This window comes from Chenopodium album, chromosome 24 (genome assembly GCF_948465745.1).
Source record: "Chenopodium album chromosome 24, dcCheAlbu1.1, whole genome shotgun sequence".
Lineage (NCBI taxonomy): Eukaryota > Viridiplantae > Streptophyta > Magnoliopsida > Caryophyllales > Amaranthaceae > Chenopodium > Chenopodium album.
Genome location: NC_137857.1, coordinates 1,099,522 through 1,232,217, shown reverse-complemented (window position 1 = coordinate 1,232,217; position 132,696 = coordinate 1,099,522). Strand labels below are relative to the sequence as shown.

Sequence of the window (132,696 nt, the reverse complement as noted above, 5' to 3'; positions counted from 1 at the left end):
ATCTTTTCCTTACTAGGTGATACTTCTTTGTTAAACTGATGTCTAACCTCGTTTGTTAAAGCAAGTTGTACTTGTTTAACTTGTTCTTTTAGCTCACTTAGATTTTTATTAATCTCTGATATTTCTGTTAATAGCTTATGCTCACTGCTCATGCAACGACAATGTACGCTACCAACTTCTACTTTAAGCTCACCAATTTGATCTACAATATAATTAAGGACCAGGCCAAGATTATTAGAATTTTCTGGAATATGATAGTAGTGCTTAAAATCAGGCTTTTTACACTCAGTAGATGGTCTAGTATTCTCCAGTTTTACCTAATTATTACAATCTAATTTAGCTTTTAGTAGTATGGCTCTGATACCAATCAAACACAGCTAGATACCAACAAAGTTTTAATTAGGATACCAACTATAAAGCTAATTATACCAACAATAATATTTGTTTAATATGATACCAACCGCAGTACTATAATGATACCAACAAGTTACAGGATGGTATTTTGATACTACTCAGGATGGTATTGAGTATATAGATCGTTGGTGCTTACAGATAAGGTACTCTTTTTTTTTTTTTTTTTTTTTTTTTTTTTTTTTTTGTCTTTTTATCTTTTTGTTAAATTACGAAAATACCCTTAGTTGAGTCCACTTGGTCTATAACTAGTAGGCCTGTTCACGGATCGGATATCCGAAGACTCGGATTTCAAAAATTGATATCCAAATCCGATTTGAAAAATTCGGATATCCGATATTCAGATATCCAAAATTTTCGGATCGGATGCTTCGGATATCCATTATCCAATATTAAGTAAAATTGTTATGATTACTTTCTAAATTTCACTAATTTTACCTTTTTTATCGCTAAGTTGTACAAAATATTTTAACAAAAATAGTAGTCCTTTTGCAATTAATATTATCATCAAATATATTAAGAATATTACAATAAGTTAATAATACAGGGTTAGTTTTATATGAACAATTTAAAAATTATATTATTTTAGGCTTTATATTTCAGATATCTTTCGGATATCGGATATCCGAAATTCTGAAAATTAATATCCAAATCCGCATCCGATATCCGCTTTTTCGGATCGGATATTCGATCCGAAATGAAAACTCGGATCGGATATCCAAAAATTCGGATCGGTTGCGGATCGGATTATCGGATTTTCGGATTCTTGGATAGTTTTGTACAGGCCTAATAACTAGTTGAGGCCTAGAATTTCTCCATTAAAACCATCCAAGTCGAGTTTTGTCAGGCAAAGACTTCGCAGGTGACTAAATGTCTGAGAAAGTTTTTCGAAACAGCCTGCAGCCAAGGACTTGCATAACAAAGAAAACAGATTTTATATAAAGGGACCGAAATATATTTTTCAGATATTGAATACGGAGTACTATATATGCATTTTACCTTACAGAGGAGGCCATCAAATCGAAGGAATTGAAGCTTAACAGGCGGCAATGCAAGAGCCAGAATCGCGCTGACAGTTTCTAAGTAAGTAGTGTTTTCCATTGGGGACAAAGATAGTGAAATGTGCTTAAGATGGAATGTATTTCTGAAAGCCAGTGATGCAAAAGAACCTTGAATACTCAAAATTTTAAGGATAGGCACATGATCAAAAACCAGATTAGTAATTCCAATGCAATCTTTAAGCCTTAACTGAGTAAGTCGTGGACAACTTGCGATCAAACTTCTGAAACAATCATGTTTAAATTCAACAGACAGTAGCTCAAGGTTCCGAAGATAAGCAAAACCAATACAGTCACTTGGTGGAGCATTCAGTGCATAATTAACTATCTTCAAATGAACCAGCTTATTACACGCGAAAATATGAGAAGGCATAACAGGTGGGCTATCAGTTTTAGCCAAATTCACAAGAGTGATCTTTTTAATCGCGGCTCTTGATAGAAAAGATAGCCACTGACTTAGATTAAGGTAAAATTCATGATCAAGATCGTTTGGAACATGAAGACAGAACTCAAGAACAGGACCATTGTGATATAGCAGTATACTACCGATAATTTCATTGATACGTTTCCAGTCAAATTTTGTGCCTGATTTATGTTCTTCCCAGAAAGCTTTATCAAAGACAAGGTGCTTAAGGGACAACCAATAACGCCTCCATTTCCTTGATAGCACACTCGTCTTAGCTACCATTGATACTGGTAAACGTTTAAGGATCTCGTCTATCAGATCAGTTGGAAGACTACTGATTAAATCTTGGTTGCTTTCAGGGACCTTGGATTTTTTACTAGACTCGGAAGAAGCCATTTTCCACTACTTAGAGATCGAACCTGAAATTTGGCCTAGTCTTATAAGAGCAGTATACAAACAATGCAGAAAAGTGTATCTAGTGTCAACACCCACAAATATAACCAAAAACCAACCCAAATTCACTACAATTAATCCACCAAGCAAAACAACCAAGATGGATAGCAAGAACCAGCAACAATAACACACAATATAAGCGTAAAAAAACACTTTGATGTGAAGAGTAAAAACCACGGGACTTGTAAGGTTTTCTTCTTTTTTAATGATTATACTACCTCCGTTTAAAATTATTTGCAACAATTTGACATAAAGTGTGGGTATAAAATGTCGACACTATACAAATAATTTGCAACGGTGGTAGTAATGAAATTGAGGGCAAAAGAAACCTATTAGATAATAGGTTAATATTATCTTGTGAATATTCTGTAACTAAATTACATAAGATATATATTACAGAATATTCACAAGATAATATTAACCTGTTATCTAACAAAACCCAAATCAGTCAACAAAGTCTCAAAGTGTCACAACCCACCAACAAGTACATGCTTAAGAGAATAATAACTTAAATAGCAAAAGTGAAGAATATTACCAAAATACAGGGTTTCTGTCTAACAGCAATTCCAGACAAATCAGAGCTTCAAATGACGATCCAACCGTTCAAGTATAGGCCCTATGAATTCTAAACAAGCTGCAAAAATTTGAGCATGACTTAACGGTGAAATTTCCGTCAATGGACAGTTTTGTGAAGGTGAGATTCACTTAAAAACCCTCCCCTCTCCTTTCTTGACTTTTGATACTAGCTCAGTAGCTCTTACACTCCTCAGTCCTCATACAATGCACACGGCTTGTTCTTATACTTCCTCCGTCCCTCGTTGATAATCTCTTATGGGCTGTATGGGATGATATCTGGGAATGACCGATATCTTGTGAAAGCACATGACCAGGTTTCAATAATTATAAGAAGATGCTGATATGTTACAAAAAGAAGACATATCGGCCTGCCGGAATTCAACACGTAGCAACAGAAGCTCGACACTTGGCACAAAAGGCTCTGCATGGATGAGAGCCACCTGTCAAGGTAAACTATTATAAATAGTAGGTAAGACCTCATTAATGAAAAATTAATGACACTCTCTTACTCTTTCTCTCTCTATCTTCTCTCTTACTTATCTTCTCTTCTAAAACACTTTCTGACTTTATCATCGGAGTGGTTATCCCCGGATCACCCCGGGGTTAGCTAACTTCTTCTCATTGTGTAGGTTCTCAGCTTGCCGATAGAAGTATCAGGATCTTAGGTCCGAATTCTTGGGGAAGTCAGGATCAGACGGAAACAATTTGGCGCTAGAAGGAGGGGGAATTGATCACTTCTATCGCCTAAGAACCTCACACAAAAACATTCATATAACAACGATAACCATGGCCGGAAACAATGGAATACCAGTAGAACAACCCCAGGTGGAAATTATAGATGAAACCCATACCCTAGAGGGTAATCAATTTCATGTGCCGATAACTCCCCCTGCAGGAGGAGGGGAGGCAGAGGATCCTATGGCGGCATTCACTCCAGATGAGTTGGAAACAGCCGCAAGGGTGATGAGTGCAATGAGTAAGAAGAGAAAGGAGGCTGAGGCGGCACGGGCTGAAAGAGAAGCTGCCCAGGCCGATAGAGGAACATCGCACCGTCACCAGGAGGAACAACACAATCAGTTGGAGAACTCGTCGAGGAGACTCCGACATGAATCGCCGGTAAGATCGCATACAACATCACGGCGAGTTGAACAATCCTCAAGTCACGTTGTGAGTACCGGAACTCAGCAGCAGAGAAGTTCGCAAGTAGAGGGTCAAGCAGTGCGCACAGTGGTGCAGTTAAGGGCATCTCCATTTGCCCAGCACATCTTGAATCAGCCAATGGAAAAGGTGAAAATGCCGACTTGTAGGTATGATGGAAGAGGGGATCCGGCAAGATTCATAACGTCCTATGAGGGACACATGATGCTATACACTAACTCGGATGCAGTCTGGTGTAAAGTCTTTCCGACAACTCTGATTGGGGCTGCAGCCGATTGGTTTAACAACCTTGAAGTCGGGTCAGTAGATAGTTTTGAAAGATTGACTGAGATGTTTGTAGGTCAGTATGTCAGTAACAGCGTGAGGCAGAGAACCTCTGGAGAATTGATGGCTGTGGAGCAGAAACCGGATGAATCTTTGAGGGATTACATCAGGAGATTTAACAATGAAGCAAACACCATTCCGAAATTGCAACAGGAAATAGCTGTGATGGCTTTGATGAATGGGTTGGTTGATTCGGATTTTAAAAGATATCTTACAAGGAAGAGCCTGCCGACATTGGCAGCGGCGTTCAGCAAAGCTCATGACTACATAAAGAGTGAGGAGCTGATGAAGACGAGTAGCAGGCATGTGGTTGCCGGAAAAGGGCAAAGTCAGTATGAGGGGACCTCATCTGGAGGAAGCAGGCTGTAACACCCCAATAATTCTCTCTTTAAACCTCTGAGGACCCTGAACAATATTCAAGAGAATTACTGGCGTGCTACCGCCACGTGTTCAAACGTTAAGGCTTTATCAGAAAATAGCAGCGGAAAAACTAAATCAGTTATAAATAAGTTTCAAAACCAACGAATGAAACCAAATTAAGTCATACAACTTGGAACCATTAAGGCCCTTATTCAAAACCCAATAAAAGTAGTAAGTGATTAAATTCAGTGTTCAAATAAATTCAAACCCAAAAGAAATAGTGTCGAATAAAATCGAATTAAAATAAATTCAAACTTGCAAAAGAAATAAAATGAAACAACCAACTCTCTACTCAAGATCCCACAACCCTGATGAATGCTGCATGTGTAAGAACCTGTGGTAATTCTGCTCCCCAATATTACAAGTGCAAAAATTGGATCGTCACAGGGTCATTGAAAGGCGAAGGCCATGACCAAAGAAAGACACACAAAGCACGCAATCAGCAAAGCTGAGTACATACAAGCTGCAAAATAAATTAAGAATTCCATAACATGCTACTAATAATCAATCATCATGCATCATTAAATTATAGACTCAACACACGACTCAACTATTTATATTACTAAGACTCCATTAATTAATAATAGGTAAATCATTATTTTTATTCATTGGATTACGCAATAGACAAGGTTGTCCAACCCATGCTCCATTTGGAACATCAATAAAAGAAAAACCCCATGCCTCCTTTCGGAAACATCAATAAACATCCAACGACCACGGGCGTGACTCCGTGACCGTAGTTAGTATGAGATCTCACCTAACTCCTAGTTTTGAAAAATATTTGAAATAAGAGACTCGTAGATCAGACGGCCTCGAGAAAAGTACACGGCTAATACCCCATGTACCCCAACCCCTGATTGTCATTACTCCAGAAGTGCACCAATCCAGAGTTTTATTGCTCATCCATCTTGCACTTTACGTGATTTACAGGTTTAGACTTGGTGATGACTCATATGTATAACAATACAATCAATCCAATATCAATTCAATCAAGTAAAGCAACTTTTCAATTTCAATTCTTGATTTATTAGTGGCAAGCAACATTTATTATTTATTCCTTTACTACCTCGGTGTATAAACACCTTGAGTGCATAAGGCACCCCAAACTCTTAACCTTGTCTTATAAGACATGAACCATTCCTTTACTCATCCTATTTCATTAAATCATGAATGAGTAATAATTAAGTCATTTCACCAATCACATACCTTTGCCTCTAAGCGCACCTTGCATAATTAGAACATAACCAATAATTACAATAAGGAATAGTGCACGTCAAAGGAAATTCACAATGTATAACCAAACAATTTAACCCAGTCATCCCTAGACATGATACTAAGTTCTCGATCCGTCCTTAAACATGCACCTAAAAGCAAGGTTTTGTAACTTGTACGTACCTTGAGCAAACGAATTGGTATGCCACTTTACTAACTAGAAATCACCTTCAATAAACTCCTCTCCTAAGCCAAATAATAACATCTCAATCAATACCCAATCAATTAAATTTACAGCAATACTAACTTACTTTAAAACCTTCAAAATCCAAATCAAACAACACTTTAAAACCTTCCCTTTTGTTAAAATTAAAGGCTTATATATAGTTCTTTAAATTTTTCTTCATAAAAACCTTAAAATACACTCTTATACATGAAATTACAGCAAGTTCAAAGTCTAATAAAAATCTGAAAATTATATAAAAACCCCTAAAATCTCTCTTTTTAATGGGTGATTAAACCCTCTTTATAAAACATCAAAAGTAGTACTTAGAAACTATTTCCAACACTTGAAACTTCAATAAAAACATATATTTATGCTTAATTAACTTTAAACATAATTAATTTTATTAATCAAACTCAAGGATAATATTTTAAGTATGTAAAAACTTCGTTAAAATCAAAAACTGCCCGAAAATCATATTTAGAGGCTGAATTTGGCCTCGAGAGGGTGGTGCTCACTACCAAAGGTAGTGAGTCTTTCTTAAAACGTGGTTTCCACATGGAAAATACTACTTTTTTGTCAAAATCGGATGAGTTTAGAACCTGGTCGGGATTAAAACGGGATTAATATTAACGAACGGAAATCTAAAAATTAAAACACGAATCTATGTGTTCAAAATAATCTGGAATTAAGTTAAACTAATCAGTAGTTATAATCACCAAAATTTCAAAACATCATTACTATAAAAGCCCTAAATCAATTGTTCATAAAAACCCTAAAATCATGATTTTCAATAAATTGAAACCCTAGGTTTATAATTCATAAAATATGAAATTTATAACATAAATATAATCTGAAATTTATAATCTTTATACCATTAAAATATAATTTGATACTAAAAATATAATCTTTATACTAAAATCAAAACCCAAAACAATTAAATTAACATTAAGCAAAATAATGAAACAAAGGAGGATGAAAATAAGACTAACCTTTTTGTGTGGGAAATTTTTTGGAGATTCATGGGATATTTATAGGAGAGAATTATTGTAGGGTAAAAAGAAAGATTGGGCCTCATAAAAATAATGGGTCGATTAAGTAAACAAATGGGTTAGGCTTGTATGATTGGACATAAATTGTAGAATAAAGGTGCATAAAATAATTTGTTCAAATAATTTTCGACTCAGATTAATAATTTGAAACTTTTGAAATTAAATTATGAAAAATAACAAATAAATATTATAAATAAAATAAATTTTCATTTATAAAATATTTAAAAATACGGGGGATTACAATCTACCCCTCTTAAAAGAAGTTTCGCCCTCGAAACTTAACCCAAAAGCCATAAATTTTCCAAAACCATTCAAACTTTTGTGTTTTATATTGCTGTAAATTGATTGATTCTCAACATGCACACTCAACAAACTGAACTTTATGCTTAATAGACTCATACTTGGCCAAAGTTTACATACTTTAATTGCATGTAAATACAACAATAGTGCATATTAATAAGCAAAATAATGCAAACTCAAGCAATAAATAGCATAATTGAGGTAAAAAGCGCGAAATTACATCGCATTCTACCCCTCTTAAAGAAAAGAGTTACGCCCCCGTAACTCACCTCAATAATATCATTAGGCATTTCTTTTTCATTTCTTCTTTCTACAATAATTTATCCATAACTTGTTATTCTATAATTTCCTCAAATTTGAATAGTTCAATTCATAGGCACTCAATAATCCCTTTAGTTCTCCTTAGCTAACAACTGAAGGCTATTAAGAGCTGTAAAAATCTTACAGGTGACACTGTATTTCAAATGAATCTCCAATGTAAACAATATATACGCAATCTCAAGATCATGGTAGGGTAATTGGTCTCATAAGATTTGCCTTGGCAAGAAGCATTATCATTTTTTTCCATTTTGTTGCAACACACATCCATTAAGTAAAAACTTCAAGGCCACCACTCCTATTAGGCAAGACTAAAACAAGTGCAACGATTAAATGTTCTTTAAGAGTTAAAAGGCTTGTTTACACTTCTCATCTCATTCAAACTAACTCTCTTTCATCAATGTATATACAACAATCCTCAAAAGTCCTTTACAGCCCTCTTTAAACATCTAATCCCAATAAACAACTTATATCGGTCACATTGTTAGGTGTAGACCACTTACTCACCACTTGAATTTTTTTGTCCCAAAATGAAACTTACTTTCATTAATAAAAATTCACACTTTGAAAACTGAGCATATTACAAGTCGTCCCTAAAATGTCACAGAATCCTCAAATGTCTATTATAATTCTCCTCACTCTTCAAGTATAGCAAGATATCATTAATAAAGCCATACATGTAATCCCCCAAATTTTAATTTAATTATAATTTAATTATATGTTACTCTTATAATTATATTTATGGTAATTTTATTAAATAAATTATTTTATGGAAGTTTTTTTTAAAATAAAGTAGTGTTTTTTTTTATATTTATTAATAATCCTAGCCTATTTAGGAATACCAATCCTAATTTAATTAGGAGATTAAAAAGCCCAAAATAAAAACCCTTATAGCTCTCCTCCCTCAAATCTCACGTAAAAAAAAAAAAAGAAACACTTTCCTACTTCCTACTGCCTTTCACGAAGAGAAGAAGAAGAAAAAAAAAAAAAAAAAAAACTCTTACCTGCTGCTACAGTGCTGCCGCCAGCAGCACCACCGGACTGCCGCCACTGCCGCCGCCGCCTGCCTGCTGCCGACCACCAGCAGCCCAGCCAACAGTTGCCTTCTTCCCTTCTCCTTCCCTTATTTCTCCTTCTCTTATTCTTGTTTTATTTAATTAAAGTTTTGATCTTTATTAAATTTTGTTTATGAATTCTTATTATTATAGTTTGATAGTATGTTTAGATTATAAAAGATTATAAATTTATGGGTTTTTGTATGTTTAAATTATTATATAAATTTTCAGATTTGGTTATGTATGAATTTAGGGTATTAAAGTGTTGATTTTTCATGTTTAAAGGCTTATTAACGTACTAAACAAGTTACTTAATTTTTCTATGTTCAAAGTATGTCAAAGTATGATTATTTTGGTTGTATATAAATTTTCAGATTTATTAAAGTTTCAATTTTTATGAACAAGTAGTGTTAATTTCATGTTTTTATGCTTCTAAACCTATAAAATAATTATTGTGAGTATTTTGTGATTGAAAAAGCTTTGAACTTTATATTCTAACCTTAAAAATAATTTTCAGATTTTATGTTTTTTATTTTGAAGCCTCTAATTGCATTGAATTGATATATTCTTGGGTTTTTAACACACTAATTTGCTACATAATGACTATTTCAAATAATTATGCTTATGGGATTATTTTATATGCTTAAACCAAATTTTCAGATTTATTTTACCACTCTAAAGTTGCTGTAATTTATTATTAAACACTATATTTTCATGATTTTAACACCTAAACTTGTAGTTGGGATGTTGTACTATTAATTTTGGCTAATTGGATTAATTTAAGGACTTTATCTTAATGGTTTGAGGGGTTTTTAAATACTTTAGTATTGCTGTAATTTTAATTGCTTTGGTATTGATTTATTCCTTATTATTTGGTTTAGGAGAGGACTTTGTAGAAGGCGATTTTTAGTCTTTAAAGTGGCCAATCGAATCGTTTACTCAAGGTACGTACAAGTTACAAAACCTTGCTTTTAGGTGCATGTTTAAGGATGGATCGAGAACTTAGTACCATGTCTAGGGATGACTGGGTTAAATTGTATGGTTATACATTGTGAATTTCATTTGATGTGCATTATTTATTATTGCAATTATTGGTTATGTACTAATTATGCAAGGTGTGCTTAGAGGCAAAGGTATGTGATTGGTGAAATGATTCAATCATTACTCATTCATGATTTAATGAAATAGGATGAGTAAGTTTGGGGTGCCTTATGCACTCAAGGTGTTTATACACCGAGGTAGTAAAGGAATGAATAATAAATGTTGCTTGCCACTAATAAATCAAGAATTGAAATTGAAAAGTTGTTTTACTTGATTGAATTGACATTGGATTGATTGAATTGTTATGCATGTGAGTCATCACCAAGTCTAAACCTGTAAATCACGTAAAGTGCAAGATGGATGAGCAATAAAACTCTGGATTGGTGCACTTCTGGAGTAATGACAATCAGGGGTTGGGGTACATGGGGTATTAGCCGTGTACTTTTCTCGAGGCCGTCTGATCTACGAGTCTCTTATTTCAAATACTTTTTTTATAAAACTAGGAGTTAGGTGAGATCTCATACTAACTACGGTCACGGAGTCGCGCCCGTGGTCGTTGGATGTTTATTGATGTTTCCGAAAGGAGGCATGGGGTTTTTCTTTATTGATGTTCCAAATGGGACATGGGTTGGACAACCTTGTCTATTGCTAAATCCAATGAATAAATTGAAATGAGTTAGCTACTATTAGCTAGTGGAGTCTTAATAAATTAAATAATCGAGTCGTGTGTTGAGTTTGTGATCTACTTATGCGTATGATTGTTTATTAGTAGCATGTTAAGTATTTCCTTATTTTACTTGCAGCTTGTATGTACTCAGCTTTGCTGATTGCGTGCTTTTGTGTGTGTCCTTCTTGGTCATGGCCTTCGCCTTCAAATGACCCTGTGACGATCCAATTTTTACACTTGTAATATTGGGGAGCAGAATAACCACAGGTTCTCTCACATGCAGCATTCATCAGGGTTGTGGGATCTTGAGTAGAGAGTTGGTTGCTTATTTTCGCATTTCTTGCAAGTTTGATTTTATTTAACTCGTTTCCACTTGACACCATTTCTTTTGGTTTAAGTTTGTTTTAACACTGAATTTTAATTACTTACTTATGCTTTTGGGTTTTGAATAAGGGCCTTAAAGGTTCCAACTTGTAATACTTTGCTTTGAGGTTTATTTAAACTGTTTTGGTTTTCCGCTGCTAACTTCTGTAATAGCCTTAACGTTTGAACACGTGGCGGTAGCACTCCAGTAATTCTCTTGGATTTGTTCAGGTTATTTACAGGTTTCTCACAGGTTTAAAGAGAGAATTATTGGGGTGTTACAAAGTGGTATCAGAGCTTAGGTTTAGATTTAATTACCACTAAAAGCCAATTAGCTTAACATGTCTTAGGCGCCTAACTAACTAACTAACATTGAGGATTTAAGTTCAAAGGCTAAAGTGATTTTTCGAAACTTGGTATGTTTGAAATGTTTTATCTAAAATGATTTTGAAGTTTATTTTGTCTACCTGGTGAGCTTTGGGTAGACTTAAGAAGGGAATGCATGCATATTCCATACATACCTTTACATTTTATTGTCATTTGGAGTGTCATTTTCCTTATTTATCTAACATTTAGTAATTAATGTCTTAATTGATGTTTTTTTTTGTGATGTGCTTGTGTTATGCTTTTGTATGTTGGTTGCGTTGGGATGACGTAGAAAGGAGATGAGTGATTCAGTAAGCACGTCTGGAAGCACGAATAATGCTACTAGGAACAACCCTATTGTTATGTCTGAGGATGAGAATGATGTGCGAAGTGAAGATACCTTAGAGAGGTACGAAAGGACTATGACGCTAGATAATCCTGATGAGGAAGACTACCAATATTTACATGAGTTTAAAACTGCGAAGAATAAGAAGCATAAGATTAACACTTATGACAGAATGTTCAAGGACTATACCCTTATTGACTTTCCAGATGAGGATGACCTTGAATGGCTACAACCACCACTGGAAGATCCAAATGCGGGAAAAAGAGCTACTAGGAATCCTAATCCGCTTCACAAGTACATAACTATTGAAGATTCAGATGATGAAAAGGATCCCGACTTTGATATCAATAACTATGATGAAAAGAAGGATAGGAACAACAATGTGATACCTTGAGATATTTTTTTTTTAGAGTATAGTTAGCATGAATAAGGCAACTTGCCATTAATAATAGTTATTAGAACTTCATTATAGTATGCTTTAGATGATTAATTTGAATAAGTAGCTAAAGCTATAGAGTTATTGTTCTTTGGGATTCATACTTTTATTTAAGTTATAATAAAGTCATTATTTTATATTAGAAGCTTCATTTTACTAATATTTGTGAGCCAAAGAAAGTTAAAGTTAGTTAAATAAAGATTTTAAGATATTTCCTTTGGTTATTATCAAGCTAGTAAGAGTGACGTGGTATGGGGATTATTTTTCTTAACTTTACTTGAATTTGGGTGTGAATTGTGTTTATATTTGTATGATTCTACTTGGGACAAAGGGGTGCAAAGCAAGGTGCCCTTTTGAACCAATATACGTGATATTTATTATGATGATTCTGTGAGTATATGCGTATGGTATTTGAACTAGAGTATGATGTCCCTATATTTACAGGCGTAAAACTACAATGGCCAATAACGCCGCCCTTGCTGAAGCCATCCGAATGTTGGCAGAGAATCTGAACCAAAACCGAGGGGATCAACTTGACCCCCAGGCAGAAATGTTCAAGAAGCTAGCACAAGTGAGACCCCCAGTGTTCAAGGGAGGTGCTGACCCCACCTTCTTAGAGAACTGGATACGTGAGTTTGACAAATTGTTTGTGGCACTGAACTGCCCTGATAATTTGAAGGTGGATCAAGCAGCCATGTATCTTAAGGATGAAGCTGACATTTGGTGGAGAGATAACTGTGAGCTAGTGAAAGCCAAACCTAACTTTGGGTGGGAGGTATTCAAAACCGCTTTGAGAGACAAATTCTACCCTCCTTTCCTAAAGAAACAAAAAGCCCAAGAGTTCATAAACCTGGAAATGGGGCAGATGACAATCTCTGAGTATTATAACAAGTTTATGGCACTTGCTAGGTTTGCCCCTGAAGTAGTACCCACTGAGGAGCTGAAGGCTCAGAGGTTTGAGCAAGGGTTAACTAACCAACTGCAAAAAGACCTAGCGGGGAAGGTATTTAAAACCCTAGACAAGGTATATGAAAGAGCTGCCCACATGTACCACCTAAATTCTAAGAGTGTGGGAGAGACTGCCAAGGCCGGGGAAAAGAGGAAGGACTTTGGGAGACCAGAGCACCAAAGTAGCTATAAGAGGCCTAGGAATGGGAACTCATTTGATAGAGGTGACCAAACTGCTAGCAACTCTTCTACTGTTAGCAATGGAGAGAGAACCTACCATTGTAAGAGGTGTAGGAGAAACCACCCTGGGAGAGATTGTGATGGGAATTTAGTGACTTGTCGGTTCTGTAACAAGAAGGGGCACAGGGAATATGAGTGTTACACCAAACAGAAACAACAGGGAAATGGTGGGAATGGTGGGAACACTCAACAGAGGCCTAACAACTTCAACAACCAGGGGAACAGGGGAAACGGTCAGAATGGGAAGTTTGGAAATGGTCAGAATGGGAAGTTCGGCAATGGAGGCAACAACAACAACAGATCTGGCAACAACAGCAACAACTCAGGCAACAACAACAATGGTTACCAGGCAAGAAACAACACTCCCGGACGCTTGACTGTGATGAGCAAGGGAGAAGCTGAGAGGTCCTCAGATGTAGTTACTGGTACTTTTTCTATTCATTCTGCCTCTGTCAACACCTTGTTTGACTCTGGAGCAGCTTACTCTTTCATTTCTACTTCTGTTGTGCGCAAATTAAACTTAACTGAGTCCAGTCATGTTGATGTGTCGGTTAGTCTGCCTACTGGCAAACTTGTCCATTGTAATAGAGTATTCAAAGGCTTGCCTTTGAAAATAGGAGAAGCTATCTTCCCTTCGAACCTTATTGAGTTTAATCTAGGGGATTTGGATGTAATTCTGGGGATGGATTGGCTGAGCTCATACAAGGCCAAGATAGATTGTGAGATGCAGAGGGTGCAGTTGAGAGATCCTTTGGGAAAGACGGTGTCATATAGACGTTTAGGGAAGCCTAAGGGTTTTGGGATCATTTCTGCTTTGAAAGTCAAGAAGCTAGTGAGTAAGGGATGTCCATTGTACTTTTGCTGTGTCCAAGATTTGAGTATGAGTGAGAGTAGGCGGATGGAGGATGTACCCATTGTGAATGAGTTTTTAGATGTTTTTCCAGAAGAGATTTCAGGAATGCCACCTAAGAGGGAACTTGAGTTTACCATTGATTTAGTCCCAGGAGCTGCACCTATCTCAAAAGCACCTTATAGGATGGCACCAGCTGAGATGAGTGAGCTAAAGGCTCAATTACAGGAGTTGTTAGACAAGGGGTTCATTAGGCCTAGTGCATCACCTTGGGGAGCACCTGTGTTATTTGTGAAAAAGAAGGATGGAAGCTTGAGGCTATGTATTGATTACAGAGAGCTGAATAATGTGACTGTGAAGAATAAGTACCCTTTACCTAGGATAGATGACTTGTTTGACCAGCTAAAGGGGGCAAGTGTGTTTTCGAAGATTGATTTGAGGTCGGGGTATCATCAGCTGAAGGTTGCAGATAAAGACATTCCCAAAACAGCCTTTAGAACTCGATATGGGCATTATGAGTTTACTGTCATGCCTTTTGGGTTAACCAATGCACCAGCCATATTCATGGACTTGATGAACCGAGTGTTTCATGAGTATTTGGATAAGTTTGTGGTTGTATTCATTGATGACATTTTGGTGTATTCGAAAAATGAGGAAGAACATGCTGAGCACTTGAGAACTACCCTTGAAACTCTTAGAAAGAACAAGTTGTATGCTAAGTTTTCTAAGTGTGATTTTTGGTTGGAGAAGGTTGCATTTTTGGGGCATTACATTTCGAAAGAGGGTGTATCTGTGGATCCTGCGAAGATTAAGGCAGTAAGTGAGTGGCCAACACCTAAGAATGTGACTGATGTTCGTAGTTTCTTGGGATTAGCTGGGTATTATAGAAGGTTTGTTAAGGATTTTTCGAAGATAGCTAGACCCATGACTACCCTTATGAAGAAGCAGAGTAAGTTTGAGTGGAATGAGAGTTGTGAGTCAGCTTTTCAAACCCTCAAAGAGCGATTGACTACTGCACCAGTGCTGGTATTACCTGATGGGAGAGAAGGATTCGAAGTGTATAGTGATGCTTCAAAGCATGGTTTGGGATGTGTATTACAGCAGAATGGAAAGGTGATCGCATATGCATCGAGACAACTGAAGAAACATGAGGTCAATTACCCTACCCATGACTTGGAGCTTGCAGCTGTTGTGTTTGCCTTGAAGATTTGGAGGCACTACCTTTATGGTGTTTCTTGTAAGATCTTCACAGACCATAAGAGCCTAAAGTACATCTTCACCCAAGATCACTTGAATATGCGGCAACGTAGATGGCTAGAGTACCTCACAGACTACCATGTCCACATTCAGTATCATGAGGGAAAGGCAAATGTAGTTGCTGATGCCCTTAGCAGAAAGTCGAGTCATAATGTCAATGCTTTAATTGTGGCTAATGAGTTGTGTGAAGATATGAGGAGACTGAACCTTGAGGTTATCAATCAAGGAGAGTTAGAGGGATTACTGAGTGCTTTAACCATCCAACCTACCATATTTGAGGAGATTAGGGAAAAGCAACTGGAGGATGAGTCGTTTCAGAAGATTAGGGATCGGGTGACTAGTGGTGCGGAGACTGAATTCAAGATTCATGAGGATGGGAGTCTGAGATATAAAGAGAGATGGTGTATACCACAGAAGTGCGAGGAGATTAAAAGAAAAATCATGGAGGAGTGCCATAATACACCTTATTCAGTTCACCCCGGGGGAGATAAGTTGTATAAGGACTTGAAAGAGTTCTATTGGTGGCCGAATATGAAGAGAGAGGTAGCTGAGTTCGTATCCAAGTGTCTGACGTGCCAGAAGGTTAAGATAGATCACAAGAGACCCATGGGAAAAGTACAACCCTTGGAGATACCGGAATGGAAGTGGGATTCTATATCTATGGACTTTGTGACAGGCCTACCCAAGACTCGTTCTGGGAATGACACGATTTGGGTGATTGTGGACAGACTTACTAAGTCAGCGATGTTCATTCCTATCAAAGAGACCTGGAAAAAGAAGCAGCTAGCAAGTGTCTATGTGAAGAATGTAGTTCGATTGCATGGAGTTCCTAAGGACATAGTGTCAGATAGAGATTCGAGGTTTCTATCAAAGTTTTGGCAAAAAGTGCAGGAGAACCTTGGGACAACATTGAAGATGAGTACTGCTTTTCACCCTGCAACAGATGGTCAGACTGAGAGAACAAACCAAACTATGGAGGATATGTTACGAGCTTGTGCTTTAGATTTCCAAGGAAATTGGGAGGATCACCTACCTTTGATAGAATTCTCCTACAATAACAGTTACCATGCAAGCATCAAGATGGCACCTTTTGAAGCACTATATGGAAGGAAGTGCAGAAGTCCAGTTTGCTGGAATGACTACAGTGAACGGGTTACTTTGGGTACAGATTTCATTGAGGATATGGTGGGCAAGGTGAGACTAATCCAGTCGCGTATCAAGGCAGCACAAGATAGACAGAAAAGTTATGCTGACTTAAAGAGAAGAGATGATGAGTTTAATGTTGGGGACAAGGTCTTTCTGAAAGTTTCTCCAACAAAAGGTGTGATGCGATTTGGCAAGAAAGGGAAACTTAGTGCTAAGTATGTGGGGCCATATGAAATCCTACAACGTGTGGGAAAGGTGGCTTACAGATTGGCTTTGCCAATGGAGTTTGAGAAAATGCATGATGTGTTCCACATTTCCCAGCTAAAGAAATATGTGCCTAGTGAAACTCATGTTTTGCAACCAGAGACTATTCAATTAGATGAGTCTCTAACTTATGAAGAAAGACCAGTAAAGATACTAGATCACAAAGTGCGCAGTACTAGAAACAAAGATGTGAAGATAGTAAAGGTCCTTTGGTCTAATCAGGAATATGAAGAAGCCACTTGGGAGGCCGAGGAGGAAATGAAAAACAAGTATCCCGAGTTATTTGACGAGGTGAGTTACGAGGGCGTAACTCTTTTCTTTTGAGGGGGGGAGAATGCGATGTAATTTCGCGCTTTTACCTTAATTATACCATTTATTGCTTGATTTTGCACGTTTTTGCATGTTTTTGGTTATCATTATGCATTATTATTGCGTTTACATACAATAAAAGTATGTACACTTAAGCCAAATATGAGTTCATTGAGTACAAAGTCCGATTTGTTAAGTCTGTTTGTTAAGAAGCAAGCAATTTACAGCAATACAAAACACAAAAGTTTGAGCTATTTTGAAAATTATGGTTTTTGGGTTAAGTTTCGAGGGCGAAACTTCTTTTAAGAGGGGTAGATTGTAATCCCCCAAATTTTAATTTAATTATAATTTAATTATATGTTACTCTTATAATTATATTTATGGTAATTTTATTAAATAAATTATTTTATGGAAGTTTTTTTTAAAATAAAGTAGTGTTTTTTTTTATATTTATTAATAATCCTAGCCTATTTAGGAATACCAATCCTAATTTAATTAGGAGATTAAAAAGCCCAAAATAAAAACCCTTATAGCTCTCCTCCCTCAAATCTCACGTAAAAAAAAAAAAAGAAACACTCTCCTACTTCCTACTGCCTTTCACGAAGAGAAGAAGAAGAAAAAAAAAAAAAAAAAAAACTCTTACCTGCTGCTACAGTGCTGCCGCCAGCAGCACCACCGGACTGCCGCCACTGCCGCCGCCGCCTGCCTGCTGCCGACCACCAGCAGCCCAGCCAACAGTTGCCTTCTTCCCTTCTCCTTCCCTTATTTCTCCTTCTCTTATTCTTGTTTTATTTAATTAAAGTTTTGATCTTTATTAAATTTTGTTTATGAATTCTTATTATTATAGTTTGATAGTATGTTTAGATTATAAAAGATTATAAATTTATGGGTTTTTGTATGTTTAAATTATTATATAAATTTTCAGATTTGGTTATGTATGAATTTAGGGTATTAAAGTGTTGATTTTTCATGTTTAAAGGCTTATTAACGTACTAAACAAGTTACTTAATTTTTCTATGTTCAAAGTATGTCAAAGTATGATTATTTTGGTTGTATATAAATTTTCAGATTTATTAAAGTTTCAATTTTTATGAACAAGTAGTGTTAATTTCATGTTTTTATGCTTCTAAACCTATAAAATAATTATTGTGAGTATTTTGTGATTGAAAAAGCTTTGAACTTTATATTCTAACCTTAAAAATAATTTTCAGATTTTATGTTTTTTATTTTGAAGCCTCTAATTGCATTGAATTGATATATTCTTGGGTTTTTAACACACTAATTTGCTACATAATGACTATTTCAAATAATTATGCTTATGGGATTATTTTATATGCTTAAACCAAATTTTCAGATTTATTTTACCACTCTAAAGTTGCTGTAATTTATTATTAAACACTATATTTTCATGATTTTAACACCTAAACTTGTAGTTGGGATGTTGTACTATTAATTTTGGCTAATTGGATTAATTTAAGGACTTTATCTTAATGGTTTGAGGGGTTTTTAAATACTTTAGTATTGCTGTAATTTTAATTGCTTTGGTATTGATTTATTCCTTATTATTTGGTTTAGGAGAGGACTTTGTAGAAGGCGATTTTTAGTCTTTAAAGTGGCCAATCGAATCGTTTACTCAAGGTACGTACAAGTTACAAAACCTTGCTTTTAGGTGCATGTTTAAGGATGGATCGAGAACTTAGTACCATGTCTAGGGATGACTGGGTTAAATTGTATGGTTATACATTGTGAATTTCATTTGATGTGCATTATTTATTATTGCAATTATTGGTTATGTACTAATTATGCAAGGTGTGCTTAGAGGCAAAGGTATGTGATTGGTGAAATGATTCAATCATTACTCATTCATGATTTAATGAAATAGGATGAGTAAGTTTGGGGTGCCTTATGCACTCAAGGTGTTTATACACCGAGGTAGTAAAGGAATGAATAATAAATGTTGCTTGCCACTAATAAATCAAGAATTGAAATTGAAAAGTTGTTTTACTTGATTGAATTGACATTGGATTGATTGAATTGTTATGCATGTGAGTCATCACCAAGTCTAAACCTGTAAATCACGTAAAGTGCAAGATGGATGAGCAATAAAACTCTGGATTGGTGCACTTCTGGAGTAATGACAATCAGGGGTTGGGGTACATGGGGTATTAGCCGTGTACTTTTCTCGAGGCCGTCTGATCTACGAGTCTCTTATTTCAAATACTTTTTTTATAAAACTAGGAGTTAGGTGAGATCTCATACTAACTACGGTCACGGAGTCGCGCCCGTGGTCGTTGGATGTTTATTGATGTTTCCGAAAGGAGGCATGGGGTTTTTCTTTATTGATGTTCCAAATGGGACATGGGTTGGACAACCTTGTCTATTGCTAAATCCAATGAATAAATTGAAATGAGTTAGCTACTATTAGCTAGTGGAGTCTTAATAAATTAAATAATCGAGTCGTGTGTTGAGTTTGTGATCTACTTATGCGTATGATTGTTTATTAGTAGCATGTTAAGTATTTCCTTATTTTACTTGCAGCTTGTATGTACTCAGCTTTGCTGATTGCGTGCTTTTGTGTGTGTCCTTCTTGGTCATGGCCTTCGCCTTCAAATGACCCTGTGACGATCCAATTTTTACACTTGTAATATTGGGGAGCAGAATAACCACAGGTTCTCTCACATGCAGCATTCATCAGGGTTGTGGGATCTTGAGTAGAGAGTTGGTTGCTTATTTTCGCATTTCTTGCAAGTTTGATTTTATTTAACTCGTTTCCACTTGACACCATTTCTTTTGGTTTAAGTTTGTTTTAACACTGAATTTTAATTACTTACTTATGCTTTTGGGTTTTGAATAAGGGCCTTAAAGGTTCCAACTTGTAATACTTTGCTTTGAGGTTTATTTAAACTGTTTTGGTTTTCCGCTGCTAACTTCTGTAATAGCCTTAACGTTTGAACACGTGGCGGTAGCACTCCAGTAATTCTCTTGGATTTGTTCAGGTTATTTACAGGTTTCTCACAGGTTTAAAGAGAGAATTATTGGGGTGTTACAATACATATATCGAATTACTGTACTCATGGAAATACTCGATTCATTAAATCCATAATGATTGTTAATACATTATTAACCCAAAAGGCCTGATTTATATTTCCATGTTTATGAATCCATGGGCTCCTCAAAATTTTTTTCTCTCCAGCTTGGTTTTCAAATTCTCCTAACGAAAGTCAATTGTCTTACGAATCGTATCCCTATTCTCTTTCCACCAAAGTTATGCTCCTCAAATTCTCATGGCAATTCAAAACAACAAAAACTCATCTTTCACTACCTAGTTCTACAAAAAAGCAGGGTCTCCACTCTCCTTAAAGTATGCGGCTTGACCAAAGCAAAATTCATACACTCCTCTCGCGTAGTTTATCATCACCAAATATATATATTCATCAATTCTCCAAGTACATTCCTAATTTGATCATAAGGTTTCTCAAATAAACACTCATTGGTTGCAAAAATTGAAGGAGATATTAAATAATAAAAATATAGATCTTACCAATAACCTAAAGCACCAAATAAATAATAAATAACATCATTAAATAAGCATAACCAAATAGTCACATAATTACATGCTTCATATAATGATCATCCATACATACACATTACATTGCACAAATCATCACAAATTAATCTATATTGTATTCTTTAATCCTTACACATGATTCTAGGTGATCACAACACCCAAATTTGCATGATTATATAAAACATATACAATTAAATATAACTTGCATAAAAACTACATTCAAAATAAATGGCACCAAGAATTAAATTATAATGCACATAGAAAGAAATCATCTGTCCTATATGCCCTTATTAAGACTACCCAAATCTCACACATAAAATAAAATAAATAATACTAAGGATCAAAGAATAAAATAAGTACGCAGATTCAACTAATTTCAAAAATAATTCATAACATAGTAATTTATAAAAATACATATATTTTTATTTAAACTGCCGAATTATTTTAATTAAAATAAAATAATTTTTTTGAAATTAAAGTTTAACCTTAAATCATGTCATAAAATCCAGAATCATAAGATTTAAAACATTAGGCGCCCAAAAACTTTTAAAGTAACTTTAGTGGTAATTAAATCGAACCAAAGCTCCCAGATACCACTTTGTAACACCCCAATAATTCTCTCTTTAAACCTCTGAGGACCCTGAACAATATTCAAGAGAATTACTGGCGTGCTACCGCCACGTGTTCAAACGTTAAGGCTTTATCAGAAAATAGCAGCGGAAAAACTAAATCAGTTATAAATAAGTTTCAAAACCAACGAATGAAACCAAATTAAGTCATACAACTTGGAACCATTAAGGCCCTTATTCAAAACCCAATAAAAGTAGTAAGTGATTAAATTCAGTGTTCAAATAAATTCAAACCCAAAAGAAATAGTGTCGAATAAAATCGAATTAAAATAAATTCAAACTTGCAAAAGAAATAAAATGAAACAACCAACTCTCTACTCAAGATCCCACAACCCTGATGAATGCTGCATGTGTAAGAACCTGTGGTAATTCTGCTCCCCAATATTACAAGTGCAAAAATTGGATCGTCACAGGGTCATTGAAAGGCGAAGGCCATGACCAAAGAAAGACACACAAAGCACGCAATCAGCAAAGCTGAGTACATACAAGCTGCAAAATAAATTAAGAATTCCATAACATGCTACTAATAATCAATCATCATGCATCATTAAATTATAGACTCAACACACGACTCAACTATTTATATTACTAAGACTCCATTAATTAATAATAGGTAAATCATTATTTTTATTCATTGGATTACGCAATAGACAAGGTTGTCCAACCCATGCTCCATTTGGAACATCAATAAAAGAAAAACCCCATGCCTCCTTTCGGAAACATCAATAAACATCCAACGACCACGGGCGTGACTCCGTGACCGTAGTTAGTATGAGATCTCACCTAACTCCTAGTTTTGAAAAATATTTGAAATAAGAGACTCGTAGATCAGACGGCCTCGAGAAAAGTACACGGCTAATACCCCATGTACCCCAACCCCTGATTGTCATTACTCCAGAAGTGCACCAATCCAGAGTTTTATTGCTCATCCATCTTGCACTTTACGTGATTTACAGGTTTAGACTTGGTGATGACTCATATGTATAACAATACAATCAATCCAATATCAATTCAATCAAGTAAAGCAACTTTTCAATTTCAATTCTTGATTTATTAGTGGCAAGCAACATTTATTATTTATTCCTTTACTACCTCGGTGTATAAACACCTTGAGTGCATAAGGCACCCCAAACTCTTAACCTTGTCTTATAAGACATGAACCATTCCTTTACTCATCCTATTTCATTAAATCATGAATGAGTAATAATTAAGTCATTTCACCAATCACATACCTTTGCCTCTAAGCGCACCTTGCATAATTAGAACATAACCAATAATTACAATAAGGAATAGTGCACGTCAAAGGAAATTCACAATGTATAACCAAACAATTTAACCCAGTCATCCCTAGACATGATACTAAGTTCTCGATCCGTCCTTAAACATGCACCTAAAAGCAAGGTTTTGTAACTTGTACGTACCTTGAGCAAACGAATTGGTATGCCACTTTACTAACTAGAAATCACCTTCAATAAACTCCTCTCCTAAGCCAAATAATAACATCTCAATCAATACCCAATCAATTAAATTTACAGCAATACTAACTTACTTTAAAACCTTCAAAATCCAAATCAAACAACACTTTAAAACCTTCCCTTTTGTTAAAATTAAAGGCTTATATATAGTTCTTTAAATTTTTCTTCATAAAAACCTTAAAATACACTCTTATACATGAAATTACAGCAAGTTCAAAGTCTAATAAAAATCTGAAAATTATATAAAAACCCCTAAAATCTCTCTTTTTAATGGGTGATTAAACCCTCTTTATAAAACATCAAAAGTAGTACTTAGAAACTATTTCCAACACTTGAAACTTCAATAAAAACATATATTTATGCTTAATTAACTTTAAACATAATTAATTTTATTAATCAAACTCAAGGATAATATTTTAAGTATGTAAAAACTTCGTTAAAATCAAAAACTGCCCGAAAATCATATTTAGAGGCTGAATTTGGCCTCGAGAGGGTGGTGCTCACTACCAAAGGTAGTGAGTCTTTCTTAAAACGTGGTTTCCACATGGAAAATACTACTTTTTTGTCAAAATCGGATGAGTTTAGAACCTGGTCGGGATTAAAACGGGATTAATATTAACGAACGGAAATCTAAAAATTAAAACACGAATCTATGTGTTCAAAATAATCTGGAATTAAGTTAAACTAATCAGTAGTTATAATCACCAAAATTTCAAAACATCATTACTATAAAAGCCCTAAATCAATTGTTCATAAAAACCCTAAAATCATGATTTTCAATAAATTGAAACCCTAGGTTTATAATTCATAAAATATGAAATTTATAACATAAATATAATCTGAAATTTATAATCTTTATACCATTAAAATATAATTTGATACTAAAAATATAATCTTTATACTAAAATCAAAACCCAAAACAATTAAATTAACATTAAGCAAAATAATGAAACAAAGGAGGATGAAAATAAGACTAACCTTTTTGTGTGGGAAATTTTTTGGAGATTCATGGGATATTTATAGGAGAGAATTATTGTAGGGTAAAAAGAAAGATTGGGCCTCATAAAAATAATGGGTCGATTAAGTAAACAAATGGGTTAGGCTTGTATGATTGGACATAAATTGTAGAATAAAGGTGCATAAAATAATTTGTTCAAATAATTTTCGACTCAGATTAATAATTTGAAACTTTTGAAATTAAATTATGAAAAATAACAAATAAATATTATAAATAAAATAAATTTTCATTTATAAAATATTTAAAAATACGGGGGATTACACAGGCCGAGAGCTCCTACCCCAGGAAAGGGAGGAGGAAGTCGGCAAGATACCAGACCGGCAAGGCTGCCGATGAGATACAGCACTTACACTCCCTTGAATACACCAAGGGCAGCAATCTACTCAGTAAACCAGAATAGAGAAGATTGGTCAAGGCCGATTCCCATGAAAGCAAGGCCAAGGGATGTAAAGAAATACTGTATATTCCATAAGGATGTGGGGCATTATACGGAGGAGTGTACACAGTTGAAGGACAACATTGAAGAGTTGATCAGAAAAGGGCACCTAACACAATACCGGTTGAATGCTGGCAGAAACCAGCAACCGGCACAAGCAGTTGAGAGGCAACAAATAGAAGCAAGGCCCGAAAGGACACAAGGAAGGATAGTCCGACAAGGGGATGCAGGAATACCGCCGTTATCTACAGGAAGGGTAGATGTGATAACGGGGGGACCGATTCATGGAGGAACGATTAGTGGGGCAAGGAAGCATTTGGCGGAGCACCGTCATTTGGTTTGTGCTTTGGATGTGGATAACCGTCCTCGGCCGGCATCAATACCCCAAGTTGTGTTCACAGAAGAAGATGCACGAGGTGTGGTGTTCCCGCACGATGATCCATTAGTTCTGATAACCAAGATCAATGGGGCTGACATCAAAAGAGTGCTGGTGGATGGAGGTAGTTCAGCGAATGTGTTGTTTATGCAGGCTTTTAGTGAAATGAATATAGGAAGGCAATACCTGAAGCCGGTATCGTACCCAGTGATCGGGTTTAATGGGTCAACAGTGAGGCCAGAAGGGAGTATTGTGTTGCCGTTAAGGATGGGTGATGGGCCACAGGCTAGAGATGTGATGGCAGAGTTTCTGGTGGTGGATGTCAAATCGGCCTACAACGCAATTATCGGCAGACCGATAATTCATGACATGCAGGCTGTTGTGTCAACTTACCACTTAGCAATAGCCTATGTGTCAAACCTGGGTGCTGTGGAGAAGGTGTATGGAGGGCAAGTTATGTCAAAAGCTTGTTATGTGACAGCTCTGAAAAATCCGGTTGGTAATGCCACGGTGCCGTGTAACCCAAAAAGAGAAAGTGAGCCGACAGCTCAGGATTTAACTATGAAAAACTTTGATGCAAGACCTGAGGAAACACCAAGGCCGTTACCGGGAGGAGAAACCGTCCAAGTTGAATTGCAACCAGGCAACCCCAGTAGAACAGTGAAAGTTGGGGCTGATATGGATGTGGAGACCAGGTGTAACCTGATAAGCTTGTTACGAGAGAACGCCGACGTCTTTGCGTTCTCGGCCAGTGAGATGCCGGGAATACATCCAGAAGTAATGGAGCATAAGTTGAATGTTGACAGAAAGTTCAGGCCGATAAGGCAAAAGAAGCGCAATTTCTCAGAAAATAGAAGCAATACAAGCTGAAGTAAATAAACTCTTAGCGGCAGGGTTCATTGAGCCCTGCACATATCCAGAATGGTTGGCAAATGTAGTAATGGTGAGAAAGCCGACAGGGAAATGGCGAATGTGCGTGGATTTTACAGACTTGAATAAAGCTTGCCCTAAGGATTGCTACCCGTTACCCCGGATAGATAGGCTGGTAGACTCAACCTCTGGTCATGCTATGCTTAGCTTTCTAGATGCATTTTCAGGGTATCATCAGGTCAGCATGCATAAGGCTGATAGAAATAAAACGGCTTTTATAACAGATGTAGGCGTATACTGCTATAAAGCAATGCCATTTGGATTGAAAAATGCAGGGGCAACCTACCAGAAGTTGGTAGACAAGATTTTTGAGAAGCAGAAGGGGCGTAATGTAGAGGTGTATGTGGATGATACGATAGTAAAGAGCAAGGAAAAAGGAGACCACATAGCAGATCTGAAAGAGACGTTTGGAACTTTGAGGAAATATCAAATGAAGTTGAATCCGGAGAAGTGCGTTTTTGGGGTGAGATCAGGGAAGTTTCTAGGCTTCATGGTCAGTGAACGGGGAATAGATGCCAATCCAGATAAGGTGAATGCGGTTCTTCAAATGAAACAACCAAAAACCATTCGTGATATACAGAGATTAACTGGCAGGATGGCAGGGTTAACTAGGTTTATCAGCAAATCAGCTGATAAAGCACTTCCGTTTTTTATGGTACTAAGAAAAAATAAGGCATTTGAGTGGGGAAAGGATCAAAGTGATGCCTTAGAAGTAGTAAGGAACCATCTCAGATCTCTGCCCACAATTGCCAGGCCTGAGAAGGGAGAAGAGTTGCAGTTATACATCTCGGCATCGCCAAAAACAGTAGCAGCCGTTTTGTTAGTAGAAAGGAAGAGACAACAGCAACCAATTTACTTCGTCAGCCATGTTCTGAACGCGGCAGAACGCAGATATCCAGTTATAGAGAAAATGGCGTTAGCAGTAATAGTGGCAGCCAGGAAGTTGAGACCTTACTTTGATGCACATCCGATAGAGGTGCTCACCAATCATCCTTTAGAAAAATCATTGCGCAAAATGGATACATCTGGTAGATTACTGGCATGGGCAGTTGAGTTATCGGAGTATGAAATCAGTTACAAGCCCAGGACATCAATTAAGGCTCAAGCATTGTCAGATTTTATTGTTGAAACCACATATACAGACGAAGAAGAGGAGTTGGGAACATGGCAGGTATCGGTTGATGGATCAGCCACAGCAGCGGGGGCAGGGGCTGGAATTGTGATAACAGCCCCAGATGGGAAAATGTTTGAATACGCCATGAAATTCAAGTTCAAGGCGACAAACAACGAGGCCGAGTATAAAGCCGCGGTAGCCGGAATGCAGTTGTCAATAGCAGCAGAAGCAAAACGGCTAGTTTTGACAACTGATTCTCAGCTGGTGTCAAGTCAGTTTAGTGGGGAGTACGAGACTCGAGAGCCAGCAATGGTGAAGTATTTGGAGAAGATGAAGCAGTTAGCAGCTCAGTTACAATACTTTGAGATCAAATTAGTTCCGAGATTGAAAAATGCTCAAGCAGATGCACTGGCAAGACTGGCAAGTTCAAGCTTCAATGATTTAGAAAGGACAGTTATGGTTGAGATTTTAAAACAGAGAAGTATAGATGAGATGTCGGCAAGTGTCTGTTGTGTTGAAGTGGGGAATCAATGGTATGATAAAATACTGACATACATTATTCATGGTGTAGGGCCAACAGATAAAAGGGAGTTGAAAAGGTTGCGGAAGGATAGTTTGTGGTTCGTTATGTACCAAGGCCAGTTATACAAAAGGGGGTTTTCACTGCCGTTGCAAAGGTGCATAACGGATTTTGAATCAGCAAGGTTAATAGAAGAATTGCACGAGGGAAGCTGTGGTAACCATCTCGGAGCAAGGGCCTTGTCCAGAGAAGCAATGAGAAGAGGATACTACTGGCCGACAATGAATGCAGATGCGACGGCTTATGTTAAAAAATGCGAAAAGTGTCAAAAGTTTGCTCCAGTTATCAACTTGCCTCCAAACGATTTAACCCCGATATTAAATCCAATTCCTTTTGCCCAATGGGGAATGGATATAGTAGGCCCGTTTCCATCGGCCACGGGTGGAAGAAAATTTCTGATAGTAGGAATTGATTACTTTACAAAATGGATTGAAGCAGAACCAGTGACGAAGATAACGGCATCGGAAGTGAAAAAGTTTATATGGAAAAGCATCTTCACAAGGTTTGGGTTGCCAATGGCGATGGTTTTTTATCATGGAACTCAATTTGACTATAAACCAGTCAAAGATATTTTAATGATGTATAAGGTGAAATTTGCTTATGCAGCAGTATGCCATCCACAGTCTAACGGCCAGGCAGAAGCAGCAAATAAGCAAATCATAACAGCAATTAAGAAGAAAATCGAAGATGCAAAGGGTTTATGGGCAAATTTGATACCGGAAATATTATGGGCCAACAGGACAACAGTAAGAGAAGCCACAGGTGAATCCCCTTATACTCTGGTTTTTGGAACAGAGGCAGTCATACCAGCAGAAGTCGGGTTGCCGACATTCCGAATTCAACATTACTGTGAAGACCAAAATGATTTACTCCTGCGACAACAGTTAGATTTCTTGCCAGAATTGAGAGAAAAAGCAGCAGTTAAGTCAGCTGTCTTTAAAGAAAGAATGTCACGATCATACAACAGAAGAGTGTCCCATAGACCGTTAAGTATAGGAGATCTTGTATTACGAAGAACAGCAGCAACCGGCAAGGGAAATGAAGACGGGAAGCTGACTGCAAATTGGGAGGGGCCTTATCGGGTTAGAGATATTGTCATCCAAGGGTCGTTTTACCTAGAAACTATGGATGGGACACCTCTAAAAAATGTATGGAATTCAGCTGTATTGAAGAAATATTATGTGTAATGAACATTTTTTATGTGAAGCTGATATCGAGAAAGATATCAGTGATGAATGAAGAAGTATTCAGACAATGTGCATTGAAATAGGCATCCTCCATTTAACAGAACATCGTTAAGTGGGACGGACAGCTCAAAACCGCTTCCATGAAGTTAACAGTTATACAACCTGATCAGTTGTATACGTTAACTCATGAGGTTGCTGGTTCAAAATACAATACCGGCCAAATCAATTCGAGTATACGCCGACATGAGGCGTAGCTCAGAAAGTGATCGCCGAGAGGGTACCTAACTGGCTAAAACAACAAAGCAGTAGGTGACCAATGTTATAATCTGAATCATCAACAACCGGTTGCGGCACAGTGTGCATAGTTCTAACACGAACTATGTACACTGGGGGGAGCAAGGAGTGATATGGTGTTCATAATATATTACTGATTCGTGATACCCATAGTATGCTGATGAGTTTTTAAATATGCTGGTAATTTTTAAATGTAATCTCTTAAGCCAGGTTTTTAGATCTGGTATCTTCAAAAGCTGGCGTCTTTAAAGAGGTTTCCAACTGGAAGTTTTTGGATTTCAGACAAAGTATCAGGTAAACATTTATTTTTTGTAATTTTTTATATGCTGAAAATTAGCAAGGCAATATGACTATCATAACGTTGTTTAAAAACAGGCAAATTAGAGAGTAATAAGTAAGAACGATGCAGTTAAGATAAGAAATGCAAAAATATGTGCAGTAAGCAAACAACGAACGAAAATTAAAATAAGTTTATACAAGTGAAGTTGACAATCGACAGGCATCACCACAAAAAAGGGGGATATGCCGATAGAACAGCATTGTCAAAATAAGTGTTTTAACACAAACAAAATACAAATAAAAGCCAGTTATAGCTGATAGGGCCCGATAATACAAGAACCACAAGAAGATGTCGGTGATGACTGCCCGCCCCTTCAAGCTTGTGTATTCTCAGGGACTGGGGAGTCCAAAATACTGAGATCTTTGGGGCCGTCATCAGCACTGGGCGCCAAGTTAAACAAGTCCTCCTCAGAGAATTGTTGTGTCTCGAAGCCGGAAGGGATCATGTAGGCTTTCTCGTTGAAAGCTTTTTCAACCTTTTCCCAATCTTCTTTCTTCCAACCGGCAGCTTGAGCCACACACCTCTGAGCGGCAGTCCAGCCTCCGTCAAAACGGTCTTGGAGTTTGGAGCAGAACTCATCTGAAGTTAGATAGCGGCCCACAGCTCTCTGGCGAATCCCAGGCTTATCGGCTTCCATCTGTGCAACCTTATCTTCAAGGTCTTTTATTTTAGCCTTGGCATCGCTGAGATCTTTTTCGACCGAAGAAAGGCGCTCAATAGCTTTATCTTTTTCAACAATTTGAGTCTTCAGACCCTGCAGTTCCAACTCCAAGCCAGCAACCTTCCCAGCCTTAACCCTCAATTCCGACATCTCCTTGTCGTCTTTTTCTTTTATCTTCCTTAGGTCATCCAAGGCCTTTTGAGCGTTCTTGCCAATTTCTTCCATGGCACTCTGACTGGAAGAAGCTTGGTGGTGTTTTTCCTGATAATAACGGTACATCTCCACAAGCTCTGTACCAGACATAACAGCCTGAGAACAGGAAAGAATTTCCGAATGAGAATTAACAGAAACCATAAAATAAATAATAAAAATGTGAAAAACACATAGCGTAATACAAGAAATGGGTTAAGGAAAAATAACGAAGTAAGCATACCTTCATCAGGTTGTGCATGTGCGCAGCAGCGAGAGGGCCGATTGGACCAGCAGGTCTGTCCATTGGCAGTGTAAGGTTACTAAGAAGCCGATAACCAAGGGTCCCACCCTGCATTGGATCGTCGGTAATCATTGACTCATTCCGACCGACATCTATTTCGGGTTGCCAACGGTCCCCAAAATGACCGGCAGGAACAGCGAAGCCTTTCAGGACTTCATCCGGAAACCGGCCGGAAACTCTTTCTATCCACTGGTTGGACCGATATGTTAAAGCTGGAATACTTGAGTCAGACCCAGCAGTGGTAGGAGCAACAACGGTAGTGGTTGGTTGTGGTTGACGAGGAGACTCAGTGGTAGTGAGGTCCTCGATTTCGATCCCTTGAATAACCTTCTTAACGATGACTTCAGGGCTTTTGGTTGTTTTGGTGAGAGGAGGCTTTTCGGTCTCCGTTTTGTCTTCTTCTCAGCCCGCCCTTCAGCTTGCCTAGGGCTCGAAATCGCCACGCCACCACCGCGGCCGATTGGCAAGGGATGTCAGCTTTCTCTTCTTGGCGTTGTCGTCAGCCATTAGTTCAGCTCTTCTCTTAGCGCTTACAGCTGGAGCACGACCGCAAATTGAGGCTAAGGTGTCGTAAGAAGCGGTTGCTTTAGGACAACGCTTGAGAACTCTTTTCCCGTCAGCTGACAAGCCTAGCAACTTGTTGTCCAACTTGTCAATACCTAAAAAAAAACAACAACAAAAGGGTAAGGAAGGTAACAGTAAGTTGCAAGTAAACTATGCTGCTTTCATTGAGAAGATAAGAAAATGAATGACTGGTAAATAAAAATAATAAAACTTGGAAAGATAAGTTATACCATGCTGGTCAGTCCAACAAAGACCGACACGAGATAGCGGCGCGTTGCCCAGAATGTAACTCACATTCGGCACCCACACCGCAGGAATTAGACGGACCTTGCCGTCGCCTTCATCATGTTCAGAGATGTCAAAGTGATTGACAGCCCTTTCTTCATGCTTCCCGAGATCTCTCTCGGGGATTGAATCAAAATGGGGATGAGGCTTGAAAAAAGTTCTCCTCAAAGGAAAATCCTCTGGGACTGACATAAAGAAAAACCTATCCTTCCAACCTTTGCAGCTGGATAGTTTAGGATGAACGGTATATTTATGGGGTTGGGTGTATAACGACCACCACCCATCTGATTGACCATCCCTCTTTAGGGTAATTAGCCGTCTGAATACATTAAGGGTTAGAGGGAAATTCCGATATAGCATGACCCAAACTGTAGCAATAACGGCACGAATAGTTTGGGGGGTTAACTGAACCAGGCAAACATTCCAAGCCTTCAAAATTTTAGCAACAAAAGGATGTAGAGGAAAACGGAGGCCAAAATCAAAATGTTTCATGTAAACGGCCACGGAACCAACCGGGCAATCCAACACTGAAGCTCCAGATGGAGGGAGAGACAACTCATACCCATCAGGTAGGTTAAAGAACCTTTTTGCACGACGACAATAGTCTTTTTCGATTGCCGTTTTCCTAAAAGCTTCATTTATCTTTGCCTTTGCAACTTTTCCCTCGTTAGCAAGAACCATGGGTTGTCGGAACTCAGCCCTATCAGTCTCAGAATTGTACCCCTCATCCAGATTCTCTTCCTGGATAACCTCGGCCGTTAAATCGACAATGTCATCCCTACTCTCATTATTTATGCTGTCTTCCTGAGTGTCGTCATCTCCTAAAACTGAGTTGACGGCAGAATCATGAACGGGAGATGACGGACCTTCCTGAGGGTTTGAAGGGATGTCATCCGCTGGTTCTTCTTCAGAAGAACTTACAACCTGACCTTGTCCAGGTCTTTTGCTGGATTCCGCTGCCTTAGCGGCCTCAGATGCTTTAGCTGCTTTGGCGGCCTCAGCGGCTTCACGGGCAGCAGCTCGAGGCTGGTAACTGGTACTCTTTACCCTTGGCATGGTGTTTACACCTATATTGCCAACGTTAGTGCCGTATTGATTAAAATAGCGTCTCCCAGTAAAGCTGCGTAAGTGATAACGGACACTAACAGGCTCAACGTCAAGAATTTCAATATCGGCAGGAATATCAGGGTTAGCAGGGTGAAAGGCACTTTCACGATGAGCAATGGTCCTATGTATCATAAAAGCGCGTTTTTCTTCTTCAGAAGATAACGTCTCAAATGGATAATCAATATTATCAGAAAGGGAAGACGAATTACCCTGATTACTACCAGTTTCTTTGCCTAAAGATTGTCTAATTAAACGACGCCTAGCAGTACTAAGGTTAGGAAAATTCTCTTCGACACTATCTTCAGACATTTAATTGAATATAAGAAAATAAAAATAGCATGTAAAATCAGGGGTTAGGGTACGACAATACCTTCGATGAAAATCGCTGATTTAATGCCTTTAACTGATAAGAAACGACGAAGAAAGAGAAAGTACGCCCGAAGAACTGGAATGCGCAAACCGAAGGCAAAGAAGATAAGAAAGGAAAGAACTTTGGTCAGCAACTGAAGCTTTTTGAGAGAAAACTAAGAAGGAATGCGAAGTAATGAGAAAATGGCGTAATTTTGATCTAAAAAGGGGAAACTGAATGGCCAGTTGAAGTGAAAGACGGTTCAGAGATCCGACGGTTGTTAATTGATAAATTTTTTCAAAAAGCAGCGGCAGGATTTGTGACACGTGTAAAATTTTCCCGCTCAAAAAAAAAAAGGGGGGGGAAAACGGTTGCACTACCTTAACGTACACATTGAAATCAGTTGACCTTGTAAGCTATCGGCATACAAGGTCACTTGGGGAGGAAAACGGAGTTTTTTCGCTCCCAGGTATTTTATAATGAGTTGACCTTGTAAGCTATCGGCATACAAGGTCACTTGGGGAGGAAAACGGAGTTTTTTCTCTCCCAGGTATTTTATAATGAGTTGACCTTGTAAGCTATCGGCATACAAGGTCACTTGGGGAGGAAAACGGAGTTTTTTCGCTCCCAGGTATTTTATAATGAGTTGACCTTGTAAGCTATCGGCAAACAAGGTCACTTGGGGAGGAAAAGAGTTAATAAAAGTAATGACGAACACGGTGTTACGGCACAAAAATTGTCCTCTTACATAAATAATAATAATAAAAAGTACTAAAAGTAGAAAACAAATATAAAACTTCTCAGCAAAAGAATATAGGGCTTAAAAATATATAAATATATAGAAGCTAATTTGTCTGGATACAAGCCAAGCAAGTAAAATGAATTGTGACAACGGCGAGGTCAGTAATAAAACTTTGTTAGTAAGCAGTGCTTGAGAGAGCACAAGAAACGTTGCTACAATAAAATTTCCAACATAAGGAAAAGTCTGAAGAATGAGATGTGGAACCCAAAGTTTGTTTCGTTAGGTTCAGCTTGTTACTCATGTTAACTGAGCACGATGACGAATGATCATACGTCCTCACTTGGGGGGCTAATTGTATGGGATGATATCTGGGAATGACCGATATCTTGTGAAAGCACATGACCAGGTTTCAATAATTATAAGAAGATGCTGATATGTTACAAAAAGAAGACATATCGGCCTGCCGGAATTCAACACGTGGCAACAGAAGCTCGACACTTGGCACAAAAGGCTCTGCATGGATGAGAGCCACCTGTCAAGGTAAACTATTATAAATAGTAGGTAAGACCTCATTAATGAAAAATTAATGACACTCTCTTACTCTTTCTCTCTCTATCTTCTCTCTTACTTATCTTCTCTTCTAAAACACTTTCTGACTTTATCATCGGAGTGGTTATCCCCGGATCACCCCGGGGTTAGCTAACTTCTTCTCATTGTGTAGGTTCTCAGCTTGCCGATAGAAGTATCAAGATCTTAGGTCCGAATTCTTGGGGAAGTCAAGATCAGACGGAAACATGGGCAATTTTCACGGGAATTAATAAATATAAATAAAAGTAGTAAAAGTATATTGAAAAGATAAATTTACATTGGATATGCAAAAAAAAAAAAGTAGAGAGAGAAAGTAATAAAAATATATGAAAAAGTTAAATTTGCACAAATATAGTTACAAATTAAAGGGAATTTTGGTAAAAAAATTGATCAGAGTATTAATGATACTTGAAAAAAGCAAATGGGACTATCATTTTGGGACTTACAATTGGCCATAAGGGAATATCAATAAGGGACGGAAGGAGTATTAATTCCCTCCAATTGATAGTTTCTTAGTAGTATGTCTTATTTTTAGTCCCAAATTGATAGTTCTATTTGCTTTATTCAAATACCATTAATTCCCTCCAATTGCAACAATATTTGTGCAAATTTAACTTTTCATATATAAATTTTGTTTTTTAATGTAATTTTATTTTTTCTCTCTCTACTATTTTACATACCCAATGTAAATTTATCTTTTCAATGTAATTTTATTACTCCCTCAATCCCCGAAAGAACGACCCATTTGGGTTGATTATGCGGGTATTAAGAAAGTTAAATAAAAAGAAGTAAAGTATATTAAAAATATAAATTTACATGGGGTTTGTAAAAAAATTGAAAGAGAAAGTAATAAAATTACATGGAAAATCAAATTTTAGTGTGGAGAAACTAATTTTGCACAAATATTGTTGCAAATTGGTGGGTATTTTAATGCAAATGGGTCATTCTTTTTGGACTAAAATTAGCCCAATGGGTCGTTCTTTCGGGGACGGAGGGAGTACTTTTATTTAAGTATCTTAATTCCCGTCATTTTTGCTCATAGGGGACTATCATTTGGGGACGGAAGGAGTAAATAACTATTTTAGTTTAAGAAATAACTAAAACGTAACCATTATATGGGAACGCCAAAAGGACAAACATAACCCTCTTTTAAGAACAGAGGATGTTTTGCCAATTTTTAGCTCAATTTTGACAAAATGACCTCTAAAACCTTAACTGAATAATTGTTAGTACGTAAAAAAAACGACACTCAAATTGTTGTTTTTTTTTTTTTTTTTTGCTAATTTCGAGGGCCAATTTGGACCCTTAAGAATTAAAATGACTCCAAAATCTTAACTGGACAATTTTTTACACGTAAATCGATACATAATGGGAAGACAAAAGGTTATGAGTGTAACAATGACAAAAGTCAATACTAAAGGTGTACCAATGATTATTTCCCTAAAGATTAGAGGTTATTAAACGTTAACTTACGAATTAGTCACAAACTCACAATTAATTAGTCCAAACTACTTCAAAGTACATGTATACTGAGTATAAGAATGCATACCTGTACTTCACAATTAATTGTGCTCTCACAGTCGGAGTGCCAAAATCATTTCCTGGTCTAAGAATGTAGTTCTGAATTCTGAGTACTGTTGGTAGCTTAAGTTATAATGTTCCCTTTGCTTTATACTTTTATGGAAAATAAACCTATTTGTAAATCCTGTCATCTTATTTTTACCATGCAACAGAGTACATTATCCATCTTAAAGTAGCAAAGTTCCTAGTAAATCAGAAAACAAACCCTTATTTACCAAGCAGGATCTCTGCTAAGCCGCCCCTCATCACGAAAACTAGGTATAAACATGTTTGTAAGAACTAGTTAAAACAAGGTAATCAACTATAGCTAATAAAGAAGTACCACTGTGTTAAACACTAATTAGGAGAACACGAATCAATAATCAGTAAGCTTCAATACCTTGAATTTGGTGGTCATTTATAATAATATCTGACACTGCAGGAAAATTCTATAATAACCAGGTATGTAACTGATACATGGAGTAAGATTTGATAAATTGCTGCAGTATGAAATTCCATCACAGTATAAATGTCATCTTACTAATGCCAATATCTATCTTAAATTGCGGATTTTCCTGTGAATCGAAAGACAGACCCTAAACTAACCAAGATACATAGATGCACAAATTAACCTTAATCCTATGTATGCACATATTCACACTGCTGCAGGCCTTCCATCTTTTCTGGGGTCACTTACCCCAGTAAGTTTACCAAAGTATGTGTTACCAAAAAAATTCTTTCCAGTTTTCCGGCCTAGATCAACTGAACTATCAAATGTCTGTACAATAAGCTGGCAGATTGCTCCAATTTCAATAGGCTGCAGTTTGTGACCCCTCTTCTCCAAGAAAGTCCTCCTTCCTTTATTGAGTTCAATGTGCTCCCCATCAAGCACAGTCACATTCTCGTATAAGACTACATTCGGAATTAGCTGCAGAACATCAATTTTCACTTAGAGGTTGGCCATTGCAATTCAGCAAAAAGATTATATTTTGGACTCTATCAGTTAGAAATTATTTCTGATAGTCCTTTAGATTAATTTTTTGACAGCAAGGAAAGTGAGAAAAATAAAACCTTATGGTAGACTCTTGCGCTTTGGACAGCGGTGAGAGGATCCATTCCCAGAACAAAATGGTTTAGGAAAACCTGGGTTACTGCTGGAATTATGTTCATCCCACCACTACCACCTACAACTCCTGCCAGCTGATCATCCTGTCAATTAACCGAAATGGGAAACATGATCAAACTTCACAAAAGACAAGAAAGATGAAGAATATTAATACAACGCTGTCCTTCTATCTTACCTTGAGAATAATGAGGGGAGTCATTGAAGACAAGGGTCGTTTTCCTGGTTGTATGAAATTTGCAGGATCAGGAGGAAGACTGTCAGGGCTAACTTCTGCAGGAGTTGAAAAATCACCCATCTCATTATTTAACACGATCCCAGTAGAAGGGGATAGCACACCGCCTCCAAATGGATAGTTGACTGTTGTTGTTACTGACACTGCATTTCTCTCTGCATCAACGATGCAGAAATGACTCGTTCCATTATCTTGAAGCTGACTCCACCTACATGATTCAAGCATATGTTAAATTGTACTGTAAAACCTTCCCACTTTAATTTCCTTCCCCTTTATCAGTCTATCTTAATGTAGTTAAAAAACTCCTTCCTTTATATACCTGCTCAGGTAATATTCAGGAGGGAAAGTTGTGTTATCATATATCTTATGCCAAATTTCCTTCGCAAAAGATGTGGAAGTCATGTCGGACATATACTTGGTAATGTTAACATAAGCAGGATCGCCCAAGTTCATTCTGACAGCAAACATATGCTTCATTGCCTCAATCAGTCTATGTAAGCCTAAAGGCCCTTCAATCGCATTGGGGCTCCCATAGTTGTTTAGTATGTTTAGTATCTGTATTGCACCAGAAAAAGAAAAAAAGAAGCTCTTTAAGTTGGGGAAAAAAAATGTATCTTAAACCATACACTGAAACATTTAAGCCTTGTAGATATCCTTTAGTTTTACATATAAAACTCCTTACTACTAGGTTTTTAATATTTACTTCGTACTTGTATAAAGAAAGGATCTGGCAAAGACATATTCTAAGAATCTAAGACTCTAAGGTCACAAATAAGCTGATTTTAGCAATAGGCATGATGTTTGCAGATGTTGGATTTTTCGCGACTGTTGATACCTTACAAGACCTAGGGTACTTCATAAACAACAAAGATATAATAAACATTGGCCAATGGCATGAATGCATGATATCAAAGGTGCAATGTCTGAAACCTTACTAACAGTTCAAAGCATCATAGACTGGTAATAGAGTGTTGCCAAAAGACACAGTCCAAGCACATTTTTTATGCATCACTTAGATGGATATGAGATGCAAGTGCTACCATGAGTGCATCAACCAGTAGCTAAGAGCACTTACCAGGGTCATTCCCAGGGTACCGCTTGAAGGAGGTGGCATTCCTAGTATCGTATACCCCATTACATCAGCTGCTAAAGCTTTTGTTACTTTCACTTTGTAATTCCTAAGATCTTCCTCTGTCAGAATCCCACCTGCCTCTCTCACATCCTTCACTAACTTCTTACCAACAGTGCCACTGTAGAAGGCTCGAGGCCCTTGGTCCGCTATTGCCTTCAAGCTTTCTGCAAGCTTTACATTGTAGCATATGTCCTTTGTCTGCAAGAGCTTCCCGTTTGGTGCAAACACTTGCCTTAAACCAGGATCAGCCCTGATCATATTCTCATGTTTTAATATGTTCTTTTCAAGATATGGAAGAACCTCAAAACCATTTTCAGCAAAATGTATGGAAGGCTCGAATAGTGTTTTCCATGAAAGCCGCCCATACTTCTTCCATGCTTCATGGAGACCAGCCAACTCACCAGGTACACCCATTGACAAGGGGCCTGAAAGCTTCGCCGCAATATCATTGTCATACATGTTCTGTTTTTGTTACAAAAAATATCAATATAATGTCAATATCAACTCTCAACCTTACTGAGTTTCAACACAAGTACTCAGATTTAATGAGTACAGAACAAACCTCTTTCCAAAAGCAATACAATACAGTCAATTTTGATTCAGTTCTAATATAAAACAACCAAACTACTAAACAAAAATCAACCAATCAGATAAAATAGTGACAAGAGTGAACCTCAGAAGCAGCTAAAGGAGCAGTTTCTCTCATATCAAACGCTAAAGCTTCTGATGTTGATGCAGACCTGACAACCATGAAAGCTCCTCCTCCTATTCCACTAGCCATAGGATTAACCACACCCACACACAGCGCGGTTGCAACAGCAGCATCAACAGCATGTCCACCAAGTCGGAGCATCAATGCTCCAACCTCTGAACAACGACGATCATCAGCTGCAACAATCCCTTTCCCTGACTCCACAATTTCAGGTACATCAACTTGTGGTTTTCCATTCAACTTTTGTTCATTGTTTACCAACCAAGAAGTCTTGGTACTCCCAAAAGCAAGGCCTAAAATAAGGCATTTGCAAAAGAGAATGATCAAGTTTGTTGGAACTTTCATCTGTTTGTGTAAAACTTACAAATAAATTTGCAACTCTCAAAGATTACTAGCATAATGTGATGCATTTATACTTAAAATCCCAGTTTCTTTAGTCTAAAATTTCGTGCTCATGATTAAGTGATGACTAAGGAAAAGTCATAAGAACACCAAAGTCAATAAAATGGACACATGAATTAGAATTTTCATAAAAATGGAGTTATATATAATTAGTAGAACATATGAATTATCAAAACTAAAATGTAAGGAAAAGAAAGGGATAATGGTTGGCTATTACAAGCGGTGGATGATATCTTGATATTCACATTATATTTATTGTTGATATGAGCTAGAGTGGTAAATACAACTCATTATATAATTTTTAATATGGTGCTTGATCAAACTTTCATGGTTTTTTATAGAATATGATTAACTAGGGATGTTGAGTTCATAATTGTTTAAGGTTATAACTTATAAGAAGGCATTTTAATTTGAAGGATGATGGGATATAGATGGTGATTTGAGAAATAGTATATAAAAAATTGTGATAAGAGGGTTACGAGCCAAACATTCATATGCTGTATCATTATTCCATTTCATATTATTTGCAATTTTAGAGGACCGCAAGCACTCTTAGGTAAAATTTGTATGTAAGAGTGAAATGGAGAGAAACACATGGATGAAGAGATATAAGAGATAGAATTGACAACTTAAAAAGGATCGAATAAATTTATAATAATGTGTTGCATCCATTTTTGCTAAAGAAGCAAATAAAATGAAACGGAGGCAATATGAAATTTGACTTTTCAAAGTGGCATTGTTTAACTTTGACTTTATTTTTGTAATTAATAACAAAGGATACACATCATCGAATGAGGTTTTATTAAATTAGTTTATTGTATTTTATAAATGTAAATCATTATGCTAAGTACTCGTAGTTATTTACATTTATAAATGATATAATTATTATAGATATTAATGGTAACAAACATTTTATGAACCTCACATTTTGTGTTTAGTTTTCGTGTATACTTCTATGAAAGCTACCCCCATTTCAATAACGTGAATTGATTGTTTTTGTCATTCACTTAAAGATACCACTTTATGTTAGATTCCAATAATTGAAGTTCGAGACTCCAAATTGAGGTTCATATTCCTTCTTATGTTTTTTTTTTTTTTTTGACGGGCATATTCCTTCTTATGTTGTTGTCTCGTTCAAACTACAAAAAGTTAATAATTGCGCTAGAATGTGATGTATTTCCAAACTCATTGCCATGATAAAAAAAAAAAAAAAAAAAAAAAAAAAAAAAAAAACAGCCTTAAAATATACTCTCTTTTTTTTAATTATAAAATTACAAAAATGACCTCATATATATCAGCGTATTTTAGGCATATCACAATTACTAAAATTACTCCGTATTTTAGGCATATGACAATTACTATAAATTACTCCGTATTTGGTCAAACCGTAATATGAACCTAGACCCAATTAAAATCTATGTGCAATTGTGTATATAATTTAGGACAACTTCTCGTAAAAAAAAAAACACACACACACAACTTCATTGAACAAATCAAAACATTTTGACTTTCAAAGACTATCCAATTTTAGAACACACGGTCAAACCCCATCCCAAATAACTATAGAATCTATAGCCGTAAACTCGACATAGATTCTCTGATATTTCTATTTCATACCCCATATTATTTACAACTTTGAACATTATTCGCGAGATACTTTTATAAAATATTTCAAAATTTTTTTAATAATATAATACGGATGTAATAAATAAAAACAAAATAGAATATGAAAATGAATCTTCCCCTCCTCAAAATAACTGAGGGGGAAGTTGACTTCGATCATTTAATTTATATGTTAAAAGATTTAAAACAAAAACTCATCCTATTACGATTTATAATAGGGCGTTGTTTAGCGTTCTACTTAATTATTAACTCTTCGATTTCGAAGAAATTGATTGAAAATCCACTATGATAAAAATGATTCAGGATGGTAAAATTAAAATGAAAATGAAAATGAAAATCATGATCGTTGTGAATTTACCTGCAATGACGAGTAATGCAAGAAAGGAAAAGACGAATTTGCCCCAAGAGTTGGATTTTTTATGGGTGTTGTTGCTCAGAAGAGGAGTCTCCATGGCAAGATTAACAAAGGGCCTCTTTCATGAAATTAGGAGAGAGAAAGTGAGAGAATGACAAAACGTGGTGGTTTATAACTGGCACAAAATTAGTATTTATTTCCACTCAAAAGAAATTAAAAAATATAATGTACTTGTATTTTTTTAAGGAAAAAAGATTGTATTATACGCATTTTACTTATGGCTTGGATTATAAAAAATGGTAGAATGGATGGTTGGTACAAATGGGGGAGGATGATATGATATCATAGTTTTTATCGATGTGACATTATGTGGTAGGGACAAGTTAGTTTGATTTAAATATATATTACTCCCTCCGTCCCCTTTTGATAGTCCCTTATGGTCAAATTTTAGTCCCAAAATGTTCACCCCATTTGTTTTTACAAACAACCATTAATATTAATATTTTACCAAAATTCTCTCCAATTTGCAAAAATACTTGTGCAAATTTAAATTTCCCATGTAAACTTAGTTTTCCCGTGTACTTTTATTATTTTCTCTCTCTACTTTTTTGCATACCCAATGTCAATTTACTTTTTCAATGTACTTTAACTATTTTTATTTGTATTTATTAATTCCCGTGAAAATTGTCCATAAGGGACTATCAAAAGGGGATGGAGGGAGTATGATACTCGTACTAAGGGTTTGTTCTCTTACGTTGAAATTCAGTTCAGTTCAATTCAATTCAGTTCAGCTCAGTTCATTTCAGTTCAGCTCCTAATTTCCTTCTCTTATAAAATATTCATTTCAGTTCAGTTCAGTTTTGCTCAGTTCAGTTCAGCTGAGTTCAGTCAATGAGAACAGGCCCTAATTTAATTTAAATTCAAGAATCTTTGGTTTCCATAATCCTCCATACATCATTAATCATTTAAGGGTCTGTTCGCATTTACTAAACTAAACTGAAATGAACTAAATAGAGCTAAAATGAATATTTTATGAGAGAATAAAATTAAGAACTGAACTGATTGAAGTTGAACTGAACTGAATTGAATTGAAATTAAGCTGAAGTGAACATGCCTAGCTTTCATGTCAATTGCTTGCATCGCCTTTTGTTTTGGTTGTATTTTAATTTAATTTTTACAAAAAATTAAATATTCATTTCCACACTTCATGCCTAGATACATACTATCTAAGGTCTGTATAATTTACTTTATTTTGCTTATCTGATTTAATCTGGGATTTTTTATTTGAATTTATTTTTTCTGATCAGATTTAATTGTCCAATGTGACCAAAATTCATGTTACATATATGAAAAAAATATATCAAGTGAATTCTTGTTACATTGTAATAATGTGACTTTTATTAATATGAAATTTTCATAATAATTTTTATTACAGAAACAAAGATATTCCACGACTAAAATGCACATAAAACGATAAAAAATGTCATAACATAATTGCGATATTCGAAATGAGGGATATCCAGAATTTGAATCGACCCGAAAAGTTTTGGATATCAGATATCCAAAATGTTATAGGATAATTTTTAAATTTGATTTATCTTTAATGAAAATAAAAAAAGTAATGCCCAAATTTTTGGATTTTTGGATTAGATATCCGAAATCCAGATAAAAAATATGAATATTTAGATTAGATCTTCGTTATATCATATCTGTAATATTTTTTAATATTGGATATCTAAAAAATTCAAAAATTGATATCCGAAAATTTCAAATCAAATATCCAAAATTATTATCGAATAAGATATCCTAAATATAGTATCGAATCATATGCAGCTTAGATCTTTGGATTATTTTGCTCAACCCTATTGACAATGTAGTGGATTGTTAAGGATAACAAATTGTCAATTGAAATGAAGATATTTTAGAGAACGCTTTAAAAAAAGAAAAAAGAAAAAGAGGCTCATTTTTTTTTTTTGGTGTTTAGAGAGCCACAAGGACGGATGATGAGAATCGATCCCAAGATCTCTTGGAACCGGGAGGGAAGCTCTAACCACTTGAGCTATCCCTCACTCTCAGAGGCTCCTTTATTTAGTGAAAGTTTAATTTGTTTGTGATGTTTAACTTTATTAGACATGTTTTGGACTTATTTTCAGTTCACTTTACTTTCCTACTTCAGTTTAGCTTAGCTAATGGCCTCAATAATGTTAGTTCTTAATTATTATTTTGTTAATTAATACTTTCTCTGTTTTTTTAAGGGTTATGTTAAACGTCGCCCTCATTTTTCATACTAACGCCCGCATTTTGTTTTGAATGGACTATTATGCCCTCTCTTTCTCACTCTCATGCTTTGGAGGCACCTACTCTGAAGCTAAATTCTCCATGAAAGTGGTTGTGATGTGTTCATTTTACATATATATTTATCCCCGTCCCTTGGTCGTAATTAGTAGTGTTTTTGGCTCCTACGAGCCACTTTTATTACTAATTTGTGTTTTCCAGTACTTTGGTAGTTTTGCTTGAGTTTTGTAGGAATTTGCGTACTTAGAGCATTTTCCCGGGTTTTCGAGGAGCATCTACAAGTGTTGGAAGACCGCGACCCAATTCGTTAGCCCAAGACCGATCGGAGTTATCGACCGGTGACTAAGGGCTCAGTTTGATGGCACTTGGGCCGAGTTCGGAGGCCCAAAGGTGGAGTTCGGAGGCCCAAAGGCCTCGCCCAAGCTACGAAGCTTCGCCCGGAGGCGCGCCCGACCGGGCGGGGCGGATCAGCACCTTGAAGAGTCCCGCGCCCGAAGACGCGCCCGACCGGGCGCGAGAAGCCTTCAGAGAAGAGAAAAGGCTGGCCCGGTCGGGCGAGCCACTGCCCGACCGGGCGCGAGTAGGCTGTGGACTTGTTTAGTTTTCCGATTTAGTTTTGTTTAGCGAATAAGCTTGCTTAGTATTAATGTGATATTATTAGGCAAGATTACTACTTCTTTTTCATCTCTCTTACTCTAGATTTTAATTCTCTCTCTCACTACTTAGACTTTCTCTCTCAAAACTTATTCTCTCTTGTTCCTTAACTCTATTGTAATTCCGCCGTCTTGGTGCGATTTCTCTCTTAATTAATCTCAGTATTTTATTCATTCAATTCCTTCATGTTTTGTTTAATTATTATGTTTTGTTTAGTTTTAATTATGTCCGAGTAGTTTAATTCTAGGGTTTAGGGGGATCCATAATTAATATGAAGGGATAATTTATTATTGTTGATTATTGATATTGCATGGTAATTTCTTGTTGAATTGTTTTAATTCTTTGCAATTGGGTTATGAATCGAGCAGATGTAATTTGATTGTGAATGTTTAGCAATATTGAATTAATGAATCGAGCAGATGTTAATTTGATGTTAAAGGCTAATTTCAATAGGAACTTAGATCTAGTAAATTGCGAGAGCCTGTTAGATCTATGTTGATTAGTAAATTGCGAGAGCCTGTTAATCATGTTATCTGTGCAATGTTGATTAATTAATTGTTATGTTTTATCCCGGAATATTAATTATTGGTGAACCTGTGACCCTAGGCCTTCTTATTATCGACTTTCTCCCTAAACTTAATCTTCGTAGTATAATTTCATATTAAATACAACAAATCGGTTACTTTAATAATTTAGATTATTTTAATTAATTAGGAGTAGAAAGACCAGTTTCCCTGTGGATTCGACCCTACTTCCCTATCTACTTTAGTTAGAGGATTTAGGTAATTACTTTTGATTAGGGGATACGACTTTACCCTGTCAGGTTGTCTCCTCCATAACTCATTGGCTCATTGCAGCAGATAATACGAAACAAGTTTGTAATTATCTCCATATGACTCTTAATTCATCCATAATAATTAAGCAACTTCGGAGCTATCTCCATGAAGCACCACCATCTCCCCTACCAACCACTAATACCACCGCAGTCACCATCTCATCACCAGCCACCACCACAAACACCACCAGCCGTCCAGCAACCATAACCAGTAGCAGCTTTTTGAATTTTTATTTTTAAAAAAATAGAGAAAACACCCAAATATTTCGTAATTCGTAGGTGGAAACGCCTGATTTTTTCGTTCCACCTACGGGTTACGAAATCTTTAGGCGTTTCCAGCAAAAAAACGCCTATAGATTTCATAGCTCTTAGGTGGAAACGAAAAATTCAGGCGTTTCCACCTCCGGGTTATGACATTTTGAGGCGTTTCCCGACTACTTTTCGTCCCTGAACGGCTGAACATGATGATTTTTGCTACCCATTTATGCCTCGTGAAGAATTTGAAATTCTAATCCAGTTAATTATTTGTTAATTTTATTGTGATTAAGGATTTCTTTATAATTACATTTTTGTATAGTATGTGAAATAAATCAGCAATTTATTGCAAATATCAATCTTATACTATGTTGAAATTGTATTTGTGTATTGGTGGACTTATTATGTGTTCGATTTAAGGATTTGCAATGTGTTGTGTATTACCAATATTACACTTAGATTGTGTTAGAGAATCCATGAATTGTTTGAAATGAAAGATGCTTCAATGGAGGAGAACCGAGAACAACCATAAGCTAATGTTAACGAAGATTTCAGGGTATAAGGTTCAATGGATGAAAGTGAGAAGGAGAGGGGCAAAGTGGTACTTGTATATTTAGTTGCGGGCGTTAGTATGTAAAATACGGGCGATGTTTAGCGTTCCACTTTTTTAATGCTTGCAACACTAGTCTAAAATGGAAATATCACATTACTTGTAACACACTACAATTAAAAAGTTTTTGGGGAATGTTGTACTATTACATACTCATAACTCACTTAATTATACTCCTAACAATCGCTCAACCTCATTTTAAGTTAATTTTATCATGTGACACCTACTTTTCTCAAATACCGTTAAAAATAAATGATGGGTTACAACTTACAAGTATAAACAAACAAAAGAATTATATCCACCATTAAAATTTCATCATCAATTCACTCTTTGTAAACCTTTTACTGATGGGCTTGGACTAGTGGTGTTTTGTCTTTTTTAAATGGCCCAAAATTTACACCGCAAATTTTAAGGTGCATCATGGCGCACCTTGAAATAGGTGCATCACGCCTATACTTTTGAACATTTAGTAAAAAAATCTGAACAATTGCAAATTTTGCACATGTAGTAAAAAATCTGAACATCACAAATTTTGAACATTTAGTTAAATTTTTTTGAACAATCGCAATGCATCACGCCTATACTTTTGAACATTTAGTAAAAAAATCTGAACAATCGTGAATTTTGAACATTTAATAAAAAAAATTCGAACATCACAAAATTTGAACATTTAGTAAAAAAAAACTGAACAATCGCAATGCACCACGCCTTTTTTTTTTTTTTGGAATGGAATAGGGAGGGGGTGATTTTCATTAAATGATAATAGTCATTCGGCACTTACAATCATCCCTTAAGAGATCTAAAATCTCAATACAAGAATTAAATACCCCTAAACTAATGACATCGCTTCTGAACTGATCCTGGATAATTTTATATGTCTTTGCATCGTTCTTGACGGAGCTCCATTGATTTATAGTCGCAAAATAGATATAACTTGATTGATCATCAAAATCTGCAAATTTGACAGGCGAATCTTCTAAATCTACACCCTTATACAAACAGACGGACAATTCCACAAATTTACAAGACGAATGTTCTAAATTTGTATCCCTACACACACTAAAACCAAACAAACAAACAATACGAAACCCTACATGGAGGGACTGACTATAATCATCATACTGGTGGTGATTTTTATTGGCCAAAACATTAAATTAAAGAAGAATTTTGGGCTTACCATCGATGAAAATCGATGGCAGCCCTTAAGATTTAATATGGTGGCTAGGTTTGAAGAGAGAGAACAGAGAAAATTTTAGGGTTTTTTATGCACCACGCCTATAGTTTTGAACATTTAGTAAAAAAATATAAATTATAACAAATTTGAATATTTAGTAAAAAAAAATCTGAACAATCGCAAATTTTGAATTATTACGAGTCAAACAAATTTTGAAAGAAGTTTGTCTGACTCGTAATAATTCTATAGTTTTGTAATATAAACCAGATATTTACTGTATACAAAATTAACATTTCTTATAAGATATGAACATAAATATTGCATGTTTATGTTCAGCTTTTGTGAATATTTATATTTTCTTACTAAATGTTCAATTTTTGTAAAATGTTCAACTTTTTTTTACTAAATGTTAGGTGCACCATGGTGCACATAATACTAATTGAATTTACACTACTTTAGTTGAAAACCTTAATGGGCTCTTGAGTATCAGGCCCAAGTGGGGAAGCCATCTTGGCACCAAAGCATTCGGTAAATAACAATTCTAGCAAGTAAGTCATTTGTTATTCTTCCTGTCACAAAAAAAAAAAAAAAAAAAAAAAAGTAAGTCATTTGTAAAAACACTTTCTTGAAGATATACATTTTTTTAAGCAAGATAAATTTAAAATTGCTCTTTAAGATCATGTATTTTCCATCTATATTTACTATAAATGACATAAATGTCACACATTGTTGTACTTAGACTTTTTGTATTTACCTCTCTTTTCTATAGTCTTTACATGTTTTATGCAAGGTATGGGCCATAAAAATTTTCGAGAAGAATAGAAGTACTGCGACATCAATGAGCATATTAATGATATTACAATATATTGAGAAAATTTTGGAGCTTATTGTAAGTAAGAAGTGAGGATGTATAATTGCATATATAATTCATTATAAGTTGAGAGATATGAGAGATATGATTTGCCAACATATATGATCATGCTTGCTACATAATTAGAGACATCTTTGTCTATATATATGTAAGATAAGGTGACAAGAATACGAAACAAAGTTAAACACGCAAGACAACAGTGATTATTCATCGACAATGAATATTACTAATTAAACTTTCAAGGTGTTCATGTAAAGATCGTGTCATTGTGTTATGGACAATGTTATTATTTTCTAACAAAATAATTAACTTACGTGCCAATGTGTTAATGTGTTAAAGATAATGTAACAATTATTTTCAAACGGATTGACTAACATATGTGTCACTATCGCCTACTCACCAAATTTAATATAACACATGTTTGGAAAAAAAAATAAAATCACAACAAATAACAAGATCCTACGTGACTATAGTGTTCTGAAGTATAGAAATCATATTAAAGTATTAAATTATACGACATTTTTTTAAATAGATTTCACATAAAATTTCAATTTGGACAAACTAAAGAAAATGAAAGGAGTATTATTTTCAAGATTGAGTAACATACGTGTCGACGTGTTAGTTTCACATACTCACCTCACGAAGATAAGGTTATTATTATAGTTAAGCATATAATAATACAATAATAGCTCTCAAGTAGTTCCTCAATCTTGAATTAATTAACTTAATTTGACCGACACAAGATTTTAGGCAATAAATTGTCCCTTTTATCTTAATGAGCCATAATCAGTAATGAGAGTTACATTTTATTAATGGTGAGAGGATTGACAAACATACATATCATATTATCAGCGTGTCACTATATCACCACTGTTATTTCCAAAGGAAATGATTAACATACGTGTCAGACCGTTAATGTGTCTTTGTGTTAAGGACAACGTGACTATCATTTCAAAATTCATTGACCAATATACGTGCCAGCGTGTCACTATCACCTACTCACCAATCTCTAAATCACCTTGTTTAGAAACTAAAAATCAAAACAAAGATAATAAGATCCTACATGACTATGTTTTGAATTAACATACGAATAGATTAAACTTTATTCTCATTGAAACCCGTTAAAATTTCGAATAAAACACAGATAAGAAAATGAGAGTAGTATTATTCCGTATTTCCAAACAAATTGAGTAATATACATGTCAGTGTGTCGCTATCACCCACTCACCTCATGAAAACACCATCTTGAATTCCTTATTGTATACCAAACCGCCCAAGAGATAAAATAAAACTAGAAAAAAGCCAGAAAAAGGAAGCAAGAAAGCGAAAAACAAAAGCAAAAAAAATAAATAAAAATGGAATTATAAAAATAAATACACCCAACTTCAAGTTTCTCTCTCTTGTTTCTCTCTCTATCCAAATCAACGAAACCCAGGAAAGCTCAGTTGGGTTCTTTCCTGGGTATTATTGCTTTCTTCTTCCTTGTTATTACACTATACACTTCCAAGTTCCCACCTTTCACTTTCTCTCTCCTTCGACGTCACTCCTTTACTCTCACTCCTCTTTCTCTCTCCTACCCTTTTCCCCATTTTTATTATCAATTCTTGGAATTGATCATTGTTTCTGATTAGGGTTTACTCTGATTTTGTTTCTGGGGTTTCAATTTTTGTCAGTTACATGAACTATAATGTCGAGAATATGCAGAGATTTGGGAATTTTTGTGGGTTTGATGATTATTATAGTTGGGTTGAATTTGAATTATACTTTTGCAATTGATTCAATTGATGATGATGGGTTTTCGATTATTGGAAGTGGGGTTGAGAATTCGTATCAATTTCATGGGGATTACTCTCCTCCGACGCCGCCACCTCCGGTGCTTCCGCCGTTACCGCCTTCGGCGTCGTGTGAAGGTGATCTTAGGGGATTTGGATCGCTTGAGAGTGTTTGTAAGCTTAATTCTAGCTTAGAATTATCAAATGATTTGTATATAAAAGGGAGTGGTAATTTAGAGATTGATTCTGGTGTGATTATTAGTTGCCCTGTTGCTGGGTGTTCAATAACTGTTAATTTGAGTGGTGAATTTCAGTTGGGTAGGAATGCTACTGTAGTTGCTGGAGCTTTCTGGGTTGTGGCCGAGAATGCGAGTTTTCTTGAAGGCTCTCTAGTTAATGTTAGTGCTTTGGGTGGTCCTCCGCCTGCACAGACGAGTGGGACGCCTGTCGGGGTGCAGGGTGCCGGTGGCGGGCATGGTGGGAGGGGTGCTAATTGTTTGGCAGACAATTCAAAGCTTCCTGAGGATGTGTGGGGTGGAGATGCCTATGCTTGGTCTGAGGTAGACAAGCCGTGGAGTTTTGGCAGCCGCGGTGGGACTACAAGTAAAGGGGAGAATTATGGCGGTGGAGGTGGTGGGAGGATACTGTTAAATATGACTAATTCAATTGAAATGGATGGCAGTCTTCTGGCTGATGGCGGCACCACGGGCATCAAAGGGGGAGGAGGTTCAGGTGGTAGCATATTTATAAAGGCTTCTAAAATGTATGTTCTGCTTCCTCTAATTATGGATTTTTATGTTGATTTCTTTTTGTTCTGAATTTAGTTAAGTCTATTGATGGTTTATCATGATATTTTGTTACAGGCTATATTGTTATGTAACTTTGTACATACTTGTAATCCTTTGGGTGGGTTGAGTTAGATGTTTGGGAGGTTTTTAGGATCATATGAGATGGCTTTTTTTTTTGTTTGTTAAATGGTTATAAATTTTTATAGATTATCTATGTCTGTTATTCGAGTAAGAAATATACAAGTATGAACATTAAAGAGTTGAGGGTTTTTAGACCTAATGTCTTGTGACTATTGATTCTTGACGTTGGCTTTGCTTGCCTCAGCATTATTTTGTTGGAGCAAAGTTTTTTTGGATAATAAGCAGAATTTTGATTTGGCCCATTCCATAATTACTATTTCAGCCTCTTAGGCCATACCGTCTTGAAAGGATATGGCATTATGGCTTATTGTAAACATTTTTAGTTGTTAATATTCTTGTCATGAGTCTCATGACTAAAGATGCATATTTGAACAAAAAAAAAAACTAATGTATAGAAGCAGCACTTCAAGCTCCATACCTTCATGAAAGGATATGGCATAACTAATAAGAGATAAAAGATGCATAATAGCACCACCCTTCAGGTTGTGCAGCAAGTCCTTATATTAGGTAGGACTTAGGTGCCGTCCATTGCCATATCTTCCGAAGGGCTTTTCAATTGTACTATGGCACGCCCTGGCTGTATTCTCTTGGCAGGTGATTTTCAGCATCTGGTTTTGACCTAGAACTTCAGGTGACAATTGAGTGGACTTATTTCATCTCTTATGCCTCACTTCTATACATTGTTCTTAGAGTTTCAGGAAATGATCTTTTCTGTTCAGCAATTCTTTGTCAACCCCGTGCTCTGCAGCGTGCCAGGATCTTTATCTATGGGGTTTTACCTGATGTTTTTCAAAGCTTCAACTCCTTGCATTTCATTTTCTAGTCAGACTGCTTGCTCTCTGGAGTATCTAGTTAAACAATTTAGGGAAATTATCTAATGATCTAGTGGAAGATTTATGAATGAAAAATGAGGCTTGGATAGGAATTGTGGTGTTGCAGGTTTTATGCTGTAGAAGGTCATTGTTATTGGATTAAGGGTTAGTTAGAAACAACCTCTAAGCTATTGCACGGGGAATGTTGGTTACTTATTTACTATTGATCTTCTCGCCCCAACCAAGGCAGGAGCCTATTTTAGAGGCATCAGGGTGATGAATTTGTTACTGTTAGTATCACAATGAAATTCAAGTGGGGCCTTTGTTTAGAGTTGAGATTGGAATGCTTGATTGCTAGTGGTCCAACTCTCCTTCCTTCTTAAGTTAATTCTTTTTGAAAATGCTATGTTACTTTTTTTTTTTTTCCTTTTTAATTTTATTTTAAATTTTCTCTATTGGAGTAAGGCTAGATGCTTCTAGACCTCAAACCATTTGATGGCAGATTGGTAGGAGACATGCTTCTATTCACCATTTTTGTTTTTTTGTTATTGCTAAGCGAGAAGAGATGGGTATAGTGACAGGATTTAACTGGTTGTAGTACATTTAGAAAGATCTCATCTCTCTCTCGCTCTCACTCTCTAGGTTAGGGTGGATGGTATACTCAGCATTGTGTATTTGGGATGTGAGTGGGGACTAATAGAAATTAAATAGCTGAGCTCATTTGGGGTGCTTGAGGGAAGAGGGTAGAAGATTTTTGGAAAATAAAAGGTCACCACCCTTCAATAGAGACTTGATTAGGGGCTTGAAATGCTGCTTCTGTACATCAGTTTTTTAGTTCTTTAACTTGTTTTGATTCAGTCATAGATTTGGATTTTCACTTTGGTTTTGCAGCTGAGTCTCATCTCTAATTAGCGATTGTAGTGTCAACTGTTTGATTGTTCAAGCTTTAACTCAGAGCCCAACATATTCTTATAATTAGGAATATAAATTATTCCGATGTGTAGCTTTCTGTTATATTTCATTTACAATATAGTATTTACAAACTCATATAATACTGTTCAAGCTCCAATAATGTTTCATTATATTCCCTCATATTCCCCTCCAGTATGACTTCTTTATAAGCCAGACATCAATTATGGCCCCTATGAGGAATTAGATTGCCAAGTGCCAATCATTCTTTTGTCCAAGGAACAGAATGCATGAAATTTTAAATTGTTAAGATGAGGGAGACTGGAGACATCTATGTGGAAGGGAGAAGAATGTACTTGGAGGAAGCTTTCCTCTCGTCCAGAAGTTATATTATGTCAGTGAAATTGTTGAATTAGTAGAATATGCTTGGTGCTGTTTGAATTTATGTTGTCTCCAGAGGGACAATAATTCAAGCATAGGAAATGTTTGAGGATGGTTAGTTGAATTGTGGTTCCTCTCTGCTTCTGCTCCTTTCAATAGTGTCTTCTTCCACCCTTTCTCGGAATCACCAACCTTTTGGGACAGCATATACCACATTGATTTTCATTATATATACATTGCCATTACAATCTGCTGTTTGGATCTACCCTTATAATTTTCCTTGCAAAGAGCAGGGCTGGAAATGGCCGGGTAAGTGCATCTGGAGGTGATGGCTTTGCTGGAGGAGGTGGTGGAAGAGTTTCCATCAACATCTTTAGCAGGCGTGATGATCAAGAATATTATGTTCACGGTAACAATCCTTCATGCTACCTTTCAATAATTTTATATAGGCTAATTAACTAATTGTATTCTTTTTCTTTGATGTATCGATAAAATATATGACTACTGCTGTCAACAAGAACCATTTGTTTTTCTGCTCTGGACTTGTAGGAAGAAAAGATACATAAAATATTTAGTGGAAGATTTAGGTTTTTGAGATCCAGCATAAACTTGTTGTTGATCAAATTTTGTTCTCTTGGATTTCTTTTGCAATGGTGACAAATAAATCAGTGGCTGACCTGCCTTTTTGTGACTGTGTTCTAATATTTCTGCTGAACCTCCCAAGTACCTGTTGTATTGCTAACTTCATCCATGAACATTTACAAGGATGGAACTAGGGGCAGATCAAATGTCTTACATTCTGACCTTTGTATTGCTGAATTTAGGTACACTACCTCCCGATCTATAATGTGACTTTGGAAATTTACAGGGCTCAGTTCCCATTACGTAGAAGTAATGCCGCTATTAATTTTATGTTCAATTTAGGAGGTTATGGACAGAAATTGTAAGATGGTAGTTAGTTTTTCTTGCCAGTGGACTCATAGATCTTTCCCGTGTCCAGTCTCTCCTATTTGTTTATGCATGGTATATTCAGGCATATAGTAATTTTTTTTATTTTTTATTTTATAGGAGGGAGAAGTTTTGGTTGCCCTAAAAACTCAGGTGGTGCTGGTACATTTTATGATCATGTTCCTCGGAGGCTGACTATCGACAATCACAACTTGTCAACGGACACAAACACACTTCTCCTAGAATTCCCTAATCAGCCACTGTGGTCAAATGTCTACATACAGAATCAGGCAAAGGCTACAGTTCCTTTGTTTTGGAGTCGTGTGCAGGTAAACAATGTGTTGAATTGAGCATTTTATTTTGTGGTGTTGGTAATTGTTTTTGTTTCAGCCCTGAGTTTGTGTATGTTGCCCCACCTTATTCACTTGGTAAACAAAAATGTTTTGCTTTATTCTAAGATTCAATCATGCAGTTAAAGATTGCCTTTAGTATTGACTATTGAGTCATCTCTGATTCTCTGGTGCTTATTTGTAGGCATTTGCAAATATTGTGTCCAAGTCTGGCTATGTTTAGTATACCATATTTTTACTGATGTGATATGAACTTTATATATGTGTATATGGACCCTTAGATTATCATAATGGGACAATTGAGTCGCTTTCCTGATTTTACACAACTTCGCAAACTGATTCCTGATTTCTTATCCTTAAAATCATATTCTTTACTTTTGAGATCAAACGCTGAACATTTTTTTCTTTATTGTTTTTTTCTCTTGATTATTAATGTGTTTTGTTCATACAAGACATTTGGAAGGGTATCAATTTGAAGTTGGATTTTGAGGAGGCCTATGGTAGAGCAATATGCAGTTTACTACTCCCTCCGTCCCCGAAAGAACGACCCTTTTGGACATTTTTCACGTGTATTAAGAAACTTAAGTGGGAAGTACAAAGTGTATGGGAAAGCCAATAAAAGTACACTGAAAAGGTAAATTGATATGGGATTTGTAAAAAAGCAAAATTTACATGGGGAAGCTAATTTTGCACAAATATTATTGCAAATTGGAGGGTATTTTAATGCAAATGGGATGAAACATTTTGGGACTAAAATTTGGCCAAAAGGGTCATTCTTTTAGAGACGAGGGAGTAATTGGCTAATCCTAGTAATGTGATTAATTGGAGTTTAGCCTTTGTGGAAAGGATTAATCTTTTGTGTCGATGCAAGTGTTAGATCTTACTCAGTGTTGCTTCTCGTTTCATCTTGATTTATGTATATTTTTAATTTAAACAGGTCCAAGGACAGCTTACTCTGTCCTCTGGCGCAGCTTTGACCTTTGGCCTAGCACATTATGCATCATCAGCATTCGAACTAATTGCAGAAGAACTCTTGATGAGTGACTCGTTGATTAAGGTATGCTACATTTTTTTTTTTCCTGTCACTATGATTGTCATTACTAGATATGATAGTGGTTAAAGCCCTTCTAATTTTCTAAAGCCTTACAATTTGAAAGAGGAAGCCACAACCAATCAACTTAAGATGAAGAAGTTCAGCATCACTGAGCCTACTGTATTACTTTCGGAATTTCTCTTTTAATTGTGTATTAGTCCATTGAAGGGCTAATGATGAGATTACCTGTCAAACATGCACCAAATTGCATACATGTGATGTTTTTATATGCCTGTGGTCTATAACTCTGAATTGCTGCTTCTGGACAGTGAAAATTTTGGTTCTTCTGTAGGCACAGTTCTATATCAGCGATCGTTTGGTGTTTTACGCTAGCATACATCTCTAGGATCTTCCCAAAACAAAATTTTTTATTTTATCCTTTGGATTAAGAGCTGTTTTGGCCTCTCTGGTTGTTGGTTCACCAATGTTTCAAGGCAGCTTTCTTTGGTCTGAAATAGCAGAAGTGAGGAGTGCTGTCTAATTTATTTATTTTTGTTTTGTTTTTTAATGACAGTTTGTGCAGACTTTTCCCTCTCTTTGCTCTTTTTCTCTCAAAAGACAATCTCTTCTTTCTATATAACTCTAATTGACAAATATTATAGTACACCTGAGGTCCATCATGAATGTCAATATCTACGTTTTGCACTTTATGCTGTGAAATTGAATTCATTTATAGTTTGTTGTAAATTCTGTGTAAAGTTTTTATTTTTAATAGTTAAAAAACTGAAATAACCTTAATGTTATACAAAATTGACTATAGATAGAGAGAGCATCATGTTTCATGCAAGTGACAACAGTCATTTCATTGAAAATTTGTATGTGCTGAATTAGCGTGCAACAAATCTTGTATGTTCTTATATTGCACTATGCTCATTTGTTTGCATTTTTGCAACCTGTTGCAAGTTTGTAGTATTCTAAATTTTTGGTTTGTAATCATGTTGATGATTTTTCTTTCATCGTTCACCATTTAAATTTGTTCTATAGTGATAAGTCTGATAACCTACTATATTCAATTTTCTCAGGTATATGGCGCCTTACGTATGACTGTTAAGATGCACCTCATGTTGAACTCACAAATGTTGATAGATGGCAGCGGTGATGCAATTGTGGCTACTTCTCTTCTTGAGGTCAGCAATCTATTGGTTCTCAAGGTACTTAAAATTAACCATTTGTTATTTATTACTGTTCTACTATTCAGTTGTAACTTGTAGCAACTGTTGCAACTTTAGTTGAGACATAACACCCATATTGGGATTACTGGCCTGCTCATTTTTCTGGTCTCTAGGAATCGTCTGCAATACATTCTACAGCAAATCTGGGAGTTCACGGACAAGGATTCTTGAATCTGACTGGCCCTGGAAATGTTATTGAGGCTCAACGTCTTGTGCTTTCGTTATTTTTCAGTATCTATGTGAGTTCCTTTGCTCCAATGTCATATAATCGAAACGTTGTTGGGCAGTCTATCCTTTTTAATCTAGCAAGCATTTGTTTATCTTTTATTCCAATGCTTGTTTCTCAATGAAATAATAACAAACATATAATAAATGAGTCTGAAATTACGTTGACTAAATGAAATGTGTGTGAGGTTGTTAAAGTCCTGACTCCTGATTCTCGGATTATTCTACTATCCATAAACACATCACCGATCCGGATCTTAAGTATGGTCTTAATATTCTTAGGATCTTACAACCATGGCTAAAAAATAATTTTGGATGATAGGATCATAATGTGATTCTGCAATCTTGCGATTCACTGATCCGATCCTATGTAAGACGATAGTTTAATATTCTGACCGTTTTAACATATTTTCTATTACTAGTTAGTTTATATTCACATATTGTGCTTTAAAAAAGAAAATAATAAAGAACATATTTATAAATTAGTTTTGAATTCGATTAATTGTGAAGTCTTTTTTTCGACAATCTTGCCATACCTTATCAATTAAAACTTGTGTTAAAGATTTTAGCTATTTGTACACTTAATAAATCTCAAATATTAGCCTTATGTAAACAAAACAATGTTTTTATGATTAATACTAATAAACATGCAATTTTGTGTCACTGTAGCAATATTATCACATTTTTTTTTTTTTTGTTATTTATTAGGATCTTATAAATTACGATCCTATTCCCCTTACCAATCCAATGTAGAGTCTCGATCCTAACTACCTTGATGTGTGCATGACAATTGACAAATGAGAAAGTGAATTATTTGCTGAACATAATTGTCGTTTTTTTTATTCATCTGTTTCAAAGTTTGAAGCATAGTCATTACCGTCTGTCTGTCTGTTTGCTTGATAGGAAACGTACGTTAAATGTACTGATTGTACTCCATGGAAATGAATAACCATATTAGTTGACTCAATGATATAATAGCTGAGGCTTGTTATTTACTTAGATGTAATCCTGGGAGTAAATTGGAATGTGGTACTAGAAAGTTGAAGTTCATCATTGTTAATGATGGTAATTCTCTGGAAAAAAAAGGATTGCTTAAGTGGGCTTGAGCTCTCTCGACCTTTTTGTATTTTATTTTTATTTTTATTTTTTTTAATTATGTTTAGGCTCTCATGTTGCATTGAGGACATCTTGTTCGTCATCTATATGTTATTTCTTTCTGTAATAGAAGCTTGCTTGTGTATTGACAAATGGAAATGTAAATTTAAAAGGTACTGTCATTTTTTTAAGATTGTTGCACTTCACTTTTCACACAAAAACAAAGAAGATGATTAAGTACTGAGCTGTAAGTAAATTAAATAGCGCACTGTAAGTAGTGGAACTGTGGAAGTTGTAAGTAATGAATAAAATAACATATAGTAGTAAAATGTTGTGAGGAAAGTATAATAAATAAGGTACGTGGAGAAAGAAGTAATAAATTAATTTCACCCATAGAAAGTGAAGTGTAGCAGACTAACAGTTGGCTAAAATGGAAAGTGTAACCTTCTTTGGGAAATTCAGGGAGTAGGTTCTAAGATAGTAAGATGTCATAGGTGTGGGTGTTCAGTTTTCATCAAGCCAAATATCAATGTTACTAGATTCGTTTGTTGTTCTTGAGAAACCATTTGCAATTTATTTATTAATGTTCTTAGATCATACTTCTTGTTTATGAAGGTTGGGCCAGAATCAGTTTTGCGAGGTCCTTTGGTAAGGGCGAGCAATCATGAAGCGTAAGCTAGTCTCTGGCCTTTGAAACCATTCTTTAGGTTCCTCGAGATATATTTTCTGCTTACTTTGCACCTTGTGATTTTTCCAGTTCCCCCCATCTGTATTGTGACCGGCAAGAATGCCCTGTGGAAATACTTCATCCACCTGAAGATTGTAATGTGAACTCCTCACTGCCCTTCACCTTACAGGTATAGATTAATAAGAACAATAGCTTTGCCAAGTTTGATCTAGATAAAGTGCTTTGTGTTGTTATTATTATTATTATTATTATTATTATTTTTTATTTTTTTATTTTTTATTTTTTTATTTTTTTTGTGGAAAGAGAGAGGGGGGGGGGGGGGGGGGGAATAGCTTCTTCTATCCATATTGGAGGGATGTAATTCTTGTTTGCTCACTCTTGTCGACTCACATTCATGTCTCTCTGACAAAGTTTTATAATGCAGATTTGTCGTGTTGAAGATGTTAGCATTGAAGGTGTTGTAGAAGGATCCGTTGTCCATTTCCATTGGGTCAGATCTGTGTCCGTTCCACATACAGGAACAATTAGTGCATCTGGATTGGGTATTGCTCTTAGGTCTCTCCTGCTATTTTTTTTTTTTTTTTTTGACATGTATCAGAGGAAAGCTGCATAATGTAAAAATAGTGTTTTTTTGTTTGTTTTGTACAAGAAGGATATTAGACAAAGAAAATAATGTGAGTTTAAGGAGATGGATGGGAAGATAAGAAGGGATGTTGGTACTTGGTAGTAGGAAGGAAAATGTGGCATTTCTTTCAAAAGGATTTTCCACTCTTGGGTAAACTATTTTCCACCCTTTACGAACCAAACAACAGAAAATGGGAAAAATCATTTTCCCGGAAAATGTTGTAAATCAAAACAGAGTCTTAATTTCTTCGTCTTTTTCAACCAAGTTGCTTAACTTGATGCTGTATGATTCTCATAAGTTGGGGAGGAGGAGAGAACTGTTGGGCTTGTCAAAGATTGTACCGTGTTTTTTTCCCTTGAAAAACTTACAATACTCCCCCCCCCCCTCTCTCTCTCTCTCTCTCTCTCTCTCTCTCTCTCTCTTTTCCTTGGAGTTGGAATATGTATTTTAGGAGTGATGATTTCTTGCTATGTGTGTAGGCTGCATTGGAGGTGTTGGTCAAGGAAACCTTTCCAGCAATGGTCTTGGTGGGGGTGGAGGACATGGTGGGAGAGGTGGAGATGGATTTTGTGATGGGAAATTTGCTGATGGTGGTGGTGCGTATGGAGATGCTGATTTGCCATGCGAACTCGGTAGTGGTAGCGGAAACAATAGTTTACCAGGATCAACTGCTGGTGGTGGTATCATTGGTATGTTTTATTTTTTGGCTTTGAATGTATAAGAGTAACAACCTTGTATTGTATGGGTGTTTCCTTATTCTTTTCATCTTCATCCTTGATCTATTTGTTTTGATAGAATTAGTGGGGGTAGATTGATGTTTCACTTATAATTGCTGAAGTTTTTCGACCAATGAAATAGGCTCTACTTGTATATCAAGCAGAATTCTCTGTAAATATGGGTTATTTCATTTATATGTATTGAGGATGAGAAAATATTTACCCGCATTATCCCTTCTTATGGCTAATTCTGGCAAACATGCATGACAAATGTCGATAACTACATGTATCATCTGTTGACAATCGCACGTGTGGGACAAGTATCATTTCTTTTGGTTGTATATAAAAGAAACTCTTGTTTTCCCAGATATTTCCTCTTGTGATGTTCGTGTTGCTATTTAGGTCTTATGTTATATTACACCTTTGCTGTTAGTCATGAAAATTCCTAAAAGTCGTCGAACAAGTGTCTCTGCTGTTGCTCCTATGGTAGATTCCATATATCTATAATATTTACAACACTTATATAACAAATGTTTCACGTATGTTTCCTGTTTATATCATTTTCGATTACAGTGCTAATTAGACATTCAAGAATTATCCTAATGCGTTTTTGAGGATGGGTAAAGGAAACCCCCACCCTCTGTCCCTTGCGCTTTTGTGCAAATAATTGATGTAAATTTTAATGGCACTTGCATTCTGCCTATCTTGTGGCATCCCTCTTAACTGTTGAGCCTTTATTATGTAGAATAGTTTCTGGTGGTGGAAATACAACTTGACAATGCTTGGTTTTTGAGATATGGAAGTTAATTGTGCTTGATTTTTCTTGGAAGTGGCTTCTACAACTATACATTATTACATTATGGGTTTGATTGTGGCCTGAAAGATGATTTATTTTGGGTAAAATTAAAACTTCTGAATTTCTATGTTCCCAGACCTGGAAACAAAATGGCTATCATTAAAATGGAGCCAACCCTTTTAGTTGTGGTTTACATATAGTTGACCTTCCCGCTCTCTGATTTTCTTTGGAAGAGAATTAAGTCAGACATTTTGGCTTATTGTAGTTTCTAGCAACTTTTTTTTTTTTTTTTTTTTTTTTTTTTTTTTTTTTTTTCTTTCTTTATTTATTTATTTTTTTTTTTTTTTTTTTTTGAGGAATAGTTTCTAGCAACTTCGAATAACATTTGTTGGGAAGAAACTTGCACTGTCTCCTGCAAAAAATATTTACACTTGTTCCATGTCAGAGTTTGGAATTTTTAAAACGCTCACTCTCCTGGAGCATCTATTACATGTGTGTGCCCACTGCCCCCTTACAGCTCTAGGGGGAATTTAATTTATTGATCAGATTTTAGATAAAATATTCCTGTTATCTTCTATTTTTCTACTGTACATCTCAACTAGAACAACAAATCTCTTCTTTTATCTTGGTTGTAGCATTGTACCCTTTCTTACCTTCTGGGGTTGTTGTTTTATAAGCTGTAAAAAAAGTAGAGACTATATTTCTTTATATGATTCTCATTACCCTATATATATATTTATTTTTTTGAAATACCTTTTTTTTATCGTGATCAGTGATGGGGTCCCTGGAGCACTCTTTGCCAAGTATGAATATTGAGGGTTCATTAATTGCTGATGGGCAGAGTTGTGAAGAAGGTATAACAAAGCAAAGAGGTGCAGTGTTTGCAAGTAATGGCCCAGGTGGTGGTTCTGGTGGAACCATTCTTGTATTTGTTCAAACGTTGCGTCTTGGGAATTATTCTGCAGTTTCAGCTGTTGGAGGAAATGGTAGCCCAAATGGTGGTGGTGGTGGCGGTGGAGGAAGGGTCCATTTTCATTGGTCAGACATTCCAGTTGCAGATAAGTACCAGCCCATTGCTAGTGTGAGTGGCAGAATCCTTGTTCGGTTAGTATCCAGCTGTCAACTTTTGGGTTTTAATTATAAATTATATATATGTAAGCATGTATTGCCCACTGATGTCATGCCCTAATACTTGGTGTCTGTGGTTGTTACATTCCTGTTTGACTATCTGGTTTGTTTTTCCCTTTATGTTTATATATCAAAGGCATGCTTGGAATATGGTATGAATTTTGTTGAACAAATTTCTTTGAGAAAACAGATAAGTTTATGGACAAAATGAACTAGAAAAGATTTCAATAGTTGGAGACAGGAGTCCCCCATAGAATCTCTGGAGAATATAAATGCAATAGAAAAAGTCTCATCCTGCTTTACATCGTAATAGAGCAAGTGAGCAACCGAAGACCACATGAAGCAAGGGCCAAGGTGCACTAGTCTATCGTAGTGACCTGTATATCTATTTCTAAAGTTTTCTTTGCTTTGGAGCCAATAGAATACTCGGGAATAATTTAGACTATAATTAGGGGATAAATTATTTCTCGTGATATGTTTTCATGTCAAAAAATGTACTTATTGTTGCGAACTTGCAACTCTCCTTAGACTGTAAAGCTGCAAACTACCTACTTGAAATAACTTCTTTTTTTTTTTTTTTTGGGTGGGGGGCTCATTTGTATAGGTCGAAAAATAATCCAACCACTGCCTCCCTATCATTTGCCCCCACAAAGCTCTCCTTTCTCTCTTTTTTGTTTCTTCTTCCTCATTGAATGAGCTTGCTGCACCATCACCTTGTTGTGGTTGAATTTGGCTATTTTAAGGGTTGGTGACTCACCCTATTGAGAAATAAAGAGGTCTAGTCATGGTGAGCCTTTAGAGTGGGTTTTGGTAGCGTTTTATGTATGGTTATGTCTGTTGTGTGTTCTTGCTCAAGGGAGTAGCCTTGCCATAGTGGAGGGATAACACTATAAGGCTACTCAGTCCATAATTTTGGTGGGGTCTGGGGGTTGTACATTGGGTTAATGTTGATTTAGTTTGGTTCATACTTCAGTTATGCTTTTTTAAAATTAATTGTTGTTCTGGTGGTCATTTCAGTGTTTTTATGTAATAAGTGAATGCCTTCTTAATACAGAGGTGGCCCGGGCAAAAGTGAAGGATATCCTGGGGAAGAAGGAACTGTCACTGGAAAGGCGTGCCCTATTGGGCTCCATGGAATCTTTTGTGAGGTAGGTTTATCGTTTTCTTGTTGATTACCAAAACGTTGTCTGTTTCATTTTACATCATGGAACCTGTCATGACGAAAAGGATTTAATAAGATGAGTTCATCTCATTTAAGTGTTTTTGTCTCATGATCTTGTACGTGTGTTTTAATTTCATTCTTTATATGTCCTTTAGAAAACTAGAATGTCTAGGTAAACTTAAGTCAGCTAAGTGTCATCTAGTTACAACTGTTATGTTACTCGGACTCTTCATTTCACCACACGTACCCGTGTCGGACCCTCGACACGCGGACATGGGTATGACACCCGGACACTTCACTTTTAGCTCAAAATCATGGAAATTTTTCACAAAATAGCCGAGTCAGATGCTTAGACACATACCTGTGTCGGATAGGGTACCCGAGTCCAAGTAACATATAGCTCTGAGAGGATGCTGGCTGCGATATTTGTGTCAGCTTTATCCTGCTCATTGCCTGCCATTAGCTGTTTGAAAATACTTTTAGAGTTTCAGACGTGTTTGATGATTGCATATTAGACAATTTATTTTTACTGTATCACAGGAATGTCCTATTGGCACATTCAAAAATGTCACCGGTTCTGATGCAACCCTCTGTCGTAGTTGCCCAGCTAATGAGCTTCCAGATCGTGGCATGTATACTCATCAACGAGGTATCTCAGATTTTTATCATTTTTAACTTTTCAAGTATGGTGCTATGTTATTTATCACCTGTTTTATTTTCTTTTTTTGTGCCCTTGAGAATTGATGTCTCTGATTGTTTTTATTTACTATGTGGTATAATTGATTTGTAGTGCCTCAGGTTCTCAGAGATCATTAGATTTTGGGTAAAGCTGATAACTCCTTTTTTTTTTTTTTTTTTTTTTTTTTTTTTTTTTTTTTTTCTCTGGCTCTATATTCTTTACAGGTGGTGTTACTGAAACACCTTGTCCTTACAAGTGTGTATCTGATAGATATCACATGCCACACTGCCGCACAACATTGGAAGAGTTAGTGTACACATTTGGTGGGCCGTGGTGGTTTTGTTTTTTCCTTCTTAGTATCCTCATCCTGCTGGCTTTAGTTCTTAGTGTTGCGCGGATGAAGTTTGCTTCCGGGGATGATATTCCAGGTTTATTACCCCATCGTGGACGTACTCAACTTGACCATTCCTTTCCTTTCCTTGAGTCCTTGAATGAGGTTGGCATCTATTTCTTGGCTCTTATATGTCTTAGCAAAGCTTCTGCTTCTGCTCGTAATCCTTTCCTTTTGAATACACCTTTAACTTCATCCTTATTATGTGTTTGTGACAAGTGTTAGTGTCTGTGTTCCAGGTGTTGGAGACAAATAGAAACGAGGAAGCACAGAGCCATGTTCATAGAATGTATTTCCTGGGCCCGAATACATTTAGTGAGCCGTGGCATCTACCTCACTCTCCTCCAGATCAAGTGAAAGAGATAGTGTAGGTTTCCATTGATTCTTTTCTGGGCATACATCTATTTACTTGAGATACCAGCTAGTGTGAAATCGTATGAGAGCATGATAACTCCTATTTATTGTCTGATAGAGACATTAGCGCATGTGACTTATTCAGATTGATTCTTATCTTGGCATGCAAACTTTTTGGTTGGGTTTAGAAGAGATAGCAAGATGATAAAGTGGGTGTGCTATACTTTTGTAAATGTTAATTTGCAAAAGAGATGAATTGAGCCAGACTAAAAATGCCCTGCTTGTGTATATGAATGCATCAGCTGCAACTTTGTTTTAATCTGTGAGAAATATCCAAATTGCAGGTATGAGGATGCATTTATCCGCTTTGTTGATGAAATAAATGGAGTTGCTTCTTATCAGTGGTGGGAAGGATCGGTGCACAGCATTCTCTCTGTTCTAGCATATCCACTGGCATGGTCATGGCTGCAGTGGTGTCGAAAAAAGAAGCTACAGCGACTACGTGAATTTGTCCGTTCAGAGTATGATCACTCCTGTTTACGTTCCTGTCGCTCTCGTGCTCTTTATGAAGGGCTGAAGGTTTTTTTTTTGCCTCCTTTCAATTTTCAATAGCAATTTTTGACTCTGCTTGGGTTTGTCCTCCATGTATGCTTAGCAGTTTGGGTATCTGTTCTTTGGAGACGGAAAAATGAAAGTATTCTGAGATTAATAAACAATTAAATGTTTTTTTCCCAAGATTTTAAAGATGTATTTATATATATGAATCGTGAGTTGCTTCATTTTTTTTTAAAATTTTTTTTTTAATGATAAGTCATAAGTGTTATGTATAATGTGCTCACTTGGGAAGACTTCTTATAATAATACAGCTATCTGACTAGACCAACTCACTTATCAGTAGTTTGATTTAGGTTGTCTGGCCTGATTTGACTTGGTTTACTGTTCCAGCTATCTGCTACTTCAGACTTGATGCTTGCATACCTGGACTTCTACCTGGGTGGAGATGAAAAACGATCTGACCTTCCGCCTCGTCTAAACCAGCGTTTACCTTTGACATTGATATTTGGAGGTGATGGAAGCTATATGACTCCATTCTCTCTTCACAATGATAATGTTTTAACTAGCCTTATAAATCAGGTAAATATTATTTTTGCTTGAATTCAGTATAGACTTGTGAGAATGTGAACTTTTGAATGAGTACTATATGCCTCTTTGTCGCTCTGTTGCAGTCTATGCCACCCACAGTTTGGTATCGATTTGTAGCTGGTCTCAATGCTCAATTGCGTCTTGTTCGTCGTGGTCAACTGAAGTCAACCTTTGAACCTATTGTCAGCTGGCTTGAAACCCTAGGGAACCCTGTCATTAGCATTCATGGCTTGAGAGTTGATCTTGCATGGTTTCAGCCAACTACTATTGGCTATTCTCAATTTGGTCTTGTGGTGTGTCGAGCAAGAAATGCCCAGCCATCTGGTGGTAATATCGACAGGTTCCTTCCTCCGAAGCCACCATCAAGGTAAAGGCAGAATGCCGAACTGATTTATGCCAGATGTTTACTTACCTGCATTGAAATGCATGTATGCTCTGTTACCACTTTCTTCGGACCTTTCACTTCTCTTATACTTAAACGCATATCTCAAAACTCCTCCCTCCCCCCCACCCCCCTGGCTCTAAAGGGGGAAATTGAAAAGAAACATAAATGGAGTTAGGTTGAGTGTTGTTTTGTTTTGGATATAGTCTAGTATTAGCGAAATGCTAGACTGCTGGAGTCTGGCATTACCTTGATCTAGTGTACTCCTTTAACCCCTGCTTAAGTTCAATGACTAGTAGCAGATACAGTTTAAGGTAATTAATGGAATGATGGCACCTGCTTCTAGATTTTGGATGAAAATTAAATCCCACAGCCTGCAATTCCAAGAAATCTCTCTGCTGGTAATTGTATTAGGTGAGTTTAAATGACTCGAGATGGTGGAATATGTATTCCAAATTTATGTAGAGGGTGATAATGATGGGTACGGTGGTGCCGGCTGCCGACAACACTGGGACAATGGAGAATGGTATTGATGGTCCAAGTGTGAGGATGAATGAGTCAAATATAATATGAACTAGTTTAACCCTGATTCCAATGATGGCGGCTTTTTCTTTAATTTACCTATCCTCTTCGATTTTTTAGGTTATAGGTTTCGAGGGGATTTATGGCATAGGTTTTGAAATGCCTTTTTTTGGCTGTTATATGAGTATGAGCTTGTTGATTCTAATCCCATACTTATTTTTTAATGTGGGTGAACCAAACTTCCCCTTCGATCATATAGAGAAGACAAGATTTCCTAGTTGGAAGTGATGGAAATATGGTTGAGGGATGGTAAAGGCCTAAATCTAGAAATGGCTATAAAGGGAGTAAGAACAAGAATACCACACCAGCATAATCCTCCCGGGACAGTGATAACTCTCTCTTTTTAGTACAGTTCGGTTCATTATTATTTTGGTCAGTTATGGAGGACAATGTAGGTTATTGCAAGCAATCTTCCTTTTGAATATATATCATGCATTGTGCTCCCGAATGAACAAATAGCTATGAGATTTTAAATGTATAGTTCAAAGATTATGAACTATTTTCGATGTTCATAATGTTGAACTGTATGCTCGTAATTTTTGCTTTGAACATACTTGTCATTTTCCTTATTTTTTTTTTTTTGAGGGCACCTTATTATGAATAATAGTTCGAAGATTATGAATTGTTTTTGCTTATTTTCATAATTTCGAACTATATGTTCATAGTCCACGAAGAAAATGCTCGTAATTTTGGACTTGTTCGTTTGGGGCCATGATGTCCATCGTGATCCATGTGCAGGATGTAATTTCCATTTAATTTAAGAAGTTGAACAGCCAAATTATGTTTTCGCATGAATTATAATTAAGGGTGTACCAACTGAAAAAAGGCTAATCCATGTCCTTGGTTATGTATGTCTACCCTCTATAGAATTCCTGTTGTATGTGACTATGTGGTGTATGTGTTGATACTTTTGTTTTATGTGTGTAGGATATAATTTTATTGATTCTCTTTCACATATGCAGGATTCATAAAGATGATCAAGTGGACCACATGAAAGACTCTGAACTCCAGATGGTAGATAAAAAAATTCCCGGATATATTCTTCAAGAAAAGAGCTTGCAGATGCTTAAAAATAGTTGGAACATTTCTTGTCTTTTCAACTTTTTAGCATGTAATACCAAGCCCGCTGGTCATCAGGTAATTCAATTTCTTAGTAACTATTGTGGATCCAAGAAATATTGCCGTAGCTTTTTTACACATACCTCTTTCGTGCGGTGTGATTGCAGGATCTAATTGGTCTCGCCCTCTCAACACTATTGCTAGCAGATTTTAGCTTGGTTGTGCTCACGCTGATTCAGCTATATTCTATTTCACTTCTGGACTTTTTTATGGTTCTTTTCATCCTTCCTCTTGGAATATTACTTCCATTTCCCGCTGGGATAAATGCTTTGTTCAGCAGAGGACCCAGAAAAACTGCTGGTCTTGCGCGCATTCATGCTCTTTGGAACATCACTTCTTTTATCAATGTGGTAAGTCTCTACTTTTACAATATGGTTATGATTCACATTATAGAAATTTCTGTGGTTGTGCTCAGGTCAAATACATCTGCTTTGAATGAGGTTTAATTTCTAAGCAATGTCAAATGATTGAACATTAGTCCATATGTTTTATAAAGGGGATTTTCTTTTTACCACATACTGTATGTACTACCTCAGTTAACTTTTAGTTGTAACTTTGGAATATTTTATGTCTCACAAATAATACCCCAAAGTTGCAACTTAAAGTTAAGCGGAGGTAGTATTTAATCACTGAATCATTTTTTTACATTTCTATCGTATACTGCAACTTCTTGAAGCTTAAAGGTTACATTAATTTGTTGGTGACAGTTCACTGCTTTAATTTGTGGGCTTGTTCATTATAAGATTCAACCGAGCAAGAAACCTGGGGACGTCCATTCTTGGAATTTTAGCAGGCAAGGGTAAATTATACTTTGTATATTTTTGCCCTTAGTATTCTGATATTATCCTTTACTCATTCTGGTTCACTTTTGTCTTGTCATTTTTAACTATATTTTGACTGCAGGCAAGAAAGCGAATGGTGGGTGCTGCCTTCAAGTTTAATTTTGTGCAAGCTTTTTCAAGCCCGACTTATCGATTACCATGTTGCAAACCAGGAGATCCAGGATCTAACATTATACAGCAAGGACCCTGACCAATTATGGCAGTCATGATTTTTTTTGTACTGTCGAGAATAATTGGAATCGAGGTCGTTATAATTTTCTTACATTTTTACCGTTCACATTTTGTAAATTGTGATAAGGCTTTAATTTAGAATAGTAGTGAGAAATGTATATTGCCCCTTTGTGTGGGGTGGCCGAGTGGGGGGAGGACTCATTTGTAGCAGCTATTTTTTTCTTGTCAATATGCTGTAAATAACATCATCAATGGTTAAAGTTTGAAAGATACATGCATAGCAAGTGCATATATAAATGAGTCAAATGTTCCATAAACAGCCCTATACACATTCTTTCGGCAATTCATCTTCTTAAAGCAAGAAAATGTCGTCGTCTTATGCCACAGATTCCTTCAAGCTGGTTTGCTTTCTTCACCTTGTAGACTTGTACTGCAATCCTTTATTCTTTCAACTCATTTTGCTGCTTCACCACATTCAAAGCATTGAAACTGAACTTTGCTTTATTGACCTTTCCCTTATCTAGCATCATATTGACCCCTTCGATGTCATGCCCAATAAGAAGAAAGTGATAAATTGCCACGGTTTAAAGTTTATAGCGTAATTTGTCCGTTACTACTTTTTCAAATAGCGTGTTATGAAACGTGTTGCAAGTATTTGAAAGGTTTAGAAAAGTAAAGCAACAACTATAGTGAACTTTATCCTTTCGGCTAATGGTTGCTTAACAACTTATCAAACTAAACACTAAGCTTAGCTATCAATTAACTACTGTGAAAAGATAATGTAATTTATACGATGTATGTAAATATAATGTTTCATGAAGGTTAAATATAAACCCTTTGTATTAGAATATGCTATAATTGGTGGATCCCAAATTCCCAACTTTATAACAAAGAGTCAAAGATGCAATTTATGAAGATTTTTTTGATTGCGACATATATATGACTCCAAATATTTCTCATACATTAAAATTAATACGGAAAAAATCCAAACCATTGAAAGAAAAAAAATCCAAACCATTGAAAGAAAAAAAATCCAAAATTTTGGGCGGTTGAGAGTGACTCAATGCCAACAACAATCTTTGTCAACTTGGTTGAACTTGTGACTATATTTTTATCATATCTAAATATCTACGTAATGCTGACTCAGACTTCTTATACTGCATTTTATTTTTATTTTCCACCTGCTTATATTTCAACCAATCATGCCTTTTCTAGTCTACTAATTAGCGCGTGGAATATAAATTATATATTGATATGTATAATTATCATTTTGCCGTTCTTTGATTACTATGGTGTAGGATAGATGTTGTATGATATTTTATTAATTATAATTATCTATTTATTTATCGAAATAAATAATTAAAGATTACAAAAATATATTCGTAAATGATATGTATTGGCGTATTGTCATTTACCATTTAGGCCTTGTTCTGTTATCTTATTTTCACTTATTTCAGGAAAAATAAGTTCAGATAAATTCACATCAGGGTAAGTTCAGATAAGTTGTGATGAGGGTTAGTAAGGACTACCCAAGTTCAATTTATAACTAAAATAAGTTCGGCTATTAAATTCAGATAAGTAAAAATGAGGTGACTAAAACGCACCCTTATTGAAGTGTGCATACCATTTATGATATTTTAATTATGTTATTATCAAATTTAAACCTTCTAATATCACTTGTAGGATATTTTTTTTTATTAGAATCATCTAGATACATCAAACACCCACTTAAAATTAGGATAGAAGATTTTAATTAGAACAAACTAGGTAACATATCAATTTTGATCTTAAATAAAGGATTAGATATCAGTTTTGATCTTATATAAAGGATAAGATATCAGTTTTGATCTCAAATTAAGGATTAGATATCAGTTTTGATCTCAAATAAAGGATTAGATATCAGTTTTGATCTTAAATAAAGGATCAGATATCGGTTTTAATCTTAAGTTAAGGATAAGATATCACTAAAAATGGGACAGATGATTCTGATTCGAAATAAATAAAATGAGATTACAATCCCAAAAACCCAAAAGTATACGCGCTTGTGTGGCATGTGGATAAAGCCAGTGCATGCTGCGTTGGTGATGACAGCTTATTTGGAAGCTTCAATCCACAAAACTATGAGGCTTAAGAAGATTCAAAAACATACTATTTGTTATTAAGGACTATCTAACACTTGAAATTTCTATCAAGGACATAAATGTACGTTGTTTATGGTAATATATCTACAATATCCAAAATCTTCAAATTTTCAAGCAAGGACTTACTATGTCTCTATTTTTGTAACAAGGACTCCAATTTCACTATAAATATCATAACCCTAATCATATGTAACATATCCATTAACTTTTGTGTATTTCTCTTTCATTGAATCCAATTTTTAAATTTGTCTTTGGGTCTTCGAAGTTCTCTTTGATTCTTCTTTGGTGTGTGCTTCATCGTTTCTAATCGATTATCAAATATGACTGTAATTGTCGAAGAGCCTGTTTTTGGTACGTTAAAATTTTACATTTGTCTATTTTTACCTTTAAATTTTTTTTCAAAATTGTTCAACTCTTGTGAGGTCCTCTTTTTGAAAGTATCGGACACGACAAAAATTAGCTAATTTTGTTAAATTGTATTTTGTTTGCATCATTGTCATTTTAAAACTCTCTTTAACCTTGAAAAAACTCTAGATTACAGTCGGTCTTTATGATTAACTTGTTATGTTAGACCTTATATCTGATTTCTATCTTGTTTATTTTTTTTAATAAAATTTGCAATAGGAATCGAAGAAAACATCAAGAACATTAACGAAGATACAAATGAATTGGTATTGGATGCTGGATTTAAAATGCCCGAATCCAAATTGGTTTCAGAAAACGGATTTTCGACACCCGAAACCAATGCCTTTGGCAACACTTTCAGGTCTTATTTCCTATTGATATTTATTAATCAAATTGTTAGGATCAATAATCATATTTATAAAAATAATCTACGAGTTTATGATAAAAAATAATATTTTTATAATACTTGAGTCATGTTTTAACATGTATAACGTTGTTTATATACAGAGACTATGACGCAGAAAGTGAAAGGAAAAATGCTGTTGAAGAATTCTACAAGCAAAATCATATCCACCAAACAGTTGACTTTGTAAGACCAATTAATTAATTTCCCTTCTTTCCAAACGAAATAATTCTTGTATATCTAGGGACATTTTGAGATTAGCGTGACTAAATAAGTACTCGTAACAATTTTAATGTCCAAACGTTTCGTGTCATCCAATTATATACGATAAACAATTTAAGTCTATATTACCTAATAAAAATTGATCAAATGTTTATACGGAAAAACGAGAATTTTGAAAAATATATGCATAAATTAATAATTAAAAAAATGGATTGCAGGTGAAAAAAATGAGGGAGGAATACAGTAAATTGGACAAGGTGGAAATGAGCATATGGGAGTGTTGTGAACTTTTAAACACAGTTGTGGACGAAAGTGACCCTGACTTGGATGAGCCTCAAATTGAGCATTTGCTCCAAACTGCTGAAGCTATTAGGAAGGACTACCCTAATGAAGATTGGCTTCATTTGACTGCCCTTATTCACGGTACGTTAACTTGTACGACTTTCATATTAATTTACATACAACACGTCTATTATACACCAGCACACATATAAGACGTGCACACATACATGTGGTACGTTGAGGCAAGTAGTGCACAAACTTGGACACGTGTATTATTACATTGTCCTTGTGTACATACATGTTTGAGGCACGTGTTGTCTTGAGTGTCGTATCTTAGAACGTTACACTCAAGTGTACAATAGAAATTACATCATTGGATTGATATCTTAACGAAATTGATTGTGTATGTTTTTTCAGATCTTGGAAAAGTTCTTGTTCATCCTAGCTTTGGAGAACTTCCTCAATGGGCAGTTGTCGGCGACACGTTCCCTGTTGGATGTGCATTTGATGAATCCATTGTTCACCACAAGGTTAATTTTAGCTAAAGTATCAATCAATTGATATTTATCAATACACATAATTATATATGCTAACGCATTTTTAAACTCGCAATTGAACAGTATTTCGAGTTAAACCCAGATCATCACAACCCTGCTTATAACACCAAGTGTGGTATTTACTCTGAAGGATGTGGTTTAGACAATGTTCTTGTTTCTTGGGGACATGATGATTATATGTACCTGGTAATTACTATTTTCATTTTAATTACATAGTTAAATTTAATAATAATATTTATTGATAACATAATCTAATTAATATTATTAATTAATTATAATATACATATTTGTAGGTTGCTAAAGAAAATGGTACAACTCTTCCTCCAGCAGCTCTGTTCATAGTTCGATTTCACTCATTTTATGGTAAGATTAAATGTCTAATAAAATCTTAATCATGCTTTTTTTATAAAAGTTAATTAATGTTCAACTTAATTTTTATAATGTTGATTTGTTAATGTTATTTACTGGCTTTGCAGCTTTGCATAAATCAGGAGCATATATGCATTTGTTGAATGATGAGGATAAGGAGAACTTGAAATGGCTCCATGTTTTCAAGTAATTAAGCGCGATTTTTGTATTAAATTTCATGTTACAATCGCTTTGTTATTTTATCAATTAATTGATTAAATTCGTGTTTTATCAATTATGTGCAGCAAATATGATCTTTACAGCAAGAGCAAAGTTCGAGTTGATGTGGAGAAAGTAAAGCCATACTACCTTTCTCTCATTAACAAGGTACCAATTTGATCCTAGGCCCAATTATCTTGATCCGATAACTCATACTTTTCCATCTTCATTCATATTTAGTTGTTACATTACTAGTTTGAGTTACACAGTGTGTGCATAAAATTCCGTCATTTACCTAGTAATCTAATGTTTTCCTTTGAATTTGAATGCAGTATTTCCCGTCCAAGCTGCGATGGTGAACATCTTCAAGGGGTTGGCTACCCGTTCATGTCATTGTAATTACAATTGAGGCAAAATAATAAGTTAACGAGGAGTATGATATAAATATTTCTGTATCATGGTACAAATATGTCATTGCAATTGTACCTAGGTTTAATTGTTACTCTACTCTATGTAGTAATCAATTGCATTGTAGTCCTTATGTATCCTTGATCATTCTTTAATAAAACTATCCTTTTTAAAGTTATCTTAGCGCTTATCTTTGCCACCTATCTCGAATTCTCGATCTTGTTCGATAATAACCAGTTCATACTTCATAGCCTTACAAACGTATATCGCCTTTCAAAATAATCAGATTGGAAAAAAAAAATGTTTGGTAATTGAAATTATTGTGGCAAAATTATTGTGTAGTTTTGTTTATTTAAAAGAAAAAAAAAATGTATAGTTCTTTGATGGGCCTGACTAAAGACTATAGGCTTTATATCCCTAGGTCTAATTTATGATCATATTACAAACATAGCCCTATGAATATATTATTGGGCCATGGAACACAAGATACAGGCTTTTGGACCGTTGAGCTGAGTAATCGTGAGGCATATATTATTAGGTCATATTTATTCATGCCCAGCACTTAAATTCCACTTTGAAATAAGAGCTGGATGAGATTTGAATTCGTGATCTTTATGTTAATATGGCTCTTATATTATGTACTATGATAAACATCTCGGAAATTTTTATTTTTGGGTGAAAAAATTTCAAAAAATTCCAAAATTGAAGGCTATTATCCACGCTTTTTGAGGAATTTTTGAGGTGACGGGGTCCGGTGGCGAAAAGTCTTGACATTCTAAGGGATACATCTTAGGGTCATATAATGTCGTTTGGAACCATATATGACCTTTATATGTTGTCATAAATGTCCGTTTTAGGCTTGAGTTCACGATATCAAAGCAGGTTTGGAACAGGTAAATTGACCGTTTAAAGGCATATTGGATGGTTCCACCCATTGAATTGGACTCTAGGAGGGTATTAGGTACTATGGTAAACATCTCGACAATTTTTATTTTCGGGCGAAAAAATGTCAAAAAATTCCAAAATTGAAGGCTATAATCCACGCTTTTTGAGGAATTTTTTATGTTACGGGGTCCGGTGGCGAAAAATCTTGAGACCCTAGGGGATAAATCTTAGGGTCATATAATGACGTTTGGAACCATATATGACCATTACATGTTGTAAAAAATGGTCGTGGTAGGCTTCAGTTTACGAAATCGGTGCAAGTTTGGAACATGTAAATTGACCGTTTTAAGGCATATTGGATGGTTCCACCTAAAGGTGGGCACGGGCCGTGCCGGCACGCGGGCGGCACGGGCCCGGCACGACTCCGGCACGGCCCGGAACGGGCACGGTGGCGACACGGCACGGCACGGCGGCCCACCTGTGGGCCGTGCCGTGAACAAAATTCCTGGGTCTGGCACGGGCACGGCCCGTGGCACGGCGGGTGGCACGGTGGCCGGCACGTGGGCCGGCACGGTGGCACGACCCGCCGGCACGACACGTGGCACGGCCAGGCACGGCCCGGCACGGCACGGCCCGTGCCTTATGGCCGTTGGAAAGTAGCCGTTTATGGCCGTTTTCCAACAGCTATAAACGGCTACTTTTCCACCCAATTTCCCACCCAAATCCCCTATAAAAACCTCATATTTTCCTCCAAAATTTTCACAATTCATCAACTCATCTCTTCTCTCTTATTCTCTAATTTTCTTACTCCCAAATTCTCAATTCTCAAATTCCTACAAATCATACAATCTTCCTCTCTTTTGTGAAAAGAAAAAAAAAATTCCTACTCTCTTATAAATTTTACATTTTTACTATTATTACTTTTATTCGTCTACTACCAAAAAAAAAAAAAAAAAAATTGTTATATTTACATTCGGGAAATTAAAAATTCGGGAAATTATAAGTTCGAGAAATTATAAATTTGGGAAAGCATTGAAGCGTCATTGTAAGATCTAACTCAACTTTATTTAAATTTGTTATTGTTATTGTTATTGTTATTGTTATTGTTATTGTTATTGTTATTGTTGTTGTTGTTATTATTATTATTATTATTATTATTATTATTATTATTATTATTATTATTATTATTATTATTATTGTATTCTTGGAACTACTTAATTATATAAAAACTATTTTCTATTTTAATTGTGGGTTATTTGGATTGTTGAAATCTGTCTAAGGCGGGATTTGGGCTCTGGACAACGTCGATCCTAACCTCTCCTACCTGGGATCTCATTGATCCAAGTAATCTACTATTATTATAATTATTTTTGAAAATTTAATTTATATAAAAACTACTTACTAATTAATTCTCATTGATCTCATTGTTGTTAATTGTTACTTTGTTATTGTTAGTTGTGTTATTATTATTAATTAATCATGGCATCAAACCAGAACGTTTCCTCCTCCTCTAGAAAAGCCAAGTCAAAACGTAGGGAATCACCAAACCCAAACACTTCAATGTCTATGCCCCCCCCCCTAACATGCCCTTTCCCTCTTCTAACATGCCCTTTCCAAACACTTCCACCTCTTTCTTTCATCCCCAAAACACGGGAGGGCAAGAACAAATGGATGATATGGCTCCTTGGACCCAATTTCAACAAACCCAATTTCAACAATATGAATTTCCTTTTCCTCCTCCTCCTCCTCCTTCCCAAGGTAGCCAAACACAAGCCTCCGGGTCGAGTGAACCATCCACCCAAAATCCTAACATATTAGAGTGGTGTACCGAAGAGGATTTTGCTCAAACCAAAAGAAAGAGTGAATGTTGGGCACATTATCAATTAAGTAAAGATGGAAAAAAATGCAAGTGTCGGACTTGTGGTAAAATTTTCTCGGCCGATACCAAGGGAGGGACGGGACACCTTACTAGACATACAAAAAAATGTGGTGGACCATCTAGTGATCCAACCCAACCTAAAATTTCTCAATTCCATCCACAAGGTTTCATTTACAATTACGAGAGAGATAGGGATGAACTTGGGAGAATGATTGTACATGCAGAACAACCTTTTCTTTTCGCCGAAAATGATGCCTTCAACAACTATATTAACCGAGCACTACAACCAAAACACAAAAAAATCTCCCGAAAACCCGTTCGATCTGCTGCCATGAAGACTTATCTAGAGTACAAATTGAAATTAGTAAATGAATTAACTAATCTTCCTAGTAGAGTTTCTTTAACCGCCGGTGCATGGGATGGTGGGTACGGACTTCACTATTTATGTGTTACTTGTCATTGGTTAGATAATGAGTGGATGTTACAAAAACGCATCATTCATTTCAAAATTCTTGAATACCCTCATACCGGTCTTAACATTTCACATCATTTAATGGAAGCTATTGATGCATATAGTCTTAGGGATAAAATCATGTCTATGACTTTCGATAATGCAACTTCTATGACATATAGTGCGAATTTGGTCAAATCCCAATTGAACGATGTTATATTAGATGGAGATGCACTTCATGTTAGATGCATTTGTCATGTTCTTAACTTGTGTGTGAAGGATGGAACACAAGCAATTGGTCCATTTTATCACAAAATAAGGAATGCTATTTGCACTATTAATAGCTCTAACATGAGATATCAAGAATGGAAAGGTTTTTGCAGGTAACAACGGATAAAAACCATAAAAATAGCACCGGATTGTCCAACTAGGTGGAACTCCACCTATGAAATGTTGAGTCGGGCAATCGAGTACAAGGTTCATTTAACACTTTTTTATAATATGAAATTTCCACAAAATGCTTTACTTGAAGATGATTGGGCTAATTGTGAAAAATATATGCAGTTTTTACAATTACTATATGGTATGACACATTGTTTTTCTTCTGTATATAATCCTTGTGCTCATTCTTTTCTTAGCAATGCATGTTTACTTGCACAACTTTTTGCGGAACACCGATCAGAACATGTTTATCGTGGATATCTTCCATCCATGGAGGATAAATGGCGTAAATATTACACCGATATTCCTATGATTTATATTTTTGCTTCTATTTTAGATCCTAGACAAAAATATGATGGCACCTTTTTATTAATTGATATTTATTATAGTAACATGAATTTTGAAGATGATGTTGAAACTTTTAAGAATAAGGTGACGGATGAGTTTTTTAATTTATATAATGTTTATGAAAGTAAATGTGGAACCGTGTCTCGATTTGCCCCTTCTCAAACATCCAAAAATGTAAGTAAACGGGCCAAAGGTTTATTTGTACAAGCTGCTAACTTGATGTCTAAGTATTCAGGTACAGAATCATCATCATCTAGGAGAACACAAAGCGATGTTTCGGAGTTGCAAAAGTACTTAAGTTACGACTTCATGAAAGGCATGAACGATGCAGAGAAGTTTGGCCTCGACATCCTCGATTGGTGGAAATCACAAGCCGTGAAACATCCAATTTTGTCGGCAATGGCTCGTGATATTTTTGCTATCCAAGTCTCCTCCGTTGCTTCCGAAAGAGCTTTTAGTGCGTCGGGAAGAGTTCTAGACGATAGAAGAACAAGACTAAAACCCGAAACACTTGAAATGTGTGTTTGCTTCAAGGATTGGTTGGATGCCGAAACTCGTTCTCAAGATCGTACTTATGCACAAAACGACGACGATGAAGGAACGCCGACTTCTTTTAGTTCTCATACTTCTCAATCCACTCAATTGGCGGATGAACTTGAACCTCTAGGAGACGAAGACGAAGGCGAAGACGAAGACGACCAATAATAATTACATGATTACATATTTACATTATACACTATTGTATTCTTTTTGTATTATCGAACTTCGTATTCCGTATAATAAATGAAGTTATTCAATATTCATACACTATTGTACGATTTTTAATTATCATTACTTATTTTGTAATTTTGTATTATTGAATTATCGTACATTCGTACCGGCTACCGTTATATAATAAAATAAGTTATTCTTCAATTTTTTGTGTTTTCGGATTATCGCACTAGTATTTTTTTTTTATTATATGCATTTTTGTTTTTAATTCGTTTTTTTTAACATTTATTTTTTTTTTTTAAAAAAAAAAAAAAAAAAATTAAGGTAGGCACGGTTTGGCCCGCGGCCCAGCACGGCACGGCCCGCTAGGCACGTGGGCCGTGCCGTGCCGTGGGCTGGGGTGTGCCAATTTCAGGCACGGCACGACACAGCCCGCCGCGGAGCCGGCACGGCACGGCCCCCACCCCGGCACGGCCAGGCACGGCCCGTGCCCATGTTTAGTTCCACCCATTGATTTGGACTCCCGGAGGAAATTAGGTACTATAGTAAACAACTCGGCAATTTGTATTTCCGGGCGAAAAAATGTCAAAAAATTCCAAATTGAAGGCTATTATCAACGCTTTTTGAGGAATTTTTGATGTTACGGGGTCCGGTGGCGAAAAGTCTTGAGACCTTAGGGGATACATTTTAGGGTCATATAATGACGTTTGGAACCATATATGACCATTACATGTTGTAAAAAATGGTCGTGATAGGCTTTAGTTTACGAAATCGGTGCAAGTTTGGAAGGGGTAAATTGACCATTTTAAGACATATTGGATGGTTCCACCCATTGAATTGGACTCCCGGAGAGCATTAGGTACTATGGTAAACATTTCGGCAATTTTTATTACCAGGCGAAAAAATGTCAAAAAATTCCAAAATTGAAGGCTATATCCACACTTTTTGAGGAATTTTTGATATTACGAGATACGATGGCGAAAAGTCGTGAGACCCTAGGAGATACATCTTAGGGTCATATAATGACGTTTGGAACCATATATGACCATTACATGTTGTAAAAAATGGTCGTAGTAGGCTTCAGTTTACGAAATCGGTGCAAGTTTGGAACGGGTAAATTGACCGTTTTAAGGCATATTGGATCGTTCCACCCATTGAATTGGACTCCTGGAGGGAATTAGGTACTATGGTAAACATCTCAACAATTTTTATTTCTTGGCAAAAAAATGTCAAAAAGTTCCAAAATTGAAGGCTATTATCCACGCATTTTTGATGTTACGGGGTCCGGTGGAAAAAGTTTTATACCTTAGGGGACATCTTAGGGTCATATAATAACGTTTGGAACCATATATGACCATTACATGTTGTAAAAAATGGTTGTGGAAGGCTTCAGTTTACGAAATCGGTGCAAGTTTGGAACAGGTAAATTGACCGTTTTAAGGCATATTGGATCGTTCCACCCATTGAATTGGACTTCCGGAGGGCATGAGGTACTATGGTAAACATCTCGGCGATTTTTATTTCCGGGCGAAAAAATGTCAAAAAATTCCAAAATTGAAGGATATTATCCACGCTTTTTGAGGAACTTTTGATGTTACGGGTTCCGGTGGCGAAAAGTCTTGAGACCTTAGCGAATACATCTTAGGGTCATATAATGACGTTTGGAACCATATATGACCATTACATGTTTTAAAAAATGGTCGTGGTAGGCTTCAGTTTACGAAATCGGTGCAAGTTTGGAACGGGTAAATTGACCGTTTTAAAGCATATTGGATGGTTCTACTCATTGATTTGGACTCCTGGAGGGTATTAGGTACCATGGTAAACATCTCGGCAATATTTATTTCCAGGCGAAAAAATGTCAAAAAATTTCAAAATTAAAGGCTATTATCCACGCTTTTTGAGGAATTTTTGAGGTGACGGGGTCTGGTGGTGAAAAGTCTTGAGACCCTAGGGAATACATCTTAGGGTCATATAATGCCGTTTGGAACCATATATGACCTTTATATGTTGTCATAAATGTCCGTGTTAGGCTTGAGTTCACGATATCAAAGCAAGTTTAGAACGGGTAAATTGATCGTTTAAAGGCATATTGGATAGTTCCACCCATTGAATTGGACCCCAATAGAGTATTAGGTATTATGGTAAATATCTCGACAATTTTTATTTCCGGGCGAAAAAATGTCAAAAAATTCCAAAATTGAAGTCTTTGCAACTCAACCAAATGTTCAAGCTGGTGGTTGAGGGCTAAAAATATGTTTTATACCCTATCAAGTATAATACACGAAATTAGAGCGATTTAGGAGGTGTCGTAAGCTGGTGTTGGAATTTCACGGAATATTACTGGATGAATTCCGGGATCATATAATATTGTGTAGACCCATATATGACCATTATCCGACAACGTAATAACCCCATGAGAGCTTGTAGCCAATACAATAGGTATGTACGAAAACGGGTAAAATGACCATTTAAAATGACCATTATCCGAGGACCCGACCTTAACTGACTATGATCTAAACCTAGCCTGTACTCAAACAATGGGGTGAATTATTGCCTTCAATTTTGTCACTTTTTGCCACCATGCCCCAAAACCTCAAAATTTCCTTAAAAAGCATGGATTACAAAAATAGATAGAGGCATTCAAACGAAAATATGCCTTGAACCAAGGTAGACTATTGTCCGGCTCGACCATCAAATATAGCCTTCAATTTTGTAATTTTTTTGACCTTTTTTTTGCCCGGAAATAAAGATTGCAGAGATATTTACCATGGTCCCTAATACCCACCAAGAGTCCAATTGGGTCGGTGGAACCATCCAATATGCCCTTAAACGGTCATTTTACTTGTTCACAACTTGAAGTGATTTTTTAAACTCAAACCTTCTACGGACGTTTATGACAACATATAATGATCATATATGGTTTCAAACGGCATTATATGACCCTGAGATGTATCCCTTAGGTTTTCCAGGCTTTTCACCACCAGGCCCCGAAACCTGAAAATTTCCTCAAAAAGCGTGGATTATAGCCTTCAATTTTGTAAATTTTTTTACCTTTTTTCGCTCGTAAATAAAAATTGCCGAGATGTTAACCGTGGTCCCTAATGCCCTCCAAGAGTCCAATTGGGTCGGTGGAACCATCCAATATGCCCTTTAACTGTCATTTTACCTATTCACAACTTGATACGATTTCGTAAACTCGAGCCTACCCGGACGTTTATGAAAACATATAATGATCATATGTGGTTTCAAACAGAATTATATGACCCCGACATGTATCCCTTAGGGTCTCAAGGCTTTTCACCACCGGGCCTCGAAATCTCAAAATTCCTCGAAAAGCGTGGATTATAGCCTTCACTTCTGTAATTTTTTGACCTTTTTTCACCCGGAAATAAAAATTGCCGAGATGTTTACCATGGTTCCTAATCCTTCGGGAGTTAAATTCGGCCGGTGGAACCGTCCAATATGCCCTTAAACGGTCATTTTACCCGTTCACAACTTGAAGTGATTTTGTAAACTCAAGCGTATAACGTACATTTATAACAATATATAATGATCACATATTGTCTCAAACGGCATTATATGACACCGAGATATATTCCCTAGGGTCTCAACACTTTTCGCCACCGGATCCCAAAACCTCAAAATTTCCTAAAAAATTGTGGATTATAGCCTTCAATATTGTAATTTTTTGACCTTTTTACGCCTAAAAATAAAAATTAATGAGATATTTACCATGGTCCCTAATACCCTCCAAGAGTCCAATCGGGTCGGTGGAACCAACCAATATACCCTTAAACGGTCATTTTACGCGTTTGCAACTTGCACTGATTTTGTAAACTCAAGCCTACCACAGTCGTTTATGACAACATATAATGATCATATATGGTTTCAAACGGCATTATACGACCCTGAGATGTATCCTTTAGGGTTTCAAACTTTTTGCCACTGGGACCCGAAACCTCAAATTTTCCTCAAAAATAATGGATTATAGCCTTCTATTTTTTATTTTTTTGATCTTTTTTCGCCGGAAATAAAAGTTGCCGACATGTTTACAATAGTCCTTTATATCCCCCGAGAGTCAAATTGGGTCGGTGATCGAAACCGTCCAATATGCCCTTAAACAGTCATTTTACCCGTTTACAACTTGCAGTGATTTCGTAAACTCAAGCCTATCATGTACGTTTATGATAACATATATATATGGTTTCAAACGGAATTATATGACACCGAGATATATTCCATAGGGTCTCAACACTTTTCGTCACTGAACCCCAAAACCTCAAAATTTCCTAAAAAACGTGGATTATAGCCTTCAATATGTAATTTTTTTACCTTTTTTTGCCTGAAAATAAAAATTGCTGAGACGTTTACCATTATCCCAAATACCCTCCAAGAGTCCAATCGGGTCGGTGGAACCTACCAATATGCTCTTAAACGATCATATTACGCGTTTGCAACTTGCATTGATTTTTTAAATTCAAGCCAACCACGGACGTTTATGACAACAAATAATGATCATATGTGGTTTCAAACGGAAGTATATGACCCCAAGATGTATCCCTTAGGGTCTCAAGGCTTTTCGCCACCGGGCTTCGAAACCTCAAAATTTTCCTCAAAGCGTGGATTATAGCCTTCAATTTTGTAATTTTTTTTTTACCTTTTTTAGCCCGTGAATAAATTGCTGAGATGTTTACCATGGTCCCTAATACCCTCCAAGAGTCCAACAGGGTCGATGGAACCAACCAATATGCCCTTAAATGGTCATTTACGCATTTGAAACTTACACTGATTTTGTAAACTCAAGCCTACTACGGATGTTTATAACAACATATAATGATAATACATGGTTTCAAACTGCATTATATGACCCTGAGGTGTATCCCTTAAGGTTTCAAGGCTTTTCGCCACCATGACTGCCCCGAAACCTCAAAAAACGTGGATTATAGCCTTCAATTTTGTAATTTTTTGACATTTTTCGCCTTGAAATAAAAATTGTCGAGATGTTTACCGTGGACCCTAATATCCTCAGGGAGTTAATACAAATTGGGTCGGTGGAATCGTCCAATATGCCCTTAAACGGTTATTTTACCCGTTTACAACTTGCAGTAATTTTCTAAACTCAATCCTACCACGGACGTTTATGATAACATATAATGATCATATATGGTTTTAAACGACATTATATGACCCCGAGATGTATCCCTTAGGGTTTCAAGGTTTTTCACCACCGGGATTCGAAACCTCAAAATTTCCTCAAAAAGCATGGATTATAGCCTTCAATTTTGTAATTTTGTGATCTTTTTTCACCCGAAAATAAAAATTACCGAGATGTTTAACATGGTCCCTTATAACCTCCGAGAGTCAAATTGGGTCGGTGGAACTGTCCACTATGCCCTTAAACGATCATTTTACCCGTTCACAACTTGCAGTGATTTCGTAAACTCAAGCCTATCACGTACGTTTATGACAACATATAATGATCATATATGGTTTCAAACAACATTATATGACACTGAGATATATTCTCTAGAGCCTCAACACTTTTTGCCACCGAACCCCAAACCTCAGAAATTCCAAAAAAAGCGTGAATTATAGCCTTCAATATTGTAATTTTTTGACATTGTTTCGCCCGAAAATAAAAATTGTTGAGAAGCTTACTATGGTCCTTAATACCCTCCAAGAGTCCAATTGGGTCGGTGAAACCATCCAAAATGCCCTTAAATGGTCATTTTACCCGTTCGCAACTTGCACCGATTTTGTAAACTCATGCCTATCACGGACGTTTATGACAACATGTAATGATCATCTATATGGCTTCAATTGGCATTATATGACCCCGAGATGCATCTTTTAGGGTCTTAAGGCTTTTCGTCACATGCCTCTAAACCTCAAATATCCTTAAAAAGCGTGTATTATAGCCTTCGATTTTGTAATTCTTTGACCTTTTTTCGCCTGGTAATAAAAATTACCAAGATGTTTACCATGGTCCCTAATAGCCTTCAGGAATCCAATTGGGTCGGTGGAACCATCCAATATGCCCTTACACGGTCATTTTACCCGTTCACAATTTGTAGTGATTTCGTAAACTCAAGCCTACAACGGACGTTTATGACAACATATAATTATCATTTGTGGTTTCAAACAGCATTATATGACCCTGAGACTTATCCCTTAGCGAGGCTGTTCACCACCGGGCCCCGAAACCTCAAAAATTCCTCAAAGAACGTGAATTATGGCCTTCAATTTTGTAATTTTTTGACCTTTTTTCTCCCGGAAATAAAAATTGCCGAGATGTTTACCATGGTCCCTAATACCCTCCATGAGTCCAATTGGATTGGTGGAACCATCCAATATGCCCTTAAACGATCATTTAGTCATTTACCCGTTCACAACTTGTAGTGATTTCGTAAACTTAAGCCTACCACGGTTATTTATGACAACATATAATGATCATATATGGTTTCAAACGACATTATATGACACCAAGATATATCCCCTAGGCTCTCAACACTTTTCTCCACCGGGCCCTGAAACGTTATGATTCTATCAAAAAGCGTGGATTAAAGCCTTCGATTCTTTAATTTTTTTGACTTTTTTTCGCCCGGTAATAAAAATTGTCGAGATGTTTACCATGGTCCCTAATATTCTTCGGGAGTCCAACTAGGTCGATGAAACCATCCAATATAATCTGAAACGATCATATTGCCCGTTCACAACTTACATTGATTTCGTAAACTCAAGCCTACCACGCACGTTTATGACAACATATATTGATCATATATGGTTTCAAACAGCATCATATGACCCCGAGATATATTCCCTAGGGTCTCAACACTTTTTGCCACCGGGTCTTTAAATCTCAAAATTTCCTCAAAAAGTGTGGATGATAGTCTATCAACCTCAACGATGTCAAGTCCTTGAGAATGAATATGATTACATGTCTAATAAAAGTATGAAAACATTATGTACACAAAGGCACCTGGCCTGTCATCAGCATAATTCCCTTTTCCACTTTAGCTTATTCTTTGATTAGTGCTATCAAATCTTAGTCCTTATCCTAAGTTTGTTCACTATGATTTTCAATACTTTAAGTTACAACTTACAAGTATAAATTCGTAAGACCAAAGAGACAGTGAAGCAGCGAAGGGCAGTATATTTCCCCGGAAAATCGGTTTGACTAAGTCCTGGAATATATTCACTTCAGCAGTTTGTTCCTCCTATTTTTATGGGATTTTTCCCCAGATAATTCAAAGGCAACAAGAAGATAGTCTCAAGACTAGGTCAAGCAACGGTTTCCTATTTTTGCGGAGGACGTTTGAAGCATCTTCAACGGATATCTCCAGCTTAGCTACCCTAGCATGATTATAGTATAAATAGGACGATATTTGTATCATTGAGGATCATCTCACTCATACTGCTTAGCACTTACATTCAAAAGCTCTCACAACATTGTAATCATCTATTTTTCATAGTGAATCGGTGGTCTTGCACCCACCCGCAGATTTTCCCGCATTTGGGTTTTCTGCGTCATCAAAACACCTTGTCTTTTATTGTTTCAATTCACGTCTATTTAGCCAATCACTCTAGCCGTCGTACGTCCCAGCCTTAGGACGCCCTTTGGCGAAATTTGGCATAAACAATTTGGCGCCCACCGTGGGGCCGACGACTAGATAAACTTCGAAAATCTCCAGAAACAACCGATTCCCCTATCGAAACATCCCACCAACATGGTGTCATCCGAAGAGAACATGACGATTGAGCAACTCATGGAGCAGGTCCGCAAGGCACGAGAGGAGCTCGAACAGCAGAAGGCAGAGAACGCCAGGATCGCTGAAGAGAGTCAAAGGACCGCAGAGACGCTCAGAAAGGAACTGGATTCTGTCCGCAGCAACAAGCCCCGTCACCGCCACAACACTGATAACATCTCCACTATGATGGACTTGGACTCTGGTGAAGAAAATGAGGATGAAGGTGAAGAAGAGGATGATCTCAGCGGTCGAGAAGCAGAAGACGGACCAAATTCGACGTCCCAGAGGTTGAGCAAGATAGAGGCCCAGAACGCCAAGCTGTTTCGACTGCTGAAAAGGCTGCCAGGAGCGCCCGTGCCTACAATCACTGAAGACGCAGATGGCTTCGCCGCATCGCCGTTCGTGGAAGAGATCGCGATGGCCGACATCCCCAGAAGGCTCAACATCCCTCCTCCAGCGTCGCTCTATGATGGAAGCACCTGTCCGTTGGAGCATGTCAACCATTACAAGCAGCGGATGTGGCAGTACTCCATCCCCCGCAACCTACTCGAGCCAGTCCTGTGCAAATCTTTCGGAGCTACCCTTACAGGACTTGCCCTTGAATGGATGTGTGATATTAAGCGTGGTTCTATTGCTAACTTTCAAACTTTGTGCAACAGGTTCTATAGTAAATTCAACAACAGTTGCAAGGTTGAAAAGCAGACCAGCGACCTCTACTGCGTCGTGCAAACGAGCGGCGAGTCTATCAAATCTTATTTTAGCAGGTTCAATAAGGAGATGATCGGCATCAAAGGCTACGACGTCCGTACCGCCATAGAAGCTTTCAAGAGAGGACTGACGGACGACTCAGAGCTATACAAAGAGCTGACCAAGTATCCATGCACAACCTTTGAAGAAGTCCGGACTCGCGCCCTAGCACAGATGCGACTGGAGGACGACCTCGCCATCAGAAAGGGTTTCCGACCTTCGCCACTCCCCAGCAGCGACAGAGTCTCGAGGAAACCTGGCGACAAGAAAAACTGGCGTCGTAGACCCTATGACAGGCCAGGTCAGGTAAACTCAGTGAATAATGTAAGACTAACGTTGATCAAAGTTCTGGTGACAGATCTCAGAAGCAAGATGCCGACGCATACCCCGACATTGCTGAATATGGCTTCTGCGTCGACATCGGGGGCGTGGTGAATGCCCTGCATTCTCTAGGAAATGTCGTTCGTTGGCCAAGGAAAAGCGACAGGCCGGACGAGGGAAAGGACAAATCCAAATGGTGCGATTATCATGGCGATCATGGCCACCGCACCGAAGACTGCAACGCCCTAAGGAAAGAAATCGCCTTCCTCTTGAAGAAAGGTCACCTCAAAGAGCTGTTGGGAAAGGGCAAATCGAACAACAAAGCAACAACGTCGCAACAGCCTCAGCAGCAGCAGCAAGAAACTCAACAACCTCCAAAAGGACCAACGGTCACTAAGGTAGTTCATGTTATTACTGGTGGATCTGATATATGTGGACTAACCTATTCCGCAGCAAAGAAAATAGCAAGAACAGGTAATCCAGAGGAAGCCGTCCCCATGGACGCCCGGTCGAGCAAAGACAGAGCACTAGAAGCAATGGTCCTAGCCTTCGACGACTGCGACTTAGGAGACTACCGAGAAGAACATCATGACTCCCTAGTGATATCCCTGACCATCGGCAACTGCTTGCTAAAGAGAGTACTGGTCGACGGAGGAAGTTCAGCCAATGTTCCGTTCAAAAGCACCTTGGAAGACATGGGGATCGACGACAGGGACGTCATCAGAAAATCATCTGTCCTCGTAGGTTTCAGCGGAGAAGCTCTCAGCACGAGCGGAGAAATCGTATTGCCAACCTTTGCTGGGGGCGTCAACCTCTCAACGAACTTCAACGTCGTCGATTGTCCGTCAGCCTACAATGCCATCATCGGTCGCCCTTGGATCCATAGGATGAAAGCCGTCCCATCAACATTCCATCAAGTAATCAAGTTTCCAACAAGATGGGGAGTGCAACTAATTAAGGGCGAAAGGCAAGAAGCCAGGAGATGCTACAGCTCCACGTTGAAGCCCTCTAAGAGGACGGTATAGCAATTACAGCAAGGACCAGCGTCAGCAGAGCCCGACGAGCAATCAATCGATGAAGTGGCGCTGGACCCAAGCAAACCAGAGCAGACTGTCCGGATCGGAGCATCACTCGACCCAGGTATAAGATCCGAACTGGTTGAATTCCTTAAAACTAACAAAGATTGCTTTGCTTGGTCGCACGAAGACATGACAGGCATCAGTCCCGACGTGATTACTCACAAGCTGAACGTCGACCCCAATCACAAGCCGATCAAGCAGAAGCGGCGCAAGTTTGCCCCGGAGAGAAATCAGGTAATCAACGACGAAGTCCAGAAGCTAATCGAAACAGGGAAGATAAGAGAAGTCAAGTACCCCGACTGGTTAGCGAACGTCGTAGTAGTCAGCGAAAAGAATGGGAAGTGGAGAGTCTGCATAGACTTCACCGACTTAAACAAAGCATGTCCCAAGGATCCATTTCCCCTGCCACACATCGACGCAATGGTCGACGCGACAGCAGGCCATGAGTTACTCACATTCATGGACGCGTATTCAGGGTATAACCAGATTTTGATGCACCCAGACGATCAAGAGAAGACAACCTTCATGACGGACAAAGGGATCTATTGCTACAAAGTCATGCCATTTGGACTTAAGAACGCAGGAGCCACGTACCAAAGACTCGTCAACAAGATGTTCAGAGAACAATTGGGCGACACTATGGAAGTGTACATCGACGACATGCTGGAAAAATCCAAAAAAGCAGAGGATCACATCAGTAACCTTAAGCAGTCTTTCGACGTCCTGAGACAATATGGTATGAAACTTAACCCTACTAAGTGTTCTTTTGGAGTGTCCGCAGGAAAATTCTTAGGGTACATCGTGACTCAAAGGGGGATCGAAGCAAGCCCCGATCAGATCAAAGCCATTATCAACATTCAATCCCCCAGGAACGTCAAGGAAGTACAAAAGCTGACAGGGCGCGTCGCAGCACTCAAACGATTCATAAGCAAATCGTCCGACAAATGTCGCCCTTTCTACGACGTTCTAAGGAAGAACAAAGAATTCACGTGGACAGAGAAACATGAAGAGGCACTACAAGAACTCAAAAAGTACATGACATCACCACCCCTGCTATCCAAACCAAAGGAGCACGAAGTCCTGCAACTGTATTTAGCCGTCAGCACGACGTCAGTCAGCGCAGTACTGGCAAGAGAGGACGACAACCAACAACTGCCTGTATACTACGTCAGTAAGTCTCTGCTAAACGCAGAGACCAGGTATTCCGCCCTCGAAAAATTAGTGCTTGCTTTAACTACTGCTGTTAAAAAACTGCGACATTATTTTGAAACCCACCCAGTGGTGGTACGCACTAAGTTCCCACTTAAGTCTGTGTTGCGCAGCTCAGATTTGACAGGCAGGTTGGGCAAGTGGAGCGTCGCTCTAAGCGGGTACGACATCAAGTACCAGCCAAGGACGGCCATAAAGTCCCAAGCACTTGCAGATTTTGTGGCAGATTTCAGCCCGGAATTGGAGCCCTTAGCAGCTCAAGAACTGGAAGAAATCAACAGCGCTCAGAAAGAGGCAGTCTGGACAATGTTCTGTGATGGTTCGTCAAACCAAAGAGGCGTTGGCCTAGGCGTCGTGCTAAAATCACCACAAGGGACATGATAGTACAATCCATCAGCTGTGACTTCAAGGCAACTAACAACGAGGCGGAGTACGAAGCACTGATTACAGGCATGACCATCGCACTAGATTTGAAAGCAACAGGCCTAAATGTCTACAGCGACTCGTTACTAATCGTCAGCCAATTGAACGGAGAGTTTGCGGCCAAAGATTCAAAGATGATGGCCTACCTAGAAGCCGCCAAAAGAAAAGCCAAACAATTCAACCCATTCACAATCAAACAAGTTCCAAGAGATAAGAACACCCAAGCTGACGCCCTAGCCAACCTGGGTTCCGCACTCAGGAAGTCGCCCTTCAGCACCATCCCGCTGGTCCATCTCCAGAAGCCGTCAATCGACACCTCCCAAATACCAGACGTTATGGCGATAGGCGCAACCGCGAATTGGACAACCCCAATCATCAAGTACTTGAAGGACGACGTCCTCCCAAACGATCCATTAGAAGCAAGGAAAGTCAGGTATAAAGCTTCTAGTTATGCAATTAAACATGATGTGCTGTTCAAAATATCATCCACAGGTCTTTGGCAAAGATGCCTCGTCGGCGACGAACAACAGGATGTCCTGCAGGTGCAGCACGACGGAGAGTGCGGCAACCATTCAGGAGGTCGCAGTTTAGCAAACAAAGTCCTCCGAGTAGGCTATTTCTGGCCAACTCTGAAGAAAGACGCCGAAGCATACGTAGCAAAGTGTGACAGCTGCCAAAGATTCGGAGGACTAACGCACAAACCGCCAGAGATGCTCCACCCTACGTTGTGCCCTTGGCCTTTCATGAAATGGGGAATGGACATAGTAGAGAAACTTCCCGTCGCCCCAGGACAAAAAGTCTTCATGCTCGCTCTCACCGACTACTTCTCAAAGTGGATCGAAGCAGATTCGTTCACTCAGGTACGCGACAAAGAAGTCATTTCATTTATATGGAGTAATATCATCTGCAGGTTTTGCATCCCCTCAGAGATCGTCTGTGACAACGGGTCACAGTTCATAAGTGACAAAACCAGACGATTCTGCGACAAGTGGAACATCAAATTATGCACATCCACTCCCAGATATCCGCAAGCAAATGGCCAAGCCGAGTCAAGCAATAAGACAATTATCCAATCACTCAAGAAGAGACTCAAAGAAGCCAAGGGAAAATGGGCCGAGGAGCTCCCGTCAGTTCTCTGGGCGAACCGAACGACGCCAAGGACGTCTACAGGACAGACACCATTCTCACTTGTCTACGGATATGAAGCAGTCCTAAAGCATGTTTTGCAGAAAACGCAAGGGCATCAAGACGCCAGTCCCGGGCAAAGACACGACAGACAGGTCAGTCAAAACCTGGAAGCTTGGATAAGACACGACAGGAAGTCAGTCACGACCCAAGACAGCCATGGCAGCAAAATATCTCGCTAACGACGTCGAGTTGGCCAACTAACGTACGACATCAGATATTTGGGGGCAACATACCTCCCATGTATACAAGCACTCAAGACTATTCAACGACCTAGTGAGAAACTTTCGTTCAATTTTTCTATTAAATGTAAAGTGCCTATCAAAAGCACAAACTTTTACTTGGTTTTTCAAAATAACGGCCATTTTATTGAAACATTGTACTTAGCACTTTTTACTTATTTCTTTTTGCAAAAAAAATGTTGTAAGCTTGTATCCAAAGATCAAACGAACGCAAGAAAAGCAAATAAAACACGAAGTATTTGTTAGCACACAAATCTAAAGTTTGTTTTGCAGAGAAGCAAAAGACTGACTGTCCCATGACATCCAGTAAAGACAAAGCAATAGCAATCCAAAAGTACAGACCTGATCGTCCCACGACGATCAGTAAAACAGAAAGTTCAACAAAAAAACAAGTTCAAAAGACGGACAAAAGGCAGGGAAAGCAGAAGTCAGGCATCCTCAGCTGTGACATCCATCGCCCCAGAAGTTCCGACTCCAGCGTCGACTTCAGCAGGGACCTCAGGATCAAAGTTGAGGACAGCATCAGCAAAGGCGCCATCAAGGTTCCTTGCCCCCTCGTCAGCCTCCTTAGAATCAGCAGTGGACTTCGCGTCGTCCCCGGGGACTTCACTAGCCGAAATCAGATCAGCCTCGGTCCCCAAGGACGACAGAAACTTGTTAAGCTCGTCCTGAGCAGCCCCAACAGTTAGACGACCAGACAGGAAATGCCTCAACAGCTTAGCACGAGTCGTCAGCTGATCAAGGCACTTAGAGTTCACTGCATCTTCACGAACCTCAGCTAAAGTGGCCTCCAAGTCTGCAGCCTGCTTCTTTTTCTCCTCCAAAGACTCCTCCAGCTCCGCGACGCGCTTCTCCTTCAGCTCCAGAGCAACCTTAAGACTGGAAATCTGCGCGTCCTTCTCCTCAACCTGCTTCTTCTGGTTCTTCACCTCCTCATCAGCAACACGTCTCGCGTTACTTATCGCCCCAACTGAAGAGCGAAGGGAAGCCATTTCCTTCTCAGTAGAAATGAAGTACCCTCGAGTTGCGAGCAAGTTTTGCAGAGACTGAAAGTACCAAACCAAAGAATGTCACTTAAGAAAAAGGAAAGAAAAGAATAGAGGGAGAGAAGACTTACGTTGAGTTGAAGGGACACTGCCTCGCTGATAATCTGAGCAGGAGTCATCTTCTCCAGACGCCTCTCCGCGCTAGGAAACAACAACTTCTCCGCAGTAAGCCAAAGGGACGCGGACATCGACGTTCCAATAAGAAAGTCAGAAGGGACGCGCAACACATAGTCAGCATCTTTAGGTGCCTTAGGAATGTTGGGAGGAGGACTGGGCATTGTCTTGATAGGAGGGACGTCCAGTACCACGTCCTCAGAGCTGGAAGTAGTCTGCTTTCTCTTCTTCCTTGCAGCACGTTCGAGCATCTCCTCGTACGACATCTTGGCAGACTTCCCTGATTGAGACTCTGGAACAGAATGACCCAAGCAGTTAGCACAGAACGAGAAAGCAAGAGGAAAAATCAAAGTAAGTCATCCTTACCAGCAGCCATTTTTTCCCCTTCACTTGTCTTTTTGGTACCAGGTTTTTCAAAGGTCCGTCTAGCAATAGGAATGCTCAGAACAGCCTCTACCTTCCTCAAACTGCTCCTCCCTGGTGAGACCACTGAGATGTCGATATCTGCGACAAAACAAGCCATAAGAACCACGTCAAAACGAAGTGAGCAAAATTAAGCGATAGAAGATATAAGCAATACCTCCGTCGCGCCAACCACAACGCATCCAACTAGCCTCTACACCCAGGGATTCCCTATCTACAAACAAATAGCGTGACTTCCAGCCACGATCATTCACCCCTGCTCGTTCTACCAAGGCAGGGTGCCCTCACTTCAGAACCAATGTACACCTATTTGTCTTAGAAAAAGAGAGTTTGTACGCAAAAACAAGGTCGGACAAAGTAAAAGGGTCCTCCCAATCTGCAGTAACCTTCTCTAGGGTATGAGCCACTCTCCAGAATTGCGGCATCACTTGACTAGGGCCGATATCAAACACCTCCATCAAAGATCTAGCCAGACGGCCAAATTGAATAGTGTACCCCAGCTTAAAAGGGTACTCGTACATCACGACATGGTCTTTTGGGCAATCCTCTGGTCTTTCCTCGTCCGAAGGGACTTGGATCACAGCGCACTCGGGGAGCCCAGCCAAAGCAATGAATGCTGGGACATCGCCTTCGCCGAGGTCACTTGGAGGGTCGTCGGTATCAGCCATATCTCCCACAATTTTACTTTCACCCCTCTCTAAAACCCTAAGTGAAAATCTAGTTCTTGGAAGTAAATTGGGCTTCCTAGTCATACGATAACTATGAATGTAGAAGAAATCAAAGTTCAAGAAGAGGAAGTTACCTGAGAAAGTGGCCGGAATTCGAGTAAAACCGCCGGAAAAATCAGCACGAACTAAAGAAATTGATTTGGAAGTTTTTAGGAGAGAGAATGAGAATTTGGGGGAAGTGTGTAGAAATTAGATCGGCACGGTTATTTATGCAAGTGGTTGGGAGAAGTTATGGCAGTTTTCAAATTCAGTGGGTTGGTAGGAAGTTAATTGTTTCCTTGATCTTCCCACGATCAACTCAACAATTGGGGGCAAATTGTTATGGTAAATTTTTAGACTCGTCTCGACGCACGACAAGACGCATGACCAAAGAGACAGTGAAGCAGCGAAGGGCAGTATATTTCCCCGGAAAATCGGTTTGACTAAGTCCTGGAATATATTCACTTCAGCAGTTTTTTCCTCCTATTTTTATGGGATTTTTCCCCAGATAATTCAAAGGCAACAAGAAGATAGTCTCAAGACTAGGTCAAGCAACGGTTTCCTATTTTTGCGGAGGACGTTTGAAGCATCTTCAACGGATATCTCCAGCTTAGCTACCCTAGCATGATTATAGTATAAATAGGACGATATTTGTATCATTGAGGATCATCTCACTCATACTGCTTAGCACTTACATTCAAAAGCTCTCACAACATTGTAATCATCTATTTTTCATAGTGAATCGGTGGTCTTGCACCCACCCGCAGATTTTCCCGCATTTGGGTTTTCTGCATCATCAAAACACCTTGTCTTTTATTGTTTCAATTCACGTCTATTTAGCGAATCACTCTAGTTGTCGTACGTCCCAGCCTTAGGACGCCCTTTGGCGAAATTTAGCATAAACAGAGACCACGTAAAGGGATAGAGATACGGATTATATCGTAACAGTTATGATATTACGAAACTGATCGATGCATGGAGGATATACGGAAATGGATATCCTGTTGTTGGATAGACTATATATAAATGGGAACATAAATCTTGCATGTTTACGACACTTCCATTTACGTTCTTCATAAAGTTATAGTACGAATCATTAGTAAAAGTATCATGAAAATTGAAAATGAATGGTAAAGATGAGTGTAACGTGTGAAATGATAAATTTATTGCACTGAAGAAAACTGTGCACTATTGATAATGTGGTAATAAATTGAACATTGTCAAGATTTCACCCACCAATTTAGGATTCTAGATCAATTTTTTGAGAAATTGTACTACTTTTTAGGATCAATGTTTTGTCTCCTCTATATTTATATATCATGGTACAAGAGAAATGATTACTTGTGTAGTTGTGGGTTCGTGCTCTAATAAAAGACGCGAAAATTTAATTTTCGGAGTGACAAAATCAATTTCCATACAGAGTACTAAGGTTAGAAAAAATAAAGTAATCCGTAGTTGTTTGGATTTTTATTAAAGGTCGTTGAAGAGATATTTCTAAGATACAAAGTGGTATTGATAATAAGAACATTGATTTATCCAAGATATAGTGTTATATGAATATATATGAATTGAAGCTACATATCCATACAAGTACTACTTTGTTCCTCTCTCAAAAAATCAAAAATAAATAAATAAATAAATAAATTATAAAAAAAATTAGTGCTTAAATTTACTTATATATAAAAATGTAATTAATTAAGAAGGCTACGAGCCTAATTTAAGCTAGCACGCTAACATCAGCAGCCCATAATATGGTAATGTGCTACCCATTATATGGCTAATTGAGTAATTGACGATAGGAAGGTAGGAGCCCTAATTAAGCTAAGATAGGGTAGATAACTAGATGTAGATAAGAAAGAGGCTATGTAAGATAATCTACTAATTACATTCAAAGATTATTTAATGGTTAGTGATTCTAATGGAGGATTAATACATAAACAAGTGATTAGGAATCTGATCGGAGAAAGGTACATAAATGTTATTGGTAAAAAGTTAGGTCTATGTATACTTAATAACAATATTCCGGGCGTATGCTTAATCGTTGAACTCTTTGAATCAGCAATAAGGTTGGTTGACAAGAGTTTACTCAAATGAATCATTAGTCATCTTTTTTGTTATTATGTATACATGGATACAAAGTATATGATGCTAACAAATTATGAATTGGTGCGTGGTTAATCAATAAGAAGAAAGGCACGTTAAACATATACGATTGTTGGGCCCGTATTGTAATACGACCCATTACATTTAGGGCACCAGTCCAAGAAGCAATACATCAACAAAATAAGCAAAACGGCTTGATTGGAATAAACAAGGAAAGCAGCATCAAGGATATCAATCAAAGAGATACTTGCCAAAGATACACCTACAGAACAGGGAAGAAGATAAATCAAGAAGATCTTCCTCATTTTAAATATATTCCGAATATCTTTGTAAACCCTAGATATCCCTAGGTATAAATAAGCATAATTAGACATTTTGAGCACTCATGTACACACATATACTCTAAATATAATAGAATTACTCTGCATTTATCTACGGAGCTTCGTCCCTACTGAAGAAGGAGGCTAGTCCTTATTCAGTATTGTATCTCTGAACTTACTCTCTTTTCATAATAGAGTTCTTTCTGTTTACTTATTGTTTATTCGTTGCTTATCTATTGCTTTATTATTGCTTTATTGCTATTTTATATGCTTTTGGTAGTATGATTGTTATTACCCCCCAAACCTAGCAGATTCTCATATGTCCTTGTTGAGATTTGCCTAAACAATTTGGCGCCCACCGTGGGGCTGATAATCAATTAACCTACCAATTCGCCAAAAAACCAATACAAACACCATGTCTGGGCACCAAGTACCCTTTACCATGGCCGAAATCAATGAGGGAATGAACGCATTCCGTCAAACCTTAGACCAACAAAAAAGCCAAATCGAAACACTGTTGGCCCAAAAGGTTCAAACTGAAGCCAAGCTTACCAGTCTCACCAAGCAAAATGAAGCCCTCCGTAGCCAAATACAATCAGTCGCTTCCAAAACCATTAATACCAGAAAGAACACTGAAAGTATAGCCATGCAGCTTGATATGTCAGGTACCTTTCATACCCCTAATGGGGAAAAAGGATCTAACACTAGGGGAAACAACCCTAGATCTGGACTCTTTGAATGCAGGAACCCCTAAGCAGAATGGTCAAGAAGGATCTGAGGAGGGAAAGATAGAGAAGGTAGTCAAAGAGTACCTCAAAGCAATCGAAGCCAAGATCGCCAAGATCCCTGGAATGCCAAAACCCATGGAGGAAGAAGCATCAGATGGCTATATAGAGTCTCCTTTCCCAGAAGAGATCGCCATGGTAGAAGTGCCAAAGAGGTTCAGCACACCCAGCATGGCCATGTACGATGGAACAACAGACCCTGATGAGCATGTATCCCTCTACAAGCAGAAGATGATGACCAGCTCTATCCCAAGAGACATCAGAGAGGCCATCATGTGCAAAGGCTTTGGAGCCACATTATCAGGTCCAGCTTTAATTTGGTTCATTAATTTAGATAATGGGACAATTCGATCTTTTGCAGGAATGGTAAACCTATTCAAGGTCCAGTTCGCCAGCAGCAGGAAAATAGAGAAGCAGTCATCGGATTTATACCGTGTTGTGCAAAGACATGGTGAATCCTTGAGGGATTATCTTAACAGGTTCAACAGGGAAAAGATTGGAATACACAAGTGCGATGCTCCTACAACCATTGAAGCGTTCAGGAGAGGATTGCTAGATCACAGTGAGCTCTACAAGGAATTAACCAAATATCCATGCACAACCTTTGAAGATGTACAAGCTAAAGCAAGAAGATGCATATGCTAGAAAGACTCCAGAGCTTAGGAAGGATGAAGATCGTCCATCAAGAAGGAACAACAACTTCCCCAGGAGAGATCATCGATTCAAGCCGTATCAGCGTTCCCGCTTTGATGAAGGATCAGTCAATGTTGTCGAAGGAGAGTTTTCTGATTGGAGGGAAGATCCTGAGCTCCCACCCAAATTGCACGAGTATTGCTTCAATGTCAACCCTGCATGAGTAATAAGGACCTTAAACAAGATGGGAGATACTGTTCAATGGCCTAGAAGGAGTGATAGGCCTGGGGAGAAGAAGGATCCATCCAGATGGTGTGATTTCCATTCAGATATTGGTCACACTACTGATGAATGTGTCGCGCTCAGAAAGGAAGTTGCATACTTGTTAAAGAAGGGCTACCTCAAAGAACTCTTGTCAGATAGATCTAAAGCTTCAGGGAAGGACAGATAGTCCAAGCAAGGAGGTCCTCCACCCCCACCTCCAATTGTCAAAACCATTTGTTTCATATCAGGAGGGTCAGAAGTATGCGGTCTAACATATTCAGCAGCAAAGCGGCACGCAAAAGAAAGCAACAAAGAGCAACCAGACAAGAGGGAAAAATCAAAGATAGACATCCCTATCATGTTTGAAGAAAGCGACGCATTAGAAGGTCATCATGACGGCCTAGTGATCTCACTCCCAGTTGGAAACTGCATGATTAAGCGAATCCTAGTCGACAATGGAAGCTCTGCAAATATCATCATGCTGGACACCTTGAAGCACATGAACATAGATGAGAAGAATATCGTCAACAAATCAACAATGCTAGTAGGATTCAGCGGAGAAACCAAGAAGACAAGTGGGGAGATTACATTGGCAACATATGCAAAAGGGATCAACCTGCAAGTCAAGTTCTTAGTGATCGACACTCTATCCTCATACAATATGATTCTGGGAAGACCCTGGATACACGAAATGAAAGCCATCCCTTCTACGTACCATCAGGTCATTAAGTTCCCTACTAGATGGGGAATTCAAGAAATCAGAGGAGATCCTAGGGAAGCTAAAGAATGTTACAAGATAGCACTGAAGGCAACATCTGCAGAAAAGAGTTCAGCATAGCAATCAGAGGGTCAGCTGGGCCAAGAGAAGTTGAGTATATCAGAAGAGCAAGAAGCCACAGAAGTCCAGCTGAACCCCATACATCCAGATCAAAAAGTCAGAATAGGATCAGAGCTGAAAGCAGAACTCAGACAACAAATTTACGACTTTCTAGAAAAAGAGAAAGATGTGTTTGCTTGGACCCATGAAGACATGAAAGGCATTTCCCCAGAAGTTATCACCCACAAATTAAACGTAGATCCAATGCATACACCAGTGAAGCAAAAAAGAAGAAAATTCGCGCCAGAAAGGAACAAGATCATCAACGAAGAAATTCAAAACCTACTGAAGACAGGAAAGATCAGAGAAGTAAAATACCCAGAATGGCATGCCAACGTGGTGGTAGTAAGGAAGAAGAATGGGAAATGGCGGATCTGCATAGATTTCACAGACATCAACAAGGCTTGCCCAAAAGACCCATTCCCTTTACCTCATATCGATGCCATGGTAGACGCCACAGCAGGACACGAGTTGCTATCCTTTATGGACGCCTACAGTGGTTACAACTAGATCCTCATGCACAAGGACGATCAAGAAAAGACAGCCTTCATTACCAGCCAAGGAATATACTGCTACAAGGTGATGCCTTTCGGATTGAAGAATGCAGGGGCAACGTACCAAAGGTTGGTAAACAAGATGTTTGAAGAACAAATTGGAAACACGATGGAAGTCTACATAGACGATATGGTAGTTAAATCCAAGAAGGCAGAAGATCACGTCAGAGACCTTAGAGAAGCATTCGTCATCCTGAAACAATACGGCATGAAGTTAAATCCCATAAAGTGCACATTTGGAGTACAATCAGGAAAGTTCTTGGGATACATGGTTACGCAAAGAGGAATAGAAGCCAGTCCGGAACAAGTTAAAGCCATCTTAGACCTGGAGCGACCAAAATCCAAGAAGGATGTACAGAGCTTAACAGGGAAAATCGCGGCACTGAACAGATTCATTTCAAAGTCTTCAGAAAAGAATAGAGCTTTCTACGAGGTACTGAAAAAGAACAAGGAGTTTAAGTGGGAACAGGAACACGATGAAGCATTCCAGAAGCTGAAAGAATACCTAGCCAACCCGTTGATTCTCTCCTAGCCCAAAGAAGGAGAACCACTCCAGCTATACCTTGCAGTATCTGAAGGGACGGTCAGCGCAGTTCTCACAAGAGAAGAAGATAAGGAACAATTTCCAATCTACTACGTCAGCAAGACCCTGCTCAGTGCGGAAACAAGATATGCATCGTTGGAGAAAATCATTTTAGCCTTGTTCACTGCTTCAGTAAAGTTACGTCCATACTTCGAGAGTCATTCCATACAAGTACGGACCAACTACCCCATCAGAGCTATCATGAGAAAGCCAGAAATGTCAGGAAGGATGGAGAAATGGGCCCTACATCGGAGCAGGTATGACATACAGTACGAACCCAGGACGGCGGTTAAATCTCAAGCCTTGGCAGACTTCGTGGCAGACTTCAGCCCTACCCTTGAAGAAGAAGCACAGAAGGAAGTACTAGCTCTACAGGAACCAAAAGCTGCGCAGAAATGGACACTCCATACAGATGGTGCAGCAAACATACGAGGAGTAGGCTTAGGAGTAGTACTGACATCACCCCAAGGAGACAAGATAGCACAGGCAATAAGGTGTAACTTCAAGGCTACCAATAATGAAGCTGAATACGAAGCACTAATTACAGGGCTAACCGTTGCAAGGGATATGAAGATACAACACCTGGAAGTAATTTCTGATTCTCTACTCATGGTAAACCAAGTCAACGGACAGTATGCAGCAAAAGACACTAGAATGATTGCCTACCTAGAAGTCACAAAGAAGCTCATCAAAGAATTCAAGGAGTTCAAGATAGAACAAGTACCCCGAAACCTGAACACCGAAGCAGACGCATTGGCAAATTTGGGGTCAAACATCAATCCAGAAGAATTTGGGGCAATCCCACTAGTACATGTACTCTCACCAGCCATAGAGAAGGAGTTAACCATGAGTGTCTACGAAATTCAAACAGGCCCTACAGAAGAAGAAGACAACAGTTGGATAACGCCTTTGAAAGAATACCTCCTGGGCAACACGAAACCAACAGGGAAAGTAACAGCTCAAGCATTCGCTCAGAAAGCCTCCAAGTACTGCCTGATCAGCAATGTACTCTTCAAGAAATCTGCAGCAGGACCTTTCTTAAGATGCCTGGAAGGAAAAGAAGCTCAGCAAGTCTTACAATCCCTACACAGTGGAGAGTGCGGAAATCACTCCGGAGGAAGGAATCTAGCCAACAGAGCACTTAGAATGGGATACAACTGGCCCAGTATGAGGAAGGATGCAGCAGAGTTCGCCAAGAAATGCCTAGCATGCCAAAAACATGCGCCCTTAACACACAAGCCATCAGAGGAATTACACCCAACATTGACACCGTGGCCATTTATGAAGTGGGGAATGGATATAGTAAAGCTACCACCGTCATCAGGACAGAGAGTGTACTTCTTAGCAATGACAGACTACTTTTCCAAATTGATTGAAGCAGAAGCGTACAAGGAAATCAAGGATAAGCACGTCATCTCATTTATAAAGAGGAACATTCTAAGCAGATTCGGGGTACCAGCAGAGATCATTACAGACAATGGGTCCCAATTCATCAGCAACAAAACCACCAAGTTCTGTAAGGAATGGAACATCTCCCTTATCACATCTACACCAAGATACCCACAAGCAAATGGACAAGCAGAATCAAGCAACAAAGTCCTTATAGGCAACATGAAGAAAAGGCTGGAAGGAGCCAAAGGAAAATGGGCAGATGAACTACCCAACATATTATGGGTAGACAGGACAACCCCTAAAGGCGCTACAGGTCATACCCCTTTCTCACTGGTGTACGGATGTGAAGCAGTAATCCCAACAGAGGTAGAAGTGCCTACAGCAAGGTACGGGCTAATGACAGAAGAAAGAAATCAAGCAAAACTAATTCACAATTTAGACACAGTGGAGGAACTAAGGGAAGATGCACAAATGAGAATGGCAGCATATCAACAGGAAGTAGCAAGATCCTTTAACAAGAATGTCAGAGTTAAAGTCTTCAAGCTAGGAGATTGGGTCCTCATGAAGGTATACGAAAACACCAGGGAAGTCAATGCAGGAAAGTTAGCACCCAACTGGGAAGGACCCTATGAAATCACTAAGGTGGTAGGTAATGGAGCATACAGACTCAAGAATGCAGAAGGAAAAGAAGTGCAACGAAGCTGGAACGCAGCACATTTAAAGTTATATCATTTCTGAAGAAAGGTACGCAGTTGTTATTTCTATTTTGTCTTTTAATTTACAAAAAGGAAAAACCAAAAAAACAGGAAAACAAGCAAAAATACAAAAAAAAAAAAGAAAAACACAAAAACACAAAAATCTCCAACAGCCAAAATCAGCACGAAAGGTACTCATCTATCTCTATCCTTTGTCAATTTGCTTTATGATCATTACGAGTACTGACTTTGGCATCGGATGGCCGTTGGGGAAACCCACGGCCACCCCTCACCTTCTTCTGTTTTGCAAGGAACACGACTGACATTACTGAGCAAGAATGTAACAAGTCCCTTCACTACAGAACAAAGACAAGTCATTCCTGAAAAGAACAGACCTACTATCCTTACAAGGCATACAAACACATGTAAGTTGCATCACAACTGTAATACAACTGTAATACAACTGTAATACAACTGTAATACATTCGTGATACAACTACAATCACAACACACTATACAGAAAAGTCAACCACACAGCAAGAAAGACAGAAATACTTAGTTGCATTGCAACAAAATTAAACAAAGCATCCAGCTACAGAAGTGTGGCACAAAATAAAAACAAATTATCCAAACTGCACTAAGGCAGTAAACAGAAACAGCATTCAAAAGTTTTACATTTTTTAAAGGTGACGCAGCACCAGCTAAACTAATTCTCCCCCATGTTGTCAGCAGGAGCTACTTCTTCAGCAACAGGCTTCATCACCTCTGGGGCATCCTTGACTTCTTCATTATGAGGAGAGTTCACTTCCTCATCAGCAAAGCTCAGCAGTAGTGAGCCAGGAGCAGCAGTCCCCTCAGGAAACGCCTTCTCAAAAGAAGCCTTATCACCATCATAGTCCCAAGCCTCATGCTTTCCTTGCTGAAACTCCTCCATCATCTCAATACGTGCCTTCCCGTAGTAGTACGTAGCAGCATCAATGGCCTTGTTAGCAGCTTCCTTCAGGGTACCCTTCAGCCCATCCCGCTCAGAAATGCAGTCCCGATGCTTAGTCCGTTTAGCCTTCAAAGCCTCAGTAGCGGCCTTGTACTTGTCAGACAGAGCATCACGCTCCTTCTTCATAGCCTCATACACCCGAGAAAATTCTGACACCTTGCCTAAAACACCAAGGCAGGACTGAAGGCTCTGCACAGCAAAGATGAAGTGTAAGGAGCATATTTCAATAAGGTCGATTTTATTTAAAAAAAAAAATTTGGGAGTATACTATACCTGGAAAGACTGTACGGCCGCCTCTTGTGAAAGGTCAGCAAAAGTCATCGAAGATTGGCGATCCTTGAAGGAAGGAAACAACAGGGTATCTACATGCGGAGCAAGGGAGTCAAAAGAAAACTCAGCAGCGTCAACATCAATGGGCATCTCCAACTTCCTCTTGAGACTGGCACGAGACGGAGGCGGAGGAGGGACACCCTTGGGAGCAACCATCTTGATGGGAACAGCCTCAGAAGTTTGGGGGGACGAGCAAGACTTAAGACGACCCAAGATGGAAGATGAGCTAAGAAGATCATGAGACCTTAGTGACCTTGATGTATCTACAAGGAACATAGCTGGTTCAAAAAGTAATACAACTAGGAACACAGCAAATGTATACAACAAGGAACACAGCAAATGTATACAACAAGGATCACAGCAAATGTATACAACAAGGATCACAGCAAATATATACAGCAAGGACGCTAATAACAATCAAATAGATTAACAATTGTATGCAAGTATATTCAACAAAGATACAGCCAATTCAAAATTAAAAACCCACAAACTAAACAAGCAAACCGACATCAACCACACATTCACAAAAGTATAAGAACAACAAAACATCGAAACACAAGAAAGAAAGAAAACAAACCTTGAGACATGGTTGGGGCAACTTTCTGCTCAGAATCAGATTCGTCCAAGGACTTAATTTGAATAACTGCTTCAGGTTGTGTCAACTTGATGAAAGATCTCTCGTCTGCACTCAACTCATACAACTTGTCTATCAGGGATGGAGACTGAGAGCGCTGCTTCAATTTGCTGACTGCAACCAACAAGCAAATAAGCCCAAATCAACAAAGAAGGAAAGAAGAACATAAAAGAATAAGAAAACAGAATACCTTCAGCCTCAACAGTGTCAATCAAAAAATCACAATCATCACCCAATGAATCAATCCTCACAAAGAAGAACTTGTGATACCACTTCTTGTCAAACGCCTTCTCCAAGTCAGTCACCAAAGGACCAACGCCATCCTTCAGGCGAAGACCAACTCGACCTTTACCACTGGTCCTAATAGTATAAGGGTAACACAAATCCCTCACATCAAGTTCTATACCCAATTTTATACTCAACAAATCCAGAATTCTCAATACCCTCCAAGTCTGGGGCAACAATTGACAAGGCGAAACCCTAACTCTAGAAAGGAATTGGCGAACAAGAGCAGAAAAAGGAAAAGTGTGCCCAATTACAAAGGGGTACTCAAAGAAACACACCCAACCAGGGGCAATCCAGTCAGCCCATTCCCTAGGTGATGGAATTTTCACCACAACCCCATCAGGAAAACACGCAATTGCAGCAATATTCTGAACTTCCTCCTTCGTAATGGTGGAAGGATAGGTATCCTTGACAGGAAAGACGTTCTGCGCCACCAAGTTTGGCCTTTTCACACCCTCATCCACCCCAGCAAACACCACTCTCACATGATCATCCATCGCAAAAACAAGGAAAAAGTACAAAGTGTAAAACAGAGCAAATAGAGAAGAGAGAGAAAATACCTGATGAAATTGAAATTGGGGCAAAGCAATTGAAGTGATTAGACAATAGCCTGCACACCCAATAAATACCAAAGACGGAAATAAACCGCCCTTCACAGTTATCGAGGAAGTTGCCTTAAAACCGCCACCACTTTCTATTTTGCTAACCGTTGGAACAATTTCTGAAATTCAAAATATTCTCTAGAGTTTTCTTTAGGTAATTTTCACTTCCAAATACTTGGAAATAAAAATTAGGGGCAATTGTTGGGCCCGTATTGTAATACGACCCATTACATTTAGGGCACTAGTCAAGAAGCAATACATCAACAAAATAAGCAAAACGGCTTGATTGGAATAAACAAGGAAAGCAGCATCAAGGATATCAATCAAAGAGATACTTGCCAAAGATACACCTACAGAACAGGGAAGAAGATAAATCAAGAAGATCTTCCTCATTTTGAATATATTCCGAATATCTTTGTAAACCCTAGAGATCCCTAGGTATAAATAAGCATAATTAGACATTTTGAGCACTCATGTACACACATATACTCTAAATATAATAGAATTACTCTGCATTTATCTACGGAGCTTTGTCCCTACTGAAGAAGGAGGCTAGTCCTTATTCAGTATTGTATCTCTGAACTTACTCTCTTTTCATAATAGAGTTCTTTCTGTTTACTTATTGTTTATTCGTTGCTTATCTATTGCTTTATTATTGCTTTATTGCTATTTTATATGCTTTTGGTAGTATGATTATTATTACCCCCCAAACCTAGCAGATTTTCATATGTCCTTGTTGAGATTTGCCTAAACAACGATGTATATAGCTTTATTTAACTTTGTAGATTAAAAGAAACGATAGATTATGGTATATATGTACAACCCCCTTACGGACATACGGTTAACTAAAACAGTCAAATTACTTAACCTGTATCTGTATTCATATTTTGTACGTAGAGTCGTAGACTAAGTTAAGAAATTCATGACAAAACTATGCATCTTTAAGGGCCTGTTCTCATCGACTGAACTCAGCTGAACTGAACTGAATTGAGCTGAACTGAACTTAACTGAAATGAATATTCTATAAGAGAAGGAAACTAAGAGCTGAGCTGAACTGAACTGAACTGAGCTGAGCTGAACTGAACTGAACTGAACTGAATTTCAACGTAAGAGAACACAGAACAGGCCCTTAAGTTAAATAGTTGATCAACAATTTTTTGTTTGCATGTACATTTGTTAAAGATTGCGTATATCATTTTCCTTAAATAAAAGATGAGCACTAGAGTGAAAAAGGTAGAGAGACATTAAACTGTAGTTTAGAGAAATTAGTGGTGCAGCATACTTCCGGATTACGCGAGGATTAAGCTGAAACATGCATGGTCCCCTACCTAAAATTGTGATACTTCATATAATTGCAGACATGCTAGACCAAATTAAGTACATAATTAATTTGTATTTATCTAAGAAACTATCTAAACTATCATTTGAGCATCATATAAATATAAATATATTTGCAAACGAACTCTAATTTACATTTCGCTTTCAGATGAACAGACTACAAGAGTACTAGTAGATACTCTAAATCTTTCTTGAAGGTGACATCCACATTCATTCATATGTATTAGGTCATTTCTTTATCCAATAACATCAAACAGGAGTAATCTAACATAAAGTTCCTCTCATATTAAGAATCAATAACTAAACAAACAATATTAGTTTGGTGGAAATATTATTATATCGCCAAACTTTTTAGGCCCCCAATCTCTGATCCGACCCAATAATTTGACCCGAAATTGACAATTTAATTTCTATGTTGAATTCGGAAAATTAAAGCTCGGGGAAATTTTAAGGTTCAATTTTTTATTTTTTATTATTTATTTATTTATTATTATTATTTTTAAGTACTATTCTAGGATAAGCCCTAATAATTTGGCCAAATTTAATGTGAAGATTTAGGGTCTGTTCTCATTGATTGAAATGAGCTGAACTGAAAAATAGAGTAGGCCCTTAGACTTTTTGAAAGGGAGAGTCCGACCCAATAGTTGGTACAATCGGACTCAATCCCTAGGTTCAAAATGGGTTACTTATCTAGACAAAATTTGACTATTCAACATATCTACACATTAAGCTAAAAATAAGAATCTTGCATAATCACACAAGTATATATTTTGTTCTTACAAGTTTTTTTTACTCTGTTGTTTAAGCTGTTTAAGTTGTATTATTATTCAAAATCTCACATATATACTTTTACTATCTTCGTTCCATAAATTCTTTACGATTTTGTTTTACACCATTCTTGAAAGATCTTTACCCTTTGTGGTATATTTGGCAAACCCCAATTACACACACTCACAAGTCACAATATCAATGAAATTTCACTGTCAAAATCAATGAAATTGACATTGAAATAGTACAATAATATTAATTTTATACATAAGCTGAATGTGCCTTTATATTATAAGTTTATAACGAAGGAAGCCCTTTATAATTGAATGCAAAGTGACAAATTAATTGTTCAATTTGTTATGCATGGCTATAAATGTCATATTTCACTGATGAGTCGTCTACTTCAAGTATGCTTCAAGTTCAACCAAGTCATATTAACTAATCTGTTATAAACTTAATCAACTTCAAACAAAATTTATGAAGTTTCAACAATTCGTATGAGACCATAATGTCAAAAGTCAAAACCTTAATCTTAATAGGATAGAGTGGTCGGCCACAAATCTTTCTCCATTTACAACCTTTCTAATTTTCAAAACTAAAATGTTTTTGTCCTACTTTATTATATGTCATATATACATTTTTTTTTTTTTTTTTTTTTTTTTTGTTTTTTGCTTACTTCTTGTCTACCATGGATCAAATCAACTAAACTATGATCAAGTAACATATTAATAGATATCTCTAAATGTGCATTTTCCGAATATCTAATCTCCACAAAAATCTGATTTTTTTTTTAAAAAAAAAAAAAAAAAAAGAAAAAAAATCTCCAAAAAATCTTTACTATATGTAATTTGTTGTTCGCTTAGTTAGTTAGTTCCTCGGATCAATATTTTTTTTTTTTTTTTTTTGACAAAATAAATAAAAAAAATGTGTTAGTCCTTACTTTATCGAGTGTACGGGGTAAATCTAATAATGTGTTAGGAATAGGAATATAAGATAGATCGGGTAAGTAATTATGCTAAATCTAGTATTTCGGTCAAAGTACACATTACAAACCGACGGGGAATGTATTTCAAAGCTCGAATATCGAAGACATAAATAAAAAAAAAAAAATCTAAGTAGCAAAAAGGACACTCTTGTGGATACGAGAAGTGTTGGGCCTCCACGTGTGACTCAAATCTAACAACAAGAATCCTGACTTCATCTAAAGTTTCTACAGTCCATACGTGGGGTCATTGCTCCTTACACGCGTCATTTTTTTGCATGCTATCTTCGTTTTTCTGTCCCCCTTGGATTACCCTTTTTACCCTCGCTTAATTGAGAAAATTATGATCACCTTTACATTTTGCATAACTGCTTAATTTTTGCTGGACATGTAAGCCGATAGATGTAAATTGTAACAACTACGGCCTGTTCACATTTACTAAAATGATTAGAGCTGAACTGATATTTATAGTGTCTTAGTTTTGTAATACTCTCTCCGTTTTTAAATACTTGCTCCATTTCTCTTGGACACGCATGTCGATGCTAATCTTTGATCACTAATATCTTTAATTATCAATACGTATAGATTCTAACAATTGGAAATTAATAATCTAATCATTGGGATGATTCCAACAAGTACCCACAAGACTATATTTTTTCTTATATATAAATCACAAACATTAGTCAAAGTAGACTAAATGAATAGTGCAAAAAATAGAAATGGAGCAAGTATTTAAAAACGAAGGGAGTAGTTTATTAGTTTTTTTTATTACTCCCTTCGTCCCTAAATTACATTCATCCTTTCTATTTTTGGTATTCCAAAATTACATTCCTCCTTTCTATTTTGGTAAGTTTTTTTTTAGTAAATCAACTCTCTTTTTCTGTTTTATATTTAATGCTTTCTCATTCATCCTTACCTAATCTCACTCATAATCCTTGTGCCAAATTACAATGAATATGATTGGTTAAATTTTTTTAATAAGGAGCATGTGATTGGTCCTATTTTTTTTTTTTTTTGCAAAGGATTGATGACTTGTCATGAGTAATAACTAATCTATCTTTGTATTTCCCATTGATTGTTATTTGTCTTATTTTTCTCTCCTTAATTCCCGTGTAAATTTCCAAAAAAGAATGTAATTTAGGGACGGAGGGAGTAGTATATCAGTTTGACCATCACATTTTAACAACATGAGATTTTGACCGGTGATAGATATTTTATTTAACAAGGTATATAAATTATAACAAAATATTATTCATCGCAATCTAGCTATACATTGAACTGAGATATACAAGTAAGTAGTAAGTATGATTTTAACAAGTACTCATTTAACCCATGCATAATTGATCTTATGTATAAGCATGATCATTAATTAAAGTGCTGTACACAATTAGTTCAAAAGTCAAGATGGAACATACATGTAAAAAACATGAGTAATATTTTCTCCGTTTCTTAATAAATTCATCATTTTAACATAATTTTTGCACTATTTATATTATAAATTTGACTACTTTATTTAGTACTATACAGTATATTAATTGTTATTTAATTGGCTAATAGCAATGTATATTATCAAATTACCTAATTTGAAATTAGAAAGTAAAATGTTGCATATATTAAGAGACGGAGTGCATAAAACATTTCCCCTAAATGACTTTTCGACTAAGCACACTTGATAACAATGTATTATTAGTTCTTCTTTTCAATACAGTGCCTTGATAAAATGTTAATAGAAATACACTGAAATGACATGACTATATGTTTATTTTAGAAAGGGACATGACCTTTTATGGTTAAGGATAAAACATGAAATTAGTCAAAGTTAATCCGTAAAAGGTGAGAAATGTCAAATAAATGTCTAAAAGGAATGGAAGAAATAGTTTATTGATGATGTCGTAGATTATATAATTGTTAATAATATTTGATGTTTTAGAATCATTAAATGATAGAGCTAATAAACTTTGGCTCCACCAATATTATTTGTTTGAGAGGCTCCACCTTTCACACAATCACACACTAGTGTAACAATGAAACCACATTTATGATCCAACGTCTCAGTCTCACAAGTCACACACTAAGGAAGTAATTCATTATAGACTTATAGTACAATTGATAATATTAAAAGAAAATTCACCCTTATATTAATAAATCTACAATCCTTTAATTTTAGATGTTTTATTCATTTTTTTTTTACTGCCCAACGTTTCTTTTCTATTTAAAAAGATATGTAGACCAATATATTTTTCCTAATTAAAGTCTAAAACCATGGGTTAATTTCATGATCATTTACATCCATTTTTTTTTTAATTATTTATTTGTTTTATCAAAATGCAAGTATGCTTTAAAGTTTTCATTTTATGCTTGCTAATTAAAACCTTATACGTTTATAATCTAAAAGATTTAAAAAATTGATGATTCAAAAATATATTTTGTATTATTAATTCAATGATATATAAATATAATTATACCTTTCAAAAATTAGTTATATACTTTGTACTTTTGTACATTTTAATTTTTAATATGATAAATATATAATATGATATTAAAAGTAGTATATGAACTATACAAATTTATCCACTCATATTATACTAATAAAAAAATAAAATTAAAGAAATAAACTGCGTATATTACTTTTCATTATTCTTGAAAGTTTATCTCACTTTTCATCTTTGTTTTACTTTTACTTTAATCTATTTTTAACTTGCAATTTTTACCCCTTATCCCACAATAATCAATTAGTATTATATACTCCTAGAGTACTATGAATCATGGTACTCCTTATACAATTTGTTTGAGTTATTTTGCGTACACTTTATATTACTAGGGATTCCAACGCGCGCGATGCGCATAGTATAGCTATGAGTAGAATTATTATCGATATTCTTTATGTCTTATGCCGGTTTGTGTATAATATTTTATCAAAGATATATTTGCATATAAACGATAAATGTGTTGGATGTTGTGCAATTTTTTTAGTTGAGCTACTTTAAAATAATGCTCACATAAAGAAACAACTTTCGTTGTCTAGTAACTAATGCTGTTATATAGTTATACCATAAATTTCTAAACAATTCTAAACTTTATTATTCCAATCCTCCATTTAATTTATGATTAATTGATAAAATTGCAAAAAATTACACATGAGGATAAGAAGGTAAATAAATATTTTGAGAGGTATAATAGTCCATGCACTATTCATAAGAGCAATCTTCTACTTTTTATAAGGTAAGGATTTTGCGTAAATATTGCGTTATTTTGTTACAATAATATGTTATTTACTTATTTACTTCAACCTCAACTCATGCTATTTTTAATTTACATAAAATAACAAGTACTTATTTAAAAATAACATGTATATAAATTGAAATAATAATTTCACATCAAAATAATATTAACAACGTAGAGTTTTAAGATAATCGAAAAAACTTCATGATATACTAAATTTCTGGACATGAACACATTTGAACCCTTATTAAATGGCTTCAAATCAATTGATTTATAAGAAACCCAGAAAATTGGAAGAAGAAAAGAGGAGAGAGAAAGTGTCTTTGATTTAGAGTTGGAGTAGTGAGAGGAAGAGAAACAGTGAGAGTGAGAGGTTGATTTCTGGAAAATTGAAAGAAGAAAGGAAGAGAAAGTGTGTAATTTTGAGTTGGAGTAGCTAAGAGAGGGTGATAGAGAGTGAGTGTGGGAGGAAGATGACTGAGAAAGGGGCGAAATAACATACATTTATTTTAAAATAACATATATATAAATTGAAATAATAAGAAGTTAAAATCCAAATAACATGAATTTTATAAACTTGGAGTACCGTGTGCATGGTACTCCAGGAGTAAGATAGAAATTGCGCAAATAATTATACATTTTCACTATCTATGTTTTATATTATCTACCCTTTGATTCTATACTCGTGAATGTTTTTACTCTCTTATTCAGATATTCTACAAGGAGTATTTATTTTAATTTTTTTTCTAACGCCTACTCTTTTAAAAGATTTATCATAATGAATTGTAAACTTTTAGAGACAGAAAGAGTATTTCTATTAAATGACGGCCACAAAATTTTCAATATAAAAACACAATAGAGTACTATTATTAGTCCTACAAATCTACAATAACCCTTTATCCATATGCCCACGATTCTCAAGATGTATGATGTCATATTAATACTTTAGGAATTTAGGTGCGCTTTGATGTTATGATGTATCTCAAGTTATTCTGTTCCTCGAAAAGTACTCAAAAACCATATATTATAATTATTTTTATAAATAAATGATATAAAGTGCCATGCATAACCCATATTGTACTAATGTGGTATACACCTCATGATCATGCACATGGAACTCTGTACATCCATCGGATTATAGTATGAGTTTAATTATATTTTAGAGTAATCAATCTTATAATTATTTATGATTGTGTCTAAACATAATCAATTAACTAATTAAGAATAATCAATCTATTCGTTCGATACGTGCATGGTTGGAGTAGCTTTAATTTGATGGTAATGTAGTTGCTTGAGGTTTGGTAAGATTTCGACTGGTGCACTGTTCACCATGTACTTACTCCTTTAATTATTTTATTGTTTAATGTATGTTGATGTTTAGGGTTAGGGTAAGGGTGGAGTAATAGCGTAAAGAAATGAATTTAGTGGTAGAAGTATATATGTAGGTAAGATTTGTGAGCAAGCACATGTGCGCGCAATCAATAATTAGTACTTCGTAGTAGCCTATTAGGTCTTATATGCAATGTATTAATTTAATTTTGCGCTAAGATCAAACTAAAGATTATTGATAGATGTGTCTTCGGATAATTCGATACCCAACCCTAGTTCTTTATATAAATTTCTCCATATATTCATATAATCGCCAATGATTCGTAGCACTTTTGTTAAAACTTAAATATGATACATGAAGGTTATCTACTGATTGTGGTTGCTTTTAGCACAGTTTCTTTTATAATGCTTGATCCGGACTACTCTAAACTCGAGCATTGCTCATCAATCCATGTCGCTGATTAATAATTATGTAGTTGCTTTATCATAGAGAGGGTTAAAATTAGAAAAGAAAAAAAAAATCCTACATGGTTCAAAGAACATTGAATTCCAATAAGAGGTCATCATTTAAATCACTATCCTCATTGTTTGTTGATAGCCTCATTTACGCATGGTCAGTAACTTTATAATCCCTATTATTAGTAACTTTATCTTGACTCTATCACATTGTAAACAAGTGTTAGGATGCGTCAAGTATAAGAATTTATGAAATCTAAATTAGGGTTACAGTTCTTACACACATCACATCGTAATAACTTATTCAATAGGTTTTAAAAAAATACGTAACATATATAGTACAAGTAGTTGTTAGTTAATTACCTGCGTAATAGACCAACAGTTATAATAATTGTATAAGTCGACCTTAATTATAGTGTTGGTCGGCCTTAAAATACTGTGGTCATATCTAGTTTGATATACTTTTGACACATTGACTATAAATCGAGATGATAAATGGTAGTTTTTCGAGACATATCCAATATGCCTCTTTATTTCAAGTATGTGTGCTTTATATGACTGCTATCTATCTCTAAAGTACGTGGTTTATACTTGTGAAATTCAACTATTTGTTTCAAAAAAAAAAAAAAAAACTTGTGAAATTCAACTTGTTTCATATGAAACCATTTATAAATGTGGTACCTTTGAAATACATGTACGTTGCTCATAGTTTGAAGCTTTCTATTATGTGAAATAATAGTAATATGATGTGATAGTTTAGAAGTCGTATGCTTGAAAGAAGACGGATCTAATCTTCTTGTATATCGCTCTTTTTAGGTTAAAATAAAACATGTTGATTTATGGTACATGTGCACAATATAATGTTTGATTTCTTCTTCAATGTTATACACTTATACTATATACGAAGTGTATGATTGTGGATTATTTCAAACAAAAAAAAATTATGATTGTGGACTATAAAGATGAGCGAATAAGGTGAAAAAGGATACTGTAAATCTGTAATTCAAAAGGGCAAAAAGACATCACGAGCATGAACCTTTAAGAGGGTTGGAAGTGGAAGTCCATATCCAAATCACATACAACGTTGACAGATGATTAATAGCATTGACCATCATACCATTCTACCAAAAATTGTTGCTATAATTTATTATTGCAGTCTTAAATTGCTATATGTTGATATAGTTTAAAATACGGATTTGGACTGTACACTAATATAGAGCTTCACTTTAGACCTTCTGGTTTACTAAACTAAATATTTTATGAGAGGAAGAAATTAGGAACATAATTGAACTGAAGCTGAAGAGAACTAACCCTTTATAAGTTCAAATTAACGGAATTTTATCCCAAAACCATACAAGCTAACAATAGGATGAGTAGCCCTTTAACATTATAATCGACAATTGGATTTTTTTTTTTTTTTTTTTTTGAATCCAATCGACAATTGGAATTTAATTATTAACCAAATCTAATTGAGTTAATTCAACAATCACTCCACATAAAAGTTAAACCCTTACTTTATAAGATGTCATCAATAGCCCAAATCATATTGATTTTAACCAAATTAAACCGAACATGCAACATTCAATTTTTGATTAATGAGTTGAACCAATGCTTTATAAGATGTTACTAAACCAAATTGTTTTTATTTAACGAATCATTTTACCTTGAACATAATGGTATGTGAATATACCCGATAGGTTATTTTTGAGAAAACTTGCTTCTTTTTTTTTATCCCTTCATATTATTATTTTATTTCTTATCAGTTTATATCGAATTGAGTCAATTTTTAACAGCTCTAGATATGTCGGGATGAAGCCAAAAGAATTTGTACTAACAAGATGTAATTATCAAATGGGTAGTACTAGAACAAGTAATGGCCCTTAACAAAGTTGAAATAATAATGTGACTTATTAGGTGGGGTCACAAAAATTGTGATTGAAAATTACACAATTTAAAGCACTGTGATTCTTCTAGGATATGCATGTTATTATCATAGGGACAAGATTGACGGAACAATACATTTAACACCAATTTTCTTTTACGACCCTAAAAAACACCAATTTCTTTTTAGGTCGTGTAAGAATATATGCACATTTTATCTTTTCTGTTGTTTTACCTCAAAAGCCAAGTCCACTATATAATAAATCATGATGTTGTCACTGTTAGCTCTAAGTTCTAACTGATCAATACGTTGCTTTAATTCGGAATATCATTCAACTAATCAGCTTTGTCAAATTTTACTTAACTTAATCCCTAGGAAAGAAAAAAAGAAGAGGAATTGACCTTTTGATGAGTTACCGTAGGATGAAGGGCGTCCTCTAGCCCCACCATGGAAAAAAAAAATCACACTCGCTTTAATTAAAGAATAATTCCGAGAGTAATCGTGAATTTATTCATAAGAGGTATTTTCTCGATATCGATCACTGTTTACACCTTGTTTATAGTATATGTTGTTAAACACTGCCTTCTAAATTTGACCTAAACTCACTGTCATGCAATATACATAGTATTAACATTAAGTTATCAGCGCTCTTTTTACTTTAGGACCTGTTCATATCCCCTCTACCCCTTTAGATTCGGTGATCTCGAGACAAAACCGGCCTCTAGGAGATGGAAGTAGTTAAATAACCATCATGTTGGTTCCTCTTCCTCAAAGAAACCAATGATGTGAGTTTTGGAATGCCCTGAAAATGCAGGGGATTGATTAGTGCATGAAAATTCTTTGGGAGCAAAATGAAGTAATTGTGTGATCGTAAAATGGGTCCCACTCATTCATTGTATGGATCTATTGTACAAGTTTTGCGTGTCCTAGAAATGTGAATTAACTACCTTAATTAGTTGCTATTATGTGGCTACAATTTGATGCTTTGTCTTCAAGATTGTCAATCTTTTGGTGGTTAAAGTCACAAGCTAATCCACAAGAGTCAAGAGGGCCCTTGGTATCTTTACTTGATTTTTATGTTTGAGCTTTCTTGTTTGATCTTTCGGGTACATCTCATAATTTTACATTTATAAAAATCTCATAGCTAGCTTAGCTTGTTCCACATTTTAAATAAATTTACCATGTCATATGAAACTATTCACAATTACCTACATTAGTCATAATTTACAAAACGAGTTAAAATGCTCTCCGATTACTTCATTAACCTTTCCATTATGAAACAACACCTTAGGTAAAACTGAGGGAGATTTCAGAACGATTCATATTGGTTCATAATTCATACTTTGATGCACATAGCATTAGATCGCTTCCATTATTAACACACGAAACCGTAATTACACGATATATTAACAACATATCACACTATAATTACCGTAAAATTTACTAGAAGAGGTAAACAAGCGAAAAGAACTCCTTAACAAAGGGGTAAAAAAAAAACAACACCCTAAATAGAAGAAGCATAAGAAGGAAATGGCTTAGCAAAGTCGCAAAAACTCGCACATGGCTTCATGCAAAACCATCTCCAAAAATCGCACACGCGTCTAGTGATTCATTTGACTTTGTACAACACCATATTTATAGTAACGCTAGTCAATTATTGTGTACTTCTCTAATTATTGAGATTTACTAAAACTGTCTAGGATAATGTTTTTTTATATTTTTTTGATTGGAATTCATTTTAAGTTGTTATTTTGTAATTGAAACATCTGTAAAGCCATGATTATTATTATTATCTAAAATCTCTCATTATCTACTTAGTCACCTTTTTAGGAGCAAATTAATAGATAAAAAGGTTTACTAAGCAAAAGTTTGTGCATTTTGAGTTATGGTTAAGAAATTAGTACGTACTTAACATGGTATGGTATGGTATCATGATCATAACGTAAAACAAAGGTATAATATGATTAATAAATTAAAAATATGCCAAAGCGTACATGTACAAATTAGAGTATGTTCTTTTGGAGTATTAATAGAGCTTTCAAATAAATATATAGTAATACGTGAGGAGTGGAGGGATGGTTAATCCTCTATTCTGTCTCATCCAAGTGTGAGCTGGGTTTGACTCCTCATGCTTATTGTATGTTTATTCTTTACTTAGGTTAGTTAAATGATACTCCCTCTATTTCATTATTTTAGTTCTATTAGTCATACCACGGAGTATATTTTATTCTAGAATATAATTGGACTTAGTCATTGAAATTTTAATAATGATTCAAAATTTAAAATTGTAATATCATTAATTTTTTGATATTATATAACCTTAATACTATTATTGCTATCCTTGCTTATAGAAAATCCTTTATTAGTCTCTACAATTAAGGTTCTTAGAAAAAAAACAAAACTCCTATTAGAGATTCGAAATTATAAATTAAAATTTGAATATGTATTTTACTAGCACATGATTGAAGACATCAATGATAAAAATACGTGTTGATAATTGAGAAAAAAAAAAAATCAAGTAAAAGATATAACATTTAATTCAATCTAATACAGAGTAGGAAAGATCGATTGAACTTTTACTATCAGTTATCAAAATACATTACCCACATTTAACTCCATATTTAAGTTACGAATTTCACTCATAAGTTATTAGGGTCTCTGATTCTAATGTTAAGTATCAACTTTACATATGAAATTCTAAATTTTTAATCATCCGTTAATCTCTAAGCATTGTATTAAAATTATAATTAAATTAAATTAAATTAAATTAAATTTAGTATTTAAAAATGAAAACCTAGATTAAATCCCTCTAACAAAAAAAAAATACTGGTACAAATACTTTGCAAAACAAATACGAAGAGTCGAAAAAACCAAAAAGCTTGAGAATACAAAAAGGCTTTACGTATTTGACGCTCCACCGCCTTTGGAAATTCAATACCATGAAAAATAACCCTTTATTTAGTATTTCACTGACACCACCCTTAAAATCACCAATTATATTCTCACCTTCACCAATCACATCACACCACATGTCCTCCCAAATTCCACCTCATCAAAATCCCACGAATCCCAATAAACCTTCCTTCACCCCCAAGTCACAGCTGGTAACTCTAGAACCTCCTCCACCTCTAGTATTTTCCACATTTTTTAACCGCTTTTGGTAATTAAAATCCCATTTTAATTAATTTTTTACCTTAATTCTCAAAAATCTTAACCATGGTTAAATTAACCCTTTATATACCCCTCTTCATCCAGCCGTCTTTTGCTATCATATTCTCGGACACAATCAAAACTACATAACACTTACCAAATAACACTTTTATTATTTTATTATTATTATTGTTTGTATACATTCATTTTCTTTCTCCAAAAACCCGAAATCAAAATGATGATCGGAGAAACCCGCCGTCATCATCAGATTGATGTACCGCCGTGGCAGGAATCGTATTCTCCCACGGCGGTACATATCTCATCCCCAGCCTCATCACCGCCGCTACAATCAAGTAGCGGCGGTGTAGGCTCGAATCATCTCCCTAACTCCCCCACTTACTATGACGCTGTTTTAGCGTCCCTTCGTCGATACCTTCTTGCTGACGCCGTTGATAAGGAGGCTTCTCCGGGGGTGGCTGATGCGGCGGCGACGGTGGATTATTCGAGTGAGGTTGATTTTTTATCAGGTGAATATGATGATGATTTTTTCATGTATGATTTCAAGGTTCGTAAGTGTACTCGGGCTCGGGCCCATGATTGGACTGAGTGTCCCTTCGCCCATCCTGGCGAGAAGGCGAGGCGAAGGGACCCGAGGAAGTTTAGCTATTCAGGGACCGCGTGTTCCGAGTTTAGAAAAGGCGGATGCAAGAAGGGTGACGGGTGCGAGTTTGCACACGGGGTGTTCGAGTGCTGGCTACACCCGGCCCGGTTCCGGACCCAGGCTTGTAAGGACGGGCCCGGGTGTAAGCGCCGGGTTTGTTTCTTCGCCCACACGCCTGATCAGCTACGGACCGGGCCGGGTCTCGGTAGCCCGAGAGGAAGTGGGCTCGTCTCGGGCTCCGAGGACAGCGCCATCAACACCCCGTCCGTAGGTGACCTCATGGCGTCCATCAGGAACCTACAACTCAACAAGGTCAAATCCATGCCTAGTTCGTGGGGAAGTCACCCCATGCACGTGAATGGCTCGCCCGTATTCGGGTCCCCTCGTGGGGTTGGGACTCCTACGGCGATTAGCCGGGCTGGGTTCTTTAGCCTGCCGACAACCCCAACCCGGCCGAGGATCGGGTATTGGGACAATCAAGATATTGGTGAGGAGGATGAGCAGCCTGTGATGGAGAGGGTTGAGTCTGGTAGAGAGTTAAGGGCTCGGATGTTTGAAAAGTTGAGCAAAGAAAACCCTCTTGATGGGTCGGGTAGCCCACTTTCGGCATCGGCACCCGGACCGGGTCCCGATTTTGGGTGGGTGTGTGATCTCATTGAGTGAATACCACACCCATTTGGAGTGATATGAGTACGTAAAACCCATATTTTCTTACCATGGAGTAAATTAATTAGAATTACGGTGATTTGAGAAGGAAAAAAAAATAATTTCACTAAAAAATATATATTTTTTTTCCAAATTTTTTTTCCCCAAGAATTTTTAACTAAAAAATTTGGGTATTAGAAGCATTAATTAATTAATTATTTACTACTCATATTATGATTTGCATTTGTTTTTTTCAATTATTTTATTTAAGCAGTCGTAAAAAAAAATTCTGCTGACCTAAAGGAAGTACCCATAAAATTTGGGAGATTTCAAGATTTACTATGAAAGGAATGATATTGTAGATAAAACTTTCCCAAATATGTGGGGGTATTAAGGAATCCAAAAAAAAAAAAAAATTAACTTTTTTTTTTTTTACAATTTATTTTTAATTTTTCTACCTGGGGGACAATCTGGAAGGTCCTAGATTTGCCAAGAAAAAGGAGGAAGATCTTATTTTGTACAGCTGAAGCCTACTCTTTATTTTTTCACCAAGCTGCCTAAGAAGGAAAATGAAGAGGAAGACAAGTAATTTCCCATTTTAAGTATGTAATTTTTCGTATCGATTATTATTGTTATTCGTGATACAAGTCATGATAGGTCGATAATGATCAGTTTAATGACGATTAATCGTTGTTAATTAGCTTTGGTTTTCTATATTTAGATTGTAAATATTGTGAACTACTCTTACAATTATTATATAATGGTAATGTATAATTATTTGTTTGCTATTTTTACCGTGTGATTGGATTTTGTACGAATAGTGTCAGAATTGCTTGTTAGTTTGATGTGATTTATGGGTTTGCTAGAATGGCTAGTATTTATGGACCACTAGCTAGAATAATTGGTACTCCGTAGTGTTTTGTCTATATTTGTAAAGATTGAACTAGATTTATTTGCTACTTTGTGGCACTCGTTAAGTTCCTTGTGTTATCAATGGTGTTCGTTGACACCCTTTTCATGCTATATGCCTATATTGGATGTAATGTATATGAGTCGATGTCGATATTGATGGTCGATGGATCATACGATGGACATTGGTGTGTTTGTGGTGTGGTGGTATGAATCGAGATCTCAATATTTTGGAATTGTTATACATTACGAACAAGATAAGAATTTGTCTTAATTAAGGGTTTATTAAGGATTATTTTGTTGTTTAGTTTGCACATAATCATACCACTTTTGTGGTGGTGTGCTTAATGTTGGATAAAGATAGTACAATAATTAGGTAGTGATCGGGTTTAAGGTTAAAACAAGTGGATTTTTAATTGATTGTATGTGAGAAACTTTTAGTGATTATATTGATATTGATTTTTGATTGTTTGCAATGGATTTTGATAATTAGTAAAAGAGATACGAGAACTTAAGTGGGGATTGCATTGTTTTTGTCATGTTAAAGCTACCTTAACTTTTTTAAAGGATGTTAAATTTAGGGGAAGCTTGTATAGTTTTAATAAATTAAAGGGGATTTCACAACTATATATTTAGAGGTAGATAATTTTGGTAATCATGATTTTTCACAAGATAAAGAGGGTTGGATAGATGAAACGATTATTATCTTCCGTCATGTGATTTATTATGCCTTGTTGATGTATGCCAAGTGAGCACGTCATTGCTCTTTAGGGAGAATGTTGATCTTGTGTATGTATATATACAAACTAATGTTTTTACCCGAGCTTATTAGATTTAATGTAAATTGAATAATACGAGCTTATTACATACGGAGTATGAAGTTTTTTTTTGTTTTAAATCTAATCGTTAATCTTGAAGACTTGACATTGCAAGCTAAGGGAACAAGTCATCGCCTTTATTTATTTACTTTCTGCACCTTATTTAATTACTAGTGAGGTGTAATATTGACATTGTTCCTCAAATTTTGATAATTTTCCAAATTTGTAGCATTGAAAAAAGCTCACTCAATCACCAATTCACAATATGCATACGTTTTTACCCTTTAATATCTTGGATTTTATTTGGAGGAAAAAATAATGGACTTTAATAGCACTTTCTCTTATCTTCTTATCCATTTAATTCACCATAAACTATAAGGTTACAAGTAGGATCAATTAATGTTTCATATGGCCCAATTAGCATAATTGGAAAGTTTGAAACTTCTTGATTAAGCAATTAAGCCTAAGGATTAATGGAATCATCTATACGTGGATGTCATAGGTAGTACTTGATGTACTATATTAGAAAGGGCCAAAGGGGGGTTTAGATAACCTTAATTTTTGGGGATAAGGATTTCTTTTAATCGCCAATTATATTGTTGAATTAGTCAATTCTTTTTCCCCATATCGACGCTCTGACTCAAACCCAACTCGATCTACTTATGTAGTTTTGTTTGGCCAAGATGTGAGTGTTCGTGATCCAATCCCTGATCTTTACTTTTAGACGTGTTTTTATCTATTATGGTTATTCTCCTAATCTTATTAAAGATAAATGAGAATATGGTTGATTAGTCTTGATTAAATCTCAACAATCCTCATAATTTTTACATTAATACTCCTATATATACCCTATTACTTCGTATAATATCTGTATAATAGACGTTTGATTTTTTGTTGTTCACCTACATTTTGTTGCTTTGGCCTCTGTATCATTATTGTATAAGTTTGTACATACAACTATATGGGTAAGGCAAAATCAATGCTACTTAGATTGTATGATAATCTTAAATATATATTCTCTTGTCTCCCCAAATGGCACTGTCTGGAATTCACCAACTACTCACAATGTCACAACAATGCAATTTATGATCCATGCTCATCACCACACTAGTCTCAGCTTATTTATGCCTGTGGACTGTGGTCCAATCTACCGACTCCGTACTATTAACACACCTAGCTATAAAAATTGAAAGTAATGATATAAACGACATTTAATCTCATGCTTAACGTACCATTATATATTATGGAATTAAGATTTTTGCCAACTACATTACTCCAATCATTTAATTAGCCGAGAATAAATCTATAATTAATGACTAACTACTAATTAACAGATTAAATTATTTCAAGAGTGAATAATTTATACACATAAGAAAACGATCGATGTACTAATTTTCGTGGTTTAACATAGCAAAGAAAACTTGATAATTTTTTGATAGACAAATTTTCCTTTTTGACCCCTCCCATACGGTACGTTAATGTGACTGGCATACAAAAAATCAGATCGTCTGACAAAGTGGGTACAACCCATTTAATTCTATTTGATAGCTATCTATGCAGTTGACTAATGGCATCTTCAACACCATAAATTTTCTCCCCAATCTTACACCGTGCAAATAAAATCGACCTATATTTGAGTACAAGTTAAGGTTACGTCGTTTTTTTCATTTGAATTTCACTTATTTATACTCTGCAGTTGTGCATATCAACGATTACCCATTAAATTTTTCGTTCTTAATACTTTGATTGACTAGCCTTTGAAAGTTACTCGTATTAATCGAAATAATGGTCCAAACTTGGACTTTCCCTTCCCAAATTTGACCTAATGGACTAGTTTGATAGGTTAAATTATGATTAACCAAGAAATGATAAGTGATCTATTTCTTAATGTCATGGTTGAACTGCATATCAAAAAACAATTTTAACAATAAGCTGTAATTAATTTTAAAATTATTATTTAAAATAAATAGCTAGCTAGGTACTCGCGGTGCACAATAATGTAAGTACTTTTAGGAATTTTCTAAATAGTGTTTAGTAATGCATTGATATTGATATCTATATAAAAAAAACACGCTCATTTAGAGATAACTCTTTTTGAATTATAGGAGATCAATCACCACATAACAGATATTTTTATCAAAACGAACATCCTTTATTAATACTCGTATTGTTGAACACATGTATTGATAACCGTGAAAAAACAAATGAGAGAGCTTTTAGGATTTGAGAGAGAAGAAGATACATGTATCTAATTTTTATAAAAATGTCAAAAAGATTTTGGTTGACCAACACTTGTGTGAAGATCTCTTCTTATCTGCTGCAAATGCACTAGGAGTATAAATTCATGGCAAGTGCTATTTCAATCAATTCCTACATATTTTTTTTTCAAGTATATTTTAAAATTTGCATTATTATTGAATATAAAAATTGGTGGTCATCTATATGAATTAGTTATAAAATAGTATAGATTTGCAGTCTCCTATCAATTAGTCTCCCTCAATGAGACATTACACATGCATTAAGCTAAGGTAGGTAAACTGTCCACTATTTTATGAATTTGCAATATCATAAACTAGCATGCTAGCTTTATTATGGATATAACTATATAAGTATGGTCTTGAAAAGGAAATGCTCATTCGAATCTTTTTTTTTTTTTTTTGGGTGTAAACTTGTTACATCATATACAACTTCACACACACAATTTCCAATTCAGAGACCCTTCAATACTCCCAATCTCCATCTTATAGCCCAATCGATAACGCCTTAGCTAATATATCATTTTTAGTATTTTTGAGTAATTAACAAAGTAGTTGTTGTACGTACATCACAACTTCAAATATAATGAACACTATAGCAAATAGATAGTAAAAAATAAAAAGTATATATTTTATACTCTATATGAAAATCAAATACGCAAAATTTTGATGTATAGTATCTCTTGATATTCAATTATTATAAGCATATATGCACCCATGCTTTGTATGTTATGTGCAAGTGTGACTAGTACGTGTACTGTTCGTCTAACATTGAAAAAAAGGGTTTTTAGTTTATAACACCCAGGCGGATTGCTACTCCTCTTATTGCCTATTGATTTTAGGATGAAACCTCGTTTTGGACTCTTGTTTTTGGTATTCTAGGCAACTATTCTTGTATTTTTAATCATTTATTATAACAAACAGGTATTTGAGCTAGGTTTGATCTAATCGCACCTTTTGTGAAGCACATAGAACAAATTCAATTTATTAAACTTATTATTTTGCCATTACCAAATTAAAGAAATGGCTTACTTTAAAGTAAGGTTGCATACAATTTAAAGTCATCACATCATGTGCTCATAAAGTATTTGAACAAACTATTAACATCTTAAACCAAAACCACTTCACAAGTTAATTAAGGCCTTGAAATTTACACAGTAAACTACAGTAAATTTGTACGGTTTCTTATTTCAAAGCATATATAGCAGCAGTCTGCAGTTGTTAATCTTGTTAGCTTAAACAGTACATTAACTATTTCGAACTCATTTTGTTTTATTCATTTTCCACTTATATACTATAGATTTGGTGGTGGGAGCATGCAACTCCACTTTTTAAAAAGACTTTGTTGTTCAACAAGACAACAACGCATATGTTTTTTTTATCCTACATTTCATTCTTTGTTCATATGGAGTATATTCATACCACATTTGTTAATACGAGTAATTAAAGAGGCGAACAAATAAAAAAAGATGCGCGTTATATATACTACATACTTTGTTGAAATGCAAGGATCAAGGAGTAGAGGAACGGTTGGTCCCTTCATCTCCTCCTGGAGTTACCTAGTTCGATCCTCACCCCACTCCTCTTGTGATAGGAGGGCCCCCCTATCTTACCATGTAAAAGAAATACTTTGTTGAAATGCTGAAAAGGTAAGTAGTTGTTGGATTTACCTTAATGTACATCACTGAAATATAATATGGTCAAAGTTAAAGAAAGACAAAAGTCAAATGTGTCATTATTTTAGAACGGATCGGAGGAGCATCATATCACCTATTCAACACTATTCAAAATGAATTGTACTCCGTAACTTAATTACAAAGCTCCATAAATCGCACACTTAGTGCATGGCCATATCATATGTGATATGTATTGGGCCAGTCAACTTCTAATCCTATACACAATAAAGTCCTACAATTGGAGTCACATGAAATGTCCTACTCCAACACCTTCTTTTCCCAAAGTCTTTTCCAAAGCCCGAGCCAAGCACAACCTTTGCTTTTAATTTGGTGAAACACATTTTTTGACAAAACTACTTTTTACCCATTCCATGTTTTGCACATTACACTTGAGGAGTGAAAGCACTACAAAGTGTCAGGCCGGGCCAATTCGGGCCAAACATTGATTTGAGTCGGGTTTTATAGGGTTTTTAGGTCATACAGGCCGGGCTTGCTGGTCCTTAGGGCCAGGTACGGGTATTAGTGGGTACGTTCTTTAACATTAGCGTAGGGCTTCTAATATGTTTAAGACGGCCTCAAGTAAATACGTTGTTTGCACAAGTCGTGCAATTAGACAAGCAAACTTTTTCATACTTATTACTAGAATCGATAAGGCATATATAGACATTGTAGCCATTGTTAATTAAACTATACAAAAATTTGGTAGGTTGCTACGTTATTTCCCGGCAAATGGCAGTTATTGTCAAACTGCCTAATCTAGACCGTGAAGGTAGACATCAAGTGATAAATTTTCTAAAGCTAAATGTTAAAGTTACTTGGTGAGTGTTCAACTAATTTTGGTTTTTTTCAATCCATTATTATGTAATGTAAATCTGGTTGTTTTCATCACAGATATACTTATCATAGGAGTACGATGTGCAACAAATCAAAATACATGTGTGCATCATCTTGATAATGATAGAATTGACTAACAAAGCAATTTTACTAATGGTGATATACTTTAATGATGTATACTTTGCATATATAATGAGAAAAGTCCAATTTCCAGCCAATGTAACGTATGCGATGCGTCTAGTCACTATTGTTGACAACAAGCGTTCTAATGTAGATATTGATTTTAATCGATATATACTTATTTGGAATATACAATCACCTACGTGTTATGTTTTTAAAAATTCGAAAAAAGTTGTTACATTTGCTACTATTATTAGGTTTTTATGATTGATTCAAACATTATTTCCTTAGTTATATCCGTCGTAGTTATTATAGAAAACTTTGCGACTTATTCATTTCTTAGATTAGTTTGGACACTAATTATTTGGAAAACAAATTACTATTACGCTAATATCTACAAAATCTTCTCATTTGACTTTTCTTTGAGACAATCATCATCCAATTCTACATAGTAGATAGGAGAAATTTAAACCTTTAAGAACGAAATAGTTTCGATCAAAGTCTTGCAAAAATTTATAAATGATCGAAGTGGCATGGCATATTATTTCATGATGCACGCTGAACAGTATAGATAACTCCTTCCACAATCTCTCCAATTCTCCATTACAATTATGTCAATCAAAATTAATATTCACACCATCTACTTTTATAAAGAACTTCCTATTCTTAAAAAAGATTGATGCTTACAAAAAGCTACCTAGATTGTATTATAGTGGAGATGTAATACAAATAAAAAGAAAATAGTGGCTACCTTAAAAAGGGACATCTTAGGAAAAGACTAATTAATTTGGTATGTCTTATTCAATGTAACAGTTACATAATATAAAATATCAAAGTTGGATATGATGCTTTGTGCTTATGTAGTCTTAAGGATATCAGATCATCATATATATGTAATACTTAGGGTCTGTTCTCATTGATTGAACTCAGCTGAACTGAACTGAACTGTACTGAATATTTTATAAGAGAAGGAAATTAGGAGTGGAGCTGAACTGAATTGAACTGAGCTGAACTGAACTGAACTGAATTTCAACGTAAGAGAACAGAGCCTTACTGATAATGTGATTCCTAGAGTTTTAGATGCATTTGTACAATCATGTAAGTGTCTTTTTTATGGGTGACCATTTGATTTTTGCTAACATGCTTGCCTTTCAATAGCTTGACAAAGACTACATTAAGTTGTAACCAAATATGTGCACTACAATTGATAAAAAGGTGTACAGTGTGCGTCGGTAATAAGATTCTAAGGTTTCCATGAAAACTTATAACAGGACAAATGTACGTACTATAAACAGTTCATTGTAAGAAAAAAAAATGTATCACAATATTCACAAAAGACTAAAAGAGTAAGATAATTATATCAATGGTTGTCTTTTTTGACGCTAACTACAAAGAAATTAAAGTAGCATTTATGGGTTTTTTGTGGTTGGGTACAAGAATACTACAGTAGTACTACTAGGTCATGGAATATATAACACGAGTAAGTTGTTTAACTTGCATAACTAGCTAGCTACTAAGAGCATCTTCAACGACGACAAATTAACCGCCAAATTTGCTTTTCATACCACATATATATGATTTATAACAAATTATCCTTTATAGTCTGTATCCTAATTGTTAGCTATGAGCTAAGCTTAATTTGTTATTTAAATGAACCTCACTTTCTCATTTTTTTTAAAAAAATTTAATTTTATTAATAATGTAATAACCTTCCATCTTATGACAATTTTGTCACAAGCAAATTAGCTTCCCAAGATGATTGTATATCTTCGCTTTTTTTTTTTTTTTTTTTTTTTTTTTTTGACAACAGCAAAACCCTAAATTAATTATAAACTAAATTACACATTACAACATTAGGGGTAGAATCATATAACAACTTTCTATTCGGAAGCCATACAATTTCAGTGGGATAAGACGCTTTTCTTTTTGAGCCACTCATCCTGCAAAACAAAGAGTTAGTAAAAACAGAGGAAGTTGAATTTCTTAGAGAATGACTTTTCCTTCTAGCTCTGGAACGACGAGAGGAAACTAATAACATCAAATTCTGGGAAGAGGAATTGTTGGGGATTGCAGTAGACTTTAACTTGGAGCAACTGAAAGGGGCACCGACGTACTTTCACACGATGACACTTGATCAACCATACCTATGGTCGTATCTTCTTGTGCCAAATTTGGAGTTATTTCACACCTAACATACCCTTTCACAGGGGGGTGACTAATCTATATTGGTGTAAAAACTTCTTGAGTTTCAACACAATCCATCTTCATTGGAGGATCGAGTACTCGGATGCTAATAAAATCCTTCTTGGAAGAGCAATATTGCAGGCAAATCTTTAGCTACAAACATTAAATATACTTTAACAAGGTTTAAAATTAAATTGAATTTGCCACAACTATGATTGAAAACAACAAAGAGACGAAATTGCTTGAGGTGTAGCACCAATTATCATGTTAATTTACCATTTCATATGCTTATTTAGAGATTTATTTGATTAGTTATTAAAGGGGGGTTTTGAGTTTATTTAAGAGAAGGGACAGAGAGTCCATCTTGTGTGTGGTTGGGCACACAATTGTGGCTGGTTTTAAAAAAATAAAGTATTCCCTATAACACTGACTAAGTAACCTCTGTAACACTAACGAGGTAACCTTTAATATGATTAGCCACATAGTGTGGCCAGCCACTTATAAGAATTTGTGTTTTTAAAAATTGTTCTTTGTTTTGACTTTTTGTATATGATAATTACCAATAATCGATAGATTAATTATAATATAAAATAAGTTCACCGCCAATGAGATGATTAAAATTGGGTGAGATTTAAGTGGAAAGATTTAAACTGTACATGTATTAGATTTTTGTCTTTTTGAGGACAAGCTTTTTTAAAAAAAAAAAATAATAATCAATGGTTATTAATAAATTTGGGCCACTAGAGCTGTTTAATTTGTTAACAGCCCATATTTTATCCATAAAACGAAAACTGAGTTTTAATTGGGCCGTTTTTGGTACTTCTGCCTACGGTAAATACGCGCTTGGGCCTCAGGCTTTTAATTGCAAACATTCCGACATTCACAAAGAAAGCAAATTCAACAAATATGTAATTTATCTATTGAATCAAATAAATGTAGCCCTTCATTGAATTATGATTGTTGGGAAGATCTTGAAGATGTACGATATTTCTTGCATATATTGCATTTTTTTAAAAAAGATTTTAAAAAGATCAAACATATATAAATGATGGATCTCGAATTTGCAGCATCAAAGTCACAATGTTAGTTTCCTATTATATCCACCAAACGTTTTTGGTTAATGCATGCATTACATACATTGTAGTGTATCACTGTATGCAAGAATATGTATTGCCTACTATTAGTATTGTACCGATCACGTTTTAGTTTTATGACATGTTTTCGAAGAACCTCTTTGAAGTTATATAGACCGCCATATAAATTATTCAATTGATCTACATATAAGTTGGTAGGTAGACGAAAAGAGAAATGCATGGTATTAACATGATACAATATAATAACTAGTTTGTGGACCCGGGCGATGTCCCGGATTTTTACATTAATATTTGTTTTAATTTATGATTAAATTTCTTGTAATTAAATTTTGTTATTCATATTGTCATTTGCTACATATTTATATTTTGTATTCAAAAATTACATAAAAATTCACATAGTTCAGTGGTAAGACATTTAGCTCTAAGATTAGAGGTTGTGAGTTCAAATCTTGTGGTGAACATTTTTTTTTTTATTATTATTATAAGTGAATGACATACAATGAAGACAAATGGAAGGGACAGCCACATGGCGTTATGAGCAGTTTCATGGGTGACGTGGTGTAGTGAGCGAAGCTTACGTGACACGTGGACGTTGTTAGAAACGCCTTTTAATATATTAGTATAGATATATTAGTATAGATTGTAATATTTAGATTTTATGAAACCGAGAAAGAAAATTTAACTAACCAAGCAATCCCTCCCTCTCACAAATTTAATGGCATTAAAAGCAAATTTACCGGTTCTATGAGCTTATAGATGACTAAAAGACCAGCTCAAAGTCTCATTTGTTATACTTTTCTTCAAGGACCCTATCCAATAATTGCACCATATATGATTGCTCACTTTACTTGTTGATTAATTCACCTTTAATAAATGGCGTATAGGATATAGACATATAGTCATTCAATTACTACGTAAAATATAACGGCGTGCCGTAGTTAAAGAATTTGAACAACCTGGTAAAATTTTGTTTATGATGTTGATTGTTTACTAAGAAATTATACAAGTATTTAACTTTTGTGTCGTATAATATTTGGTAAGGTAAAGTAAGGTAAATTATACTCTGTACATGAGACTAATCTAACAATATTTTGTTGGAAATAATTAAAAAATATAGGTTATTGTGCAATAGCACGCAATTGCACAATAACATGTCAAAACGAGAAAAGTATTATGGGTTAAGGGCCTGTTCACATTTACTGAACTAGCTGAACTGAACTGAACTGATTGGAGCTAAATTGAACTGAACTGAATTGAGCTGAAATGAATACTTTATGAGAGAGGGAAGTTAGGGGCTGAACTGAACTGAATTGAGCTGAACTGAAATGAACTTATCATTTATCATTTACATTAGGAAAGAACAACATTTATCATTTACATTAGGGAAAAAAAAAATTAAAATTTGCATTTATGGAATATTATATGAGCTTAGATGTCCATAAGTTGAATTTTAATAAATTTTTTTTTTAAAGAACAAAGCATAAAAGTGTTGATGATTTGAGATGGTCAAATTAAGATAAAAAGAATTGAATATGTGGTTATAATGGGTAAAACTTGCGATGCTTAGATTAATCTGTACAACAAACGTGCATTAAGGTAATTAATTGAAAAATATTTCTGTTGAATTCTAATGTGAAAGGGAACCCTGCGTCCACACTTAAAGCGTCACAATCACATAATAAGAAGCTAAGGCGACGCTAATGTAATAAACTGAACTGTGATTAATTTATGGCATTTGGTAATTTCTGTATTACGAGTAACCTTTATCAAAACTTATGTTTTAGACCTTAAACTTCGTATGATTTTATAGTGAAAAATACATGATTTAAACAATACTTGCATTAGTTATAACAATTAAGTTGAATTAAAAAAATGGGAATTCTCATTTATATATACCATTCTACTCTTGACTTACGAAGTATAAGCTAAAAATAGCTATCCATTATCAATTAATTTTTTAATGAAACTATCATATTTTAAATTGGCTTATTAGTGACCAAACACTCTTCCTATTTTCTTGAGTAGGCCAATATGAAGATTAAGAATTTGAGATGCAACTCTCTCTCACAAGTCTAATGAGTAATATTGGCTTTTATACAAATTTTAATATAAAAAAAAAAAATACAACCAATGATTGAAAATGACCTTAATCTTTTGCCCTATATAAATGTCTCATGTTTGTAAATACATTTTTTGTATCCACCTTTGTAAAATCAAATTCAAAACCAAATAATCTTCTTTAATTTAATCTGTCGAGATTCAAAATTGGTGTAGTAATATATACGAGTGTACCACATTGATCAAGTTTAAAAAGTGTTCACACATCATAGTCCCACAGCTATTTTGGGACTAGCATGCGTTTTGACTTGAGCAAAAAAAAAAAGCAATTATAGTTGTATATCCGTGTTACAATCAGCAATGACATTGTTGTATACATTGAAGAAGTTTATTTCATCTGATGTAATCTTCCTTGACTAGGCTCAATTCTCACCAAAAAACAAAGAAGTATTCCAATCATATATCATATACACTATATATTTTTTAAAACATAGTCAAGACTTAGTCAATAATTCCGTACTAATAACTCTAATTTAAACATGGTCTTCATTTATATACAAGTACTACATATAGTATATAAGTCCCACATATGTACTCATAAATTAATCTTCCTAGTTTTTTTCATTTCATTACAATTAGTGAGTAATCAAAGCACTAAAAACTACTTAGCCGCCGAATATTTGAAAGTTAATTAAGCTAGTGTACAACAATGGGAAGATCACCATGTTGTGACAAAGCTAAGGTTAAAAAAGGGCCATGGTCTGCTGAAGAAGATACAATGCTTGTAAACTTTGTCGCGAAATATGGCAATGGAGGCAACTGGATTTCACTACCTAAAAAAATCGGTTAGTTTTAACTTCTAACACCAAAATATACTCTCAATGTCCAAGTAATAATTTAAGTACGTATAAATATTATAGATGTATAAAGTCTTAGATTTTATGAAGTTCGGCCTCATATTTTAGGCTAACCTAATGTTTTTTTAAATAGGATTGAATCGATGTGGGAAGAGTTGTCGTTTAAGATGGTTGAATTATCTTAGACCGGATATTAGACATGATAATTTCACTGAAGAAGAAGATTATATAATACTCTCACTTTACCACAGCATAGGCAGCAGGTATATATATATACACAAACAATTATTTTATTTTATGCTAATAATATAATTTTTTTTGTAAGTAATTATATCTTTCAATTGAAATAACATTGCATGGACTAACCATATTTATTATATATATATGTTTAATTATATAGGTGGTCAGTAATTGCATCAAATCTACAAGGAAGAACAGACAACGATGTGAAGAATTACTGGAACACAAAGCTTAAGAAAAAAATATCATCAGAAAAATTCATGAGTAATAACATTTCTAGGATTTCATCTTACAAAAACACAGATTTTAGTACATTCAATCATCAAACTCTAGGAAATGAAAGTATTATGAGTTCAAGATTAGGTCAAGGTGGCATTTTCGACGTTGGACAATGTCAAGAGAATGTAACTCTAAGCCACACAACAAGTAGTGGTTCAATGACTCCAGAGATTTCAAGCTATTCAGGATCATCAAGTTATGTGGAATTTAATCAAAACAGCTCGGGATCGATTTCGATTAGTGGTGAAGATGATGGGTTTTGGATGGATTTGTTGTCTGAATCATTTGATGATGTTGTAGTTGGTTCTAAACTTGAGGAGAAAATAAGTGAAATAGCTTCACTCTTAGATGATTCATTTTGCAAAAGATAGTTTTTATTGTAATTTTTTCTTTGGATGTATTTTTTAATTAAGGTAGAATTATTCATAACATTATATTGAATTATTTGTAGGCTAGCAAATTCTTTATGGAATGTATAAAAAAATTTGAATGTTATGGTTGACAGTAGTGTTATCAAATTATTGTTGCAAGATGATGATTTATTTACTCATATTATACTCGTAATATTTAGGTTCATGTATGAAATTTCAAATAGTAGCAAAATAGACAAATCATGCATGATGCATGGATATAATATTTGGTCCATGAAATAATAAATTCAAAACAATGACCTTGTCAATATTAGGTACCTGAAAACAGTGGGGTG

General features: G+C 36.2%; 6 protein-coding genes and 1 pseudogene across 8 annotated transcripts; 6 read left to right on the top strand and 1 right to left on the bottom strand.

Annotated features, from left to right (window-relative positions):
- Positions 1-35,942: 35,942 nt before the first annotated feature.
- Positions 35,943-41,379, bottom strand: LOC145611646 (glutathione hydrolase 3-like). The gene is made up of 7 exons (XM_081666991.1): positions 41,081-41,379; positions 38,659-38,990; positions 37,929-38,447; positions 37,173-37,408; positions 36,797-37,061; positions 36,567-36,704; positions 35,943-36,423 (listed from the first exon to the last, which is right to left on the bottom strand). Exons 1-7 carry the CDS (start codon positions 41,172-41,174, stop codon positions 36,151-36,153), a joined length of 1,857 nt encoding a protein of 618 aa, XP_081523117.1. The 5' UTR covers positions 41,175-41,379; the 3' UTR covers positions 35,943-36,150.
- Positions 41,380-49,104: 7,725 nt separating this feature from the next.
- Positions 49,105-68,507, top strand: LOC145611222 (uncharacterized). Of its 3 annotated transcripts, none has more exons than XM_081666522.1 (22): positions 49,105-50,306; positions 52,868-52,983; positions 53,643-53,851; positions 54,810-54,929; positions 55,988-56,092; positions 56,251-56,376; positions 58,073-58,128; positions 58,215-58,314; positions 58,570-58,687; positions 59,250-59,459; positions 61,056-61,386; positions 62,465-62,558; positions 63,113-63,221; positions 63,476-63,747; positions 63,882-64,009; positions 64,341-64,575; positions 64,942-65,130; positions 65,223-65,506; positions 67,066-67,240; positions 67,330-67,572; positions 67,930-68,021; positions 68,126-68,507. In XM_081666522.1, the coding sequence occupies exons 1-22, from the start codon at positions 49,459-49,461 to the stop codon at positions 68,271-68,273; spliced, it is 4,308 nt and encodes a 1,435-aa protein (XP_081522648.1). In that variant the 5' UTR covers positions 49,105-49,458; the 3' UTR covers positions 68,274-68,507. The 3 variants fall into 3 exon arrangements, with proteins under 3 accessions (XP_081522648.1, XP_081522646.1, XP_081522647.1); XM_081666520.1 differs by having other exon boundaries at positions 49,106-50,306; positions 55,988-56,116; XM_081666521.1 differs by having other exon boundaries at positions 49,107-50,306; positions 55,988-56,116; positions 67,930-68,015.
- A 2,063-nt stretch (positions 68,508-70,570) lies between these two features.
- Positions 70,571-73,398, top strand: LOC145611063 (inositol oxygenase 1-like). Its single transcript, XM_081666292.1, has 10 exons — positions 70,571-70,727; positions 71,001-71,142; positions 71,289-71,370; positions 71,625-71,829; positions 72,106-72,218; positions 72,309-72,431; positions 72,539-72,608; positions 72,722-72,800; positions 72,899-72,980; positions 73,145-73,398. Exons 1-10 carry the CDS (start codon positions 70,697-70,699, stop codon positions 73,169-73,171), a joined length of 954 nt encoding a protein of 317 aa, XP_081522418.1. The 5' UTR covers positions 70,571-70,696; the 3' UTR covers positions 73,172-73,398.
- Positions 73,399-97,645: 24,247 nt separating this feature from the next.
- On the top strand, positions 97,646-98,125 carry LOC145612683 (uncharacterized). The gene has a single exon (XM_081668001.1). It carries the CDS (start codon positions 97,646-97,648, stop codon positions 98,123-98,125), a length of 480 nt encoding a protein of 159 aa, XP_081524127.1.
- A 1,377-nt stretch (positions 98,126-99,502) lies between these two features.
- LOC145612681 (uncharacterized) lies at positions 99,503-100,677 on the top strand. The gene is made up of 2 exons (XM_081668000.1): positions 99,503-100,252; positions 100,468-100,677. The coding sequence occupies exons 1-2, from the start codon at positions 99,503-99,505 to the stop codon at positions 100,675-100,677; spliced, it is 960 nt and encodes a 319-aa protein (XP_081524126.1).
- Positions 100,678-100,912: 235 nt separating this feature from the next.
- LOC145612680 (uncharacterized) lies at positions 100,913-101,431 on the top strand. Its single transcript, XM_081667999.1, has one exon. It carries the CDS (start codon positions 100,913-100,915, stop codon positions 101,429-101,431), a length of 519 nt encoding a protein of 172 aa, XP_081524125.1.
- Positions 101,432-117,487: 16,056 nt separating this feature from the next.
- Positions 117,488-119,452, top strand: LOC145611397 (zinc finger CCCH domain-containing protein 23 pseudogene; annotated as a pseudogene).
- The last annotated feature ends 13,244 nt before the right edge of the window (positions 119,453-132,696 follow it).

Coding starts and splice junctions, on each gene's coding strand:
- LOC145611646 (XM_081666991.1), bottom strand. CDS start 41,174: ATGGAGACTCCTCTTCTGAGCAACAACACCCATAAAAAATCCAACTCT. Junction 38,448..38,658: donor CTCCTTTAGCTGCTTCTGAG/GTTCACTCTTGT, acceptor TAACAAAAACAG/AACATGTATGACAATGATAT. Junction 36,424..36,566: donor GCGCAAGAGTCTACCATAAG/GTTTTATTTTTC, acceptor GATGTTCTGCAG/CTAATTCCGAATGTAGTCTT.
- LOC145612683 (XM_081668001.1), top strand. CDS start 97,646: ATGTTTGAAGAAAGCGACGCATTAGAAGGTCATCATGACGGCCTAGTG.
- LOC145612681 (XM_081668000.1), top strand. CDS start 99,503: ATGAGAAAGCCAGAAATGTCAGGAAGGATGGAGAAATGGGCCCTACAT. Junction 100,253..100,467: donor ACACGAAACCAACAGGGAAA/GTAACAGCTCAA, acceptor CAACTGGCCCAG/TATGAGGAAGGATGCAGCAG.
- LOC145612680 (XM_081667999.1), top strand. CDS start 100,913: ATGAAGAAAAGGCTGGAAGGAGCCAAAGGAAAATGGGCAGATGAACTA.
- LOC145611222 (XM_081666520.1), top strand. CDS start 49,459: ATGTCGAGAATATGCAGAGATTTGGGAATTTTTGTGGGTTTGATGATT. Junction 56,377..58,072: donor CGTTATTTTTCAGTATCTAT/GTGAGTTCCTTT, acceptor TTGTTTATGAAG/GTTGGGCCAGAATCAGTTTT. Junction 59,460..61,055: donor TGCTGGTGGTGGTATCATTG/GTATGTTTTATT, acceptor TATCGTGATCAG/TGATGGGGTCCCTGGAGCAC.
- LOC145611063 (XM_081666292.1), top strand. CDS start 70,697: ATGACTGTAATTGTCGAAGAGCCTGTTTTTG. Junction 70,728..71,000: donor TGTCGAAGAGCCTGTTTTTG/GTACGTTAAAAT, acceptor AATTTGCAATAG/GAATCGAAGAAAACATCAAG. Junction 72,981..73,144: donor ACCTTTCTCTCATTAACAAG/GTACCAATTTGA, acceptor ATTTGAATGCAG/TATTTCCCGTCCAAGCTGCG.